At 39.4% G+C, this 144,179-nt stretch overlaps 1 protein-coding gene across 2 annotated transcripts; it reads left to right on the top strand.

Annotated features, from left to right (window-relative positions):
* The first annotated feature begins 31,737 nt into the window (after positions 1–31,737).
* Otc (ornithine transcarbamylase) lies at positions 31,738–104,158 on the top strand. 2 transcript variants are annotated; one of them, XM_075956663.1, is made up of 10 exons: positions 31,740–31,903; positions 49,264–49,402; positions 51,101–51,182; positions 60,693–60,780; positions 81,933–82,086; positions 89,397–89,519; positions 94,815–94,868; positions 94,957–95,106; positions 98,070–98,207; positions 103,748–104,158. In XM_075956663.1, the coding sequence occupies exons 1-10, from the start codon at positions 31,827–31,829 to the stop codon at positions 103,805–103,807; spliced, it is 1,065 nt and encodes a 354-aa protein (XP_075812778.1). In that variant the 5' UTR covers positions 31,740–31,826; the 3' UTR covers positions 103,808–104,158. The 2 variants fall into 2 exon arrangements, with proteins under 2 accessions (XP_075812779.1, XP_075812778.1); XM_075956664.1 differs by lacking the exon at positions 94,957–95,106 and having other exon boundaries at positions 31,738–31,903.
* Positions 104,159–144,179: the final 40,021 nt, after the last annotated feature.

The following is a 144,179-nucleotide window of genomic DNA, read 5'->3' on the forward strand; positions in this document are numbered from 1 at the left end:
ATGTCACTCCTGTTCGCAGATTTATGCCGATTATACATGGGAAGAGAGGCCCAGTTCAAATAGTCAATCCTGAACTCTGAGCAGCCTGCCTGTGTCTCCTATAGAAGATATATATAATTCCCTGTGAAACGTTATATATTTCTGGCTAAACCTTGGTTTCCAGGATGAGAAATATACCTGTGGTAGTTGGTCTTAACCAAGAAGAACTGGATTTAATGCTCCCTGAATTACTTTAGAGAGTATTTCTACATTTTCAGGGCATTTTTATTAAAATGGGAAGAAGGAATCGAATCCAATCATTTGTATACAAGCTAAAATTGAGGGGGAGGTGATAACAGAACTAGGAGCACACACCTGGAACAGGAGTTTAAGAGAGACAAAATCTTGTCAAATGCAAACATGGTGTTAAGACTCAAGAAAAAGAAACTAAAATGGATTAGAACACTCTGAACAAAGCCAGTTGTATGCAAAGATTCTCAGGGAGCTTGGTCTTTCCGGCACCTTGATGAGGCTGAATTGAGATGGCAGCATTTGGGGCATGTTACAGATTCTGGATTTTTTTTTTGAGACAAGGTTTCTCTGTAGCTTTGGAGCTTGTCCTGGAACTAGCTCTTGTAGACCAGGCTGGCCTCGAACTCACAGAGATCCGCCTGCCTCTGCCTCCCGAGTGCTGGGATTAAAGGCGTGTGCCACCATGGCCAGGCCAGATTCTGAATTTTTATCCTGAAGACCACGAGAAATCATGACGGAGCTGTAAGCAGTGCAATGATAGGGAAAGATCAGTTTCATGTATTCTTGAAGTCATTCTGCCTGCCCTGGAGATCTGAGCAATGAGAGAAAGATTATTACAGGTATTTACATACAAAAGTGGTCAGGCAGCTTAGAGTCAGGTGTTTTGGCACACAGAAAATTGAGTCTGATTGTCAACTCCTGGAAAATGCTTAACTATTAAATAATTTACACCACCAACAACCAAAAAGGTAGCTTAACTCATTTTGCGGAGAACCTGATTCACCCTCAAGTTGTTTAAAGGTTAATAATAATCACAATGAGAAAAATCAGAATATTTAAAGACTGGCTTTGCTTATAATGTGATTTCATTTGCTTTTAAAAATAACTTTCAGAGTATAATAAAGTAAAAGTTGGTGTGAGCACGTCCATGCTGGGTTCCAACATAAGGAACTAGGACAGGTTGGTAGGTTTTACAGAGATGAGAAGAACTGGGGGTGGGGGATTGGAGGTTCGAGTTAGGTCGGTGGACTCAGCCTTTGAACACACAGGACAGTGCAGTGGAGGCCCTGAGCCAAGCAAGCAGTTGATGAGAAGAAGATCCAGGTGGAGCCACACAGTTATGGAATGCCTGGATAAACATGATCATGACAGTTTAGGGAACAGGACAAAGAAGGAAAGGGAAAGGCAAATGAATATAAGAGGGGTAACGAAGGATGTCAAAGTATAATGTCCCAGCAACAGAGGGTTAAGAATAGTGTGACTGGAGAGAGAGCCTGTGGAATAATGTGCCAACAAAGAGTGAGGTCAAATTGTCACATGATGGGGACATATTAAGTAAGGGGAAACATAAGTATCTTCTGAATGCAGCGATCTGATTATTACCTGTGCTGAAAGGGCGGGTTGGTGGTGGCAATGGAAGAAGAGGCAATATTGGAGTAGGAAGTAGGAGATGCTCAGGGAACAGCATGATCTAGGGCAACAGCATTAGAAATAGTGCATGCAGAGAAAAAGTGGAAACCACAGAACAGGGAAGTAAAACTCTCCTCTCACAATATATGATTGATATTTTGAGATATATATATATATATATATATATATATATATATATATATATATTGGATTTTCAAGACAGGGTTTCTACATAGCTTTTGGTTCCTGTCCTGGAATTAGCTCTTGTAGATCAGGCTGGCCTCGAACTCACAGAGATCTGCCTGCCTCTGCCTCCTGAGTGCTGGGATTAAAGCCGTGCGCCACCACCGCCTGGCTCATCTATATATTTTTGTAGATTATATCTATATACCATACTATACATACACAAACATGCACACACACATATATAGTCTAGGATATATAATATATATATATACATATTTATAATCTACCACACACATATATAGTTCTAACAGTGCCTTAGATCATACATATTCTATATTATCTGTTAATATTCTCTATTTCGGAAAATCTCATAGAGGTATTAGGTACTGAATGACATATACTTAAGTGCCTGGAATCAAGTAGCACTGAATACTGTTGGATATTAGCAACAAGACAAAGTTGGCTATGCCCACTGAAAACCCAGGCTGTCTGTGTCGTTGTAAAAACAACACTCACATCTCGATGTGAATCACCATTTTGATTCCCACTACACACCCAGCATGACTCAATGGCACATGTTTCACTGGGTCACGCGGAAGCCTGGGCTACTGATGGAGGTATAAATATGTTTTGGCTGCATTATGAGCATGAACTCCTGGGTTACCACATGAAGGCAAGAGAGTGGGGATAGAAATACAGTGTTTTGGATCAGAAGAGGTTGGTTTTTTTTTATGTTCCACAAGGGTACTGGTAAATGAGGGAGACACGTTGACCCTTCAACAAGCAGTAAGGGCCTCCTGCATAATCCCCTCAGTTATATTGTTTCAACCCATGAAGTCATTTTCTTCATATCGGAGAGGGTGGAGTGCCTAAGTCTCAGCTTTCCAAACTGTGACTTGTACAATCATACTGGACCAGGCAACTGAATGTGAAAGGTAACAAGCTGTTCACCAACACTGAAAAGGTTTTGAACACATAATGACTAAAAGATGATTTCAAGTCAAATGTCTGGTGACCTGAGGTGTTTCTGGCAGCACTCAGCTCCCTGTGTTGTCTGCTGTGACATTACAACAGGCTAACCCTAAACACGGGCCCCGTGCACATTGCACTGAGTGTGCTTTCACACAATGCAGTGCCAACAAACTGCCTGAGATGCCGCAGCTCAGACTTCAAGCTGCTGTATGTGGTGAACTGCAGTGTTTTGTTGTCCATACGGAAACACGATGCATCCATTACTAGAAAAATCTTTTAAATATTTTCTTCATGTCATTCCTCAGCACATAAGCATCAAATTAGTAATTTTTTGGATTATGTTGCACTAGAATATTTGGTTTTAAAATTCACTATTTGAATTGGTGACTGGAATTTTATTATTTATTTATTTTTTGGCCAGAAATTAATTTAGTTTTATTTTTTGAACTTTTATTATTATTATTATTCCATTCAATTATTTACACTTCCTTCCCTCCTCCCAATCCTCTCCCGCTCCTCCACACCCCCTCCTCCCCCTCCTACCCTGCTTGAGAGAGGGCAGGGAACCCTGCCCTGTGGGAAGTCCAAGGCCCTCCTTCCTACACCCAGGCCTAGGAAGGTGTGCATCCATATAGACTAGGCTCCCGAAAAGCCAGAACATGCCATAAAAACAAGTCCCAGTGTGTTTATCAATGGCTTCTCAGTCAGCTCCCATTGTCAGCCATGTTCAGAGAGTCTGGTTTGATCACATGCTCATTCCGGTCCAGTCCAGCTGGATTTGGTGAGCTCCCAATTAAAGAACAGGCACACTGCCTCATTTGGGAGATCAACCCCTCACGGTCCTGACTTCTTTGCTCGTCTTCTCCCTCCTTCTGCTCTTCAACTGGACCTTGGGAGCTCAGTCCGTTCCTCTGATGAGGGTCTCTGTCTCTATCTCCATCCTTTGCTGGACAAAGATTCTATGGTGATATTCAAGATAATCATCAGCGTGATAGTGGGGCAAGGACTGTTCAGGTACCCTCTCCTCTACTGTCCAAGGACCTAGCTGGGGACATCCCCGTGGACACCTGGGATCCCCTCTAGAGCCAAGTCTCTTGTCAACCCTAAAATGGATCCCTTAATGTAGGTATCTTCTTCCCTGCTCTTATATCCACCCATCCTCCATCTCCACCCTCCCACTCCCCCAAACTGTTGCCAGTCCTTTTCCTCTCCCTTTCTTCTCCCCCTCTCCCTTTTTCCCCAACTTCACCCCCACCCCTGCCTCCACCCCCATGCTCACAAGTTTTGCCCTGCAATCTTGATTGCTTCCAATTTCCAGGAGGATCTATAAATGTTTTTCTTTGGGTTCACCATGTATTTGGCTTCTCTGGGCTTGTGAACTATAGGCTTAATTGATGTGGGAGTGATTTCTTATTAATAAAGAAACTGCCTAGCCTAGGCCCATTTGATAGGCCAACCCTTAGGTAGGCGGAGAAAACAGAACAGAATGCTGGGAGAAAGAAGCTGAGTCAGAGAGTCGCCATGATTCTCCCACCAGACACAGACGCAGGTTAAGATCTTCCCTGTTAAGCCACCTCGTGGGCTACACAAATTATTAGAAATGGGTTAGATCAATATGTAAGAGCTAGCCAATAAGAGGCTGGAACTAATGGGCCAGGCAGTGTTTAAAAGAATACAGTTTCCGTGTACTTATTTCGGGTATAAAGCTAGCCGGGTGGCAGGAAGCAGCACGCCACTCCCTATTACAACACTTAATGACCTTGGTTTATAGCTAGAGTCCACAAATGAGTGAGTACATACCATATTCATCTTTTGGGGTCTGGGTTATCTCACTCAGGATAGTGTCTTCTATTTCCATGTCATTGTTTTTTACCGCTGAATAGTACTCGAATGCATATATATTCCACACTTTCTTTATCCATTCTTCCCTTGAGGGGCTTCAAGGTTGTTTCCAGGTTCTGGCTATTACAAATAATGCTACTATGAACATAGTTGAACAAATGTCTTTGTAGTATGATTTCACATCTCTTGGGTATATTCCCAAGAGTGGTATTGCTGGGTCCTGGGGTAGGTTGATCCCAAATTTCCCGAGAAACCACCACACTGATTTCCGAAGTGGTTGTACAAGTTTGCATTCCCACCATCAATGGATGAGTGATCCTCTTACTCCACATCCTCTCCAGCAAAAGCTATCATTGGTGTTTTTGATTTTAGCCATTCTGACAGGTGTAAGATGATATCTCAAAGTTGTTTTGATTTGCATTTCCCTAATCACTAAGGAGGTTGAGAAATGACCTCTCTTGGCCATTTGAATTTCTTGTGCCAAGAATTCTCTGTTCAGTTCAGTGCCCCATTTTTTAATTGGGTTAATTAGAATTTTAAAGTCTAGTTTCTTGAGTTCTTTATATATTTTTAAGATCAGACCTTTGTCTAATGCGGGGTTGGTGAAGATCTTCACCCATTCAGTAGGATGCTTTTTTGTCTTAATGACAGTATCCTTTGTTTTACAGAGGTCCCATTTATTCAATGTTGCCCTTATTGTCTGTGCTACTGGGGTTATACGTAGGAAGTGGTCTCCTGTGCCCATGTGTTGCAGTCTACTTCCCACTTCCTCTTCTATCAGGTTCAGTGTGGTCGGATTTATATTGAGGTCTTTAATCCATTTGGAGTTGAGTTTTGTGCATGGTGATAGATAAGGTTCTATTTTCATTCTTCTACAGGCTGACATCCAGTTATGCCAGCACCATTTGTTGAAGATGCTTTCTTTCTTCCATTGTATACTTTTAGCTCCTTTGTCGAAAATTAGGTGTTCATAAATTTGTGGGTTAATATCCGGGTCTTCTATTTGATTCCATTGATTGACTGCTCTGTTTTTATGCCAATACCAAGCTGTTTTCATTACTGTAGCTCTGTAATAGAGTTTGAAGTCAGGGATAGTAATGCCTCCAGAAGTTTCTTTATTGTATAGTATTGTTTTGGCTATCCTGGGTTTCTTGTTTTTCCATATAAAGTTGGTTATTGTTCTCTCAAGGTCTGTGAAGAATTTTGCTGGGATTTTAATGGGCATTGCGTTGAATTTTTAGATGCCCTTTGGTAGATTTGCCATTTTTACTATGTTGATCCTACCCATCCAAGAGCATGGGAGATCCTTCCATTTTCTGGTGTCCTCTTCAATTTCTTTCTTCAATGCCTTAAAGTTCTTGTCAAATAGATCTTTCACTTCCTTCGTCAGAGTTACCCCAAGATACTTTCTGCTATTTGTGGGTATTGTAAAAGGTGAAGTTTCTCAGAATTCCCTCTTTGCATCCTTATCCTTGGTGTATAGGAGGGCTACTGATTTTTTTTAGTTGATCTTGTAAGCTGCCACATCACTGAAGGTATTTATCAGCTGTAGGAGTTCTTTGGTAGAGCTTTTGGGGTCACTAATGTACACTATCATATCATCTACAAATAGCAAAAGTTTGACTTCTTCCTTTCTCATTTGAATCCCCTTGATCTCCTTATATTGTCTTTTTTTTTATTTAACTTTATTTTCTGTGCATTGGTGTGAAGGTGTCAGATCCCCTGTAACTGGATCTTCAGACAGTTGTGAGCTGCCATATGGGTGCTGGGAATTGAACCTGGGACCTCTGGAAGAGTGCTCTTAACCTCTGAGCCATCTCTCCAGCCCCCTCCTTATATTGTCTTATTGCTCTTGCTAGAACTTCAAGAACTATGTTGAAGAGATATGGTGAGAGTAGACAACCTTGTTCTTGTACCTGATTTTAGTGGAATGGCTTTGAGTTTCTCTCCATTTAATTTGATATTAGCTGTTGGCTTGCTATATATTGCTTTTATTATATTTAGGTATGATCCTTGTATCCCTAACCTCTCTAAAACCTTTTTCACAAAGAGGTGTTGAATTTTGTCAAATGCTTTTTCAGCATCTAATGAAATGATCATATGGTTTTTTCTTTCAGTTTATTTATATGATGAATTACATTGATGGATTTTTGTATGTTGAACCAGCCCTGCATCTCTGGGATGAAGCCTACTTGATCATAATGGATATTTTTTTAATGTGTTCTTGGATTCTGTTTGCCAGAATTTTATTGAGAATTTTTGCATCGATGTTCATGAGTGAGATTTTCTGTAATTCTCTTTCTTGGTTGGGTCTTTGTGTGGTTTTGGAATCAGGGTGACTGTAGCTTCATAAAAAGAATTTGGCAATGACTCTTCTGATTCTATTATGTGAAACACATTAAGGAGTATAGGTATCAGCTCTTCTTGGAAGTTCTGATAAAATTCTGTATTAAGACCATCTGGTCCTGGGCTTTTTTTGTTTGGGAGTTTTTATTGACAGCTTCTATTTCCTCACGACTTATAGGTCTATTTAAATTGTTCATCTGGTCTTGATTTAATTTTGGTAAATGGTATTTATCTAAAAACAAGTCCATTTCTTTTACATTTTCCAATTTTGTGGCGTATAAGCTTTTGTAGTAAGACCTAATGATTCTCTGAATTTCCTCAGTGTCTGTTATGTCCCCCTTTTCATTTCTGATCTCGTTAATTTGCATGTTCTCTCTCTGCCTTTTGATTAGTTTGGATAAAGCTTTGTCAACCTTGTTGGCTTTCTCAAAGAACCAGCTCTTTGTTTCATTGATTCTTTGGATTGTTTTCTGTGTTTCTATTTTGTTGATTTCAGCCCTCAGTTTGATTATTTCCAGTCTTCTACTCCTCCTGGGTGAGTCTGTTTCTTTTTTTTTAAAGAGCTTTCAGCTGTGCTGTTAACTCTCTACTTTGAACTTTCTCCGGTTTTTTTTGTTTTGTTTTGTTTTTTGTTTTTGTTTTTGTTTTTAATGTGGGCACTAAGAGCTATGAACTTTCCTCTTAGCACTGATTTCATAGTGTCACATAGGTTTGGGTATGTTGTGTCTTTATTTTCGTTGAATTCAAGGAAGACTTTAATTTCTTTCTTTATTTCTTTTCTGACCCAGGGGTGGTTCGGTAGTTGACTGTTCAGCTTCCATGAGTTTGTATGCTTTCTGGGGGTAGAATTATTGTTAAATTCTAACTTTATTCTATGGTGACCCGATAAGACACAGGTGGTTACTAATATTTTTTATATCTGTGGAAGTTTGCTTTGTTATCGAGTATGTGGCCAATTTTCGAGAAGGTTCTATGAGATGCTGAGAAGAAGGTATATTCTTTCCTATTTGGGTAGAATGTTCTATAGATGTCTGTTAAATCCATTTGATTCATTACCTCCATTAATTCTCTTATTTATCTGTTAGGTTTCTGTCTAATTGACCTGTCCATTGATGAGAGAGGAGTGTTGAAGTCTCCTAATATTAGTGTGTGGGGTTTGATGACTGCCTTGAGTTCTGGTAATGTTTCTTTTATATAAGTGAGTGCTTTTATATTAGGGACATAGATATTCAGAATTGAGACTTCATCCTGATGGATTGTTCCTGTTATGAGTATAAAGTGTCCATCTCCATCTCTTCTGATTGATTTTAGTTTGAAGTCAATTTTGTTAGAAATTAGTATAGCCACACCCACTTGTTTCTTAGGTCCATTTGATTGAAAAACCTTTTCCCAACCCTTTACTCTGAGGTAGTGTCTGTCTTTGTGGTTGAGGTGTATTTCTTGTAAACAGCAGAATGTTGGATCCTGTTTTCTCATCCAATCTCTTAGCCTGTGTCTTTTTATAGGTGAATTGAACCCGGCTATTTATTTATTTATTTATTTATTTATTTATTTATTTATTTATTTATTTTTGGTGGTAGAGTTTGTGTGCTTCCCTTCTTTGAGTTGTGCTGGTGAAGGGTTGTTAGATGTCTGAGTTATTGTGGGCATTGTTGGATTCCTTGGGTTGTGATTTTCCTTCTATTACTTTCTGTAAGGCTGGATTTGTGGCTACGTATTGTTTAAATTTGTTTTTATCCTGGAATATTTTGTTTTCTCCATTGATGGTGAATGAAAGCTGGGCTGAGTATAGTAGTCTGGGCTTGCATCTATGTTCTCTTAGTTTCTGCAGTACATCTATCCAGGACCTTCTTGCTTTCATGGTTTCCATAAAGAAGTCAGGTGTAATTCTGATAAGTTTACCTTTATAAATTACTTGACATTTTTCTTTTGCAGCTCTTAATATTCTTTCTTTATTCTGTATGTTTTGTGTTTTGATTATTATATGGCGAGAGGATGTTTTTTGCTTGTTTGTTTGTTTTTTGGTTCCAGTCTATTTGGTGTTCTGTATGCTTCTTGAACCTTCATAGGAATATCCTTCTTTAGGTTGGGAAAGTTTTCTTCTATAATTTTGTTGACTATATTTTCTGTGCCTTTGAGCTGTAATTCTTCTACTTCTTCTACCCCTGTTTTTCTTAGGTTTAGTCTTTTCATGGTGTCCCAGATTTCCTGGATGTTTTATGATGAGAATTTGTTTGGATTTGCTGTTTTCTTTGATCAGTGTGTTTATTTTCTCTATAGTGTCTTCAGCATCTGAGATTCTTTCTTCTATTTTTTATATTCTGTTGGTTATGTTTGTCTCTGTAGTCTCTGTTTGTTTATCTAGATTTTCCATATCCAGCCGTTTCTTGGTTTGTGTTTTCTTCATTGCCTCCATTTCATTTTTCAAGTCTTGAACTGTTTCCATGATCTGTTTGATTGTTTTTTTTTTTCTTGGTTTCCTAGGGTATGTTTTAGGGATTTATTCATTTCTTCAAACTTTTTGTTATTCTTCTCATCCATTTCTTTAAGGGAGTTTTTCACATCCTATTTAAGGGACTCTATCACTTTCATAATTTCAATTTTTTTTTTACTTCTTCTGGATTAAGGTGTTCAAGTCTTCTTGTATGTTCGCTGGGTTCTGGTGTTATCATGTTGTTTTTCAGATTGTTGGAGGAATTCTTGCATTGGTGCCTGCCCATCTCTTCCTTCAAATGCTTTCCAATGGATCTTCTGGTACAGGATCAGGGCCCCTTGCTGGCCAGGGACCTCACAGACAAAAAGACTAACTTGCTGCAGTGCATGCTCAGTGAAACAAAGGAACTCCTGCACAGTTGCACTCACCGCCCTGTCCCCAGAGCCTCAGCCCCCAAATAGGCTGAGCTGGGGGATCTTATGACCCCACAGAAGGGAAGGGGTGCCTGGGAGCAAGCTGGGATGGGATAGGAAGAGAGAGGCAGTAGCTGGGGAGAGAAGCCCCTGCAGAATGACCAGAAATTTAGGGGGTTGAGGAGTGTCTGTGCTCCGTTTCCGGGGCTTCTGCCGTGGGTCAGAAACACACTCACCTCTCTGATGGATCTTCTGGTACTGGATCGGGACCATTTCCTGGCCAGGGCCCTCGCAGACAAAACGGCGGGCTTGCTGTGTACAGGCTCAGTGAAACAAAGGAACTCCTGCCCGATTGCCCTCACCACTTTGTCCCCAAAGCCTCAGCCCCCAAACAGGCTGAGTTGGGGGATCTTATGACCCCGCAGAAGGGAAGGGGTGCCTGGGAGCAAGCTGGGATAGGATAGGAAGAGAGAGGCAGTAGCTGGGGAGAGAAGCCCCTGCAGAATGACCAGAAAGTTTAGGGGATTGAGGAGTATCTGTGCTCCCTTTCCAGGCCTCTGCTGGCTGGTCAGGAACACACTCACCTCTCCAATGGATCTTCTGGTACAGGATCGGGACCACTTGCTGGCCAGGGCCCTCGCAGACAAAAGGGCAGCCGCTGTGTACAGGCTCAGGGAAACAAAAGAACTCCTACCCGATTGCACTCACCACCCCGTCCCCAGAGCCTCAGCCCCAAATCAGGCTCCTGGAATTTTATTTTTAAAAGATCATTAAACAAACTTAGCTTAGGATTAGGATAGACTGTCTAAGAATTTTTCAAATGGTCCTAAGATATTTCTACCATTTTGAGTTGTATATTTATACAAAACAGCATTCTTGGCATTGGTGACTCTAAAATCAAAGCATTGATAACTTTTTAAAAATGATAAAGATGCTATGTTCTGAAGTCTGAAAAATTAGGTCAAAATTATGTAAAAATAAATGAGCACAACCATATTATTAGTATGAAAATTTGCTTTTTTCTTTAATAAATGATAGAATGTTAAACGTATCAAAATCATCTTAAAATAACTTTCCTTGTGATCTATTTTCAGGGAGCAATTGACTTGTATTACCTATTTCACCTACTTACAAAACCAGGGTCATGCAAAACTGTCTTGGGTGAAAAGGGGTCACAACTGGAAAAGATTAAGAAGCTCTAGACTTAGGTAGAATCATCTAACTCTCAAATGTAGCTATATTACCTTTTGATGCCCTCTGCATACATGGCCCAAAACTCAGATAATCCACAGTCGCCACACATCTGGAAAAACACACAGCTCTTGGCTGTTCACCGTCTTACTTCTAGCTGTGAGTGATTTCTGGAGTCTAAAAACAAAAGCATGTATGAACAAGGAGGACATTGTATGCCCTGTGTTACCTTGCTGAATTTCATTTCTTACTTGCTAGCATTCAATAAAACTTTCAAGGTTTGCATTTCGAGGCACTTTGCAATCCAGCTAGCTGCCTTCACTCTTTTCTCAGTTTGCAGGAGCATAAACGAGCATGTCTGTACTTTGTGAACTGCATTGTGGGGTTCCATAAACAGCCAAACTCACATGATAGATTCTAATGATCTATTTGATTTCTGAATTTTAATACTAAAATAATATATAATGAGAAAAACCCAAAATTAACACATTAGAATTGGACAAAACAAATAAACAGAAGGAAAAGAAGCCAAGAGAAGGCACAAGATACAGAGACCCACTTGTTCCCATACTCAGGAATCTTATAAAACACTAAACTGTATTATACATGGAAAGGCCCTGTGCTGGCCCTAAAAATTCTTCAGTCTCTGTGTATTCACATGGGATTTGATCATGTCACTTTAGAGGGCCTTGTTTTCCTGGTGCTCTTCGTTCCTTCAGGCTCTTTCTGTCTTCTCGTCTTTAGGGTTCCCTGAGCTCTGGAGGGGACAATTTGATGGAGACATCTCACTTAGGGCTGATTGTTCCAAAGGCTCCCACTCTCTGCATAATGTGTTTGTTCCCATATGCAGCAGGACGGAGCTGCTCTGATGATGACTGAGCAAGGAACTGATCTATGAGTATAGTGAAATGTTATTAGGAGTATTTTATTACTATGTTTTATTTTCTTTCTCTTTTTTCAGACAAGTATTTGATTTTTTTCCCCCGGGTCTCTGCTTTATCTAGTAGTCTCAGGATCTTGGTCACACTGGAGTGTCCAGTACAGATTGCATCTCATGGAGTGGGCCTTAAGTAAAATGTGGAGGCCCAAAAATGCAAGCCTATTCCACTTTGTCTGAAGGTCAGAGAGTTTTAACTTGCTCGATGTTATTGACAACTCTGGCTACATGCCCCGACCTAGGGTGTGGTAACTTGGTCTTGCGAACATTAAGAATTAATGACTTGATGTCTCAAAGTATTGAAGCAAGTAACTGTTCTAGTTGTCATTTGTATCATGTTAAAGTAGTTTCTTGCCTTCTTCTCCCCTTTAGTATTGGGGTATGAAAGTGTATGGAAAATTAATCACGGGCAGACTCAGAACTCAGGACTCGGGACTCAGAACTAAGAATTCATTAGAATTCAGGATCCGCTGAGTTGCCCTGCTGGTACTATCCTATGTCTCTATATGTCTTATCTCTGTTTCTACTACCTAATGTTTCTAATCCTCACACCCCTACCTTAGAACATATGAATCTGCTGTGACTAGGATCACAGCAGAAGTCACCCCCCCAAAAGGCAGTGCCTGACAGTCAAATCAGATATCGGTTGGTTATTCCCACAAGCTTTGTGCCACAGATGCACTAGCCTATGCTGTAGGATGTCATCATTGTAAATCAAAGTTTTGTGACTGTCTTGGTGTTTATGCTTCTCCTTTGGTAGCAGGGAGAAGTATCTCCCTATACCAAAAAGGGTTAGAAAGCAGGGGTAAAGACTCTAGGTAGGCAGCAGCTAGGTTTCTCCAGGTTCATTGTGTTGTGGAGGTGTTGTCTTCACCAGTGTGGCCTTATTGTCCACTTGCAGAGAACAGCCTAGTTTGTTTGGGGGTACCCATGGAAATTTGAGGCCAGTGATGGTGACATTTCCAGCAGTTCTTTTATTATTCAGGATAGTTTTAGCTAGCCTAGGTTTTCTGTGTTTCTATAGTAAGCCAAAATTTGTCTTTTCAACATCTGTGAAAAATTGCATTGGAATTTAGATTGGTATTACACTGAAGCTGGAGATGACTTTTGGTAGGATGTCCATTTTTACAATACTAATCCTATTAATAATACTATATTATATATAATACTGCAGTAATACTATATTAATCATATACTGAGCCATGAGTATGGGAGATCTTTCCATATTTAAATATTCAGTTTCTTCAGTGTCATAAATTTTTTATCATATAAGTCTTTCACTTGCTTAGAGTTATCTCAGCATATGCATAGGTTGTATTATTTGTGGCTCTTTTGAAAGGTATTATTTTCCTGATTTCTTTCTCAAACTGTTGGCCATTTGTATATAGGAGGGCTGCTGATTTTTTTACTTAATTTTGTATTCAGTAACTTCACTGAAAGTGTTTATCAGCTGTAGGAGTTTCTTGGTGTTTTTTTTTTAGGGACACTTACATATATTATATACTATCATTTCATATGCAAAACAGATACTTTGACTTCTTCCTTTCCAATTTGCATGTCCTTAATCTCCTTCAATTGTCTCATTGCTCCAGGTAAAACCTCAAATACTATATTGAATATGTATAAAAAGAGCAGGTAACCTTGTCTTGTTCCTTATTTTAGTGGAATTGCTTTGAGTTTCTCTCCATTTAAGTTGACGATGGCTATGGGCCTGCTGTAAACTGCCTTTATCATGTTGAGGTGTGATATTTGTGTCTCTCCAGGCTTTTATCATGAAGGGGTGTTGGATTTCATCAAAGGCTTTTTCTGTGTCTAGTGAAATGAACATGTGGTTTTGTCTTTCGATATATATATATATATATATATATATATATATATATATATATGGTGAATTACAACTATAGATTTATATATGTTGAACCAATCCTGAATCTCTGAGATGAAGACCACTTGATAATGGTGGATGATCTTTTTGATGTGTTCTTGGATTCAGTTCTCAAGTATTTTACTGAGAATGTTTACATCTGTGTTCTTAAGGGAAACTGGTGTATAATTTGATTTCTTTGTTGGGGTATAAAGGTTTGGGTATCAGGGTAGCCCCATAAAACAAATTAGGCAATGTATATTTTATGTTTTATTTCACAGAATAATTTGAGGGATGTTGGCATTAACTTTCCACTGAAAGTCTGGTAGAATTCTGCTTTAACACCATTTGGCCTTCTGCTTTTCTTGGTTGGGAGACTTAATGATGTCTTCTATTTCACTAGGGGCTATAGTTCTGTTTATATTGCTTGTCAGATCTTTATCTAACTTTGACAAGTGGCATGTATCTAGAAATTTATCCATTTCTTTTTGACTTTCCAATTTGGTGGAGTAGAGTATTTTAAAGAATGCCCTTAATATTCTCTTGATTTTTTTCTATGTCTGGTATGTTCCCCTTTCCATCTCTATTTTTCTTAATTTGTATACTCTCCCTCTGCTTTTTAGGAAATTTGGATAAGAATTTATCATTCTTATTTATTTCCTTAAACAACCAAATCTGTTTCATTGATTCTTTGTTTTGTGTTTGTTTCGTGAATTTGAATATTTCTTGTCATCCAATCCTCTTGGGTGTGATTTCTTTTTTTGGTTCTTTTTTTTTTTTTTTTGGTTTTTCGAGACAGGGTTTCTATGCAGCTTTTGGAGTCTGTCCTGGAACTATCTCTGTAGACCAGGCAGGCCTCGAACTCATTGAAGATGCGCCTTCCTCTGCCTCCCGAGTGCTGGGATTAAAGGCGTGTGCCACCACCTAGGACTTTCAGGTGTGCTGTTAAGTGGCTAGCATGAGATCTCTCCTAGTTTTTTTTATGTAGGAACTTAGTGTTATGACCCAGCATCATCATGTCACAGAAGTGTGGGTATGTTGTGTATTCATTTTCATTCAATTCTAGGAAGTCTTTAATTTTTTGCTTATTTTCTATCTTGACTTCTTTTTCATTCAGTGGTGAGTTGTTCAGTTTCCCTGAGTTTGTAAACTCCCTGTTGTTGATATCCAACTTTAATCAATGGTGATCAGATAAAATGCAAGGAGTTATTTAAATTCTCTTGTATCTTTTGAGACTTGTTTTGTGTCTGAAAATGTCACTTTTGGAGAACACTCTGTCAGGTGCTGAGAAGGTATACTCTTTTTGCTTTTGGGTGAAATGTTCTGTAGATATCTGTTAGTTCCATTTGGTTTATATCATCCGTCAACTCCAGCATTTTTCTGTTTAGTTTTTGTTTGGATGACTTGCCCATTGGTGAGAATGGGCTACTGAAGTCTCCCACGATCAGTATGTTGGGGTCAATATGTGATTTAAGTTGTAGCAGTGTTTCATTTTCTTTCTTTCTTTCTTTCTTTCTTTCTTTCTTTCTTTCTGTTTTTTTTTTTTTTTGAGACAGGGTTTCTCTATAGCTTTGGAGTCTGTACTGGAACTAGCTCTTATAGACCAGGCTGACTTTGAAGTCATAGAGATCTGCCTGCCTCTGCCTCCTGAGTGCTGGGATTAAAGGCATGTGCCACCACCGCCCATGTAGCAGTGTTTCTTTTATAAACTTGGGTGCCCTTGTGCTTGGTGCATAGACGTTAAGAATTACAATATTCTCTTCGTGGATTTTTCCTTTGGTAAGTATATAGGGTCCTTTCCTATCTCTTCTGATTAGTTTTGGATTTAAGTCTATTTTATCAGATATTAAAATGTCTATACCAGCTTGTTTCTTAGGTCCATTTGTTGGACCCTAGAGTCCAATCACCGAGGAGGAGGCACCCCCCAGAGACCGTCTCTCACCACCATAGCTGATGTAAAAGCATGAGGATTTTGTTAATTCTGTCTTGACAGGGTCTTCCAGCATTTGGGAGGCTGGCTAGAAAGACCTCAAATGGCTGGTATGGGCTATTTTTAAAGGGAAAAACCACAGAAGGAAGGGGTGTCTGGGGGTTGTTCTTTAACTGTTATGAATGGCTTATTCAAAAGGGCTATTACCAATAATTGGCTGGAGAGTGGTTGCCAGATCAGATGAGGTAAGGGAGAACATCTGAGGGTCACTTTGCCCTTTTCCCAGGGCCTAAGTCAAAACACCAGTAACTGAGTCAACACCTAAGGGTTATCTTGCCCCTATTCAATAACTGAGTTCTATTTGGAGAACATTCACAAGGACTCAGTGAGATGATGGAAAGTTCCCAACATTTCAGTACGTATGTGGGCAATTGTTACGTCCTTGGTTCCCAGGGGGGACTTAGGGGGGCATTACTGCTGAAATTGAGAGGACTCAGAATTGTCATAAATGGCTTCAGAATTGTCTTAAAGTTTTACACATTGACTTTCTCTGAAGCAGTTTTCTCTGCCACATGCTCCTACAATAGTGGTAGGAACAAGCATTCCTTGTCACAGGCCCACATGTAATAGTCAATCTCACGTAGATGGAAACATCTGAAACTATAAGTTAAAACAAACATTTCCTCCATTTAAGCTTATTTTAAAAAATTTTATTTAAAAGGTTTTTTCATTTTACATACCAACCAGAGTTCTCCCTCCCTCCCCTTCTCCTACTTCCCTCACCTCTCCCCAACCCAACCCCCCATCCATTCCTCATAAAGGGCAGTGGGACCAGGATTTATCCCTAGTGCATGAACTGGCTTTTTGGAGCCCATTCCATTTGGAGGGATACCTTGCTCAGCCCCCATACAGGGGGAGGGGCTTGGTCCTGCCTCAACTTGATGTGCCAGACCTTGTTGACTCCCCATGGGAGGTCTTACCCTTTTTGAGGAAAAAGGTCACATGAGACCAGAACATGGAAAGGAGACTTCTGGGCATGGGAAGCACACAGCGGGGCATAGGAAAGAGTGTGCAGGGCAGAGAAACATTTTTTAGAAGATGTCATAATGAAACCTTATTCTTTGTAAGCAAATAATCTTTGTAAGACTGTGTCTTTAAAAGTATATCATTGTTAGAATAAAATTAAAGGTATCTAAATTATGTCAATATAATAACTCAATTTAGTTTCTCTTTCTTTGCTTTTTTCTATTTTCTTTTGTAGTAAGGGTTGTGGTATAGGGAATGAAACCTAGGGCCTGGCCTATCCTAGGAAAGTGCTGGCCACTGAACTCTTCCTCAGTCCTCATTTCACCCTCCCTTTGGGCCAGGGTCTCACCAGGTCACCCAACCAGACCTTGAATTTGCAATCTTTGTACCTCAGCCTCCCAAGTAGCTGAGACTATAGGCTTGCACCACCTGGCATGACTTAATAAATATGTCCTAGAAACTATTAAATCACTTTATAGAGGTTAGTGATCTGTAAGTGATTCTATTAGAAAATATTGGGCCATGATTCAGTCCTAGTTTTATTAGACATGGATGACTGGACTTCTCCCATTACGCCATGCGCTAATAAAATGGAGAGATTTTTGCAGTACCTTGAAAATTCTTTTCTCACGGGCATAACTTAGGCATTCAAATGAGACATTTACTGTCTTTAGCAGGTCACCCAGCCTAGCATTTCTTTGATTACTAAGAATTGTTTTTGACTCTTCATTTTAAACAGGTGCTAGAACATAAGATATGTTCTGATATGTTACAAAAAGCCATAGGTATATATTTGGTCTTCACATTTAAACAGAATTTAAAAAACAGATTTAATTAACGTTTAGAAAATAATGTTACTTTGAAGAGTAATTTGAAGTCTAAGCTGATGGACACTTAGAACACCATATAAAAGAAACAAATAATGATCATTGTGGTGGTTAATTTGTTTTTTTGTCAACCCGATACAAGCTTGGGTCATCAAATAAGAGGGAATCACACCTGGGAAAATGCTTCCACGAGACTTGACTGTAGGCGAGAGTGTGAAACATTTTCTTGCTTAGTGATTGATGTGGGGGGGCGGTCTAGTCTGCTGTGGGCTATGCCACTCCTAGTCTAATGGTCCTGGGTGTCTGAGAAAGCAGGCTGAACAAAAGGAGCAAGCCAGCGAGCAGAGTTCCTCTTGCCCTGACTTCCCTCAGTGATGGAGCATAATCCTGATTTATCAGCCAAATAAACCCTTTCCTCCCCACGTTGCTTTTGATTAGGGTATGTATCCCAGCAATAGAAAGCATACTAGAATGGGAAGCATAACTAGATGCTCTTTTATTTGCTTTCTTCAACAAGTCAGATGGCTTTGAGCACTCCCAGGGGAGTTGTCCCCTCAATTGAGAGAACGAGCCTGGTGTAAGCCAGGCTTCAAACACGTGATTTGTTGTTAATTTCTGCCTTAGAGCCCAGGTGAGCAAGCCGTTTCTACTCTACCTCTCATTCTTCCTCTGTTTAATTTGGATTCTAACTTCTAGCTTGCAGGGTTGTGTGTTTTAAGATGAGAGGGTGTGGCTGGGTGGTGGTGGCGCACACCTTTAACCCCAGCACTCAGGAGGCAGAGGCAGGCAGATCTCTGTGAGTTCGAGGCTGGCCTGGTCTATGGAGTGAGTTCCAGGACAGGCTCCAAAGCTACAGAGAAACCCTGTCTCGAAAAAACAAAAAACAAAAACCACATGCGAGAGGGTGTGAATAAATTGGACAGTGCTCACTTTCAGCAGGCGCTTCACATATTCCCTATCATATTTCATGGTTTTCATCCCCATTTCTTGTGTCTCGTTACCTGTGCTTTTTACATCACATGGCTTCCACACATTCCCATTCTCAAATGGAGGCGACCCTGCAGTTAAACTTGGAGCATCTAGATGGAGCCAGATTAATAGCTTTCTCACGCTGCTTCATTCCAAATACAGCACAGGTTTTCTCTTTGACAGCAAAGAAACTGGAGAAAAGGCATCTGGAAAAAGCTACACGCATTTTACATTTTGAACAGCACTACAGGAATTGGGAGGGAGAACCTAATGGCTCTCTGACACTTCAAAATGAATGTCCCAAATGTTAGCCAATTATGTGCCTATGAACACAAACTCTTATATCAGCTATTTGCCATTGCCCTTTGTAACTGGAAATCAGGCTTTTAAACTTTCTAAGTGTATTTTGAACAATTTTCATCTGCGCCTTTGTGTGAGTAACATTTTTGTTAGCATATATTCAGTGAAATGATAGGCTTTGTAAATGATACTTTCATATAAGTACATGATATTTACCATATTCATACCCCCTATTTTCACATCCCCTTTCTCTCCTATTGGTCATTAATGGCTTTTGTACCACAGGGGCCCTCACATTTATTCCTTTTTATTTGTAACCATTCACCAAGTTTTCCACCTTTCACGTCATTTCAGAAGTATTGTTCCATCTTGGTCCTTTTTGTAGGATGTTATGTCTGTTGTGTTTCCTTATGACAACATTAACCAGAAAGAGATGCACTTCCATATCTGTTAGCTGAGTTTCCAACTAACAGATAACAGTCTATTATTAAAATGATTTGAGAAGAATTTGCTAAGAAGAATTAATTTTAAAAGTGGTTAGAAGAAACAGAAGGAATGGTGCAAGTACTTAGTGGGGGCTGTTACTATTGTGTGGCCCAAAGCAATGAAGGAACAGAGCATTTGTTAGAACCCAAATGGGAAAAGCTAGAGCAGTGCATTTCTATTTAGAATAAGGCAAACCAAGGTGTCAGCATAAGGGTGGAAGAATGAGTTAGAATATGTAACTTCACTCCATCCCTCCATTCTCCCTGTGCGATTCCAGTGGCCAACCACAGGCAAAAGCTGGAAGACATGATAATTCCTTGCTATAGTCTATGTTCATGTGCCTCATAAGCACTATACTATCACTTGAAGCTATCAGCTGATACACAGACTGAATGAGAAGGCAGGGCTCAGAAAAAGACAAGACAGGGATCTAGAATGGTGACCTAGTAGGACCAACCTGGATAGGACATCAGTGCCAGGCACAATTGCTTTCAGCATGCTGCTAATTTCATTGTCCCTTTATATTTTGGTCACAGTCTCAAGAGCAAGGTCCTAGGTGAGAACATCCATTTGGGTGAGGTAGCCTACATCTTTCCGAAGAATAGACACTATCAAAAATGTTAGACTTCCCTGGTGGGAAATCATGTGCTTCCTTCTTTCAATGGTCATATTTTAAAAACTAATATAATTGGAGATGTCCAGATATTAACAAAGGAGTTCAGGAGTGCGGCTACAACTCAGGGGTAAAGTGCTTCTCAAGTATGTACGAGGTACCAGGTTCAGTCTTCAGGGTAAGTACATAAATGAAGTTCAGAAAGAATATTCTGTCCCTTTTCTAAAAAGAAGTCTTCACTGCTAAATGGCTTCTTAAATCCTTATTAATCTACAACAGTAAGACAATAGAGAATACAGAGGGCCTGGTTTGTATTTGCAATTTCAAGTTGTCTCATTTCCTTCCTCCATTTCCTGTTCTCAAGAATTCCACTTCCACCTTTACCATCCTAGATCTTTATACAGTGATGCATGGCTAGCTTCCACTTGTAGTTAGGAATCAAATGTTGAGCAGTTGGAACGCATATACGAGGCCACTCAGCCCTTGGGGCTACTCATTTCTAAACGACAGTGAACACACATGACTTTCAATATAATCTTGGGTTTTTAAGCCACCATTTGCATAGACATGTATAAAATGTTTAAAGTCTTAAAATTCAATGGAACATTTTTAAGAGTCAGAGCAGTTTATTTTGGAAATATTTAGGAGTAATAAGTAAGACAGGCTTAAGATTCTTCCATATGGTGTCTTCTAGTGTACCTTCACAGGACCGTCAACATCTTACCTTATGGAAAGTTCTCTCACATTTTACTCAAAACCTTCTTGACCCCAGCCCTTAATTTTATTCCTTGCATCTTTTCATGTCTCTGGAACTATTAAGCTGTACTCATGAAGGTGTGGATTAGTGCTGCAGATCTTCTCCCCTCCATGGGAAGTTTTGCTCACTGGGTCATTTGCCTTGTGCAAACCTTGGATTCAGGAGAACTGCCCAATCTACAAGGAATCTTGAGGTGTTAGACGCATGCTGATCTAAAATTGCGTTTCTCAGCCTTGAATAAGCATCCTCATACCCTTCCCCTATGTACACTCCCTAGGGTTTTACAAAATAAACTAGAAAGCTAGAAATGTATTTGCTTTCTCTGGCTTTTGACTTTGTTAATGTCACCTCCTCAGGGTCGTGTTAAATCCAACAACCAATATGAAAGTGAAGTGGAGGAAGAGAATTGGCTTCACATTGTGGGGTGACTCGCATAGGTGAAATAATATCTTCAATCAAGGTAACAACAGTTTCAGCGGGCAAGGTAGGAGAGGTTTCTTAATCTGGCAGGGGAGATTCCATGAGAATTAAGGATTCAGCCTTCATAGGGACTTGTAAATCCTCTCATATATTTCTGTGTCAGTTTCTCAGCTTTCCCACTAACCCAGATAATACCACAATGTGCACCACTGAAACCTGTCAGGGATGTGAATACCACCGATATTATAATTCATCAGCACACTGGATCAAAGTCTGAATTTATATTTGACCATCTCAGTTCTACTAAGGCAAATGTCTTTTCTACTATTAAGCTAGTTGCTATAAAGAGCAGCCACCTCATTAACTGTCATTGGATTAATTCCTCCGGCCCTTCATGCTATTCTCTCTGAGCCAAATACATGGTGGGCATTGCAGGTGACTATAGGCAAGTGATAGCTAATTTGTTGTAGCATTTCTGAAGAGGAATGGTACTGCTGATTTTTATCAAGTTTTTCTGCACCTTAGTTTATGATAGCAATTTCTGAATCAGAGTTCTTGCAAGAAAAAGGATTTAGTAAGAAAATATCATATAAGTCAGAATTTACAGGCTTTCTGGAGAGAAGTGCCTGGGTGAAGGGAGTAAACTGGGGGAAGGAAAGCAAGAGCAACAGAAGCTTGGATCTGGATACAGTTGATGCCTTTGCATAGTCTGCAGGGATTGGTTTTAGATGCCAAGGCAAGGCCAGGCTAAGAACTCAACACAACCAGCACTGTTTATTATTAAGGATACTGTAAATCTCATCTCACCAGCCTTATTCCTCAGTAATCCAAGGTTCAATGTCCTAGGTGGGTCCTAGTATCCATTGGGTCCTCTGAGCATAGCCTGGCTTTGTGGGTTAGAGAGGGAAGGTAATACAGTAAGGTGCACAATGGGAGCTGGATGGGAAGGTCTGACGCTGTGCATTAACATCTCCTTTTATTTCTCAATCCATGGTGGAAGCACTTTCATTAGGAACACCAAAGTTATTTTCTAGTTCTCACTTTCTCCCTACCTTTTTGAATTTGGAGAATGTTACTATACTTTTCTAGTGTTCCTGGAGAAGAGAATTGGATTAAGATATTCAGGCTCCATCTGTCTAAAACATGATTGCTGATGCTCCTGACGGTAGTTTGGAAGGTACTATGTTCGCAATAAAAATGTAATAAATACACCGTGTAAGATTTTCCTTTTTATATAATGAGTTGTTCCAAATGATCATGTTAAGCCAGTTTCTCTTTTAATTATGTATACAATATTCTGTCTGTGTGTATGCCTGCAGGCCAGAAGAGGGCAACAGACCCCATTACAGATGGTTGTGAGCCAGCATGTGATTGCTGGGAATTGAACTCAGGACCTTTGAAAGAGCAGGCAATGCTCTTAACCTCTGAGCCATCTCTCTAGCCCCCAGTTTCTCTTTTAATATGGGACTTTTACACATGCCAGGTTCTATGTATTTGTTGAATTTCTCTATAATATTAAATACAGAAGCATTTTCCTCACTTGCTTCTTGAGATTTCTTATTGATTTTAGTAGTTTCCTTAATAACTTATCTCTTCTCTTCTAATTTAAAATGCATATAAAAAATCAAGGTGAATCTAAAGGCGGGCAATGATAAAGGAAGTTGATATTTAAGAAGGCCTTTAAGGTCTTATCAAGGTTGAGGCTTGAGTTCTACTTTAAATCTCTTATCTATCTAATTATTTTACCACTTTGATTAAATAAAGGGAAAATTGGTATTGATGAAAAGAGAAAGCACAATCAGACAAGCAGATAAGCAAATAATTGAACACATTATACTTACTTAATAGAGTTAAGGAGCAAAGTCAGGTGCCAGCATCACTTTAGCAAAACAAAGGCAGTATCAGGATCAAAACAAGAAACCAGCACAGAGTGTTCAGAAGAATTTGGTCAGTTTCAAAATTGTGAAATACTTTTATATGACTTTGGTTCCAGAGTAGCTCTAAATTCTGAGTGAAGGACATGTTCATACCCTTCAATGAAAACACGATTTTTTTCATCCTTTCTCATGCTTTGATCTTTTGTAGCCTCTCACAAAATTCCCCAGATTCCTTCAAACACAAAATTGGATGGGCTTCCAGGCAGTTTCATCTGGCAAGTTTAAAACATCATTCCACTTAGAATTATAGCAGGGTAACTAGCAAATGGCTTTTGTTTTAAGTTGATCATACAGTTTCTTTTAAACTAAACGATGCACTTCTCCTTTCTCCCCTTTCTGAAACCAGATTGCTTGGATCAGTTATCCTTTCTGTCCTGGGTCTTGCTGCTTTGATTCAAAGCACATAAGGAAAACAATACATGGTAGTGATATCTATCCTAGCTTGTGATTTATAAGTTTGCAGTGTATGAAACAATACCAACTTAACAGAAAATAAGCATGCAGTCCAATTTTTAAACCTTTTCCATTCAAACATCATGCAGTCTGATAAGCTCCTATGCTAAACAGCAAGAGCAGGCCACAGTGCCCACTCAACTGCATGATCACAAAGAGAAATAACAAGCTGTGTTCCGTGTGTTGTGTTGCTAAGCTACGACTTTCCGTGGAGCACACATTTTGAATGCATGAGCTTATTTGTACATAACCCCCATTATAAGTTGAGGAACATTTGAAAGCTAACCAGCACGTGCAAAAGAGATGTGAGTAGTACACTCATTAATTACAGAAAGGGACTCTGGGTTAGGTGAGTCAGTGACATTATCAGGAACTGAAGGTGCTCTTCATACATTACTGTCATCTGATCTTGATTGGGAGAAGCCTACTTTAGAAAATGCCTGAACTGCTTTCATGTCTCTTGTTGCTTTGAATAAACAGGCTTTAATTGCAAATTATAACTGGAAGAGTAGGGTTGCGGTCCTGGTAGGGAAGTGACTTTGCGAGCCATTTTTATACTTCTACTTTCTACTGGCAGGCAAAAACTGCTCTTGGCATCATAGAGTGCTTTGCATTTTTGAGGCACTTCACGATCACTAATTGCATTATCTTCTTTCCATCCCAAACGAAGTAGGTTGATTAGCATGACAGGGTTATGCAAGAACAGTAAGAGATTAGAAACTCAAAATGTTAGGTAGTCTATGTACTGAGAAGAGCATTCTCTGTTTTCACATCATTTTTGGGGAAAAGAATCCAAAAGATGATACCATTTCTCATTGAGAAACATTGAATTAGTTTCTTTTTGGTCTTTGATTAGTTAAGAGGTTGGCAATTAGATGCAAAGTGACTTTTTAAACTCAATCCTAAATAATAGATGAAAGAAAGAAGCTGACATCAATACTTCTATTACTAAGAAAATAACTAGAACTTGCCTATGACTAGGACAGAGGTGGTCTCCCCATACACTCGTAGTTGCAATTTTCAGAAGCATTTATCAAGTGCTGGAATACACCACTTTGCTACAGCACTCTACAATCTACTATAATCTTTAATCCTTATAACAATGCTACAAACAGGAATTTTGTTTAAGTGCCACCTCTTAATGGGGGAAAAAACTGAGACTTAGAGAGACTGAATAATTCACACACAATAAGAGTCTCTCCATCCTATAGCTGACTCCCAAACCTTTGAATCAGTTCTCCTTATAATGATTCCCATTGTGACCTGAATATTTCCTAATGGAAGTGCATTGGGTAATAACCCAGAGTGGCTGAATATCTTACTTGATTCCCTGGAAGAAATTGTCCAACTGATCAGAAAAATTGTGGAGAAAGAGATCAGGAATGGGGAGCATCCAAACCCAGTGAACAATCCTCAACCAAGTTCAATGCGAATTTTAATAATGGTTACAAAAGGTTTTTGTGAAGATCATCTTCTAGATATGTCTATGTCCCATTCTACAGGCTACAGAGATATTAATAGTTGGAGCAGTCCTAAGAAAAGATGACTAGAGAAAACCAATAGTTTAAGGTGAGACAATGACCTTGTCTAGCAGGTGAGCAAGATGAGTTCACGAGTAGGCTTAAAGAGACAAGTATCAACCAGAAAAATGACTACAGGTTTCATCAAGAACTAGAATTGTAAAATGGGCATTCACCAATGACTTTTGAGGGTATTCAAGGACATATGATGTGGGCTCCAAAAGAGAATATTATCATGGAAATTATTACCTAGACAGTGCTTTTCTACTAAGCCCTTTTAAATGGAAAACAATGCCAAGGTTCTCACAGCGGTTCCATTATCCTGGCCGTGGAAGTGTCTGCTAGTCACTTAGATGTTTGATGAACTTTAAACCTTTGTGATTTCCTTGTTTGTTTAATGCCTGATAGCCTTTGGTGTGCTGATAAATCTCCTTTATGCACAGGTTGATCTCTGAACTTCTAAGGGGTGGGATAGGAATCAGCCTATGGGAGAGGAGATGGCTCTAGAATTCTGAGTGGGATCTTGAGCAAACAAAAGGTATCTTTGAAAGAGAATTGGCCCTGTGCATCTCATCTGCCTCAGACACAAACTTGGATTACTCACCATACTTACTTGCCTTTTTCCAATCTCGTAATTGTGCTATGAATTTCACAATCTTCTCTATTTTGCTGAAATTTACCAGATCACAAAATGAAAAGCACTTGGGAAGAGTTGAGATTTTTCGTTGCTGTCTAAACTCTGCAAAATTCTTAGCTCTGCTCAAAATCAAGACCTGCCAGAGTGAATGATAAAAGGAATATGACTCCAACAGTAATATTTTCTATTTCACAAGAGAGAAGAGCTATTCGAATCCAGTCTGCTGACCAGCATTTCACATGCTTCACAACTTTGGTCTTCAAATGTCTTAGTTGAAAGGGGATGGTGAGGAAGGGGGTGCAGATAATCTTTACTGATTTCACAGTTTTCCCTAGGGCCTGCCTGTTTGAACAAATATTTAGCTGTGACGTAGAAAGAGAACATCCCTAAGTCAATATTTTTAGTCAAAGTCCCATTACCATCTGTTAATTGAACAGTAATTTTCAGATTTTCTATAAATCATGAGCTCCTCAGATGACATATTTATACACGGAAAGAAAAATATAGCCAGATGATAGGTAATTTGATTTTTTTCACTATCTTGATTTAATTTTATTTCCCATTGCCAGTTCTCATGCACATCCAAGCTATATACAGCTTATGAAGCACTGCCAAGATAATAAAAATTACTGGATTCTCCAGCACATGGATATGACCTAGGACATAAGGGGACCATAAGAAAAGGGAAATTGCACACCAATTTATGAGGGGGAGGGGCTCAATATAACCTAAAACTTTAGATAAAACAACTAAGAATGGATCATGGATCTGAATTCAATATAAAATGTAAGGCTATAAAATCTTTAGAAGGCAACAAAATAAGATGATAAACTGAACTTGATCAGATTACAATTTTTTTTTGTTTTATGAAAGGTACTGACCTGAGATATAAAAGAATTAAAGGAGTTTAAAAACTACATCCAATAAAGGTCTTATGGGGGCTGACGAGATGGCTCAGGGGTTAAGAGCACTGTCTGCTCTTCCAGAGGTCCTGAGTTCAATTCCCAGCAACCATATGATGGCTCGCAACCATCTGTAATGAGACCTGATGCCCTCTTGATGAAGGTCAGTCGTCCTCATCAACTTATGAAACCCAATATGGACAAGTTCAACAGAACCGCCATTGAACCTATATTTCTAAAAAAGGATATAGGGATGACAACTAATCACAGGGAAAATTTCTTGACATCATTCTCCTTTATTGAAATGCAAATTATTATCATAAATTAGGATGGCAATCATGAAAAAATACTGAGAATACCATTGCTGACATGGATGTGTAGCAATTAGACCTTTCTTGTATTCTTTATGATGCTGCAATCATGTAATATTCCTAGAAAACACTGACAGTTTCTTCAAAAGTTAAGCCCACATATACTGTGTAATGAAGACATATTTTATAGGTGTTTAACCTAAATGAATAGTATTTATATTTTTACCAAAATCTATACATAGATGGTTGCAGAAGATCTATTGGCAAGTTCTCTGAACAAGAGATAACAGAAATGTGCCTTAATGGAAGAAATTGGGAAATAAACTGATATATCCACACAAGAGATACTGCTTAATAAAAAGAAACACCATAGTGATAGTATAATAATATGGATAAATGATGAATCTCAGAGACATCATGTTGACTGAAAGAAGTCGGTCTCAAAAGAGTTTATACTATATGGTTCTGTTTATATTGTATTATGGAAAAAGAAAAACTGCAGGAAAGAGAGAAAAGATTAATATTTCGTGGCTTAGGAGAGAAGAGAATGTAATTACATGTTCATTTCAAAGGTAGTCTTTGGTTGTTAGAACTAGTCTGTGCCCCAGATGTAGCGGTGGTTATCTAATCTGTGCAATTTACACAGTCATATAACGGGACACTTCAATAGTCTCCTCTCAATTTTAGGTACGTCTTAAAATTCATGTAAACACAGAAAAAAGTTAAGATTATGATATACTAATTTACAATTTTTATCAATAACAAAACATATCAGTTTGGAGATATGGCTGGCTCAGTGTGTTAAAAGTACATACTGCTCTTAAAAAGGACCCAAGTTCACTTTCTAGCATCCACAGCAGTTAGCTCACAATCTGTAACTCCAGATCCAGAAGATATAACATTATCTTCTGATCTTCATGGGTGTCTGCATATGTGCTCATGCATGCACACAGATATATGTGTACATACATGCATACTCACAAACACACATAATTAATAATTAAATAAGTCTTTAAAGATCAAATACATCAATTTAAACAAAAATAAAATTTTTTAAGTATTGTTTTCCACTAGCAAGTAAAGAAACTTACCTGTTCAAGGTTATTCAACCAATATATGTGGATCTGAACCAGAATCCATACCTATTGGAAGGATTTTGCTATTTCTTTGTTCTTACAGGAGAAATAAACCTTCAAACACTAAGCTAATTTTGTGTTGTTGGCATTTGGCTACCAGTGCACAATTTTTTTAAAAAAATCCAATTTCAGAATGCTTTAAATAGTAAAGACATTTATTATTTTAGATTGTAAGGGGATTTGGTGGTAGGAAAGGTCATGAGGTTGAATGGTGTTGAAATTTAATAAGGTCATGAAAGACTAAGATCCATTCCCACCTTCTAACACTGCCAATCACAACCTCATTCTAAGGTTGCTTCCCATCCTGCTCACATGATGTATGCTCATTTCAGACAGCAAAATAAGCCCATTTGTTCAAATTCACCTTCAGGTATATCATCCTCAACAATTTCACAAAACTTTTAAGATCTAGACATGTACTGTATGAAATTCTGTGACTTCTAAGGCTCTTTAAATATTTATTATTATGTATGTATGTAAGAAGATGTCTGTGTGAATGCATGCCATGTGCATGTGTGAGTATGTGAAGTGTGTGTGTGTGTGTGTGCGTGTGTGTTCCTACAGATGCCAGAAGAGGGTGTTGGCTTTCCTCAAGCTGAACTTAGAAGCAACTCCATCCAAAGTGAGTTCTGGAAAATGAAACTGGGTCCTCTGAAAGAGCAGGGAATGTTCTTAACCACTGAGCCATCTGTCTAGCTGTGATTTCTAAAAATCAGAAAGAGAACATGCTATAGAATTATTTATGCACCTAGTAACACTGAAATAAATCAGTACTTGTTACTACAAAAAATGTAACTTATTTATTCAGAGCTCAAATTCGTAATCTTTTTAAAAGTATTTATCTATTTTATTTTTATTTTATATATATAGAAAGAGATCGGTCTCGTTAGGGTTTCTATTTCTATGATGAAACACCATGAGCAAAGACAAGTTGGGGGGCTGTTATTCGGCTTACACTTCCACATCACTGTTCATCATTGAAGGAAGTCAGAACAAAAACTCAAGCAGGACAGGAACCTGGAGGCAGAAGCTGATGCAGAGGCCATGGAAGGTGCTGCTTACTGGCTTGCTTCTTGTGGCTTGCTCAGCCTACTTTCTTATAGAACCCAGGACCACCAGCCCAGGGATGGCACCTGGCACCACCCACAGTGGGTTGGGCCCTCCCTCATCAATCACTAATTAAGAAGTGCTCTACAACAGTGGTTCTCAATCTTCTTAAAGCTTAAACCCTTTAATACCTCCAATTGTAGTGACCCCCAACCATAAAATTATTTTCGTTGCTACTTCAGAACTGTAATTTTGCTACTGTTATGAATTGTAGTGTAAATATTTTTGAAGATAGAGGTTTGCAAAGGGGTTCTCAGGATGAGAACCACTGCTCTACAGGTTGCCTACAACCCAATCTTAAGGAGGTGTTTTCTTAATTGAGGTTCCCTCCTCTCAGATGACTTTAGCTTGTGTCAAGTTGACATGAAATCAGCCAGCACAAATCTTAGAAAGCAGAAGCAGGACAGAAGGAAAATGAGTCAGGAGAGCCACTGATACGACATATGTTGATGGCCAACTTGACATGGGCTATGAGGGAAATTAAATGAATTCTAGTGAAGACTGTTAAGAGGCATCTGTAGACCAGGCAGTGGTGGTGCATGCCTTTAATCCCAGCACTCAGGGGGCAGAGACAGGTGGATCTCTGTGAGTTCAAAGATAGGCTGGTTTACAGAGCTAGATCCAGGACAGGCTCCCAAAGCTACACAGAGAAACCCTGTCTCGAAAAAAAGAACAAACAGCAACAACAACAACAAAGAGGCATGCATTGAACATACTTTACAGCTGCTCATATAAGGGGCAGGGACCAAAATGAGGAACATATTCTCAAGCAGAAAGCTTGAACTATAAAGTGGACATTATTTGTGAGTATGGTGAAGGGGTTTTTGTGGCAACGATGAGACAAATAACTTATACAAGCACAAAGCCTAAATGGTTAAAAAAAAAAAGCCCTCCGTGTGTGATGCAATCAGAGTCGGCCTAGTTGAGATGTACCTCTCCATTCCACTGACATAGCTTCATTTTGAGAGTCAAGGAAATAGCCTTTAGTACCCTCCCAACTGTGGTGCGGGGCCTCTAACACAGTCTCTGTGGTAACTTCAATTTCTCTTAGCCCTCTCCCACTCTGAGCTTCTACTTCATTCAATTAGAAGGGCTGGTGACTTACTTTCTGAAATGCTGCCCACATTCTGTAGCCTAAAGTCTTTTTGCCCAAACACTGCACCTATGAGTTGGTTGTGTGGATGGCACAAATTTCTAACAATATTGGGGTGAAGCTCGGAGCTTTCTAGTGGCATATGCTCTTCAGGATCTGGCCCAGCATCCCCTCCCCTCCGTGTATTCTAAGAATAGTTTTAGTCCCTCAGACCTGTCCAGCTGGCCTGCCTTCCCACTGCAAAGATGCTTCACTGTCTTCTCAAACACACAGCCATCCTCTCTCCTCCTCGGCACTTTCACCCTCGGCCTTCTGTCCTGTGCGGTTACAAACCACTGCTTCTGTCTGGAGAGCTCTTTCCAGAACATAAGATTTAGCAGAAGTTTGGAAATTCAGTTTCCCCCCTGTTCATCCAAAATCATTCTCCATAAGTAGAAGGGAAGAGTCAAGATTTATTTCCTTGCCAATATCAATGATGCTCTCATAACCGTGTTTGTTCCTGAAGTAGCCATAGCTTTCAAATGACGTTTACTTGTGGTATTCTACAAACTTCTAGCAGGTGTCTACCAGGGGTTGCTAAGTCATATGAATTTACAAGAGGAGACAGCTGCCTCTCCCCCCATTGTCTTCCACCCTTCCTGGCTTAAATGTTTTCCACTTCTGTGTTATGCAGAACAACTTTATCTGAATCTTCCAAATGGACGTACACCAGGAATATTATTTATGAATGCTATCACAGTTGTTGAAATCTTAAGCTCTGCAGTGATGAGATCATTTCCTATTTTGAAATTCTAGTCTACCCTGTTGTCTGACACAGATGAGAATTTGAAACCAGTCAATTTCAAGCTATGGATAAATGCACGGATGTGAAGCTGCAGATCTCAGTGACCTGGGAGTTGCTGGGGGAGTCACTGGTGCTCGATGTAAGCTCATATCAGAATCAATAAATGCCTACTGATTTATTAAAGGTCTATTATGTGAAAGACATAAAAGGAACCCTGGGACTGAGATCTTTTCATTATACCTCTATGCCTCTATGCTTTTTGCCATGGAAACCCAACTTCCAGTCGACCCTCTTTCTATTTGTTTCTTTGGAAAGGCTGGGAGTGGCAGGTAAGAAAGCGAAATCAACAGGAATTCTCAGGGCTGTCATATCTCCATCTGGGGTTTTGTGCTGCCAATTCCCATTTTCTGAATGAGTTATTTCTGTGTCCCTTCGCAGCAGCCAGCACCGCAGTGCCTTGCATATATTACATGCTCAATGGATACTTGTCAACTGATTTTATACAAGCAAGTGACAGCATAAATACATTATGAAAAAACGAAGAGCTTGGGCTCTGAAAGAGTTAGGATTTTTTTCTTTAAAAAACAACACCAGAGTTAGGCTTAAAGTTCAAGTGGCCCCGCACGCACCCTGGCCTGGCTGTCTCTAAGCAGGCTGATCTGATAAGGTGCTAGGACCTTTGCTCCCTCTCTTCAACTGAAAGCAATCTCAGCTTGCCAGTGGCCCCCACTGCCTGACTGGCTCAGGAGCTCTCCAGAGCAGAAATTTCCTCCTTGGCACGAGCAAAAGAAGATGCTGTCTAATTTGAGGATCCTGTTCAACAATGCAACCCTTAGAAAGGGTCACAATTCCGTGGTTCGAAATTTCCGGTAAGTGACAGAGAATGGGATCTGGTCAATCCTGAACGCTGGAATTATGTTCTGCAGGGGAGGGAGTGTACATAGTGCTTCTTTCTGCTGAGTAAATTGTAGTAGCCCCCGTTCACAGTTTATAAGACATCTCTAATTCTAGCTGAGTTTTCATCTGTCCGTCATTGTATAGTTGGATTATGCCATGCTAACCAAGGCAGGCACAACAGACTAAACGTTCTTGACATCTTCCATTTGAGTAGATTCTAAATGAGCTATTGGCTGAAGGAAACTAGAGGCAGGAATTTACACGGGCCTTCTACTCTTACTTGTTTTTTCTGGAAAACAATGTGTCACTCTAGGTTGTCGGGACTAATTCAATTCTGAAAAGACAAAAAAAAAAGCTTCAAATATAAGTGAAGTGAACACTTGCAGAGCTGCCGCAAAGGAAGCTTAAGGATCTGCGGCCACCGGTATCTACAGCTGGCTTTTCTTTCACTGAAGTAAAAATTTGAAACTCATCTCTGAAATTACTGGCATGTACAGCAAAGGAGTGTGTTTCCAATGAATTCATTACAAAAGCTTATCTACTGACCTCTAACAGACACGGAGCACACGGGTGAAGTTGGCATGCCATGTGCCAGTGGTGAAGGGGGGCAAGAGGAATTAGCTGATTAACAAAGTCATTAGGGGCAGAAAGCTTCCAGGATAGTTGTTTGATGACAATCAGAATTTCGCCAGAGCCTTTTTGCACTCTAAACCTACCAGCAAAAGAATTACTAAGGGGAGGTTCCAGTTGGCAGTTTTCTCTCACTATTAAGAAATTTATCTGTTGCCAGGCAGTGGTGGTACACACCCTTTAATCCCACCACTTGGGAGGTAGAGGCAGGCAGATGTCTGTGAGTTCGAGGTCAGCCTGGTCTATGAGAGCTAGTTCCAGGACAGGCTCCAAAGCTACAGAGAAACCCTGTCTTGAAAAACAAAACAAAACAAAACCCCCCCAAAAAACAACAAAAAAAAAAGGTTTCTGTCAGTCAGTTTGTGGTGGTGGTACGTACATGCAGTTAATCCCAGCACTTAGGAGCTTGAGGCCAGCTTGGTCTACAGAATGAGACCCAGGATACCAAAGGCTACAACCAGTGAAACCCTGTCTTGAAAAACAAATGACAAAAGAAATGTATCTGTGACAGTGGTCCTTGGGCTTCCTTGCTCTCAATTACCTGATAGATCTAGGTTCACTGGCCTCCATCTTTAGCACCCCTTCTTTGGTATACCGCTCTCAGGTGCAAGACTAATATTATCCATGATTTTGTAAATTAATCCCATGTTATCCGGCCAGCTGAGAACTTAAGTCGTCTAGCCATGCCTTCTTTTATTCTATAGATAGATAGGATAAGTAGAGCCCAAGGAGATTGTGGTGTCTTATCAATTAGTGCCAGAGGCACATCATTTAAATAAATCCTTAAAATCACCTTGGGGGTGGGGGAAACCTTCAGGTTTTAACAAGCTCTGGAAATGATCCCTGAAAGTATAGTCTCCTCTGAGGTTTTGGAATCTATAGTGATGGCCTCCAGCCTTGGCAGCATTACTAATTGGCTGCATGACCTGGAGCAAGTCACTGAATGATTCTGCAATGCACTTCACCTACAAAATGGATGGGGCACAATATATGCCCTATATTATAGGGTAGTTCAATCACTCATTCAACAAATACTTATTGAGTCCCCAATTTGGTCCACTCAGTATGCATCGTGTTTGAGAAGCAATGGTAGATAAGGCGTGCTGGCTAGTTTTAGGTTCTCTTGACACAAGTTAGAGTAGTCTGAGAGGAGGGAATCTTAACTGAGAAAATGTCTCCACAAGATGGGGCTGTAGGCAAACCTGTAGGGTATTTTCTTAATTAGTGATTGGTGGGAAAGGGGCCAGCCCATTGTGGGTGGTGCCAGGTCTGGGTTGGTGGTCCCAAGTTCTATAAGAAAGCACGCTGAGCAAGCCCTGTGAGCAGGTCAGTCAACAGCAGCCCTGAATGGCCTCTGCACCTACTTCTGTTCAGGTTGAGTCCTTGTCCTGACTTCCTTCAGTGCTGAACAGCGCTGTGGAAGCATGAGCTAAACAAACCTTTTCTTACCCAAGATGCTTTGGCCATGGTAATTTCATCACAGCAATAGAAACCCTAATCACGACATAAAATATTTTATTCCAGTCACATAAAGTCATGCTCTAGTGATAATCGAGATAATTTGTGCAAAAGCTGTAAAATAACAGATAAATGCTCCCTGTTTTTCACTCCACCTCACTGGGTAACAACAACAACAACAAAAGTCACTGAATCTAAAATACCATGGTGAATAAACAAACAATGCTTAGAACTTAGACATACATTCTTTTTAGCAGGTTATATGCAACCTTAATTTTTATAATCTTAGCAGGTTGAATTTTATAAGAAAAACCTCTCCCAAATAGTTGTCTTCTTTGACCAGTACTAATATTCTCTTATTCGTATCTACTAACCTCAGTACTAATATTCTTTTATTCATATCTACTAACCTCAGTACTAATATTCTAAAATCCTATTGAGCCATTTCTAAAGCCAAACAGAATCTGGAGCAAAATCAGCTGAATTAGCCCAAAACTGTACTGGCTTTTTGAAAATACTAGTGTCATCTAGATTTTTGAGAAAATGAATGGTATATGTCCTATGAAAAATAAGAGAATGCTGTGTGATGGTTAATCTCTTCAACTTGACTGGACTAAGTAGCATTTAGGATATTAGGAAAGCATAGCTCCTGGTGTGTCAGAGAGGATGGACTCATTAGGAAAACTTGCCTGGACTAAGTAGCATTTAGGATATTAGGAAAGCATAGCTCCTGGTGTGTCAGAGAGGATGAACTCATCAGGAAAACTTGCCTCTTCTCTCTGCTTTCTGGCCACCAGAATGTTAGCTGCTTTGCTAGGACGCATTGTTTCAAACACAATAAACTGAACTTCCTGAAATGACTTTCTCCCGTAAGTTGTCTATTTAATTTCTCCCGTAAGTTGTCTATTGTCTGTTTAATGGCGATGACACAAAAGCTATGGACACGCACTGAAAGGCTCTGCATAGGGTATTCTCATGTAGTGTGTGTATTTGGTATTCCTACTGCTTTATTTAGACAAACTAGCTACATAGAGATTAATTCCAAACTGTCAGTCTCTATTGTGACTCTCAGACTTTGACAGGGCTCCTTGATAAAAGAGGAAAGCTCCTTGTAAACACTGTTACTCTTTTGCTTTGATTTTCTGCCTTCACCCAAATTTGAGCTCTTTCTCTCTTTTCCATCTCTGGGAGAGGAGGGTCCCCGTTACACAGCATACCATATGAATTTACCACTGGAGACTAACGGGAAATACGCGATTAGGATTTTGGCAGTGCCACAAAGCTGAGATTTAATAGAAGTGTATAGTCATATACTGCAATGTATGTGATAAAATAATAACCGAAGTGATACTGAAACCATCTACGCAGACACCTGGATCAATCAATTTTAGCCAATTAAATTTTTTCTTTTCTTTTTTTCAAAATCAATAGAATCAGACAGGAAGAGTGGCGAAAACAGCAAATCATCAGGCGTCTCATCTCATGCACAAGGCTGTGGAGCCTGGCCGGGGCTGGAGAATAGTGCTCTATGATTTGTTGCCAGTTAGGGGAACCACTTATGGCTTTTAAAGAAACCACTAAAAATCTCTTTCTTTGTCAGAGAAGACCAATTTATAAGTGCACTTCAATTTCATCTTCCAAATAGAAATTTCTTCAGAGAATATTGAGCTAAGCCAGCCAATTCTGTGGAGGTTATGGATTGGAGCCGGAGGTGACTGGTTTTCGGGGATTTCATTCCAGACCTCCACAAGGACTCACATGACTCATTATGCTTACCCACACATACTTGCGCCCATACACACACGGACACTCGGATGAAGTGATCATAGACATTGCGTAGAGGAGAGGCAAACATGAATGATCTTTGATTGTGTTTTAACATCAAAATTCAAATGATTTAAAACAGTTTTCCTATTGTGACCTCAAAAATGCATACAAGGCATGGGGCCAAACTGGAATGGCCAACAATGGATCCCCCCATTTACCACTTAGTAATTTAGTTAAAATAATGGAAACCACATATTTTTAGCACTCTTGTGTTAGATAGGAAAAGTCTTCAGGCTTTTAGCAATAGGTCCACACAAAGCTGGTGCTGGTCTGTATTCTTCAGTTCTCAAACAAGTACCACAATTTTTCAATATTGATGTTCTAAAATGTTTTTAGAAATAGTCACTGAATTATCAACAATAATTTACAGCACATGTAGCAACAGTAAGGAAGGTTTCAAATAATTTGGTTAAAATTATTATAACTGCTAGTAATAAAGGTTTTAAATTTGGATAATTTTAAATGGATCCAAGGGGATCCATTCAAGAGCTTTGTGAAAATGAAGCCCCTTGACTGCTTTCTAATGTACCCCTTTAAGAAAGAAGGTGAATGGAATTTAAGTTGGCCATTGTAAATTCTTGTGGTTATGAACTTTATGGATGTTGTGAAAGAGAAAGACATGAAGAACCATTGACTTAGTTCCCTGACTCAGCTTTTCCGAAAAGAAATTGACGCCAGAGGCGGCAAATGAACTCCTCAAGGTCATAGTGTGTTCCTGTGCCTAGGACTGCAATTCAACTACTTAAAAGTAATTACTCAACTTTGAAACTTTGAATCCTGCAAATTGACGAGTCTGACCAACCTACAATGGTTCAATATCCTTTTTCAGATATAGCCAGAATATGCAATAAATAAAGAAAAATAAGGGAATATATATTGACTTTCACATTACTGCAAAGGTAAAGAAGCATCAAAATCTTAATCATGAGGCCCATTGGCTCTCTCTAATGTTTCCAAAAGCTAAAGCCTTCACTAAGTTCTCTGGAGGGATCAGAGGATCATTTAACAGGCAGGTTTTTCTTTCTCTGGAAAAGTCAGTTTCTAACGGAGCACATTTTATACAAATCAAGCAGTTTCTCTTTCAATGAAATACCATTTTTCCAAGAACACATCCAAGTCCTTTCTCCCCCGCCCCCCGACACACACACACCAATTAGTCTGTCAGAACTGGAAAATGCAGACTGTATTGACGAAAGGCTTTATGCTGCCAGTAGCCCGTGCACTTCCATTTTCTAGTGAGAAAGATACTTGGGTAAACCCCATATGTGACTCTTTGCTGAGCTTCTTACAAGTTAGTGATTTGGGCTCAAGAAGGCTCTTCATTTATTTTTTTTCAAATGGTGTAATTTGAGGAACTAATTGTGCTTTTTTTCAAAGGCTCTGGCTCTAATAAGACTGCAAATTGGTTTTTAAATCTTATTTTATTTTACATCTGAATCGACACATACTATTTGTATATATTTGTTACAAAGCACAAAATATTTATGATGGAGGAGGGTCATCTTTTTATTTATTGTTTCATTGGTTAAGTAATAAAGAAACTGCTTGGCCTCTGATAGGACAGAAAATTAGGTAGGCGGAGTAGACAAAACAGAATGCTGGGAGAAAGAAGCTGAGTCAGGAGTTGCCATGATTCTCCCACTCCAGACAGATGCAGGTTAAGATCTTCCCTGGTAAGCCACCTCGTGGGCTACACAGATTATTAGAAATGGGTTAGATCAATATGTAAGAGCTAGCCAATAAGAGGCTGAAACTAATGGGCCAGGCAGTGTTTAAAAGAATACAGTTTCCATGTAATTATTTCGGGTATAAAGCTAGCCATGCAGGTGGCTGGGTGCCAGGGACGCAGCCCACCGTACTTCTACATATTTAGACTCATGTATATGAATCTAATATTGAGTAAAGCCCAACTATAGGTAATTCATACACATCATCTTGATAGCATTGGTGGAAAATCTGTACAGAATTCTCATTTGCCCCAATGGTTTGTTCTTTCTGTTATATGTGAGCAGAAGAATGATAATGTGGGATTCTAGCTGGAACTCATTGGCAGGGGACTTCCTGGCATGCACAAGGCCCTGGAAATTCCCCATATTTCAATAAGATAAAATAAAACAAAATGTATTTCTAAAAAAAGGAGAATGATAATGTAGCTTCATTCTGGTTTGAGAAGTGATTTCTTGTTTAATTTTCATCTCTTTCTTATATGCGTTAGCACAATAAGGGTAAATACTTTGTGGGAAACATGAAGAGTGGTTTGTGTGGTGTTGGGAAGAGGGCTCAGTTACCAGGAGCCTGTACTGCTCTCGCACAACACCTAAGTTTGCTTCCTAGCACAGACATCCCAGCCCCTGGGAACAATGGTCCCTAGGCCAAGCAGGAACCAGCATTTCCATGCACATACCCCCTCCACCAGCCACACAAACAAAAATGAAACAAATCTCTTTTGAGAAAGAGTGATTCATGCCTTAGTTTGGGTTCTCCTGAGCTAGAGCAGGCTGTGTCTGATCGGAATTGGGACTTAGTAACGCTGTCAGCACCTTTACCTGACTCATTTACCCCAAAGAGGACAATGTTGAACAAGGACTGGGAAAAAAGAGCTTTGTGTCTCAGTTCTTTCAATTGTGGAGCTCTTGTGCTTTTCTCTAATTTGTGTTAGCTTAGGAAAGAGGTGTGGCAGTTTCATTTTGCAGCTAAGGCAAGTTCTATGAGTTGAGAATAAACAGGATAGGAATTAAACTAAGGCCATTGTGTTTGCTTTCCTTTTAATGATAAATTTTCCTGGTTAGTTCTTGGTATCTATGAAAAACAACTTTTTTCCCAAGCTAACATTTCCTGCCCCACCTTCTGGATAGAATTCAAAAAGATAATGACTGCTGTAATTAATTTTCAATGGTATAAACAGGTTGAGCTACATTTATTTAATCTTAATCATTTTTCTGGTCAATAAGTCCTAACATATTGGTGTCTCAAAATGTAACATATCTATTTATCTATATTTTTGGCCCAGAGAACCATTTCAATTCATTCTGTCCAAAAGGGGCTTGTGGTCCACTGTTGCCACGCTTACAATTCAGCCATCTTGGTGTGGTGGGCGCACATTGATGCCACCTGTTTTTCCCATTAGGATTTTAGATTTGGGCACCTGACCTAAAGAGATATGCCTTAGAATGTACTCTCATTTCTGAATCCACGCCCATTCATTGTTCTCAGTAGATGAAATCCTGTGACAGAATAGCTGAGTCCTAGGGGAGTCTCAGCTTCAGCAATATTCTAGGCTACAATTAATATTTTCCATGCCTCACAAGTCTTTGAGTTGAATCCGCATGAAATTGTAGAACCAACAACTGGCTATGAAATTGTTGATTGTGCCTCTGTTCGAAAGACACTAATTACAAAGCCAGAGCAACTGAATGAAGAATAAGTTATCGACTTAAATGCAGAAAATGGTTGTAAGGAAAGAACAAAGTTGTCTCTGAGGTAGTGATACTGACTGCACACTTGATATTAAAAAATTCCGAGATAATATACAGCATCAAAAGTGCAAAGGATAAATCACTCGACGTTAATCCAGTCTGAAGAAGGAATATGGCAATTCACCAAAGACTAGAAGAGAGCCTTGCTCTGTTTGAAAAGATATATGATTAAAAAAAATCGAGCACTGTGAAATCTTGATAGATTTCACAAAGGAACAAAGCATTGCAAGTTTCAATGTTTTTTTCAATGTGGTTGTGTACTAAAGACACATCAGCTGTGATGCTTTTGCGATTCTCTGCATGTTTATGGTGGACAGTAGGGGAGCTTTTAATGCTCTGGAAAGGAGTGTTTTTTTTAATTTAGACATTTTCAGGGTTAACAAGATTAATTCAGTTTTTATTTTTTTATTTTATTTTATTATTTTTATTTTTTATGAAAAAATTTCCACCTCCTCCCCTCCTTCCATTTCCCTTCCCCTCCCCCTGCTTCCCCTCCCTCTCCAGTCCAAAGAGCAGTCAGGGTTCCCTGCCCTGTGGGAAGTTCAAGGTCCTCCCCCCTCCATCCAGGTCTAGGAAGGTGAGCATCCAAATAGACTAGGCTCCCACAAAGCCACTACATGCAGTGGAATCAAAACCCAGTGTCATTATCATTGGCTTCTCAGTCAGCCCTCATTGTCAGCCACATTCAGAGAGTCCGGTTTGATCACATGCTCCATCAATTCCAGTCCAGCTGGCTTTGGTGAGCTCCCATTAGATCAGCCCTACCATCTCAGTGGGTGGACACACCCCTCGTGGTCCTGACTTCCTTGCTCATGTTCTCCCTCCTTCTGCTCCTCATTTGGACCTTGGGAGCTCAGTCCAGTGGTCCAGTGTGGGTCTCTGTCTCTATCTCCATCCATTGCCAGATGAAGGTTCTATGGTGATATGCAAGACATTCATCAGTGTGGCTATAGGTTAAGGCCAGTTCAGGCGCCCTCTTCTCAGCTGCCCAAGGAACAAGCTGGGAGCATCTCCTTGGACACCTGGGAAGCCCTCTAGAGTGAAGTCTCTTGCCAACCCTAAAATGGCTCCCTTAATTAAGATATCTACTTCCCTGCTTCCATATCCACCCTTCCTCCATCCCAACCATCCCATTCCCCCAAGGTCTCCCCATCCTCCCCTTCTCCCTTCTCTCTCCCCATCTCCCCTTACTCCCACACCACCCCCACCCCCGTGCTCCCAACTTTGGCAATCTTGTCTACTTCCAATATCCAGGAGTATAACTATATATTTTTCTCTGGGTTCACCTTCTTATTTAGCTTCTCTAGGATCATAAATTATAGGCTCAATGTCCTTTATTTATGGCTAGAATCCACTAACGAGTGAGTATATACCGTATTCATCTTTTTGGGTCTGGGTTATCTCACTCAGGATAGTGTTTTCTATTTCCATCCATTTGCATGCAAAATTCAAGATGTCATTGTTTTTTACCGCTAAGTAGTACTCTAATGCGTATATATCCCACATTTTCTTTATCCATTCTTCCATTGTGGGACATCTAGGTTGTTTCGTGGTTCTGGCTATTACAAATAATGCTGCTATGAACATAGTTGAACAAATCCTTTTGTAGTATGATAGGGCCTCTCTTGAGTATATTCCCAAGAGTGGTATTGCTGGATCCTGGGGTAGGTTGATCCCGTTTAGAAGTCACAGAACAATAGTGATTTTCCCACTAATTATTAATGTCAGTTTGTATTGTTTCTGATTTAATGGTTATTTATTACCTAACACTACCATGCCAAGGTAGAAAACATTTTGCATGTTTTCTAAAGCAAGCTTTGGAGGCTTTTACACTAAGAGAATTAAAGTGGTCACTGAAGGACAGCTAGGATATAATTTCACAGACCTATCACACCAAAACTAGTCCAGCATAAAGGAACAGAGACTGCAGCAGTGGTTGTGAGGCCAGAGAATGAGGCATATGAATATAAAGTTTGGGTTATGCTACACAAACAAGTTCTGAATGCTCTTTACAGTGCAGTAGTGTTGATTTCTAGGATGGTATTTTCCACATCAACATTTGCAAAGAGACTAGATTTTCTTACTGCAAAACAAAGGCAAAGACACAAGGAGTCTCCGGTCAGGAAAGTGAGTCTGCTAACGGTTGGTACTAGAACAGTCTCTGCACAATGGGAGTGAGGGCAACATTATCAGCTGATGCTGTGGGAAATCAAGCTTTTGTCCCCCACACTCTATGAGACTAGTCAGCAGCTTCTGCTGTATATAAACTTACAGATTAAATGGTTTGGGACAAAAGATAGACAGACATGTTTGCCTACCACTTGTGCATTAGTACTCAACTTTTCAGTCAGTGGAGAAATATTTCAGCTTCTTACTATGAATCTCAATGGCAAGACATTGACACTAAGCCTTAAACATGGGATTTAACATATACAAGAATAAATATTAGGAACACCTGAAGACCATATACCTCCTCCAACCTGTCTTTTTTTTTTAAAGAGGGGTAATAAGATCAAGCAGTTAGAAGCTTTGAATCACTAAAAGGCATTGATCCTCCTTTCTGTTTTCTTTCACAAAAATCAGGAAAAAAATTTAAGGTGTTTGTAAAAGAATTTGTCTTTTTCATTTCCAAATCTATTTCATGAAATTCAACCAGAACAATACCTATTTAAAGTCTATGACTATTATTATTACAGTGATTATGATGATGATGATGATGATGATGATGATGATGATACCCACAGAGGCTTGAAGAGAATGCTGGATCCCCTGAGAGCTGGAGTTGTCAATGTTTCTGAGGCACCACATTGGTGCTAGGGATCTAATCCGGCTCTTCTAGAAGCTCAGCCAACATTCCTGACTGCTGAGCCACCACTGCATCCCCACTCTATGGCTTTCTTCTTGTTTGTTTGTTTGTTTAATGAAACTAGGAGTCATGCAAGTGCTCAGGAGTTAGAAAATGTATCCCAAAATTCTTCAGAGGATGGTAGGAAGAGCTAGGCAGTTAATCCTTTAAGGACACAGGGTTGGAAACTCAGCTTTTGTGTACTCCAAAAATAACCAGAAGACTGAGCTTGAATGCCAGGCCAAAAGTAAAGCCTTAAAATGAGCCCAGGAGTTTGTTTTCTTGTTGTTGTTAAGTACTAATCCAACAGCTATAGTGGCGTTTTCCATATTCCATGAAACACGGGAGGTGGAGTTTTCCAACAGAATGTTTTATGTTTTAAAACTAATCTTAAAGGATCTTAGCTGGTGTCATCCTTGTGAATTCCTGGGACTTTTCCCTAATGCCAGATTTCTTTCTAGCCCCATAATGACTCCCTCAACCAAAATAGCACTTTCCTTGCCCTCCCTCTCCGCCCTTCCCCTATCCCGATCCTCTCTTTCCCTCATGTTCTCCTACCCCTTCCCCTTCTCTTCCCCTTCTACCTTCCCTTCTCCTCCCACCCCCATGCTCCCTATTTTCTCAGGAGACCTTGTCTCTTTCGCCTTCCCATGGAGATTCGTGTTCGTTTCTCTTAGGGTTCTCCTTGCTACCTAGCTTCTCTGGGGTTGTGGACTATAGGCTGGTTATCCTTTACATTACATCTAATAGCCACTTATGAGTGAGTACATACTTTGTGTCTTTCTGGGTTTGGGTTACCTCACTCAGGATGTTTTTTTTTGAGTTTACTTCATTTGCATGCAAATTCCAAGATGCTATTTATTTATTTATTTATTCATTTATTTTACCACTGAGTCTCCACTGTATAAATGTACCACATTTTCTTTATCCATTCTTCAGTTGAAGGGCATCTAGATTGTTTTCAAGTTCTGGCTATTACAAATAATGCTGCTATGAACATAGTTGAGCAAATGTCCTTGTAGTATGATTGAGTATCATTTGGGTATATACCTAAGAATAGTATTGCTGGGTCTTGAGGTAAGTTGATTTCCAACTTTCTGAGAAACTGCCATACTGATTTCCAGAGGGATTGTACAAGTTTGCATTCCCACCAGCAATGGATGAGTGTTCCCCTTACTTTGCATCCTCTCCAACATAAGCTGTCATTGGTGTTTTTTATCTTAACCATTCTAACAGGTGTAAGATGGTATCTCAGTCATTTTGATTTGTATTTGCCTGATGACTACATGTAGTCAGGGGCTGCTCATTCTTTCCCAGCTGCTCAGACCCAAAATAATTACACTGCTTGGCCAATCACTTAAGCGTATTGCTAGCTAGATCTTATATCTTAAATTAACCCATTTCTATTATTTTATATTTTACCACGAGGCTCGTGGTTTACCAGTAAAGTTCTTGGGCACATCTGTCTCCTCCAGCAGCTACATGGCATATCACTGACTCTGCTTTCCTTCTCCCAGCATTCAGTTTAGTTTTCCTACCTAGCTCTACTCTGCCCTATCACAGGTCAAAGTTGTTTCTTTATTCTTAACCAATTAAAGCAACACATATACAGAAGGACTTCCCACATCAACTAAGGCTGTTGAACAATTCTTTAAGTGTATCTCAGCCTGTTGAGATTTTTTTGTTGAGAATTCTCTGTTTAGATCTGTACCCTATTTTTTAATTGAATTATTTGGTATTTTGATGTCTAGTTTCTTGAGTTCTTTATATACTTTGGAGATCAGTCATCTATCTGATGTGGAGTTGGTAAAGATCTTTTCCCATTCTGTAGGCTGCTGTTTTGTCTTATTGATTGCGTCCTTTGCCTTACAAAAGCTTCTTAGTTTCAGAAGGTCCCATTTATTAATTGTTGCTCTCAGTGTCTGTGCTACTGGTGTTATACTTAGGAAGTGATCTCCTGTGTCCATGCATTCAAGGCTACTTCCCACTCTCTCTTCTATGAGGTTTAGTGAGTCTGGATTTATTTTGAGGTCTTTGATCCATTTGGACTTGAGTTTTACGCATGGGAATAGATACGGATCTCATTTCATTCTTCTACATGTTGATATGCACTTATGCCAGCACCATCTGTTGAAGATGCTTTCTTTTTTCCATTATATAATTTTAGCTTCTTTTTCAAGAATCAGGTGTTCATAGGTGCGTGGATTAATATCAGGGTCTTTGATTCTATTTCATTGGTCCACTTGTTTGTTTTTATGCCAATACCAAGCTGTTTTTACTACTGTAGCACTATAATAGAGCTTGATGTCAGGAATGGTGATGCCCTCAGAAGTTCCTTTATTGTAGAGGATTGTTTTGGCTATCCTGTTTTTTTTATATGAAGTTGAGTATTGTTCTTTTGAGGTCTGTGAAGAAAGACCCTAAACTATAGTGGAGAGAGAGCCTGAACTGACCTTCCCCTGTAATCGATTAATGACTACCTTATTGTCATCATAGAACTTTCATTCAGCAACTGATGGAAACATTCACAATGAAGCACTGTGCTGAGGAGAAGAGAGGGAGGAGTGAGAATATGAACAAAGGGGTGAAGACCATGATGGGTTCACCCACTGAAACAGCTGATCTGACCTAATGGGAGCTCACCAATTCTGGTCAGACATGGAAGGAAGCAGCATAGGACCAAACTAGGCCCTTGAAATGGGGGTGACAGGTGTATGGCTAGGGCAGACTCTGGGGCCACTGGCAGTGGAACCAGGATTTATTTCCTACTTCTTGAACTGGCTTTTTGGAGCCCATTCTCTTTGGAGGGATACCTTGCTCAGTCCTGATATGGTGTGTGGGGGGGTCTTGCCTCAACATGCTTTCTCAGACTTTATTGACTCCCCATGAAGAATGGGTGGGACTAGGGAGGGGGAAGATGGAGGGAGCAGGAGGAGGAAAGGGAGTGGGAACTAGGATTGGTATGTAAAACGAAAAAAAAATATTCCAGAGTAGATATGGCTATACAGAGAAACACTGTCTCGAAAAAAAATTAAAAAAAGGAAAATCAAAGTCAAACACAAAAAATTAAACTTCATAAAACTGTAATGTAAAAAGGCAAATGTTTTTTTTTAAAAGGCTGGCTATACATAATGAAATACTACTTAATCTTAAAAAAGAAATTCCTGCTGTTTACAACAACATGGATGAAATTAAAGAATATTCAACCAAATTAAATACATCAAGTGCAGAAAGACAAAAAAAAGAAAGAAAGAAATTTTTAAAATTAAAATATAATGTTGGAGGAAGCCTCAGGCCATATAATAGTAATGTGTTATCATAATAAGTGGAGCCAAAGGAGTTTACCATCTCTAATCATATATTACCTTGATTATATTCCAGAAGAAAATAATTTTCAAAACCACCCTAAATGTGAAGAAGTAGAGATTAAACTGCCACACCTCTATTCAAGACAGATTTAGAAAACCTATTTTATAGAGCTCCGTAAGAATGCTGCAGTTGACCTTGGAGCTGCATAAATATTAGTCAAAGCCTAACTTTTCAACAATATCAAGCACTTATATATGCTGATGGCAGAGAGATCAAACGCTTAAAAGAAATCCCACACTAGCTCAGAACTGAGAGACAGATAGTTATTTATATAGGAGGAAAACTTACAAATCAGGATTCTCTGCTTGAACGGTGGATGGAGATGGGATCCAAAATAAACAGAAGGAGTAAACAGAAAACAGCGGGGAGGAGAGGAGAGGCAGACTTGGCAGCCTAGTCCAGATATATAGTGTAAAAGGCCACGCCCCAGTAGGCGGGTAATTACCAGTTGTAAACCTTCCTGCAGCAATATGCCATGTATTTGTTAATATTATCATTAATTTAATGTTATCAGAATCAAATGTATAGCCAGATTTATTATGTGAAGTCTAATTTTCTACATAAATATTATGACTTAAAGTTATCCAGTGGATGACTTACTAGCATGGAAATATTGTACACAGTTTTATATACTTTTAGCTAGGACTCCAGTAGAAGGAAGGAAGTAACACTTTGTTCTAGAAGCTTCTTAGCAAAATGTTTTGTATATTTAAAATTTTTTAAGTATTTTGTTATTTTTATTCTTTATATTTTACTTTTAATTTTTTTATTATGATTTGTTATATGCAATCTGTTACTATGTTAGCTCAATTTATAAATAAGTATATATTTATATTCAAAATTCTTTATGAATATCTTTAAATTGTATGTGCATTTGTGTGTACCTGAGTGTATGCATGTGTATCACATAAATGCAGAAGCCTGCAGAAGTAAGAAGAGGACATTAGATTTCCTGGAACTGGAGTAACAAACATTTTGAGCAACTATATGTGTGCTAGGAACAAAACCAGAGTCATCTACAAGAAGAGTCAACAGTATAACCACTCAGCCATCTCTCTAACCCAAGGTTGAAAGTTAGCTAGAAATTTAAAGATCACTGTTAGAAAGAAATTCCAATTTGTAGAGTCTATTATTCATATATTTTGTGAAGTTGAAGACAACCTCACATTTCTGAAATAGGTGTATGGACCAAAATTTGGTTCCACACAGAAACTGAAAAAATGAAATTCTTTCTATGTCCAGTAAATCCATCATTAGTATTTCATATTAATACAGTCAACTAAATAGCCAACCCACCCACAACCTCTCAGTCCCACTGTAATTACCCTTCTTTATCAACTCAAAACTTGGAAACGTACAGTTCCTATCATGTGTTCTGAAAAAGATGTACTCACTTATTGAACTCTAGATGAACAAGTTAACTCTGCTAGAAAGTTATTTGGTGAAATTTGTTCATGCTGTCAGATCATGACGTGGGTTCAACAATTTGAGTGAATTTGTGATGTTCATACCTATGACCATGTCACTACTGCAAAAATGTATACATAAATCTCAACCGAATATATACCTAAATTCTTTCTTTATGATGGAACCCAAGCATGATCACTTTGTGACAGTTAGTTTGTGCCTAGTAAAAATTAATAGTTATGGTAAATCAATTTCCCTCAGTCTGTCATTTTTCTAATTAGTATTCACCCCCTAGTGTGATAGACATCAATTCTTATTAAATACAGGTAACACTGGGAATAATTAAATAAAATCTGTCATTTTATACAATGATTACCTCAAATAACAGGAATCAACGCAATGCAGCAGAATGCTAAAATAGATTTGTACCTGGGCCAAGCCAGTGCTGACTTTGCTCTCACTGAATCAGAGTGAGTAGTCAGAGTCCCCAAAGCAGACTTGCAGACAGACAAGAATCACTTTTATAACATACATTATTGCTAACATATTATAAAATGAGTTACAGAAACCAAGTGAAGGGGTGGAGATTAACAGAGGATTTAAAAAAAATATATAGTAGTCCAGCCATCTTGACAGACCTGATCACAGAAGTCAAGATAAGGAAACAGCCTAAGTGTTCATTAATAGATGGATGGATTGAGATGTGTGGCACCCTGAAATATCATTCATCCAGTAAATATCCATGAAATTCTGGCATTTGGTACAACACAGTCTAACCTAGAATACTATATATGATGTGAAATAAACCATGAATGGGAAAGACATATATCCCAGAATTTTATTTGTATGTAGAATGTAAAAAAGTTGAACTCAGCTGGGCAGTGGTGGTGCATGCCTTTAATGCCAACATTTGGAAGGGCAGTGGCAGAAGGATGTCTATGAGTTTGAGGCAAGCCTGGTATACAGAGCTAGTTAGTTCTAGGACAGTCAAGGCTACACAGAGAAACCCTGTCTTGAAAATCAGAAAAGGTTGAACTCAGAAATTGAGAGTAGAACAGTGGTTAATGAGGGATGAGAGTTGTTAATCAAAAGGGACAAAATTAGGCAGGAAGAATAAGTCCTAGAACACACACATGCGGGGTGGGGGGAGAGATTAAAGGGGCAATTATTGGTTCACTGTCTTGATGGCAGAATAAAAAAGAACTCTATAATAAAACGGACCTTACACTCGTCAGGTCCAGCAATATGGAGTGCTTCCCCTGAGACAGGCTAGGAGAAGAAGAACTGGCAGCATGACATTGTTTCTGATCATGACGAGCGATGTCCTGGAGAGGCATGAAGATCTCACTGGGGTGGCAGCGGCTGATAAATATAAACCATTAATACCCGAGGAAATGCTTTTATTTATATCCAAAACTGTTCTGAGAGTCTCTCTAGAGGACTCCCATAAATATAACACAAACAGTTGCCCTCAAACCCCTATGCCAATACTAGAAAACTAGAACATAACTGATTTGCTCTCCTGTTGACCTCACCTTGAGGGACTGAAGGCAATGAAACGGAGCAACCAGGTCCTGGCTTGTCTTCTGCCAATAAAGGAGACCAATCTGAATCAGACATGAGCTGAAGGTAAAAGATGTCAACTTGCAACGGATTTCCCAAACTTAAAAAAAATGCTTATCATTGTTATATTATTATTATTAGTTTACTATCATTCTTCTGGTGCAAAAATAACCAGAAAACTTTAAAAATTCTTTCTGCATGGTACTCAAATAGCTATGTTTTCACCTACGGACAAAAGGAATACAAGTCTTCACTCGTGTATGAAAGGAGTAGGGGTAAACAACGCAGTTTTCTCTTGTGCATTATAAATTCTAGCTTGCAAGAAGAGTAGGTAAGTTTTACCTGGTGCATCTTATGCAGAACACTGCTTCACATAGCCTAAATAATTTCATGTTCACAATGGCCTCATAGAATTATTACACTCATTGTGTTGGTGATGAACAGCTGCAGAGAGAGGTTGGCTAACTTGCCTCAAGTTGTATGATTTAGTAAGTGCCAAAGCTGCCCACTCAGCTAATCCAAGCATGTCAGAATTCAATTTCTTTCCACAAATTCTTCTTTTCTCTCAAACATAACAATTACTGGATATGTAAAATTGAAACCACAGCCATATCAGTTTTATTAACACTTTGTGAGAGACATGCTATACCATGTGATTTACTATGTTTGACTTTCAAGAATAGGCCAGTGGATCACCCCACAGCATTGTTGTCTTGAATACATGCTATCCTATTCTGATTTTTCCCTTCTTTTCTAGGTGTGGGAAGCCGCTACAGAACCAAGTTCAGCTGAAAGGCCGTGACCTCCTGACCCTGAAGAACTTCACTGGAGAGGAGATTCAGTACATGTTATGGCTCTCTGCAGATCTGAAATTCCGGATAAAGAACAAAGGAGAAGTATGTGACATTTCTTTCTTCTCTTCCATTACAAACCAATAGCCCTTTTGGAAGCTGCTTTCCTAAGGCAGAGGGAAACAAAATGCATTAAAATTCCTGAACGTTAGCTGAGTAATGAAACTTCAGGCAAGGTAATTGATTAGCACTGAGTGGAGAGGCATGTAAATAAGCATGAAAAGCAGTTATTCTGGGACAAGTCCTTGTGCTTTTTTCCCAGAAGAACGCTGAAATTCATTAGTAACTGGATCTGAAACTGAGATATCATTTGTCTAGAAAGATTTTCTTCTTATACTTCCCTTTTCTCTCTTGTGTTTTCTATCAGTTAAAACTTAAAGATGATGTATTGGTTTTTAAAAATATGTTTCTGTTCTGGAAATATCGCAGATATGTTGTCGTTATGATAATATTCACTTTGATGAAATTATGTTTTTAAAAGCATTTCAATTATAAAGGAACAAGCAATGCTAGCCAAATCGAGGAAGGAATGGAATGTGGTGTTCAATTATGGGCATTGGTCTGCATTCTGAGCAATTTTTGTTTCAAAATGCTAAATGAAGTGGCTTCAGCTAGAGGGCTTGGTTAATTTGAAAGCATATTTGTGTTATGAATTTGTACAAAAGCTGCTTGTTTGTTTCTGAGACTGGGTCTTGCTCTATACCTTTGACTGACCTGGAACTCACTATGTAGACCAGACTGACCTCAAACTCACAGAGATCCCCTGCCTCTGCCTCCCCAGTCCTGGGGTGTGTCACTTTGCCAGGCTCAAAGGCATTTAAAAAATATTTTTTTTCAGGCTGAAGAAAATTGATATGACTTTGGCTTTCTTATCTAGCTGGCTAGCTCTCTAAGCTCCGAAGAGGCTAGGTGATGCTCCAGCGTCTGTGTTGATGCTCTTGTAGAAGACTTGAAACAGGGGAAAGGTCTGCTTAGGGTGCAGACCTTTGCCTTTTTATGCTTTGCTGACTGAAGACCAAAAGACCAGAGTGCATTTTAACAGGAAGTCTAATAACACAAGAGGAAGGAGAAAGAGCTCCACCCAGTACTCAAGCTCCCGGAGTGTTTTCAAATGACTTCCAGGAACAAAGCCTGTATGTTCTCTCATGAGAGAGACTGATGAATATGAAGTCTGAAAAACTGAGCTTCATCAGTGTCCTAAGTAGGACTCTTAGTGTCCCATGTTGTGAGAAAGTAGGATCTTACTAGCTGAGAAAGTCACTCCGAATTCAGTATCTTCAGCATCTCTGGAATTGAAAGGGATTGGGATAGCGTTCAGTAAGATGATGGCTCCAGTGTGGAATATTCTGCTTTGGATAAGCTCCCAAATTGAGCCCACTAATCAGCAATAATATATGCCAGGCAGAGCAACATTCATCTGTAACCCTAGGCCTTTAAAGATGGAAATAAGATGATGGGGAGTTCAAAGCCTACCTCTTCTACATAGCAAGTTCAAGGTTAGCCTGGACTGCACAAGAAACCTGTATCCAAAAATAGTCTTAATTCCTAATTTCATGTTAATAATCTGTGTGTATTGAATGTGAAACAACTTTAAATTCAGTTTTTAAACAATATTGTGTCCATTTACTCGGAAGTAGTAGTTATTTGACCTGTGTTTTTATTAGCATTTTGAAATACAATCCTTGATATTGGATAGGAAGTATACCTTGCATTTTAATTGTAATTTTTGTCCTTGGTTTTCAGTATTTGCCTTTACTGCAAGGGAAATCCTTGGGAATGATTTTTGAGAAAAGAAGTACTCGAACAAGACTGTCCACAGAAACAGGTGAGTCCACTGGAAAACTCACACTTGGCTTGAAGAGCCAGCCAGAGGATGGGCACGAGGAAGGCTGCCATCACTGGGGAGTTTGTTGTGTCTCTTGAGCAACCACAGAGAGCAGCTGTCTCACTGGGGCAGCAGTGCAGGGGTGCCCTTCAATTCTTGTAAAAGCTACAGGCAGAAAGACCAGCCTCATCTGTAGGATGGCTGTGAAAAGTTGACTAGCCACTTTAGATTTTGTTTCCTGTGTATGGCGAAATGTAAGTGGACACCAACCCTGAGGCCCAAAACTCAGTTGAGAAATGGGTCTTTTTACTCATGAATGTTTTCTTCTGTGCCAATTCTATTAGACGATGGGAATTTAACCTCTTCTGCATTCAACAGTCCTTATTTGTCTCAGGGTTTATTTTATGGATATCGGGTCTCCTTTCCCTGTCTGCATTTATACCTAAGCCCTGGTGGATATTTGAATGTCTAGAAAGCTAGGGATGAGCTAGTGTGCTTGGTCATCAGGGCATTGCCATCTGATGTTTACACTGGAGCCTCCTGGGACTTTATATCTCTATTGGCTCTGCATTTTGCTACAAGGCTTGTCTCACTCTGATTCCAAGACTTTAAGATTCTCTTGTCTTAGCTCTTGATAGTGGTAAAGGCCACCTTTACCTAATTGTTCCTTTCTCAAAGACAATGCAAAGGAACCCTAGAATATTTCCTGCCTCTCGGTGCTCTGTCTTAAGGGCAGAACACAGATGTTCTCAGCACCAGAGTTCCTCAAACGCATGTGAGAATTTCATGTTCCCACTCCTTGGAAGTTGGTCGCGGGAGCACATGGCATGTACAGTGACTAAGGTCTACCTCTTTCTATCGCTGTTACCTCTTTTCACGAGCTCTCCTTGTTCCCCTCCCAGGTTCCTGTGTTAGCGGTCACGTGAGGAAAATACTAGCTAGAAGCAAACCTGCTCTGACTTCCAAATCTAGTACTACTGTCTGTGTCTAAAGCTGTTATCTCCACAATGGGTTTCAAAAGTTTATTTTGAAACGTATGAGCCACACATTACCTCTTCTCTTTATCTCTGCATTTCTTCCCTATCAGACCTCCCTGCAATGGTGTGATCCAAATGAGCAATCAGGGCTGAGGAGGAAGTACCACATAAGCATTGCCTGACTCTTCAGTCCTCCAATGCCTTCCCCTGCCTCACAAGCATCGGCGAGCACTCTCTCAAGCTTCCATGTGAGCCACTATGCTATCACATGTGATAGATGGAGTGGCCTCATAGTGATTAATAATGAAGTTCACCAAATAGATAGCCCCCCCAAAAGAATTTCACAAGGATTAAGTGACCTCTAACTTCACTCTTTAAAAATCGCACCAAGGTTCGGACCTCAAGACCACATTTCTTATTAAAATACTTCCCTTGCCCCTTGAGAGAAGGAAACGGGAAGAGGGAAATCTGTAAGATGTCACCTAATCTTAGAAGTCCCTGGAAGGAAACAGATGGCTCCTTTTTTTTTAAAAATTTAAATCTGGCTCCTGTAAGACATTTCTTTGGCATTTGGGCAATTGTGGGGAGAAATGAATAAACGTGCTAGTCATTCTCAAACTCTGTTTCCTCCTAACACTGGTTTTCTAGGAATCTGGCAGAATTTTATCTTTTTAAAAATTTAACCATTAGTATTTCAAGAGTCCTTTTGGTGACTTAAAGAATTATTATATAAAAACTGTTCAGTTTTTAATTTCTTAAGTGATTATGTTTTGGTGGTTCTCCAATTTTCTCTGTTTAAATATTATACTTGATATTGAAATATCCCTGAATAGTTTCCTCCATAATGCTGTATTAAAGCTATCAGTAATGGTAAGAGTGAGGCTGTCGCAGAGTTTGGATAATGACTCCGACAGTGCTCCCTATTAATTATATGGATCACCACACTTCATCGTCATGACGACGCGATGAAAGTAAGATAGAGGAGCGCAGGTTGATCTAGGTTCAGGAAATGCCCAAGTTCACATAGCTAACATATGGCAGACATGTGATTGGATGCGATTGTTAAGTTTACCTTTTTAAGAATCTAGTTTAATTGAAGCCTGAGACGCTCACATTTTATTCTAGTGAAATTGTTTCCACAAATGGCACGAAGCACTATGTTTGACTACAACTGTCTCTAAAGAAGTGCTCTGAAGTCTGCACAACACTGCAAACTCTATCAACCAATGCACGAGGACAGGAATGTTTGGCCTTTAAAATGTATGGTTCACAGGGTATTTGTTATTATCCTCAGTAAATCCCTATGGGTCTAATTGGACATGGCATGCTGCCAACCAAACTCAGGAACAGACAAATTAGAGTAAGAAGCTGCCTTAAATGCTTACAGAAATGACAAAGCCATAGCCAAACCAGTTCTGCTGAGTGCATCACTGGGGAATAGAGACCAGGATCTTGTTTGAGGTATTTGTCACAGCACTGCATCCCCACCTCTGTATATGTATATCATTTCCCAACACATACAGCATCTTGCTATTTAGAATTAAAATAGTATGTATCTCATTGTCAGTTGCTGCCACAGAATTGTGCCATTCCCCAGGATGAGGCAATTCTTATAGTATCGTCCTTAAGGGTTCCATCTTAAGACTGAGATTCGGGGATTCAGCAATGTTTCTACTTATTTCAGGAAATAGGGCATGATTATCCACACATATTAATTGTTCATGAAACATGTATATTAAGTCTAGCACACTTTCAGAGAAGTGTATAGATCACTAAGTATATGACAATTCAATGGATTTTTACAGTAAATGCATAATTATAACTGATACCCAAGAGAGCAGAATGCTAACAGGACCCGGAAGCCCTTTGCAGCAACCCTGTTTTTCCTTCAAGCCGTTACTCATCCATGAAAAGGCAACCATTATCTAGGCTTCTACTACCACAAACTAGCTGTGCCTGCTTTCAACCTTAGTCTTAAAGGAACCATTCAGCATGTGCTCTTTTGTGTCTGGCTTCTTTGCTCCGCATTATGTTTGTAAGACAATGTCCATGTCTTTGTGTGTAGCTTTAGACCATTCATTCTGCATCTCTCAGTGTATGGCTGCTTGGCAAACCAGGCAATTCTCCTGTGTATCTATTGGCAATTGTATTCTTTTATCGCAAATTAATTGAGTTGATAGACAGATACATATTTTTAAATCCTAGTAAATGCAGTAGCCGAGAGAAAGACACACAGGGAATTGCAAGTGGCGCTTCTTCCCATTATTTAACACGAGCATGTCACGTCAAGGTGAAATTGAAGTTGGTTCTGTAGCAGCTGTTTCAAATTCATCATCTTTACAAAGGTACCGATACGAAGATTGGGATTCTAGTCTGAAGCAGGGCACCGAGAGGTTAATGACTGCCTCACATCTACCAGACAGAGGCATCAAATCCCTCCTATTTGTACTGGATGGATTCTACTTACGCCCTTTGCTCCAGAGCCCACAGGGAAATGTAAAGAAAGCAAAGAGAAACATAAGATTCGCTTTATTTTCTCAAACGGAAATTGAGAAATTAACGGGAGAAAAAAACATGGAATGAAAATATCTGGTATGAAAACAGGAATAAATATAAGAGGTAAAAAGATGCGTCTTAATGAAAGGTGAGGGAGCGTGGAGACTCACTCTTCTGTCCTCTCCTCTGCCGTGGCCGCTCTTCGTGCTTTTCAAATCCTCTAACTCCCTTTGAATACCGCATCACCACGCAGGCCTGATAAATTAGCAAATAGTCGACTTGCACCTTTGGATTGGGGTCTGAGTTTCTTTTTGACCAGTGAAAAAGAGAAACCCCTTCTCAGAAGCAGTATCTGACCCTGCTAGTTTTGTGTCAAGCCTGACACAAGCTAGAGTCATTTGGGAAAGGGATTCTCAGTTGAGAAAAATACCTACATAAGATTTTCCTGTAGTCAAGTCTGTAAGGCATTTTCTTGATTAATGACTGATGGGGAGGGTCCACCCCAAAGAGAGTGGTGCCACCCCTAGGCTGGTGGTCCTGGGTGCTATACGAAAGCAGGCCGATCATGTCATGGAGAGAAAGCCAGCATGAAGTGTCCCCTCATTCTCTCCGCATCAGCTACTGCCTTCAGGTTTCTTCCTCTGTTTGAGTTTCTGCCCTGACTTCCATCAGCAATGAAGTGTGACTTCATCGCTGACCTCCGGAGTTGACTTCACAGATACTGCTAATTTGAATGTTATAGTTTTTGTGCCCTCCTCATGGAAGAGGAACCATGAGAAACACACAGAACAACACAGACCAGAACAGCTATCCCAGGTGGGCTGCAGGCTGCAGACACAGGACTGAAATACATGTTTATGCTCCATGCTGCTGTTGGTACATGAAGACACAGCTTCTGCCGCGGAGTAAGAGAGTTTATTCTGAAGGCAGATATGAGTGGCCATGTAATAGTCTCATAGCAACAGAGCAAAGAAAGTTATGAGCCCTTTCAAATACGCTGGTGGGTACCTCAGCTACAGCCATGGGAAAGCCTCTACTGTAGGCCTTGCATGCTGTTTTAGGACATTCTTAGTCTTTGTGTAGGTGGAATTGAGGTGTCTGTTACACAATTCCAGAAGGGTTTACCTGGTACTCACCAAGATGTTGGCTTGCAAAGAGAAGTGGGCAATAAGTGCTCTTTAAAAAGCGAAGACAGCAGAAGATAAATTATCAATGGGCTCTGGGCCTGCAATGTTCCCACTGCCCACAATTCTAATTCATCCATCGGCCTTGTAGAATGTTAATATAGATGTCATTTCTTTGGGGGCACTTCCGTGCACACTGCTGAGATGGTGAGTTCCTTACATAGCGATGTGATCATTGCTAATTAGTTGGGAGTTAATTGCTGGTACATTGACTCAGGTTCCTTAATCGGAGTCAGTCTGTCCCGAGTCTTCCTCCCACCTTAGCGACTGGTCCAAAGATGATCCAATCACCGCAGTGGAGAGGACACAGGAAGATGAGCCGGCTTTGCCTTGGAGCTGTTCCTATACATGTGAGACTCCAGTGAAAGATCAATGGACTCAATAAGCCTGAGGAAATAATCCGAAATCCTGTGTACCTCTGAGGGTCTCTGGTATGAACTTAATAAAAGGTTGAAATTGAGAAAAAAAAGAAAGAAGTTTCTAATCTTTCCATCAACACTACAGCAGTTTGGGAAATGGGTCCTCTCTTCAGAGTCAATGTCCTTCCTTCCTTCACTCATAGATTCAACAAGCATTCCTGATACACTTACTATTTGGCAGTCTTTATAAGAAATGTTTGTGACTCACTCAACAGTAAACAAAGGATAGGGAACTCCCTTCTCTCATGGTACTTACTTTCTAGTGGGTACAGATACAACAAACAATAGACATAATCAATAAGCTATTAGTAGAGCATGGTGAATGGCAATGCACACTCTCAGCACAGAGAATGGCTCTAATGACAAAGCAGAAAGCTTTGCACCATTACTGGAACCTGTGCTTTTAGCCAGAATGAAATAGGCTACCTGAGAGTTTGGGGGAAAGGTAGACATACTCTAAGTTGCATTTTATAAGGTTACACTGACTACTCTGTTGAAAATGGACTGTGGGTGTGAGGGGTATGGAAACTATACAAAAGCAGTAAACTATGTCAGTGGGGGGGGGGGGAGCTGTAGAGAGAGGAAGTCTAGCCCCAGTGTGGTAGTAATGAGAAAGACAGGAGGGATGAATTCTAAATATGTTTTGAAAGGAGATCCAAAGAGATTAAATTTACTTGGCAAAAGATGGGTGTCAAGGATGACTTCAAGATTTCTGCCTAGGAATTATGAAAGTTGCAGGTGGAACAGGTCAAAGGCAAATGACCAGACATTCATTGTTGCTTGTGTTGAGTTTGAGATGTCTGTTAGACATACAAAGAAAGATGTTGAAAAGCGCTTGTATATGAGTCTGGAGTTTAAAAGAAAGACCTGGAAAGAGGTGTTCATCAGCATACAGAGAGTATTTGAAGCCAGAGAGCTTGTTACAGTGAAGTTAGATTGAAAGAAGAGGACCAAGAACTAACCCTGGAAGGCTCCAATGTTTAGCAGTCAAGGAAAATAGTAGAAACCAGAAATCAAGACCAAGAAGGAATAATTGACAATCTGGATATAAAAGCAGGAAGGTGTGGTATCTTGGAGTTTATATAAAGGATGGTTATTAGGGAGAGACTGCTGTTCAATTTAGTTAAAGATATCGAAAAGAAAGGGGCAAAAAGATGGAACAACGTGGAGGTCATATTGATGTTGATTGGAGGAGTCTTGCCACAGTGATGGCTAGCAAAGCCTCCCTTCGAGGGAGCAAGGGAGGGAGAGAAGAAGGGAGGGAAAAAGGTAGAGATAGAGATAGATAGATAGATAGATAGATAGATAGATAGATAGATAGATAGATAGATAGATAGATGGATGGATGGATAGATAGACTGATTAGAGGGGAGCAAAGAATTAAAGTGATACTCAAAAGTGAACATAGTGCCAAGAAAAATATTTCGTTAATGATTGAGCAGAGTTCTTGATGACTATGACATAAAGAGATAAAGCATTGATTATGTTTGTGAACAGTTAAAGGGGTTGACTTCTAGTGTATGAATGGGAGCATGGGGCAAAGATGACACATGAGTTGTTAAGCATTTGAGTAAAGATCTAAAGAATATGGGTGAATTGGGCATGTTAAGACAGTAGGAAGAGACATGGAAACATGAGAGATAAGAAGTTCACCTATGCTTAATGGGAAATAAAGCAGAATATATGGACACAGATGTAGGTAAGTAGAGTGCTACTAAGGAACCTGGAAGTCCTCTGCTAGCTGTAATGTGCTCATTGAGATAGGAAATAGGCCCAGCAGTTTAATGCTGCTGCTACCTTCAAGATATGCATAGATTAATCATGCAACCACTTTCTTACTACTTCAGGGACTGCCATTCTGGTCTCAGTTCTGAACATTCATCCAAATTTTACAAATGTCTCTCCTTATTGACCTCCTTGATTCTGCCCCATTGTGTATATATTTCATTAAAACCAAAGTCTAATTATCTTACTCATCTGCTCCAACCTTCAATAGATTTTCATTTTTCTCAGACAAAATGCAGTTCTTGCTTCTTATTCCTACCTTCCTTTTCCAGCCTCCCTTCTACTCCTCTTCACACACACTGTATTTTCCACACCCACCTTCTTGCTAGCTCCTGAATGCGCCAGTTGTGACCATTACACAAGACAAATAACTAGTCTTCTGCCCATCTGATAGGTTTCTCATGGTCCACACTATCACATTCCTCAACCTTCACTCAAACAGCTCTTCAATGACCATGACATTTAAAGTGGCAATTCCTGTTTTACATTTTCTGTTGTCCTTTGTTACTCAAATTTTATAACACTTACCAGTATCTAATATCTAATAGATATGAGGCTACTCACTTGCTTTATAATCAGTATTTCACCACTAGAATACAAGTTACAAAAAAGCAAATAATTATGTTTTATAAAATTCATACAACAGTTCTATTAAACTGTTTCTTAGCGGAAAATCAAAGAGAAAGGTGTATAAAATGCCAGTAAGTGCTCTTGATTTGTATTGTAAGATTCAAGACATGCTGGCTTCTAGTAAAATGATAAACATTGTAACATAAGTAATTATTCTAGCTTTTGATGCTTATTTTTATGATAGAAGTTTTCAAGTAAATACAAAGTAGAAAGATTAGCATAAAGAACACATAATACCCCTTATATCAATCTAACAATTGTTAGCATATTATCTTCCTTAGTTTGTCTGTTTGTTCTCATTGTTAAAGTATTTTAATATGAATTAAAACTATGACATTTTATCCCCCACACCCTCCTTTACATTATTTAAAATACAGAATATTTTCATCAATAGCTGCAATGTCGTTAACAAAATGATTCCTTAATAACATTCAACAACAGTCTTGGTCTGGGTTTCTATAGATGTATATAAATACTATGTTCAACAAAATCTTGGGGAGGAAATGACTTGTATTAGTTAGAACTCTCGGGTCACAGTTCATCATGAACGGAATTGAAGACAAACACTCAAGACAGAAACCTAGAGGCAGGAACTGAAGCAGAGGTCATAGAGAGAAATACTGCATACTGGCTTGCGCCTGTGACTTGCTCAGCCTGCATTCTGATAGAACCCAGGACCTCCTGGCCAGGGATTGCACCACCCACAATAGGTTGGGACCTCCCCTATCAATCACTAATCAAGAAAATGCCTTACTGGCCTGTCTACACCCCAATCTTATGGAGGCATTTTCTCAACTGAAGTTCCTTCTTCCCAGATGACTGGGACTTGTGTCAAGTTGACAAAAACATATATAGCCAGGACATAGTCCATACTGAAATATTCTTCAAATTATGCCTATACATCAGTAAAGAGTTTCAGGAAATTTTGAATCCAACTCCCATTTGTAGGGCCAGAATTCCTCACCCTGGGTGATTGATGATTTCCTCCTTACAAAGTAAATCCCCTAAACAGATGCAATTAGCAAACTGTGACAGTTATATGTTTTCGAGGACATAAGTTTGACCCATTACAATATAAAGTGTGTTTGCAAAATACAAGAGTTATCTTGAGATTATGCTCAATAGAATGTGTTGGGAGAAAAGGGAGGGTCAGACTCCTGTGCTCCAGCACCTGTAATGTTCTAAGCACACATATGGTGGAAAGTAGTGAGGGCCATGTCCCACTTGGTACTTAGCTTTGTCTTCATTAGAAGATGATGACCAGTAACCCTTTATTTCTTAGTAGCTTTAAACTACCACCTCGGTGCTTGCTTTATATTTTTTAAACTTAAAGTAAAATTTACATATAGAAAATGGCCAATATTAAAGGTGCAATTCAGTGTTGACAAATGCACATGTTCTGTGTAACCTATAAACTCCGTGAAGATGTAGAATATTTCAGTTAACACAGAAAAACACTGCAGTACACCTTTCCAGACAATCACACATAGCCCAGCTACAGCAACAGCTATCTTCATTTCTTCTACTCCAGATATTTACTCCTAGACATTTCCCTACACTAAATATTTACTCTTTCATTTAGCATAATGTTTCTGAAGGTTCATTCCTTTTTTATTGCTGATTAATACCCCATTGTCACCCAAGACATCCCATATAACTCAAGTTTATTTCTTTGTCATCCTAGAAGATTATCTTTCTATATTGGAAGAATTAAAAAGTAGGCACAGTTCCCCCAAAGGGAGCAATGTCTCATTATTTCTAGTTCCTCAATAAAAAGAGGGGGGGATAAGTATGAATTCAAAAAATGTAAGTGGTTTTACATATTCATATTTTTGCATATTTTTCATATTTGTCCCTAGATTTATCACTTTGTTATGCTTGGAAATTCCCAACAGAATGGTTGAAGAGCTTTAAGGTGTAGACTTTGCTATTGAGATGGTACTAGTACCAATGCCTCATGATTTTGTTTTGCACTTTAGTTATTTTTTTTAAAAAAACTTTCTTTTTCTTTCATTGTAGGCTTTGCTCTACTGGGAGGACACCCTTGTTTTCTTACCACCCAAGACATTCATCTGGGTGTGAATGAAAGTCTTACGGACACAGCTCGGTTTGTAAATTTTTTTTTCTTTCCAAATGTTACTTCAAACTCTGATGTATTCATGTAAAAGAGAAGATGACGATTCTCCTTCAATAATGGTTTCCTCCTCTCAGTGTCCTTTGTACCCCTCCCATTTACTGGACTCTTTGCTTAATGTTTGAAATGCCTCTCTTTCATCCTATAGCCCCTTTCTATGAGAGTCTTAGTTTGCTTCCATTGCTATGATATACACCAAGGTAAAAGCCAGGACAAGAACTCAAGACAGAAACCTAGAGGTAGGAACTAATGCAGAGGCCATCCATGTTCAAGCACTGCTTCCTTGCTTACTCTTCCTGGCTTGCTCAGCCTGCTTTTTTATACCATCCAGAATTACCTGCCCTGGGGTGGCATCACTCCCAGTGAGCTGTGGCCTCCTCTGTTGATTGGCAATCAAGAAAATGTCCCAATGGCAATCTGATGGAGACACTTCCTCAACTGAGGTTCCTCTTCTTATTCAACACTAGTTTGTATCAAGTTCACATAGACACAAAAATCTAACAAGGAGAATGGTTTAAGTCTTTTCCTTAGCAATTTATTTTTGTGTGCATGGATGATCTACCTTCATGCATTTCTGTGCACAATGTAAATGCCTGGTGCCCTCTGAGGCTAGAAGAAGGCATTGAATACTTCAGGATGGGCTTTACAGAGGGCTGTGATCCATCATGTGGGTGCTGGGAATTGAATCTAGATCTTCTGTAACAACACCCATTGCAAATAACCACTGAGCAATCTCTCCATCTCTCCTTAGCAATTTCACAGAGGTGTATTAAAAAAATTCCAAATTTAAAAATTATCAAGATGACTCTTACATTTAACAATCAAGGAAGTGTGAGTCTAAGAAAACTGCCATGTTCAATGGTTCATAGCTCATCTGTACCAATAATACAAATAGCTAACATTTATTAATCATTATATGAGCAAGTATTATTCTAAAGCATCTACCCTAGTAAGAGCCTGAACAGATTAACACACAAAAGTGAAATGATATAATTAGAAACATACATGCTAGCTGTGATAGCACAGAGTCTCAAATGCCAAGCTATTAATATAGTACAGATATTCTTAATTAGTAAAAGAAAATGACAGGCCATTGAAATACATACTCACTTAGAAATTCTGACACAGAATGGCTCCCTCATATCCAATAAGTAGTCTCCAAAGTCACCATGGATGTCAACCTCCAGTCAAATCCTAGGAGAAGTGAGCATGAAAAAGCTATCTTCACTTCAAAGCTATCTTCCAGAGAAGTACCACAGTCAGTGGCAGCAACACTACACTGGCAAGTCCCAGCAGCTCACACTCAGCGAGAAGAAAGTTGAGCTCACTATATAATATTGAAACATTTGAACATCGGTCTTTTGACTTCCTGTGTAAGGATCTTACGATTGTCCATTTTTAGCTCATAAATACACAGTAAATACCTTTGTTGAATGTTTTATGGCAATAGAGAAGACTAATTTCCCCCAAAACATCTCATGACACAATGCAATTCTTTCCAAATAATGTCTGCTCTTTATTCCAGCTCCTCTAGTATATGCTAGAGAATTTGCCTTAGTTGACTTCCTAAAGAGATTTCAAGAACTCTTCTTCAAACCTTTTATGTTTGAAGATGTTGCGTTATTTCATATAAAGCAATGGGAGTACAAAGAGGTGATGTCATTGTCTTTTGGATAGTAGGGACACAAAGAATAAATGAACATGACATTTTAAGGATATTTTTCCAAGTATGCTGCTACTTACAGAGATTATATTGCTCAGTGATTCTTATTACAACAAAGTAAAGCAATTTAATTCATAAGCAAGTAACAAAAGCAAGTGAAAGAAAAAGACAGGACTGCATCTAGGAGAGACATTTTGAGGGGGGACCTCTAGAAAGCACCTGGTGAGCAGGAGTGAATAAGGCAGCGTGAACTAATGGTTGCAGAAGTACCCAGCTGAGGGAATAGCTGAGCATTCAAGAAAAGGTAAAACAGTGCATTCTGGCAGCTAGAACAATATTAGGGCCCAGAAATCAGCGGACTGTTAGGAGACTCAAAGCAGGAGACAAACATCTAACTGTAGCTGATTGCTGGGGCCGAATATAAACATGTACCTTTCTTTGACTTCTCTCCGAGCAATTCCCCCTGTGGGTCCTTAGAGAAGCTCTACACATTTCCAGAGCCAAACCATCTAGTCACAAGCTCCAGTGTAACTGTGACCTTTTGAATTCATCCAATTTCTTCTAGTGTATGTATGGTAGAATAAGGATAAAATTGGATCCATAGAATTCTTTCTGATCATTAAACCCAACCTAAAAGGTTAAATAAAAATAATAGCTACTTCTTAAAGGATTTTTACCACAGACAACTTCTGTTATCATTGTAAAATGTTTGCAAAGTCAGCATTATTGGCTCAGTTTTATAATCAAAGAAGCCATGAGACACAGAAGTAATGAAACTTAGATGCTAAGTCTGGGTTTCCATGCTTTTATTACCTACTCTTGCTGCTTCTATTTCATGGAAAAAATAAGTTGTAGACAATATTGACTTGTGGGAGCTCTCCAAGATCATCATGCTGAGGTTTGGTGAGTCATTGTATTAACCCTCATAGAACTCTACATAGTCATACTCATGGTTCTGATTTGTTATAACAATAAGATACCAAATACAATGAAAAAGACATATGAAGTAGAGTTCAGAAGACACCAGGTACGAGCTTCCAAAACTCTTCTGGTGGGGCTGCACAGGATAGACTTAATACATGTGACACAGTATGTGAAATATTGGCAAGAAAAGAGGCCCACAGTAGACCCAGCTCACAGTTTTTGCTGAAGGCTGTTCACATTAGCACATTCCAACCAAATTCTTGCCCCCTGCCAACATAAAGTGTGTGTTTATTTCAAGCCATATTGTTTATGAAAACATTTTAGGCACAGTGTTATCAGTTCTGAGGAATAGTGGAAACTCCCCCAAATGAAGTTACCAAATGTTATTCCAAGAGCCAGCCTTAAATTCGGGTCTTTTAAAGGGTAACAGTCAGGCCTGCTTTGTTAATTCAAACCATTGTGTCCTCTATAAGATGGGGTTCTGATCCTGAAGATCCATTTGGTTTTTTAGTTTTTAAAAGATGTTGTCTGCTTCTTTTATTTATGTGTGTTTACCAGTGTGTGTGTGTGTGTGTGTGTGTGTGTGTGTGTGTGTGTGTGTGTGTGTGTGTGACAGCATATATTTGTGCATGTGGAGATCAGGGAACAACTTGTAGGAGTTGGTTCTTTTCCTTCTGTAATGTAGATTCTGAAGACTGAAATCAGGTCATCAGACTTGGCAGCAAGTGCCTTTACCCGCTGAGCCTTCTCACCAACCCTAAAATTCACATTTTTTATCAAATGCATGTAATGTATAACATATAAAGGAATGGTTCCCTAAACAGAAATGTGTCCCAATGTAAATATCTGTACATATGTGGACAGTTATAAAGTAATTTGGATTACTGTAGAAATGGAAGATAAGGAGATTAATGACAGGGTTTTTAAAAGCTAGTTTGGGAATTGGTAAGTTTGTTAAAACATAAAATTCTGTCCCCACACTTAGAGGTTTGTTCCCCTGTTAAGTTTAAGATGGTTTGTATGACTCTAATGATGATATAAGAGCAATTGGAATCACTTTGGGAGACCTTGAGGGCTGGGGAGAAGGCTTGTTCAGCAAAGTACCTGCTGTGCAAGCAGAGGGACCCAAGCTTTGATCCCCAGCATCCACAGTAAAGCAAGATACACTTTAACCCCGGTGCTGGTGGGAAATAAAGACAGGGGATCCTTGTAGCTCATTAGCCAACCAACAAGCCTAGCTGAATCAATGAGCTTCAGGTTCAGTGAGATAACCTATATTAAATAAATATGGCGGAAAGCAAGTGGGGAAGACACTAATGTCACAATGTAAACTTCTGGCCTCCACACATGTGTGTGCATGCACCACATATAAAAGGGAGACTTGGGAAGCTGTGCAGAAAATCCAGACTGTTACGCAGTGATCTATTAATGAAGTCATGGTAAATAAAGGGATAAATAATAAGAGATCCACATGGCTTCATGACAACTGATTCTAAAAGGTGAAAAGTAATAGTGGCTAAATTATTCCAGATTTGTTGTTAATTGTGTGTGTGTGTGTTTCTGATCTTGGGAGAAGGAATATACTGCATTAAAGGTTGAACCTCCAAGTACATACTTCTCTATGCCAGTGGAGATAAGCACCTTAGGTGACAATGAGAGCTGGAGACGTATGTATCAGCTCAGTGGTTTTAAAAAACTGAACTCCACAGGTTCATTGTGGGAGAATTTCAGAAGGTCATACATCAAGGGCAGATGCAATTAGGGTAAAAAAGAGAGTATGTGTAGTCGAATATAAGAAGAGGCTGGGCTGGGAGATGGGGGAGTCAGACGAGAGTAGCAGTTATTGGAGACATTGACTCTCTTCTCTGTATCCCATTACCACTTAATCTGTCAAACTATCTGACAAACAAGGTATGCTGAGATTCAGAAATTCAATAAACCCAAATTGAAGAAGACAAGAGAAATCCCCTGCCTTCCACAGAAGCAACTGAACAGGGCAAGGAGGGAGGTGAATCTTAATGACATCTACCCTGCAATATGCACGGAACAACACTTAGCAATTGGATCCTTTGCTTTCTGTAGAAGTTTAACTTTGGAAGATGCAAAGGCACTGTGTAGTGCTTGAATGACAGTGCTCGCCCTTTCTAGTCAAGAGAACAGTGCGCGCGCGCACGACACTGATTGATGGTACCGCTTTCCCAATCTACCTGTCTGGCTGCTTTGGGGGCCGGGGACAAAAAAAAAGTGTCTTATGTTGGTGGAAGATGAAACTGGTGGAGGTGGATTCAATAGGTGCAGCCACTGGAAGGTGAGGGATAAAGCAAAGCTGGCTGGTCTCTTAATAACTGTTAAATGCAATTTCCAGACTATAACTTGTTCTTTCAAATGCTTTAATTATTCATCTATTCAAAACCAGTTGTTAAATACCTGTTTTTTTCTACCAAACCTTTTTAAGCATTGAGAATCAGATGCTGATTAGGTCAAACAAGATCTTTCTTGGGGGTGGGAATATACGCTATTACTTTATTAAACAACTGAGCGAGAATGAATAGCAGAGTTGATTGGAAGATGTGCTGGGATGAAGACAAGGCAGTGTGACCTGCCTGTGGTCACCTTACTCTGTGGTCAGGGAAGGCTTCTCTAAGGATGTGACAGTCAAGCTGAGAGATTAATAAAAAGACAGAGTCAGACATGAAACCCTGTGGGAAGAACATCACACAAAGAAAGAACGTCTGGAGAAGGGCCTAAAGCAGCGGCAAGCTGCTTATTCAGGAGCAGAAGGGAAGCCAGGAATGCCCTAAAATTAGCAAATATATCGATTTTAAGTCTGAAAATACTTATATACATATGTATGTGTGTTTTCAACTCAATTTTACCTACTCAAGGAAGGAAAAAAATTACATGAAGCCACATCCCTAATTCCAATTCCGATTTACATCCCCACCCAGCATACAAGCAAGGCTTTGTTGTGTTTCCCTCCTTCCTCTCCACTTACCTATTGTCTTTTTGATGCCAGCCATTCTAGCAGGTGTGGTAGCTCCTTGTGGCTTAGATTTGGACTTCCCTTAGAGTCACCACTGAACACGATTTCAGAATAGATGTTGGCCAGTGGGTGGCGTCTTTGCAGAAATGCCAACTCCCATGCTTTGCCCATTTTGGAAATTAGGATTTGTTTTGGTGTTGAGTTGTAGGAATTCCTTAAATATTTGGCATTTTGACCTCTGTGCTCAGATACATGTATTACAAATATTTTCCCTTTTCTTGCAGATTGCCTTTTTGCTCATCTGATTGGTTTTCTCATTCATCTTTCATGTTACATATGTTTCCTACCTTAAAAAATATATTTAGGGTCAAGTAAGATCTTAAAGACTAGTAGAAAAGTATCCTAAGGATGATTTTTACAATTACTGAACAAATATCCTACTTCTTTTCTTCTTGATTTATAATAATATAATCTGTTTATCATACAAGATATTGAGGATAAACTTTCCTTAGCTAAACCTGAGTTGAATACCGAATAATCTGAAGGTAGGTAAATTAAGAAGTATAATGATGGCCAGGCAGTGGTGGCGCGCTCCTTTAATCCCAGCAATCAGGAGGCAGAGGCAGGCGGATCTCTGTGAGTTCGAGGCTAGCTTGGTCTATAAAGTAAATTCCAGGACAGCTAGGGCTGTTACACAGAGAAACCATGCCTTGAAAAGCACACCAAAAGAAGAAAGATGACCAGTCCCGCAGGTCCAGTTATTCAGGGTCTGAAGAGGCTCTACCTGTAAGAATCATGGGCGAGAGAAAAGAAGGAGATCAAGCAGAATTCAATTGTCAAGGTCTCCGTTTATTAGGGTAATGGTTACAGCTTATATAGCCCTTGAATGAGGAACTTGGCTTGGGGTGGGGAGTAGGGGGTAGCAAAGGTCACCAGTTAGCACACCTGATATTTTTTTTTGTGTAAGAGGAAACATTCTTTTTGTGGTTTTGTTAACAGACAGTTCTCAAGATAGTTGGGATCTGGGGCTCTCTGCAAACATCCTTAGGACAATGGTCCCTGCTATCATCTTTAGGACAATGGTCCCTGACAGAAAGAAAGGATGAAAGAAAGATAAGAGACTAGCATGTCCAGTCCCATCCGCCCAGAATTAAAATACCACACAGTTCCCACAGCAGTGGTGTTTGGGAGGAACTGCTGTGCTGAGGAATCGCAACACCATATACAGGTTCAGTGATTCATTAGGAGGGTTCTCTTTGCTTCTTGGCCAAGATTTACAGCAATTAAAAACTACAAGTGAAAAACACAAAAGGAGAGCTGAGGATACAACTCAGGGATCCAGGCACAAGGACTTGAGTTTCATCCCAACACTGCAAAAAAATTACAAAGGGAAAAGACGTATGTGTGACATGTGGACCATATTGCCACAAACTTCTAAGTCTTCACTAAGTGAAGTACACAGGAGGTACTTAAATCACTCAGCAAAACAGTTACCAGGGTTTTTGTTGGAGACTGGTCACATAAACACACTTAATTACTCCCTCAGAAAAACAGATCCCAGAGTTTTTATTGGGGACTGGTTACTTCAGCCATCTGCCTACCCTAGATCCACATTCCGGCACCTTAGGAGGAAGGTGTTCCACACAATCAAAGTCCGTATATACTTACCAGTTCAGGACCCCCCCCCAACACACACACACACACACACACACACACACACACACACACACACACACACACACTAAATGCTGCATTTCCAGATGCCAGCCCTGGGCCAACCTTGAGAGCAGGCCATTTCGAAGGATCGCCACATCAAGCCTGGTACATAGCTCTTTCCTGCACAAGAAGGTGTTTCAACCTTGCTACCCAGGAAACAGTATGAGAAGCTTTGGTTGTACACAATGACACCATCGAGAGCTGTGTAATCATTTTCCAAACAGTTATTCCGTATTTTATTTCTTTTTCAAAGCAGGTCAAAGTCCTAGAAGATGTACAGGCTCCCTCTCCAGTGGTCACTGATAAAGAAGAAGCTTCTCAGTGACCAAGCAAAATTCAGTTTAAAAACTGGTTAGAGAACTTGAATTTATCCTATACCATGCAGGGACAGCCTTAAAGTTTTACTCATTTCCCTAATGGAGCCCAGATCATTGAAGGAGAGGAATCCCACAGAATCAAATCTGCTCCATTGCTTCCTTTCCTTTCTTGAAATCTTTCTTAACAACACTCTTCCACCACCGAATGTACCAGAAAACACAAAACATGCCTGTGTACGTTCCATGAAATTCACTTCAGATTTGAAAGTATTTTTAGATTCTCTGGTGTTCTACTGGGGTTAAGAGTAAGGTATTCTATTTTGTTCCTTGCTTTGACATTGTACTTTAAGATGTCACACCAGGAGTGACACTTAACTATGACTCAAGTCACCAATTCTTCGGAATTTTAAAATCAGACGGAGCTTGGCTACAGCAGTGAGACATTATCTCTCCAGCTCCCAGGCTCTGGGTTTCTTCCATAATGACAGCAGTTCATGCCTAATGATCTGAGTGCTCTGTTGACAGGGGCATGATGGTTTCACAGTCATTTTCGCTTTAATACAGTAGTTAGTAATGCGACTTCAGGAGCCATGTGCACAAAAGGCTCAATATAAGAAACCAATAGTGTGATGTTGTTCTACTGTGATGACTTTCACCACGGGTGTAATTTCCTTAGGTAGCGACTGCTCCCATGCTCTGCTGACGGGAGGCTAAGAGAGCACCACCCCCTGGATCCATTTTCGGGAGCTATCATAAAGGTTGGCATAAAGTTAGAAGATGACTTTGTTTATTCTTTCACAATTCTAGAGGGTGGAAAACATGTGCCCGTGTGTCACCAGCATTTCGGTTCCCTTTCTGCTGTCTCCCAGCAGTTCTTCATATTTCTTGGCTTGAAGCTGCACCACTTCTAAGTCTGCCCTCATTTTCTCTCCATATTTTTTCTCTATGTGTTTCTTTGTATCCTCTCTTCCTTTTTTAAACATAATAGTTTTGTTGATTATTTGGGAATTTTTCACCATGCACCCCAATCACACTTCCCTGGTCCATTCCCACACTTGTGTCCTCCCCACATACAAGAACGAGGAGGAGGAAGAGAAAGTTGAATTTGTGTTGAGCAGCAACCATTGGCTTTATGATTTCTCCTACTTACTATCATTTCTTCTTAACTAATTTAGTCTTCAAAGACCCTATTTGCAGGCAAGGTCACATTCTGAGTTTCTGGGTGGACAGGTGTTTTGAAGGACAGAAGTCAGGCCTTACGGTCACAGAGACACTTACCCTTGCAGCAGCGTGGGAGAATTTCCTATCGGTGCCATGCTGATATTCCAAATGATGAACCAGAGGGAGGGATCTCATTGAGTGTGGAAAACAGCTAAGAGAGGAGCGAATCATCATCTTATTGGAAAGAATACTGTAAAAAGATGAAATATTAATATGAAAGTATTTGTATTGACAACGTTAATATCAGAAAGGCAAAACATAAATAGCAGAAAGGCTTTTGATAAAGCATTTTCAAAATTGCACCTAGCAAGAAATAGGTGTCTAATTAGATACTAATAAATTGCTACGACCTAGATGATATGTTCAGGACAGATATATGGCCTTGGTTAAATGGTCACAAAACCCAATTTCTTCAAGTTTAAATCCTGCTGTATTTTTTTTTATACAGTATAGGGTAAAGAGCAAAGACTTTGAAACAGGGCCAGTTTTAGTCCAGTTCACGGCTTTCCCACACTCTAGCCCTTATGGGTTGCTTCAGTTATTTCTGATTCCCAGTTTACTGGGTTGTAAAATGAATATAATAATATTTCAGGAGTTTCATGAAGGGTAATGAGTTCATGTTGTAAAGGTCATGGGCACAGAAGGAATTCTTACACTGTTGACTGAAGCAAGTTATGGTTTAATGCAATCTCAGGACACTCTATGACTCAGCTCCAGCCATTTCTGTGGTTTCATAGACAGCTTGCAGAGACTCAGTTCTGAAGTTACCAGGGCACATTGTGAGGAGGTCATTCCAAATACTATCACACCTTAAACATTTTTCACTCTGTAGTCCTCAGACTCAGAATCTAACATTTAAGCCAATACAGTCTGGTCATTGGAGGTAATTTCATGATGAAAGGAATATGGGAATTGAATTCATCCGTACTTCTTCAATACCAATTCATTTGAGAAGATTACATTTAGGTTTCCTGAAGCTATATTTTTTGGTTTTCTATCAATTTTTATTAATACAGTCCAAAGAGGCCAAGGTTATTTTCACCTGGTTAGAGATGCTAGAGGCCTAGGATATTTTCTTTCCTGGAACATACTCATTAGAGAAGTATTGATCAGTTTACACTGGAGAGACCACCTGTGTGTCCACTGTAGGGTCTGGACTGTTTAGGAATTGAAGGAAGGAAGGAAGGAAGGAAGGAAGGAAGGAAGGAAGGAAGGAACTATCCACTTGGAAAATGATTACGAAGTTCTCACTGTTGTCATTACGAACATCGTTTGCTCCCACTGTTTCCTAGTCAGCTATTCAAGTGATGTATGTCACTGGTGAAACACGGGAGTCCAAAGGGACACAGTCTGGATGATGGTAGCATAGGAACAAGGGGAGATGTGAATTGCAGGACACTACGAGACTACTTGAATTTGGCCTGACTGTGGCGAGCCCACAAGTATTATACAGTAAATGTGCAGCTGACAGATCTGATGGGCTATCCATGGGAAGTGTAGACGTACACTCCACCTGGAGAACCTGTTTGTGCAGAGCTACGGGCACAGCTGTCCTTTGGATAAGTCACTGTTCATTCTGTAAATGTCTTGTGAAATCATGCATTTCTCCCTTCTATAGTATCCCAGTAGGGTATAAACCTGACTTTCTTTTGTAGGGCAACTGGATACTTCCCCCCCCCACACACACACCATGGCATGAAAAGGATTCAGTCAAGCCTTTATACTCATAGGCAAAATCTACATAAAAATAGTCCCCCACAAACTTTATTGACAGGAGTCACCTATAAAAAAGCAGCCTCACACAGGAGGTAGTATGTCTGTTCTACAGCAGACTAAGGAAACTGTGATCTACTGGTCTTCTTCTCTGACCTAACAGGCTACTAACATTTTGTATTTACCCTTTACCTTGGCTTCAACTAACATTGGGTTATAGCCTAGGAAACTAACTGTTTATACAGGGAAAAGGCCTGAGTTGCTAAAACTAGCTTCAGAGAGGAAAATTCTCATGTGGGCACCCTGCTGGAGTCAAAAGCAGGGTCCCCAGAACAGATTCGTTTTAAGTCAACCAGCTAGATGCTAATGCAAATCAAGCCCTCAGGGCAGGCTCCTATAGCTACCAGTGCTGCATTCCCAGCCATAGGGGAACTTCACAGCCATGCCGCCTCTGAGAGGTAAAGTGCCTCCTTGTCATAGCTACCTGTTTCTTGTGATTCTGCGAAAATGCATGCTCGATACCATTGTTTCCTCCTTTGGGACTATTAACTTGTCTGTCTGCCTATATAAACTGAAAACTTTGTGGAGACCACACCTTACCCTAGCCTTATGCCCCCCCTTTTTTACCTCACCCCTTTGTGCTTTATGCCTGATGTCCTTATGCCATCTTTTTACCCTTATGCGTTACCCTTCTGTCTGATGCTTTGCCTTTATACCTTATGCCCCTATGCTGCTGCTTCTCCCTTCTCTCATTTTCCCCCAAGAAATAAAGATACATGCGGGAAAATCGTTCCTAAGTCAGTCAGTTTGTTCTACCCCTCAAATCCTGTTCCCAAACCAGTCTTCGCTTGTCATAGAACGCTGAAAGAGTGCTGGGGCCGGTACTCAGTAGCTCCAGATATATAACTTTGTAGAGTTCTATCTTGACCTCACTGTGAATATCATAATTTGTGGCCATCCTTATTACCCCTAAGACATTCTTGTCTCTTGATACATACAGAAAATCCATGAGAGCTGTATTATGGAACTTTATAACCAAACCCAGGCACCTTAAGTACAGGGATGTTACTGATGTTTTCATTTGCTTGTTTGAAGTTAGACTATGTCGGCATGTGGTCAGGTACATTTCAGTTTGATTGCCAGTCACCTTTATCCTGGTCACATTTAAGAACACCTTCTGTGTTACTCAAGTCTTGCCTCTTCACTTGACCTTCAGGATTTTAGATTGTGCCCTGTGCAGTCTTTGATCTATGTGTCTCCGTATTCTCAGGGTACCTTGAAGCTAGTTGCCATATACCAGTGTCAGATAGTCCTCAATAATTACTTGATGGCAGGAAAACTGCTGTGTGCTTGTCCATATCATCAACACCCACATTTTCTCTTACGATTTGCCTCAGAACATGGCCTGTGTTTTTAAAAACGTGTTCACTTTATCCCACAGATTCTGCGCCAGACCTCCCTTGGACCATGGGAGACTTGATTATTTGGTTTTGTTTGGCTCTAAGGGTGTTTGAGTTTATAGTCTTACGTGGAAGCAAAACACATCAAAGAACAATAGAAACCATGTGCTGGAAAGGAGATGTTTAGATCAACCACACTTGGCATGTCTCTTCTATACGACCCCCCCCCTTTCAATCTTTAGGGCACTTTTTATTTTTTTCGTTTTCGTCGTATTCCTTTGTAAATGGTTGTTAGTCGCACTGTGGGTGTTGTGAATCAAGTTCAGGTCCCCTGCAGAACAAGTGCTCCTAATCTAACCACTGATCACTCTTTCCAGCCCTGGGGTACTCTTGACCTACTGAACAACCTTCTTCCATTTTTCTGTAGTTTGACTTTCTGACTAAGAGTTTATATGCCCTTTCAAATTGACCTTAAATTGATTTTGTTGTATTTTTTTTTTTCAAGACAGGGTTTCTCTGTGTAGCCTTTATGCCCTGGAACTCACTCTGCAGAGCAGGCTGGCCTCAAATTCAGAGATCTGCCCGCCTCTGCCTCCCAACTGCTGGAATTAAAGGTGTGCACAACCACTGCCTGGCTTATAATTCTTCTATTTTAACATATTTATAAACTCATGGATTTTAATATATTTGAAAGTTGCAACACACACAATTGTTATCCTTATGGATGTACATATTATCTCATATTTGGAAAATGTGGTAATGTTCCAATTGTCTCATTTTTGAAACAAACCCCATTCATCTTTGATGACAATACATTCCACATCATCTCATTTCTTTAACAGGGTCAAGAGTTAGCCATTAATGTAAGAAGCTCTATACCACCTTAGTTATTTTTACAATCATATTAGACAGAAATTTTCTTAATACCATGGTGAGGCCTTTCATATGGTAAGTGAGGACCCTATCACTAGGTTATATCCCTAGCCTGTCCCTCCCTTCTTGAGAGTAGTTTTGGTGTGTCATTTGGTGGCCTTGAGATCAGTAGGTAAACCACATTGGCCTTGAACTTTCAGCAAACTCCCTGCATCACCATATTTTGTGCTGGTATTACAGGCATTACCCACCACCACAAGTAGAGTTGTTTTCTTTTGTTGAATGAAAATTTTTGTAATTGTTTTTAACTTTTTAAAATAATCATATAAACATGTTTTCTGATTATTACAGTAGCACACTTTTTGATTAAAAAAAAAAACACTCAGAGTTATTATTGGCAATGATCCCACCCTCATCTGGAAGGAGTCGGTTACCATTGGTTGTCCTTTACCATCTTTCCATTGGAAGTCTCCAGCTGGTCCTTCCTTCTGCTGAGCAGAAAGGAACAAGCGATTGTTTGCCTTATCAAACATCTAGACAAAATATGATGGATAAATGTTTTAAGCTGTATTTATCCTTGAAAAATTCCAATATTGGCTATTAAATACCTATGGCATGCTGATACACACCAGGGGCGTTTTAAATACAAGAAACTCAGATTTTGCCAAAGCTATAATTGTTGGCGGAGGCCTGAAAACATCTGAAAGCTTGCAGGAGCCTACTGGAAATCAAGCAGAATTCCATTTCCATTCAATAGAAATGAAGAGAGACCAAATTGAAAACCCTTTACAGAGCCAGGAAGTATTTTTGACTTGCCAGCCTTCCTTCTGTAGCAAGTATAATCAAGATCTTAGTATGTCGAAAGCTGGGGTTTTACATGAGAGAGCTGCATGAAGTACCCAGCTCTAGCTGCAAGCTTGTCATTGTTTTCGGTGAGAGGGTTTTTTTTTATATTTTTAAATGGTATTTATTAGCCTGAAAACATAAAAAGAGTGATTTCTCTATTTCTAGTAACTATAAGCATGAAGAAACCAATGCCACAGACAAAATAATATGCACTAATTACCTAAAAGTGTCTGGAATATCTTTGTTCCCCCAAGTGTTTCTAATGAAAAAACCATTCTGGGAACTGCTTCTCCCAGTTGGCCCACATCATAGTCACATCATTGCATGCAACCTCACCTGCACCTTTTATGGCTAACGGGGAGTCAAGTGGTGCTTTCCATAAAGTTTTGACATGCTTCCGTTTTACGATATTCCTTACACTGTCCTTTGTTTATGGTCCAATATATTAACCACACGAATTTATCAAACATTTTCCAATCCTTTAAGTAGAATACAGAATGCATTCCTGCAAATCACTTACTCTCAAAATGTGGTTACCAAAGCACAACATAAGCAACCCTTGGGAGCTTGTTAGAAATGCAAACTCTCGGGTCTGAAACCAGACCTACTGAATGAGAAATAGAGCTGATGATGCTTTGCAAGCCCTCCTGGTGACTCTGATGTGCATTCAAGTTTGCATTTCTTTAAAATGTGGATGGAAGGGCTGACTGTATAACTCAGTGCTAGCGCACTTGGATAGCATGCACAAGGTCCTGGGTTCTATCCCTAGGACTACAAGAAGAAAAAGGGCCCATACTGCTTATACAATCAAATGTGTAATTGTGTAGTAAGGAATCTCAAACATTCCAGTATTGATTGCAAACTTAATCAAATGCTTTCAACATTTAATCACAGCTTAACCTTTCATATTTCCCAGAATGCTCTAAGCATTTTACAAGGGAAAATGCACACATAAAGTATCACATTGATTACAGAGTCAACTAATATTTTGATGATAAACAGGTTGTAATGTTATTATTAGTTTCATAGATATTATTTTATTTATTCTTATATCTTCTTTATTATTCTTTCACAGTCTTGGAATTTAAACATTATTGGGCTGTATGTTCTTTTCCATCCTCTAAGGGTTTAGATAATTTGACCTGGATGGGAAGAAAAAATAATAATCTCAGGAACACAGGAATACAATTTAAGTGAGTTATTAGGCACTTGATTCTGATTGGCTAGTGAGAACTGGTTGCTAAGATCAAGGTGAGTTGCACTCCACCTGTATCTACTGGGCTGTGTATCCTGTTCTAACAATAGTTCTCACTTTTGCTGTGAGGTTGTTTGTTTCTTGTTGCATCTTGAACATACTGTCCCAAATGTCATGGCTTATGCAATTAGAAAACAAACTTCTTATTTTGATAATTTGCTAATTATTACATTGGTAATCAGAAATTTAGAAGCAGTGCCTCCTTCAGGAGGTTCTGGGGAAGATTTGAATTCTTTCTCTTTCCAGTTCCCAGAGGTTGCCCACATCCTTCAGCTCATCCCCAAACTTCTCTCCATTGCATCTTCTCCCATTTCTCAGCTCTTTTCTCTAACTTACAAAGGCCTCTGAGATCCTATTGAGTTCAGCCCAGTGGAATCTTCCTTTCTCCAAATCCTTACATTGATTATAGCTGTCTAATTCATTTTGTGAAGGTTCTGAGGATTGTAATATGGGCATCTTTGCAACCCATTATTCTGTGGGCCACAGAACCTTTATTATAACATTTCATGTTTATTCTGGATTTTGCATTTTCTTTCTGACATGACCCATTGCCACAGCTTTATAATACTCTTGTCCTCTCTCAATATGTTTAAGTATACAACTTGTTTTTTTGCATTGCATTAGAATCAGATAAGTCATGAAAAGATTTCCCCTTCAGAGAAGCAGGAATGTGAAGTTGAAATTTTAGACGGATAGCTAACTAATTATCTTTGGAATAACAGTACTCTCACATTTTTTGGAAGTCACGTGACAACTGGTGCTAGGAAACTGCAGGAGACACTGCTGCTTCTCTCTTGTAAAAGGCCACAGATGCTAGAGGGCCTTTTTTGGAACAGTTTCTACTGTTTCTAGGACCAGTTGATGAAAAAATTAAGGCAATTTTTTATGGATTATGCAAATTGAAAATAATAGATATATATGCTTAATATTTAGGAAATATATTTAACAAAAATACCCATAAAATATCTGTCTGAATCATGTATGTATGTATGTATGTAGGTATGCCTACTTGTTTAAATAAATTCAAATGCAGAGATTTTATTCATTTATCTTTCATATTTCCCTTTTATGTTTGTACATTTTCTTCCTGTTAATCCATCTCTTACAAGTACCATTGCCTTTTACAAATTGAACATGTTTTATGTAATAATTTTTACTGCTCTACATAATTATAGATGGAAAATGGAAGCTTCCTTAAGTTGACTCTCTCCTTCTTCACTGCGCCCTTGCCAATTAAAAGGCTCTCTTGCTTCCTGGCAACAATGTGATGTTACAGAACTGTTCTGATTTTATCCTGCCAAGGACATTGAATTGAATAGCCTCTAATGTTTCCTTTTCTATTTTTTTAAATAGAACAATTTTAAAGACCAATCTTTTTGTGCTAAAGATGTCTGCAGGGATCTAGGGGGAAAACAGCTTCTGTACTGGCACTCCTGGCTACTGACTGAGCTGAAATGAAAATCCTTAATATGTGTATAAAATCTTAATCCCTCCAGTCTGTCATATCATACTGTTGTCCCATTCTCTTTCTCCCTCTCTCCCCCCTCTCTTTCTCTCTCTCCCTGTCATAACACAAGAAGAACTTTATTAGCACACACCAGGTTCTTTCTGGCATTTGAGTTGCTGTAATGGACCAATAGTGAGAAGTGCATGACCCATTTTGCCTTTACAAATGTCTCTTCTGACCCTGAATTCTTCATGATCTTGAAGAACTATCCCAAATGACGCTTCTTTTGTGCCCTGCACAAGGAATTAGAATGGAAACTTATTTCTGCTTGGTGTATGTGGGGTTGGGTTAGGAGTGTCTTACTATATGCCTAAGGCTGGCCTTGAACCAGTGGTTATTTTCCGATCTCAACCTTCAGAGTGCTATAAGTAAGGTGTGCACCATCATACCTAACTTTGCCCTTCAGTGTTGGTGATGGAACGAGAGCCCATGCATGTTAGTCAAGTGCCTTATTGATTTACACTCCCAGTTCTTTCTGCCATCTTTTCTATCTTTACATCCCTTTATTGTGACACCGAACTTGTAGAGCATGTGTTAGCAGACATTCCATGAGTTCATTCATACCTTTTCAAAATGGCTCAACAGCTGGAATACTGCATAAGTTGATTTTGCTTTCTGTAGGCTGGTTTGTAGTGTTACTACAAGATTCCATTTCCAGGTTCTTTGTGATAGTACAGTGCAGAGAATTTTCTAGAGTATAATCCTCCTGACATACATTCCCAGTACTTGTCTGCTCCAAATCTAGGGCCATGTCCCGGGCTGTCTTCCTCTCATTTCAGCCACCCAAGTCTTCATACCATATGCATTTTCTCTCCATGCCTGGCTACTCTTCCACACAGGGGTTGTTGTGATTTGGTTTTGACATATCCCCCACAGGTTCATGGCTTAGTCAGTAGTGCAGAAATGTCCAGAGGTGAGATGTTTGAGAAGTGATTGAATCATGAGAGCTGTGACATCATCAGTAGATTAACACATTCATTGACGAACATAAACTTCTAGGATAATAGGCGGTGATGAAAATTTAGGAGGTGGTACCTTGACAAAGCCACCGGGTTTGGGGGCATATCTATACACTTTAAGAAGTCACTCATGTTTAAAGAAGCTTAAAATATGACATATAAATTCAAACATACTTCTGCTGTTGGGCCCTAAAGCCCCACCAAGGAGGAGCTAGCCCAAAGAGACACTCTCAGCACGGTTGATGCAATAGCAAGAGGAATTTTTATTTTGCTGCCGCGGCAGAGGTCCCTCAGCCTTGAGAGGATAAGGACCCCTGCTTTGCCTATTACAGGCTCTTTTGAAGGAAAAAAACACAGAATCAGGGAGGAGGTAGTACAGAATCAAAGGGGAGAGTCCAGAAATCATTTGTCAACTATTTTGACTAGTTCATTTAATGGTCAGCTAACTCTAATTGATCAGTGCTATGGCGGTTGCTGGGTTTGTTGAACAAGGAGGAGCACTTGCAGGTCATCTGCAGGTCGTCTCACCCCAGTTCCAGAGTCTGGGTCTATTGAAGAAAGACTACAAAGGGGATGGAAATTACTCAAAGCTCCAGTGCACGCGTGGTTGGTTACCAGGTTCCTGGGTCCCAGGAAGGGGGGTGCAGTAATGCTGAGGTGCCCCAAAGTCTTTCACTGCATCTCTTTTATGAGATTGTAGGTGTCATAAAATTAATTCGCTTTAAATGTGGGCTTATTGGTTGGTTATGATTTAGATCTTACTGAGTTGTCTACTTCCTTTGATTTACTTTTCTGCAGTAGAGTTGGAAACTGGCATTCTACTCGGAAGATTTGTATTTTGATTATCAAGAACAGAAAAGCTGATACAAATTTGTTTTAACATAGCTATTAGTGCCTTTATTATTAAACTTTGGATGGTTAGCTGAAACACCTAAAAATTCAGAAGTCATCCTCTATATTTGGAGAAAGTTCTGTTACTCAACATAGTATAGGTCAACAAAGGCTCAGCTTATCAGATCCAGGGTAGCTGGTTGTTCTAATCAGGAGGCTTTGCTGGAAGTATTTCCTGGTGAATCATTCTATACTCAGAGTACTTGAGATACCCTTTTATTTAAAGTGACTCAGAGAATATTCTCTACCATCTATTATAGGAGCTTACCTCAGAAGCATTTTTTATTCTTGTATTTTTTTCTAACTTGTTATGATTCTAAGAAAAGAATCATTGATTTTTTTTTAAATATGGTAGGCTCAATTCTCTTTTTAGCAAGAACTTTAAACTTTAATGTGCAAATTTGGACTTAGAGATCCAGTTACAGTGGGGATGATGCATCAGAAAATCTGGGTGGCCGCTGAGATCCTGTGTCGCTGCTAAAGGTCCAGGTTCTGCCAATACCCAAATGAAGAACAATGGGCTAGTTTGGGTTTTCGGCCTTATCTGAAAATTGGCATCTTCTTGGAAATTAAATCAATCAATCAATCAAACAAACAAACAAACAAAAATCACTGATGTCTAAGTACCATCTCCTAGAGATTCCGATTTTTCTGACATAAGGGATGCTATGTAGAGTGAGCATCAAAAATTTCAAAACCATTCTCAGTGATTTTCATGTGGAACAGATTTGAAATGCCTTAAGTGCAGCACCAAAAAGATAATAGACACCATGTATTTTTAAAAATATTGTATTAATTATTTAATGATTTAATATAATAATATGTTTGATCATACTCACCCCCATTCTTCCCCCAAATCTACCCCACCTCCTGACAAACACCCAACTTTTGTCTTAGTTTTTTAAAAAAATAGCCCAGAGAATCCATTTTGTACTTCTCCTTGGTATTGGGCTGTCCATTGGGGTATGGGTTGAGCTACCAGGAACCACACCTAAAGAAAATTAACCTTTTCTCCCCCAGAGGCCATCAACTGTCCATAGCTCCTCAGTGGTAGGGGCCTATAAACCCCTTCCTCTTCCATGCTAGAATGGTGATTGCTTTGATTGTGGGCAGGTCTTGTTCAGGCAACCCCAGCTGCTGGGAGATCCTGAGCAAAGTGGTTCCATCATGTCCAGAGGACACTGGGTAACTATGGTATTATCCAACCTCTGCTCCTTGTAATATTTCCAACACTTTCCTCTTTATTGGTCCCTGAGCCTTGGGAAGCAGGGACATCACCCCAACTATAAAGTGTTTTTTTAGTCACCCATCTCATGCTTACACAATTTAGAGCTACAGTGCATCTGGATTCCTCTGCTGATGCCCTACTATGGAGAAGCTCCCATCAGCAGCAAAATTTAAAAAAAAAAGAATTAAATACGGCCGGGCGATGGTGGCGCATGCCTTTAATCCCAGCACTTGGGAGGCAGAGGCAGGCGGATCTCTGTGAGTTCGAGACCAGCCTGGTCTACAGAGCTAGTTCCAGGACAGGCTCCAAAGCCACAGAGAAACCCTGTCTCGAAAAACCAAAAAAAAAAAAAAAGAAAGAAAAAAAAGAATTAAATAATAACATAAATTTCAAACATCTCAATTTACAGACTTTATGGATCACTCCCAACACCTTTTTTGTCTTAAAAATGTTCTCTGATTTATTAGGGAAGGCTAACAATACATTGTATTTAATCATTTTAAAAACTCAAAGTCAGGGAGTTGGAGATATTTTGTCGATCTCCAGATGTTTTTTGGAAACTTTGCTGATTCAAAAAAAAAATCTTAAAGTCTGAGAATTATAGCTGTGTTCAATCTACCAACATTTCAAAGAATCAAAATGTCTAGGAAATGTTTATATGTGAATCTACTTTCCAATCTTTGATCCTGTGTGAAAGAAATCTTTGGGGGACACTTGAATTTTCTAAGCACCAGAGCTCATTTTGAGCTGTTAGGACAGGTCCACTGTGAAGCAGACTCCAAGATGGAATTAGCCATACAAGACATTTATTAGGGGAAACACCCGCGGAAGAGAATAGAGGTAGAAAGCCTGAAGGGATTTGATGGAGACTTCATACCAGCATGCAGGACTGACTTGCATATGGGAGAAAGTAAGGAAAAAGATACAGGTAAGAGTAGGAGAGGTCCATGTGGCAGTGCAGCTTTGAAAAAGACTTGACTGGGTGATAGGCATCTCCAGAGAAAAGACTAAATGGTCCAGCGCCATTCCCCTGTGCTGAACTTAGTCACTGCGCGGGAACAGCCTATGGAGAAGGTAGCCATGTCCTTGATGCTGCAGGTGCAGACGCTATGACATTCAGAGTCTGTCAGTGGACAGTTTTCTATATAGCAGGTTATCTTTTGTAGGACAGTCTATGTGTGTTTCCATAGCTGCTATATGGATGCTTTATATTTTAGAGAAACAGTGAAATTTTCCCCTGTGGACTAATATAAGAGAAAATTAGCCATGTATCAGGTCATTAATGTTTCTTTGAATGTCTTCCCTTTTGGTCTTCTCCATTTAAACATAGATAAACTGACAAACCGGCATTTATCAGTTATAATTTATCATGTCTGCTGAACTGAAAAATTGATTTCTTATGTATGTAAAAATGTAACAAAGTCATTGTATAAGATGGGGGTGGAACATCATCTTTTTTCTATAATGACTATGTGTTTGATGTTAGCTTTTCAGTCTATCATGTTTATAGGTATATTGTAATACACATTTTAATTTGTTAGCAATTATTCATATCTTTTAGGAGCTTGTATTAAAGACGGGTTTATTAGGTAAAACTTGCTTAGAATGTCTTTTCTTGGTTTGTTACAGTGTGCTATCTAGCATGACAGACGCAGTGTTAGCTCGAGTGTATAAACAGTCAGATCTGGACATCCTGGCTAAGGAAGCATCCATTCCAATTGTCAATGGACTCTCAGACTTGTACCATCCTATTCAGATCCTGGCTGATTACCTCACACTCCAGGTTGGTGTTATTTCTTTGCTTTACAAAACAGGAAAAACATCAACAAATAATTCCTTCCTACCATCAAGTGGAACCATTTACTTAAATGATGTTTAATCATTATTGTGAATAACTTCATCTGAAGATAATTATAGCATATGTGTGAATGCTATAGATCTAGAAAACAGTGCATTGCTATAAAGAGTCTGTATGATCCTTTTCTTCCCAATCCCATTTCCAACCCTCTTCCAGCTCCTCTCACATCCTCTCTTCTTTCATCACTTTGCTTTCTGTTTAACAATGGAAGAAGAAGGAATGCAATTGCATGTAGAATTACCATGACTTAAGTGACTCTGCTGCTCAAGATTGTGTGCTTTGTAGGCTCCAGAATCACCCAGAACACAAGCCTCTGATATGTCTGTGATGGACTGTCTACAGTAGGTCAACTGAGTTGGGGGAAGAGCCGCTTTAACTGTGGGCAGCACTATTCCATGACCTGGCATCCTGAAGCGACAAGAAGGAGGAAGTGAGCTAAATACTGTTATTCGCTTTTCTCTCTGCTTCCTGATTCTGGATGCAGTCCGACTAGCTGCCTCAAGCTCTGGCTGCCTTGATTGCCCCACAATGATAGACTGTATCCTTGAGTCTTTGAGCCAAAAATAAACCTTTCTTTCCTTAACTTGCTTTTGCCAAGTATTTCATCCAAGCATGTAGAAGGCAGCTAATACCGTTATTCTACAATCACCAGACTCTGTAACTTAGAAATGAAGATCAGAGGTGTTTAGGTCAAATGCTTAGTAGTAGAAGGAGGGGAGCACTTTCTGTCATTTAAAAAATGGTTAAAAATAGAATGAAAAATATGTAGAATTTATGGAGTTAAGGGTCTAATTCGGCCATGTGCTCATACATCAGGAACTTTAATAACTTTTAAGACTTACATTATTTGATTAGACACAGCCAAACTACAAGTTTTTGTCACTTGGCATCATAACAATCATGGTTTTTGAGTCTCTGATTTTGAGGAGACAGGACAAACTGAATAAACCCATCTTCCTTCGCATTTGAATAAGCTGTGAACATTGAAATGAGAGATAGAACATAAAGAAATGCTGGTTCAGAGATGAAGACAAGATCCACACAGAGGAGACAAAACAGTGATGTCAGATGGATAGGTGCTGTTTTTTAGTGAACCTTCATGTAGACACTAGATGGCTTTATGCTTCTTTCTGGGTTTTTATCATTACTAAATCATGAACTCACTGGGGTGGGAGTCATGGGCTGTTCTGTTCATCATAGGGTCTCCTTCTGGCCCTTGTGCAATGCTTTCACCAACGAGACACCAAAAGAGGATTTCGGTGACCAAAGGGCAGTTTCTCAAGTGCATAAGGTCTGCATGAGATGAATCTGGCTTCACATCCTACTTTAGCAACCTAGTAGTTTCATGATCTCCAAAATCCTTAGTCTTTACCCTTCTTCTTTGATCTTTGCAAATATTTAATTATTTAAATCTATTAAGCCTACAGACATTTCAAGACAAATAAAAACCGGGGCCAATGGGATAGCTCAGGGAGTAAAGGCACTTGTCACCAACCCTCATTACCCAAGTTCAATTCTGGGAAACCACATAGAGGAAGAAGACAACTAACCCTGGCAGTTGTCAGATGACTCCCACACACATGCTGTGGCATGTGCTTGCCATCCCTCCATAAATGAAATATCTTTAATCTTAGAAATAACGATAAGTTCTTATGTGTACAGTATAGTACTTTATCATTTTTTTCTTTTGTGGGGTTGGGGATGGTACCCTTGGCCTCACGTTGGCTTGGAAAGAACGTTACTAGTGAGCCCCATCTTCACAGTACTTCTGTCAAATTCTCAGGTGGTAAAGCAATTACTTTAAATTTATTTATCTATTCAAAATGAAATGATTGAGTTGAAACCTCTGTGTACATTTCTTTTTAATCCCACCCCACCAAGAAGTTGTTTGCATGATATTTGTATTTATAATTCCCGGGAATGACTTTATACTTTATACATAACAATATCCATAAACAATCAAAATATCATTGGGCATGGTTTTCAACCATCAATGGTGGCAGTGTTTTCTGAGTCACTATGCGATGGTGTTTCTAGTGCATTATAGCAGCTACTTCCTTACATCAGCGAGTGAAAGTCACGGTTGCTTTTTGTCTCTTCTTTGTTTCATCTTCAGCATTAAAGATGATGTATGGATATCAATAGTGCTCATTCCTCGAATGATAAAACAGATTCAACATTCATGAAAATCTAAGTCTCTGTACCGTGTCTTGATTTAAGATATTAGAGCTTTATTTTATTTTATTCTTCTCTCATATATTGCATCCTGACTGACAGTCCCCTCCCTCTACTCTTCCCAGTTCCCACCACACACACTCCCCCGCCCCCTAGATCCACTTCGCCTTTGTTTCCCTTATTTAAAAAAAAGGAGCAGGCCACCAGGGCGCTGGTGGCATGCACCTTTAATCCCAGCACTCAGGAGGCAAAGGTAGGTGGATCTCTGTGAGTTCTATGCCAGCCTGGTCTACAAGAGCTAGTTCCAGGACAGGCTTCAAAGCTACAGAGAAACCTGATCTCGAGAAACAAAAACAAAAAGGATCAGGCCTCCCAGGGATATGAACCAAACATGTCATAACAAGTTACTATAAGACTAGACACAAACCCTCATCAAGGCTGGAGGAAGAAAACCATTAGGAGGAAAAGGGTCCCAAGAACAGGTGAAGGCCTTAGAGACACCCGCACTCCCATTGTGAGAAGTCCCACAAAACACAAAGCTACACAACCAAACCATATATGCAGAGCTAGCTTATACAGGGTTCATGATTGTCCATTCAGTCTTTGTGAGCTCCTATGAGCCTAATTATTGGTTGATTCTGTGGGTGGTGTTCTTGTGATGTCCTCCACCCCTCTGCCTCCTACAATCTTCCTTTCTCCCACCCGCTCCTCTTCTCCAGGGTTACCCTGGCTCCACCTAGGGTTTGACTGTGGGTCTCTGCCTCTGCTACCATCAGTTGCTGAAGGATGCCTCTCTCATGAAAATTGGGCTACCGGACTAGGCACCAATCTATGAGTACAGCAGACTATCATGAGGAATCGTTTCATTGACATTCCCTGCCCCCATCTACAGTCATGGTTGTTTCTATCCTGAGTCTCTGGGCTGTCCCACGTCTGTATCCTGGCCATCTGGGCGGTGGGCTCCATCTCAAGGTGTGGGTCTGAACTTGGACCAGTCATTGGTTGGCCACTCCCAGAAGTTCTGCATCACTATTACCCCGTCACATCTTGGAGGCAGGACAGATTGTAGGTCAAAAGTTCTGTGGCTTGACTCGTGCCCCAGTCCCACTGCTGGAAGCCTTGCATGATTATAAAAGATGGCCGTTTGGGGGATCTGTATCACCCATTACTAGGAGTCTGGTAACTCTCAAAGATTCCTGGGAGTTTCCACAGCACTAGGTTTCCACATCACCCTCCAATAGTCCCTAATTCAGGTTGTCTCTCCCAGTACTCTCTCCTTCCACAACCACTGCACCTGAACCCTCTTGCCGCCATTCCTACCCACCCACAGTCCATCGACAAAATCTATTCTATTTAACCTTCCCAGGGAGATCCATGCACCCCCTCCTTTGATCCTTCCTTGTTACTTCGCCTCTCTGAGTCTGTGAATTGTGTAGCATGATTATCCTTTATAGCTAATGTCCACTTTTGAGTAAGTACATACCATGTTTGTCTTTCTGGGATCTAGGTTACCTGACACAGCATGATCTTTCTAGTTCCAGCAATTTGCCTGTAAATTTCATGATGTTATTGCTTTTAATAGCTGTGTAATAATCCTTTGTGCAAATGTACTGCATTTTTTATCCATTATTTGTTGAAGGACATCTGGGTTGTTTCCAGTTTTTGGCTATTCTGAATAAAACGTATATAAATATAATGGACAAAATGCCCTTGTGATAGACTGGAGCATCCTTTAGGTACATGACAAAGAGTGGTATAGCTGGGTATTGAGGTAGCTCAATTCCTAGTTTTCTGAGGAGCTGACATTGATTTCCATAGTGGCTGTAGAAATGTGTACTCCCTCCAGCAATGGAGGAGTGTTTCCCTTGCTCCACATCCTCACCTGTATGAACTATCACTTGTGTTTTTGATCTTAGCTATTATTACACGTGGAATCTCAAAGTAGTTTTGATTTGCATTTCCCCAAATTCTAAGGATGTTGAACATTTCTCTTTTTTATTTTACATCCTGGCTGCAATTTCCTTTCCCTCCTTTCTTCCCATTCCCTCCTCTCTAACCCTCCTCTGCCCCCCCCCCCCAACCTACTCCTCTTTTCTGTTCAGGAAAGGGCAGGTCTCCCATGAATATCAATAAAACATGACATATCAAGTTGCAATAAGGTTAAGCACCTCCCCATTTATTAAAGCTGGGTAAGGTGACCTAGTATGAAGAGTAGGGTCCCAAAAGCCAGTAAAAGAGTCAGTGACAGCCATTTCTCTTACTGTTAGGAATTCATTTCTCAGCCATTTGAGATTCCTCTCTTGAGAACTCTGTTTAGATCTGTATCCCATTTTTAAATTGGATTGTTTGATTTCTTGAATTCTTTATTTATATTATGGATATTAGCCTTCTGTCTGATGTGGAATTGGTGAAAACCTTTTCACGTTTTGTAAGCTGCTGTCTTGTCCTATTGATGATGTTCTTTGCCTTACAGAGCTTTACAGTTTCATGAGGTTCCACTTGTTAAGTGTTGATCTTAGTGCTTGTGATATCGGTGTTCTGTTCCAAATGTTGTCTCCTGCATCAATGTGTTTAAGGCTATCCCCCACTTTCTCTTTTATTATGTTCAGTGTATCTGGTTTTATGTTGATGTCTTTGATCCGCTTGAACTTGAGTTTTGTGCAGGGTGGTAGATATGGAGAAATTTGCATTCTTCGACATGCTGACATTCAGTTATGCCAGCACCATTTGTTGAATATGCTTTCTATTTTCCATTGTGTATTTTTGGCTTCTGTGTCAAAAATCAGGTTGTTAATAGATGTGTGGATTTACATCTGGGTCTTCAGTTCAATTCCATTGAAAAACCTATCTGTTTTGATGCCAATACCATGTAGTTTTTACTACTATACCTCTGTAGTTGAGCCAGAAATCAGGAATACTGATATCTCCAGAAGTTCTTTTTATAGTACAGATTATTTTAGCTGTCCTGATTTTTTGTTTTTTCCTATGACATTGAATATTGTCCTTTCAATATCTGTAATGAGTTGTGCTGGAATTTTGATTGGGATTGCATCGAATCTGTAGATTGCTTCTGGTAGGATGGATATTTTTTGTTATGTAAATTCTACTGATCCATGAGCATGGGGAGTCTCTCCATCTTCTGATATTTTCTTCTATTTCTTTCTTCAAAGACTTGAAATTTTTAATCATACAAGTCTTTCACTTGCTTAGTGAGAATTAGCACAGGATTTTTTATATCATTTATGGCTATTGTAAGGGGTGTTGTTTCTCTGATTACTTTTTTAGCCTATTTATTGTTTGTATATAAGAGGACTACTGACTTTTAAAGTTAATTTTGTATTCAGTTACTTCACTGAAGGCATATATCAACTGTAAGAGTTCCCTGCTAGAAGTTTGTTCTTGCTTGTGTATACTATCATATCATCTGCGAATAGCAATACTTTGACTTCTTCCTTTTCAATTTATATCCCCTTGATCTCCTTCAGTTCTCTTATTGTTCCCACTAGAAATTCAAGGACTATATGGAGAGAGTAAAAAGCCTTCTCTTGTTCTTGTTTTTAGTGGAGTTGCTTTGAGTTTCTCTCCATTGGTTTGATTTTAGATTTAGGCTTGCTGTAAATTGCCATTCTTAGGTTTAGGTATGTTCCTTTTATCTCTAATCTTTCCAAGACTTTTATCATAAAGAGGCGTTGGCCTTTGTCAAAGGCTTTTTCAGCATCTAATGATATGATCATGTTGTTTTTTCAGTTTTTTTTAAATATGGCGGATTACACTGACTGATTTTCATATGTTGACCCATCCCTAAATCTCTGGGATGAAGCCTACTTGATAATGGTGAATGAACTTTTTGATGTGTTATGGGATTTAGTTTGCGAGTATTTTATTATTTTTTATGCCTATGTTTATGACAGAAATTGGTATCTAATTTTCTTTCTTTGATGAATCCTTATGTAGTTTGGGTATCAGGGTGACTGTGGCCTCATAGAAAGAATTTGGCAATATTACTTCTGTTTCTATTTTGTGGAATAATTTGAGGAGAATTGGTTTTAGCTCTTCTTTGAAAGTCTGATAGAATTTTGTGCTAAAACTGTCCAGCACTGTTTTTCTTGCAGGGAGATGTAGGGGGTTGAGAGACTTTTAAGGACTGCTTCTTAGTTTGGTCTTTTTACAGTGTCCCAGATTTCCTGGATATTTTGTGTCATGAATTTTTTATATTTAAAATTTTCTTTGACTTAGGTATTAATTTTTTTCTATCATATCATATCATCAATGCCTGAGATTCTCTCTCCCATGTCTTGTATTCTGTTGGTGATGCTATATAGCGTCTATAGTTCCTGTTCACTTACCTAGATTTTTCATTTCCAGAATTCCCTCAGTTTGTGATTTCTTTATTGCTTCTATTTACAATTTTAGGTCTTAAAGAGTTTTGTTAGTTTGCTTCAACTGTTTGTTCGATTTTTTTTCTTGTCTTTCTTTAAGGGATTTATTCATTTCCTCTCATTTTTTTGTCTTCTCAAAGTATTTAAAGAATTTATTCATTTCCTCCTTATGAACCTCTGTCATCTTCATAAAGTTGGCTTTAAGGTCTTTTTCTTATGTTTCAGCTGTGTTGGAATATTCAGGCGTTGCTACAGTAAGAAAGCTGGACTCTGGTGGTGATACATTGCCCTGGCTGTTGTTGGCTGTGTTCTTACACTGGTGTCTAGGCATCTGGGTTTGGAGTGATTATAGGTCTAGGTGCCTATTTCTGAGTTTGTCTTCATTGCTTGGCTTGCTTGGTCTCTGTTTCCTTTCTTATCTTTTGGCTAGGGTGGCCTATGGTTGAGCAGAGGATCTCCACCCCATTTGGGGGCTGGACCTGTGATCAAGATATTAGAACCTTTTCACTACTGTTTTGTGATCATATGGTCATGTTATTGGATTTAATGCAAAATATAGTTTATTCATTCCACAAAGGCATTTATTTTGAGTGGAAAACTGTTTCCTTTATCTTAACTCTAGTAACTGTTCATAAAAGTGGGTTTCCTCCCTATATTTAATCCCCCTTACCTCTTTTTTAGGAACACTATGGCTCTCTCAAAGGCCTTACCCTCAGCTGGATCGGGGATGGGAACAACATCCTGCACTCCATCATGATGAGTGCTGCAAAATTCGGGATGCACATTCAAGCAGCTACTCCAAAGGTAGGAAAACTTTCTGCCCTGCAAGAACCTCCCTGTTGGTCAGATGTTATTACTGGGTAGGAACAAAGCTTCTGCCCAAAAACAGCATAGCAGAGGCTACACAATTTTAAGCTATATTACCAACTCTTCTGTGGCATGGCTATCTAGCTTAAGAGCCCAATTTTCCATTTCTACACTGGAAGCTAGTCTTGGCTGATGCCTTTTATTCCTCGAGTCTGTGATAAAAAGCACATCCAAATTATGCCTTTGAATGCCTTAATACCGGTCATTATGATGACTGGCATCTTTGTTTATTATCAACACACAGGCTGAAAAAAGCAGCGAAAAACCAGACAATGTAGAATCCTCAGTGCTTGGAAATGGTGCTACAATCTCTCTAATACAGCAATTTGATTTTTAAAAAAAAGAAAAAAGTCAATCCTATGTGAAGGACACATTGCTGGCATCCAGCTTAAGATTGCGAACCTCATCTCCAGGGTCTCTTGGGATTTTTAAATCTGAGTCTCACGTGTCTAGGAAAATTACCCATACATATTTTCGATCCTGATTATACACTCTCATAGAATGTGTATTTTTCATATCTTAACTCTTGCTATATAAGGAAATGGCAATGATTGCTGCCTCTATATAGATGTAAAAGGTTCAAGAATAGAGGTAAAAGGGAGATTTTTTTCAGGGGATTGTCCTTTTATATGGTTTGAATTCCTTAACACATAAATGTTTGATCTGCGTAATAGCATACATGCATGAATAAGTAAATTAAAATAAAGCATGCAAATCTCCCTAAAAGTAGCCCTATGTTAAGATACCCTTGTTCCTCACAGAATGAACAGAACTTGGCAAAGGTAGAAATTAACCTAAGGAAATGAAGCCCAAATTGCAAGGAATGTGGTAAACACCTGGACCTGCTACTCTTTTCTCCCCAGTCTGTTTCTTATTTAGCTTCTGATGTTCTTTCAGGAGTCTTTAAAAAGGAAAATTCCACTAAAAAGAAACTATTTCAGAAACTAAGTGTTGATTTGTGGTAAGAGAATTGACCATCGTATTAGGAAACTACTGTCCAGAGTGATGAGCCAGTGTTGCCTAACAAGGACGTGGTTGCTAGTTCCCAGTAGTCTCACCTGTGGCTTATTCTGAGCTGAACATAGGGGGAACTTCAAAATTTTTCTCTCTGCTTCTGCTTTTTTTTAAATTTGATCTTTACTTACCAACTCCCAGGAGCATGAATTATGACATAAAGATAAACAGCAGAATTTTTTGAATAGTAATCACCCAGTCCTTGAGTTCCTCATGCACTTGTCCCCAAATCAAACCTGTGTCTTAGGCTAAGTGTCCTCTTTCCTCCTAACACATTCCTGGGTACAGATTTAGGAGACATATGCGAAACTAGTAGAAGATTTGGGAAAGGAAAGAGTCAAGGAAGTGTACCATTTAAAGGGACCAACCATCCTGGTTTCCCTGGACCTGCGGATTTCTGGAGATGAGAAATGCTAAAAATGTCCTGAGTATTTGGGAAACCAGGATGTTTTGGTCACCCGAGCACTGGGATATGTTCAGTCATACAGAAAGAAGCTTAACTTGACACAGCAAGCGAGGTCTAGAGTGGAAGGTATGCGTCACAATCGTCTCAGTCTGGAGACATCAGAGCAGGTTTCCCTTCTGGAGCGGTTACTGCTGAGTGACAACGGGCGTAGTGGAGTGGCAAGGTCTCTGGTACTTACAGAGAGAAGAGCAGCCTGGTAGCCAGAGAGTAGGCTTTCTTTAAAAAGCAGCAAGTTCTATGTTGGAAACATACTTGCATGGCCTTTTATATCCCAAACAAGTTAATAGCAACAACAAAAAACCCCCATTACATCATTTTCTCTACTATTAAGTCAGTCTTGGTCAGTGCGTTCTTCTCTCTTAAGTTTCCTAGGGTGGCCAAAACAAATGACCACAAATTGGGTGGCTCGCAAAGCACAGTAATACATTGTCTGAAATCTAGGTGTTGCCACAGCCGTATTCCATTTGTTACTTGAATTCTTTCTGAATTACTCCAATCCCTTCCTCTATCATCTTCATTCTGTGTCCATATATCTCTATTTGTAAATGTTCCTGTTCTTCCAAATAATAGCGCAGTAAATTTAGGTCTACTGTCACTCACCATGAATATATATATATATATATATATATATATATATATATATATATATTACTTATATATACAAAGACCCTGTTTCCAAATAAAGTTACATTCTGGGGTTCCCATTGGGCAGTGTGTGTGTGTGTGTGTGTATGCTTGCACGCACACACATGTGTGGTGCAGGGGGTTCAAAGTAAGGGCCTCAAATATTCTACCTAAATACTTTGCCTCAGAGTTCTCTATATTTAGGGCATGATTTTTCTAAGGGCATTATTTGCGCAAATGTACCTGTCATGCTGTAGAACAAATGGCAAGCACATTCAATAACGGCATGCTCTGGAAGACCTCCTATTACAGCGAAGTTTAGTGACTCAGGGAGATGACCCTTGCAACAACCACCATACTCCTTTCATTTAGCACACACTGACATTAAAGCTCAGATCTGACAGGTTTGAGCACATTCTCACTAAAACACTGGTCTGCGGAAAGGCTCCACATTAAGGCAAAATGTGACTGCATTTGCTTTTACAGCTAAAATGTGCATTAACAATAATTGTTCCCTGCTATAAGGTGATTTTGGAATGGCTCCATTTTGTTGAAGAAATATACAGTTTAAACATTTGATTGCATGTCAAAAATGTTTTATTAACATTAAGAGAAAAATTCCAACATTATAGAGTAATTTCAGTATTGTTCTTTTACGGAAACTCATTTTAATGATAAAGTTTACCAAAAGCCACTTAAATCTTGGGGAGAGCAAAGTTTTTGTTTAAAAAAAACCCCTTCTGTTAAGTCTGATAGTGCAGAAGTTGGTCCATCAATTTGTAAGTTTTTGCTTGTTATTGGAACTATTTCCCTTAAAGATAAATCTAGGAGATTTATTGCAAATTTAAGAAACATTGCACAGCTTCCAAAGTCATAAGTAATCCATTTCCTCATGCCTCACCCAAGAATAACTTCCATGTTCAAAACTAAGTATTCTGTCCATGATTTGAAGCAGTGTTCCATAGCCATCGACGGTATGCTTTCCACCGTTGTTCTTAGTGAATATTTATTTAGACTCGGTTTGCTATTCACCTACTTCATCTGCTTTGAAGATTTATGGAGAAGCCAATGAATGATTTAGTGCTGAAAACTGAGATGTGAGAGAAGAATCTGCCTCTGCATTCTATGTCATGGCTCAGGGTGTGCAAGGTTGGGTGATTTCCTCTCGGTTCCCTAAGTCCTTATTGATTCCTCCTCGAAGAATGATTCTTAGTCTAAAACCTGCTCTCTGAGGGCAAGACTCCATTTTCAGAGCAGTGGGCACCTAGTGTAATATCCAGGTCTCTTTACTCATGTTTACTGGTAAGACTGATCACATTTGTTACCAAATTCACAAATCTTTATTAATTACTTTCCCCCAAACCCCATAAAACCAGGCCCCAAAAGCTCATGGTAGTGGGACCACAACAAAGCTTCCTTTAAAATGTCTGCACTTTCTATCCTCTAGAATCAGATGGTGGAGAACTATGGTAGATAAGTATGGATAAAGAAGCCAGATTTCAAATGAATGCACCTGGCCATGTCTGTCACAAGCTGAGGTTCTTGGACAGCAGACTTTGAGGGTTTAAGTGTATAGGATGTATAAAACACCCATGACAGCATGTTCTTGAAATCGATGGCTGTGGTAAAGAGCAGGGTAATGATGCAGTCGTGTGCAGGGGGAGAAGTTGGGCTATGATGTGGTCCCAGCCCACAGATTCAGTAGACCTACAGATCATTTTGCATATGGAATGGTCACTTGGAACTGTCTGGGCATGTGCAGAGAGGCTCTGATTTACCTATCTTCCTGTCAATCAGTCCTTGAATCTGTGGGGCCCTAGAAGGCTGTGTTTGCTTGAGGGAGGTGATCTTCTATAGCTAAGTCAGTGTCCAAAGGGGGCTGACAGATGAAGCCACCTGCTAGCATCACCATGGAAACAGAGAGGAGTACATCCTTTAATTGTGATTTCCCATATCGGTGGGGTGTGAAGGGGATACCGCAACATTCAGCAGAAATCAATACTTAAAATGTACAACAATTGATTTATAGTAAATGCTTAGAATTCAAAAACTGGGAAAGATGGAGGAGGGGGAGCGTACTTGTGGGGATTGAACTGCCACGAATCCTATATGGAGGCATTGGAGATGAGGCTAGAGTCTGTGAAAGGACATGTTATGATGAAAATGGCCACCACGAAGAGGTGTTCAAGGGTGAAAGGCTGGTATGGCAGAAAAGGGCAAAAACATGTACAGGGACGTCAAGAAGATTGGCTTTCCTGTGGGAGTACAGTGAGAAGAATTAAAGGAGATGGAAGCCCGGATGTAGCCAGAGGCTGGAGACTCATAATCAGCTTTGACATAAGGAGCACGTACTAACCAATTGACACTGCTGTTAACAAAACAGGCAAGAGGGTAGGGGAAGCTGTTCATGGTTGCATGGCAATAGCTTTAGCCACTTTAGTCACCAGCAGAATGTCCATTAGTGCTAGGACTAGCATAAGCAAACAAGACCCCAACATGCAAACGCATTTAATCCTAAGACTGAGTACCTCTTCCTAGGCACCTTGCTTACCTCTCCAAACCATTCGAAATGGCATATCAAATCAAGTCGCAACTCCCTTGGAAAAGAATAAGGCAGGAGCCATTACTATTTAGCTGGAATGCTCACAGGGGACTTTTCTGGGGAGCAGTCATTCAGACTGAGACTTCAAAAAATTGTTCATGGAATGGATGATGAAAAGTATGTCAGTTAGAGAAAAAAGAGCTTTGTGTGCAAAGGCACAGATAAAAATGCACTGGACAAGTTTGTATTTAACACTCTTATTCCGTTGAAAGGTTGAAGAGAACTCTGTGGTGAGGTAGAAAATACCATGCTCTGCATTTGTCTTTACAATTGAGGAAGACAAAGATAGTCCAGAAAAGGTGGACCAATTGCTTGTCTTTTTAAAGTCCAAAGGACAGCATGAAAGCCAATGGCTCTGCTGAACATGGAACATCTTTTAAAAAACGAAGAGAGAGGCTATTCTTGAGCTTTATTTAGTTTTGTCTTAAGTCATTAGGTATGTGATAGGTATAAGATATATAAAATAGTGTCGTAGATAATCAAATGATCTAACTGCCTAAATAACAGCTATTTTTTCTTCTTGAAGGGTTATGAGCCGGATCCTAATATAGTCAAGCAGGCAGAGCAGTATGCCAAGGAGGTATGCTCTCTCTTCTTGTACTATTCGAATTGCTTTTTGTTGTCCCATGAAGTTTTAGTTTTTTAACCAGCAAATTTCTCTGTGCTAGAATGGTACCAAGCTGTCAATGACGAATGATCCATTGGAAGCAGCACGAGGCGGCAATGTATTAATTACAGACACTTGGATAAGTATGGGGCAAGAGGAGGAGAAGAAAAAGCGTCTTCAGGCTTTCCAGGGTTACCAGGTCACGATGAAGGTACACACTGCTGCTTCTTTGGAGGTTCATTAGCTGCATTCATGAAGACTAGCACCACCCCCAGCCCTCATTCTCTTTAGGGACAGTAGACTGACCTTCTATTCCCTATTAAGAACTCACTGCATCCCATCATGATCTCTGTCCTCCGAAACATCAGTGATAGCCTATGGGGGAAAAACACTTACGAAACCTGGGCTGTAGAGAAAAGTAAGTTTTCCCCCTCTAACAACAATAGAGATCCCAAAATGCTTTATTGTGTGTAAGTTCGGGAGCACTGCGTTACTTGAGGTGCATGCAATTTCTTAAGCTTTCTCCCATAAGAAGAGCCCACAACTGTGCTTGCCAGGTTACGTCTTGCTTTTCCTTTCTAATGTCTCTCAAATTCACGATAGCTCTGCCAACCCTCCCTAGGCACTCTAAGGGACACCCCTTCAATCTAATGCCTTCCAGGAAAAGCAGAAAAGCTGCATATCAAACTTCGCTTCCTGGCTGCCTCCTTCCTTTCCTCGCCTCTGACTTTTGTTGTCTGCAGTGTTGGACATTGGTGTGGAGGCCAGGGCCTAGTGAATATTAGACAAGGAACTCTACCACCAGACTCTACCTTCCTCCACACACCCTGCTTCAGTCAGTCTTGAGCAATCATCAGAATGGCCTGTATGTGTTGCTAGAAGGCGGCAACCACAGGGATTCTGACTCAGTAGCTCCTGCACATAGGAATTTGCATCTTATCTGATTCCCGGATGAAGCAGTTCTGCTATTTGAGGGCCCAACTTTGAGAACCTCTGTTGAAAGCATACCCCAAATGACAGGAGCACACTGGGGTGGAGGAGTCATTACACAGATGCACAAAAATTGTGGATAAAGTAACAGAAATAATTTTCTTATTACATATCAAATAGAATGGAAGCTTGGAAAACAAAGCAAAACTGTCCCCCCCCCCCTTTAACAAGGTACATAACCAACATGTTTACTTTTTCTCTCTCAACTGTGATTATGTTCACATAATCTACTATTTACCAACACCACAATGTGGTTCTTTTCAGCCCTTTTCTGCATATTTACATATGTTTGGCCATTTGCATACAAATACTGCTTTGATTTTTGATATATGGTATTTTCTACATATTATTCTCACTTGCTTTTTTCACTTAAGAAAAATTAGATTTTCTTATCAATTCATATAGATATTTTTAGTTTTGTAAAAATGTATTTACTTTCATTTTTATTTTATGTCTATGGGTTTTTTGCCTCCATGTATGTCTGTGCACCGCTTGCATGCAGTGCCCATTGAGGTCACAAGAGAGCACTGGATCCCCTAGAATTGGAGTTACAGACAATTGGGAACCACCTTGTAGGTGCTAGGAATTGAACCCAGCTCCTTTAGCAGAGCAGCCAGTACTCTTAACTGCTGACCTATCTCTCCAGTCCCTGGGGATTTTGAAATGGATTTTTTATTGAGGAGCAGTATGCATTTAAACAAAAAAAAGCACAAAGCATAAGTAGAAAGATGATTCTGTTTCCATAAAGTGAATTTATTTTCAGTGTCTCGATGGAGAAACATCACCAGTATCCCTGACCCTTCCAGTCACAGCTCAGTTCTGTAGTTAACTCTATTTAGATATTTTATTCTTTGCAGTACTGCCCATAGAATCTGAAGTACAAGTGACTGATAATTTTGTCCATAATAATTCCTACTGATATATTAATGCATGTATTTTAAAAATCCTAATTTCAAACAGTTCTACAATGAACAACCTTATTCATATTTCCTTATAAAACGTTGCTAGAGAATAAGTTTCTGAAGGAAGAATTTTTGTGTGCTGTGTTATATACTTTAAAAAATACCAGTGATACTCTTCCAAACAGAGTGAATAGTTTAAACTCTTCTAGATATATATTATTGTTCTTTCTCCATACATCTTTGTTATTTACATTTTATATCTTGTAATTTTTAAAATTTGCCGTATTTCTGGTTATGCTAAGATCTTTTCATATGTATTGGTCATTTCCATTTCTATGTCTTTACATTGCTATCATATTGTTACTTGGTTTCTATTCCCCTTTTGTCGCTGTTTGTAGGAGCTTTTTATACATTATGGTTAATCTTTTGTCATATATGTTTCAAATATTTGGTGGAACTATTTTAACTTACCTATGCTTTGCCTCCTGCTTGCCTTGGGTGATTTTCTGATTCTGGTACTGTAAGCTTGCAGAATAATAATTTTCCTGATGTATGACAGGTATAAATGTTACTTCCTTTTCCATCTCATTTTTCCAGTACTTTAGAAACTCAATTATTCTCAACTTAAAAGTGAAATAAAATTTTAGTACAAAGGCAGTAATTTTGAGGAAAGAAAGCACGAGGCAATGTAGGTTTGAATCTGTAAGTGAAGAAATGGAAATGGATGGGGGAATGTTACTTCTGGGAATTAACTGCGGGTGAAAATTGAGAGTCATAGCACATTTGCATTAAGAAGAAAATAACTGGAGCAGAATGCTCCGAACCCTTTTTAATGTACTCCTACCTCACTGCTTTCTTCAAAATCATTTTAATTTGTGACAAGGTAATTCAAATGCTAACACTTGTAATTTGAAAAAAAGCTCAAAATATAATACCATTGCATCAAAGTAACTTCTTTGTATATTGGCACTTTTTGCTACCAATTACATATGAGAACTGAAATTGGCCATTGCCCTTCTAGACAGAACATCAGAAAAGTGAATTACTGGTTTAACTTGAAGTGATGATCTCCCAAATGTAAAAGAGTGACTACAAAATGCCATAGGTTAAAGGAATTAATTCATTAATGGTGTCTTTAATCAAAGCCTTCACTCTATCCTTTGTTTTGTAGTGATTCATTAGGCCAGGACAACTGTGTCAGTAAAAATACTGAAGAAGAGATATATGACTGCCACATAGAAGAGTTGATACTTAAAATGCCATCTTATCCACATCTCTTTAGACTGCTAAAGTTGCTGCGTCTGACTGGACGTTTTTACACTGCTTGCCTAGAAAACCAGAAGAAGTGGACGATGAAGTGTTTTATTCTCCACGGTCATTAGTGTTCCCAGAGGCAGAAAATAGAAAGTGGACAATCATGGTAAGGAAAAGGGTGTGTATGGAAGGGTAAGAAAGTCTGGAAGTCAAAGTGTGCTTGCAACTTGGCAATCCATGCTTTTGGGTAAATAAGCAACCAAGGCTATCCAACTCTACTGATTGCTCATATGGCATCTGCTTTTCATTTTAAAATTATACTTTATTTAATTAGTTTTGAGCGTGCAGAGGTGGCACACATTTATCATGATGTATAATTGGAGACTGGGAAGTTTTTTTTTTTCCTTTTTTGCAGGAGTCAGTTCGTTACTTTCGCCACGTGGGTCTTTGGGCCTCATGTTTGCTGGCAAGTTGTCTCTACTTGCTGAGCCACTTTGCCAGCCTAGTATCTATCTAGTTTTGTTCACAAAGTTAATAATTCAGTATTTCATATTAGCATACATAGTATATTTTAATGAACTAAAATTGATCTCCTTCCAAATTCATCAATTTTAATCAAAATTCTAACTGCTGTAAGAATTAACTACTCTTACTGGCCAACTGTTACATATTATAGAATTTTTAGATTCTAATCTATCTGTGTTCAGTGAAGCTGCTAATTCAGTGCCTGCTATAAAATGGATTTTAAAAATCCATCTCCTTCTTTCTCTTCTTTTTCTTGTTCATTCTTTTCTTGATACATTAATCAAATGATTGAAGTTCTCCGTTTGAGCTTGGCCATATAGATATATGTGTTTATAGGAATAGAATATTTCCAAAATTCATATCAAATTTTGCTTCGGAAGTTTTTTGTCCCTTTCAGACAAAACCATTGATCATTTTTATCACCGATATGCTGAGAAATATTAACCTTAAAAACTGCTTTGCTATTGCAAATTCAATTTATAGCAAATTGCTATTCAATGGGAAATTTTTCTGGAAAACTGAATACACACATGCTATAAGTTAGCTCCACCATTTTTAATTGGTTTAACCGATTTCAATTACTGTACACTCAGAGTCTCAACTGCAAACAACAGACTCCATCCTATGTAGATTATGGAGATTTTTAATCTCTTGGGAGAGGGGATTCAGTGAATCATCATGGAGCACCACATAGTAAGGACATCACAGGCAGAGAAATTACCCCAAACCACTGTGGGTGTTCTATAGCCAGAAACAATCCAGGCACAACCACCCACAGCCATTGGACTCAGATGCACTAGCTGAAACAGATGCTCTACCTGCACACGGAACAGAAGAAGAGAGTCAGTCATTCAGAGAATGGCTTCCATTGTGTGTTGTCCACTTGTATTTCCACGTCTTCAGTGGATGTAACTCATTACCATTCCTGTACTAAAGCTTCAAGGAAATCTAGAAAACATAGTATTAGCTTCTAATAATTACCATAGTAGAGTAAAGCAAGTTGGGAAGGACTACTTTCTTATTTTTTCTTTACCTATCAGTGAGAAGAGGATCATTGTAAACATTAACTAATGCATGAAATGTTTAGTATAGTAGCTAAGGTGTTATAAGCTAGTCTCTGCAGATTTAGTGTTCATTTCACTCACCCAAGTATCTTGTTAAGTGAAGGTTTATGTTTACTAGTTCAGAGATGAAGCTGGATAGTTGGTGTTTCTAATGAGAACCTAGATAATTCAGGTGCCATTGTATTATGGACCACCATTTGGGTATTAAAGATCTAGATGGTGAAAAATAGAAAATGGAAGCTCTCCAACATTTAACTTAGGAAAAGACAGAAAATTGCCCCTTGGATTCTATTTTTTATCAGAGAGCAATTAAAGTTGCCAAAGATGATCCAAGTAAATCTGTTAAGGAAGGTTAGAGAAATACTAGGGGAAATGCTTTTTAAAGTTCTAAAAATCTCAAATATGGAGATAAGTCTATGTTTCTGAACTTTGAAAGCTTATTACACAACATGTTTAAATTCAGTTTACTTCCAAATAAATGTATAATGTATTGATGTGGTTCAAACGTTTATAAGACATACATTCATACAATGAATATTTACACCCCACTTTATCCATCTAGGTCGTACTGTTGTTTCACCACCCCCTTTGCCTTTGAATACTATCATTAGGAAAAAAATATCTTAATGAGATCTAGAAGGTAGGACTATGTTAAAAATGAATATAGAGAGTCTAAAGTTCAAAGAATGCTGAACTGGCTATGAAGAAACATCTACCAAAGTGTTTCAATGCAGACCATCTGTGTCATCTTGGATAAATTGTCCCAATATTCTCACACATAAAATGAGCTCACTGAGTCATAGAGATTACAAATGAGACGTCATTTTATTTAGGGCACTAATGTCATCAATCGGCTACTTGGAGTCCTATATGAAAGGAAATTTTGTGTCTGTTGTATAGAACAAAAAGTGGGGGCATGACTGGTTAATTAACAAGCTTGGCATGAATGATGAAAAGGTAGCAGCAACTCATGGCTGTCCTCCTTGTGTCTATGCTGGAGGATTTGGAGGTCTCTAGGAGTTCAATTCATTTCAGCCACATGATTTGAGCTTCAGACTTTGCCAGATGCTCTGTCAGGCATCAGAGGATTTAAAATAAAAATACAAGAGACTAATATGCAGCCCTCACCTGGCCTGTTACAATTTCTAAGTGCAGAACACGCTCAAGCAGAATGAGACCTTAGAGGTCATCCAGACTGCATCCACGTTTTATAGGCAATAAAATTATTCTCTGCTTGTCCATAATGGTCACGGTGATAATTTTTACAGGATGCTCTAAATGGACAATATCCTACAATTGTTCCACCAGTCCAAGAGCCACTAGGTACACATAGCTATTTAAATTTATATTAAACTTAATAAATTGAAGATTCAATTTCTCGGTCAAACTAACCTCAAAACCCACAGTTCAACATTTTCTGTAGCTAGTAGCTACCATATTAGACAGCACAGGCAGTGTCTTTTCATCATTGCAGACAGTTCTATTGAGCAGCACGACTCTAGGGAATGATTTTCTACTATATAACTTCCTCTAAAATCAAGATGGAAGGAAGAAGAAAAGATGCGACCTTGCTTCCATGTCTGAGATGCACACAATGACAACTGAAAGGCTCAGAACATAGATCTTATTCCTAAAATGTGTAAGTTCTTCAAGAAGTGTGCTCGTTCAGTTCCTTTGTAGGGTCTCCTCCACATTAAGTACTTTCCCACAGATCTATTCCCAGCATTCTCATGAACAAACCCTTCTCTCCATAGTGCACAGTTCTTTAGGTCTTTTCATTTAGCAACATTAACAAAAGGCACCCTTTCCTCTCCAGAGAGTTTGGTTTTGTATTTTTATGTGATTAGTAAGAAAGCAATACTTATAAAACTCTTGGTAGATTTTTTCTCTCTGTCTAAATTTTTTAACCCATGCTACTAAAGTAACCTGAAGAAACCCTTGAAAATGCATATACTTAAAAGCTCTGTTATCTGGATGGCCCTTAAGTATGGAACACCTTTATAAATACAATTCATAGTACTTGAAATTATTCACTCCTCTCCAAGCTAGGATTGGCAGATTAAATACACTATGACCAGTTAAATTGCAATTTCAGATAAACAATGTATTTTAATATAAACATATTCCATATGGTATTTAGAATATATGTATAGTAAAAATGTATTGTTTCGCTGACATCTCTATGTAAGTGTAAATTTTAATTTGAGTCTGCCTGGCAACACTATTTCTAATTGTGTGTGTGTGTTATCAGCTTGACATGTTGTATGACTATGAGCAATAAAGGAGAACTGAAGATGCAGACCTAACCTATAAACCCCTCAAAGAACTTAAACAGTTTTTCCTGTTACATGTTTGTATCCTAGAGTGGCCTCCCTGGGTCCTTTTTATCAATGTCACTCTTTACCAAGGCCTCCCTAGGCTGCTTACTCTTACTTGATTCCTTTTTTTTGTCATTCTTTTTTTATTATTAATTATTTATTAAAGATTTCTGCTTCCTCCCCGCCACCGCCTCCCATTTCCCTCCCCCTCCCCCGGTCAAGTCTCTCTCCCTCGTCAGCCCTAAGAGCAATCAGGGTTCCCTGACCTGTGGAAAGCCCAAGGACCGCCCACCTCCATCCAGGTCTCGTAAGGTGAGCATCCAAACTGCCTAGGCTCCCACAAAGGCAGTACATGCAGTAGGATCAAAAAGCCACTGCCATTGTTCTTGAGTTCTCAGTAGTCCTCATTGTCCGCTATGTTCAGCGAGTCCGGTTTTATCCCAGGCTTTTTCAGATTCTTCAGCATCTTTTTAACCACTTTCAAATATTATTGTTTAAAAGTAATACCTTGTATTTTTATTTCTGTGTCTATTGTTCTCCCACTGAACTGAGAGAAAAAAGATAATTCCTAAGAACAATGACCATGTCTGTGATGTTCTGCATTATGTCTACAAGCATGTTTGCAAGACATCCTAAATATGTATTCAAAGAATTTTATTTTTTTTTACCCTAAAGGCAGTATATTATACTGGTTTGGGAGTGTAGGCTTTTAAAAATGAGTTTAAATTCAGTTCTCTGATCTTTGGAAAATATCTTAATTTCATTTAACCAGATTTTCTCACTTGAAAAAGCTGAGGTTAAAAGCAGAAGCAACGTCCAATGGTCTTGAGGATTTAGTGAGGCAAGAGTTATCTGAGCACAGAGATCAAATTCCCAGGACAAGCAAGTACAGATCCACTTCTTACCACCAACCATTCAGAAGAATTGCACCTCATCTTTATTGTTTACACTTCATACCTCTTACCACTTCATATAATATAAAAGGTTTTAAAGTGGTGTGATGATGTACAGAAACTACTCAGCATAAGTTAAATGTTTGAAAGGACATTCATGGGGCTAGAGAGATAGCTCCGCAGTTAGGAATGCATACTGCTTTTGCAGAAGGCATGAGTGCAGTTCCCAGCATCCACAAAAGGAGTACGTGTGTGTGTGTGTGTGCGTGCGTGCGTGCATGTGTGCGTTTTCACTATTAGTCTTTCTGATAAATTTCTACTGTCCTTAGCATGGATATTGGGGAGAGTTAAGTAAAACCAACAATAACTATTTGTGGTTGACAGCCCAAGAACAAGTTACACTCCTGTCTATAGAGCTACTCCTCTTTTCCAGGGGTCAGAAATTCAGAGAGCAAGCATTATTCATTAGCCTAAATAGTTTACATTTATTACTTACATATGGCTTCTACCAAACTTCTCTAGATTCCAGGTGTCCAAATCATGGAGTAAACATGAGGAACTAGGCTAGAAGGGATTATTTGGCCATAAAACCAGCCAGTGCCCATGTTCTCACTACTGACTGGAACACCCAATCATTGCGAGCACCGTGACATCACATTTCAAGGGAAGGAGTCCTAAGTAAACACAGAGTTTATGCATATATTTGGGTTTGTCTAATGTCTTGGGACCTTCCTTTATCCAAACAAAAGGAAATGCCAGTTAAAAACTGTTCTTTCATTGTGGCCTTGGGAAAAGACACTTTAACTCTAGGTGTGAAAAACTGAAACCTAATTTTCTTGGTTTAGGTCCCAAGGCAGACTTATACTAATGCTTATCCATTTCTTTCTCTTTTTTATGCCATCCCAGGCTGTCATGGTATCCCTGCTAACAGACTACACACCTATGCTCCAGAAGCCAAAGTTTTGATGCTGTGATACAACCCAAGAGAAAACCAATGCTCTTTAGCAACAGAATAAGTCAGTTTATGGAAAAAGAGAAGAATTTAAAATGTAAACAAATCCCTAATACATGGTATGAGTAACATATGTTATTTCTTTGTTATTGTGAGAGTTTCTTGAAGCCTGTAGTTTAAGTGCCAACTCACTTTAATATCTGCTTGACTGGGTTTAAACTGACTCTTTAATTCACCATTCTGAATTACATTTGGGTATCATACTAATTATCATACACATTTCCTTCTATTAAACATAAAACACTATGCTTGCAATGCATAATGTCTAACTCATTAAATGTAATCTGTGCTTATTACCTTAATAAGTGATCATTTGTGCTCATTTATAAATAAACATTTGCCAGGCAGTCAGCTACTAGGAGGTCTGTAGGCTATGGCCATGGGCGTTAAGACCAATGAGAAGGTTAAACGACAGACATCCTGCAAATAGAGTACAATTTTAAGGCCAATGAGGAAGACGGGCACAGAGAGATCATGACATTCTTTAAAAATAACAACTTGACCGTACTGAAGGCTTTCAACCACTTATGGAAGATGGGAGTCCTTCAAGAGCATCTATCTCTCTGTGCCCATCAATCATGAAGTATTGACTACTTCATGGTACAAGTGGGAAAAAGCTCTGTTAGCATGTGGTAAAACCGTGGTTACCCATCTAGGAATGCAGGTCCATTAGAAACTGATGTGGCCCTTGATTCTGAGTTTTCCAGTAAGAGCAATTTAATTCTTTCACACTCGTGTTTATCACAAATCTACTCATACCACAATCGACTATTTCTGTAAATATACTATTTGTCCTATTTTAGCTTGTCATTTTCTCTCTACCTATGTTCATCACAATTTGAATAGATCTCCTTTGTAGATGATAAAAATTTGTGTCATCAAATGACTATGATATGATTTTAAATGTTTTAGTTGAAATTCTAAATAATATAGGTGGTTGTTCTTTAAAAATAACAATTTTACACAGGACCAAATAATGTAATTTACTTCATGTTCCACCTCTATTTAAAAAAATGTTTTCAGTCTGGTTGACTGATATTCTTTGGCAGACATTTATGACTTAAATGAGTAAGCAAGAGATAAATAAAAATTAGATTTACAACGAAGATACAATAAAACATTATTCTGTAATATCATGAAAAATATCAAACTTTGCGGTAAATGTCAAAAGTGACCTTCACATCTATTGAAGTTTATTGGAAGCACTTAAAAGAGAAATAGAATGAGGTTTGCTGGAAAATCTTCTTCCAGCAAAGCATATTGGAACAATCCAACCCTCAGGTACTCCATGGACTATGAAGGTTCACCTTCAAACATGAGGACCTGAATTCCGATTTCCAACTCCACGTTGAAAAAGCCAGGTGTGGTTTGTGTGTGTGTAACCCTAACACAGCCATGGGGGAATTGGGGCATGGGAACAGGCTGATACCCAGAGCTCACTGGACAGTCAGTCTGACTTGTAGCTGAGTACCAGGTTTAGTGAGTGGATCCATCTCCAAAGATAATGTGGGGAGCCACTGAGGAACATAGCAGATGTTGACCTTCAACATTCATACCCACACATGGACAAATACTTATGCACATATACAAAGCCATCGTCTTCTAAGTACCAGATGCTCTCCCATGGTGATAGGTTCTCATACTTTACCTGAGTGAGCCACATGCATGGGCTAGTGTTCTTCCTCCACCAAAATAACTTGAAATCATTTTTTTTGCTTAAAAAAAAAGATGTAGTTAGTTTTTCCTCAGGATTTTCCAACTGTTCTGTTCCACATGATTTAACTTCTATTTTAAACAAAACTGAAAAGAAATTGTTAGCTCTGAAAACTTTTCATTTTAAGAAAGCATTATTTGTATCATCAGAAAAAAATTGTGGAAGAAGAAAGCTTGACCTTAAAAGTTTTTCTCAATGCTATTTTTATTTTCTTACACTTTCCTCCTTACTCAGCTGACCTTTATGAAACCACCAAACTCCAAAGATTAACAAAATTCTAACAGTGACCCCTGGGCCCCTGGCATATATAAGAAATACTATCCATTTAATTAATAAAAGTAGCCAAAGAGTTATTTTCTAACAAGCTCTCTGTAACACTGTGACATTGGAAATAGAAAAAGCACACTTAATTGCACTGCAGTGATTTCTACATTGGGAAAGAATCTTCAGTAGGTTTTATTGTATTTTATTTTTTGGCGATCAATTTTAGTTACTTTCAGAAAAACAATTTAATGTCAGATAATTCTAATGTACATATTTCTAATGACTTGATTAATGTAAGATCCCAGGCTAGAAACAGCTTCCCAGAGTAACAACTGACGGCATGTTATACTGCTTCCTTCCTGCCTCGCTGTGACAAAAGTACCTGGCAAAAGCAACCTAAAAGAGGCGTTTATTGTGGCTCACCTCCCGAAGGTGCTGCTGGGAAGGCATGGCAGAACACATGGTCTTGGTGGCAGGACCTTGAAGTTTGTTCATATCTGGACAGTGCGGGGAGCAAAGGGCTTAGGGTGGACATAGAACCCGGGCTATAATCGCCAAAGACCTATCACTGGTGACCTTCCTTTATCGGTGCAACTCCCCCTCCTGTAAGTTTCCCAGTATTCCAAAACGTGCCATCTATTGGGGACCAACTGTCAAACGCATGCGACCATTGGGGGATAGTTTGTATCCAAACCACAGCGGCACATAACCCTGGAACCATAGTTACCATGCTGGGGACTCCTTTTTCCATTGCTAAAGTTCCAGGGCAAGTCTTCTCACGTGGTAAGAGTGAGTGGAGAGTGTATATTGATTGACAAGATATCCAGGGCACATTCCTTCAGGACCTTCTTGTCTTGGAAGTTCTCATTGATGACTTCTTGAAGTCATATCTTCAGAGATGGCATGACTTAGCAGTTCTTCAGGATGGATTACCTTTTGACAAATATGAAGGGTCATACTGAAAATGGAAAGTCGGTCAAGAGGTCCTGCCATCAGAAATGTCATATGAGGCTGTGCAAATTGTACCCTGTGCAAAAACCACAAGGGAAAGTGCACAGCAAGGTTGAGCCCTGATCTGCACCTCAATGGTAGTCTGTTGTTGCCTTCCAGGCCTTTCAGCCAGGAAAAATACACGCCTTTGGTTGTTGCTGTTGGGACTTCTCCCCATAGCGTTCGTGAAAATGAAACTCCTATTCAGGCATATGCAACAGTGAAAAAAAAGTCCCACCGAGGGGAGGAGTTCTTTAAGAGCCTATAGAAAAACAATGGTGGCATTTGATGATTTTGTGTGGATTCAGGCTACAAATAGCTGAAACAAAGTTTTATGGATCAACTTTGTAGTTCTATGACTATGATATAAAATAATTTTTCTTTTAAATCATCAAGAAAAATGGTATCAGTTATTGCTAAAAAAAACATTGTCCTGTCAAATGGCATGCAATTCTTTGTCATGGGCTTAAACATTCCAGTCTTATTAATACTTGATTTTATCAACAGTACTATATTTAGTTTTTATTCCATGCTTTTGTACAACTATTTTCTGAGCAAAAACCATTAGGAAAACTAATTTTAAAAATGGAAAAGTATTTGCCAGGCGGTGGTGGTGCACGCCTCTAATCCCAGCACTCGAGAGGCAGAGGCAGGCAGATCTCTGTGACTTCGAGGCCAGCCTGGGCTACAAGAGCTAGTTCTAGGACAGGCTCCAAAGCCACAGAGAAACCCTGTCTCAAAAACTAAAACAAAACAAAAAATGGAACAGTATTTAACAGGAATTTAGTCTGTACCTTCATTTTACAGGGGAAAAGATTAAGAAATAACAACAGTGTTTCTAATATATACCCATTTGAGAGTGATAATTCTTGGGCTAAGTACTCCTTTATAAATATGTTTAGGATATAACCACTTGGCTTGATTTCTTCACAGGTATGGTTGAGAATAGGAAACTTGCTGGTCCAGAGATATGGTTCTGATTTGGGTTTAGAGGCTAGACAGAAGGAGGGATCTGACATGAGGCAGAAATAGACACTGGCTATCTAAAACTATAAACAGAAGCCGGGAGGTGGTGGTGCATGCCTTTAATCCACTCAAGAAACAGAGGCAGGTGGATCTCTGTGAGTTTGAGGTCAGCCTGGTTGACAGAGCTATTTCTAGGACAGGCTCCAAAGCTATAGGGAAACCCTATCTTGAAAAATCTAAAAACAAAACAAAACAAAAAAAAACCTAAAAACTATAAACAGTCACAAAAGCATCCAGGTAAGAGTTGCTGGTGAAGGTTCCTCTGGATCACTTTGCCTGGATTTCTCCACTCACCTCCCCCATCACCAGTTGTTATGGTCTGATAATGGCTCTTAGCCACCCATTTCTCTCGAGTACTGCTCTCAGGATTCAGAGAACACGCTCAGCCAGGAAGTCACATTCACTGCCACTCTGCAACTAATATACTTGGCTTAACCTCACTGCTCTAAGCTGTTTCCTTTCTTCCAAGAATGCTTCCTCAGTACATTGCCTACACCAGAATTCCCAGCCCAGACTCTGCTTCCAGGGAACTGGATCAAAGACGACTTAGAATAAGGTATTTTGGGAGGTGGAGGGTCAGTACTACTCATCCTTCAGGCACTGAAGGAGAAGTAGGAAGAGGCAGCTAGACAGATATCGACAAGGTTGTATTTAGTAATGAGCATTTCGGTTAAGATCATACATTAGTATTCTGAATATTAGTAATAGCAAATATTTCCTCTCACACATTCAAATTAATAACAGGGAATGTATCATCTAGATGCAACAGACCTGAGAGCAATCCACTTCGCTGCAGAGTAGCAGATATAACCCCACTAACACAATACTTGTCATGTGTTACTATGGTGATCTCACATTGCTATAGCAAGGCAATCTTTAGAAGTGTTTAGTGGTTCTGCCTTTAGGTTGCCGTTCTGAGGTAGTGTTGGCATACCTTAGTAGTCCTTTCATTTCATGGTGCAGCAGATTCCTCTCCAGCTTGCCAACACACATTACTGAATCCCATCCCCAAATTTGGTTCTGCTGGTCTCAAGTGAGGACCGAGAGTCTATTTCTTTTCTTTTTCTTTTTTTTCTTCTCTCATACATTATATGAATGCTCATTAATACTCTAAATTTCAATACATAAATTTCCCTCCCGCCACTCCTCCCCCCCCCACTTTCCCCTCTCCACTGTTCCTCCTTTCCCTTCAGAAAAGAGCAGTCCTCCCAGGGATATCAACCAAACGCAGCATAAAAAGATTGAACAAGACTAGGCATAAAGCCCCATATCAAAGCTGGAAGAGGCAACCCAGCAGGAGGAAAAAGGTCCCCAAAACAGGCAAAAGAGTCAGAGACCACCCTTGCCCCCCATATTAGGAACCCACAAAACCACTAACCACCATAACATACATGCAGAGGGCTCAATGCAGACCCGTACTGGCCCTGTGGTTGCTGCTTCAGTCTTTGTGAGCCCTTGTGAGCCCTTGTGGGCCCTGTCTCCATTTCTAACAAATTCCCTACGTTACTCGTGCTACTGGTCCAGGGACTGCACTTTGAGAATTGCCAGTCTGAGGTAGGCCTGAAGATTTGTGGAAGTTCTTTTCATCCCCACAGCCATGAAGTATTATAAATGCCCAGCAGCACACACATCCCAAGGCTGTAACTATCGATCAGTCATTGAAGGCATTGAGACCTACATTTTGTCTTTCTTTTGCTAAGTTCTCGTCATATCCAAAATCCAAACAATCTCACAGGGTCCCTGGGAAGATTAAATAAAGTGTTATGTATTAATGTTCGCTCCAGAAAAATGCTAAGTAAATACTACTGACCTTTTATTTGTTTGAGCATCTAATACTTAAATTCTTTAAAAGAATTGTGGAAGAAAAAGGAAAAAATATGTACTATATACTGCATATATACATATCTATATATCTCCTATTGTGACAGAGATGTTGAGTAGAATAGCCGATATAAACAGCAGTACAAAGAATGTAATTACCAACAAAAAAAAAGAAAAACATTTTAAGCTCTGGGAAGCTTATACAAATTTATAGAATTTGAAATATTTCTTAAAATCTCAAGTTTTGTCTTTGATAATAATCAGTTGATTTCTTGGAAGTGGTAGTCTTACGTCTTTGTTATATAGGGCAACGTCTTGCAAATGTCCAAATCCAAATGACCATAGTTAGTCTTTTTTTTCCAAGTAAAATGAGTATCCTAATTTTTAAAAACGATGACTTGCTCAATAACATAACTCAAAGAACTGCACACATGTACTTTTAAATATAATGTTATCATGTACATGCTTCATTATGCAATACAAGATCTAATATTCACTGTATTTCAACACAGAGAATATAAGAAAGATGTGCGCTCACCAGCCAAAATTTGATACTCATACCTGTTACCACTTAACCAAGGACCTTTGAAAGTGAGCCTAGATGTTTTTCAAAGTACCTCTGTGTGACTAGGAAGAATACAACAGATCTTGGTTGTCCAACTTCAACTTTTGTAACGTGTCAAGAGTTTTACCCACCATTCCTTTCAGATCATTTCCTGATACATGTGGTACAGAGACTATGTTTTGTGAATCATGGTACTATAATGTCCTCAAAGATCCAACAAAAGCCAAATGACAAAGGCTCTGGAATGCCCATTCTTGTTTAAACTAGAACAACTGGCTGGATTCTGCTTTTATCTTCCAAAAACATTCTCCTGGATATCAAAAGGTTTATGATTCACTGTTACAAAGAGTATCTTACTAATCTAAGATTTTAGCCCCAGGTTTGTGCTAGGCATTGTGTGGAGGTTTGGGATGAAAGTAATTGGCAGGAAAGCTCTGTATCTTGTTCTCACGGTTCCTGGCCTAGGAGCTAAGACTGACAACCACGTGTAAATGGAAGCTTGTGACAAGAGCTGTGTGGGAAACAAATGTCATAGAAAAATGAAGGGATACTATAAAAGTTGCACATTTAGATAGTAGATCTGACATTTCAGTGGGTGACAGGATTACTTGGAGAGACAATGAAGAATAGAGAAGTTCTGGTTTGTGGAAGTAGACAAGAGTTTGCTCCTCTGTGGCTCTACAAAATGATTTCCAAAAGTTTAGAAGTACTGCTTGAAATGTAGTTCCCAGAGCAAACCTCTGAAGGAAGGTGACATTAAAAATGAGTCTGGAGTGATGAGACCAACTAGGAAACCAAAGCTGCTCCTTGAAATTGCATCCAATTTGTTGGAGGTTCACACTAAGGACTGGCAAGTTCAGTGAGTCATTAGGTGAGCCCATTCATTTCTTTCTTTAAAAAATATTTTTGCCTGCAAGGAAATCTATACACCATGTTCATGCCTGGTATACATGGAGACCAGCAGAGGATATTGGATAACCTTGGGACTTGGAGTTACACAAAGCCATCTGCCATATGGGTGCTGGTAATCAAACCAAAGTCCTCAGAAAGAGTCAATGCTCTTAAACACTGAGCCAGCTTCTCAGGCCTGAATTCTATTTCTTATCACAAAAATAGTTTATTACATTAGTTAACAGCTACAGGTTCCTTTAGCAAATAGAAATTTTGAGCATAAATGGTTATATTGCATATACACAAGTTTTAACATGGAATATTTCTCTGAAAGATTTATCTCTTTAAAATTGGATCTAATACCAAAAGGTCAGTCCTGAAAACATGCATATAAGTAACATTATACAAACTCAGCAGATTATATTTAGAAAAAAATTTAATATATAATTATTTATATATATATATATATATTTGTGTAACAACTATTAATGAAAAAAGAGGCCACAATTTGAGAAAGAACAAGAAAGAGTGTATGGTAGGGTTTAGAGGGAGTAAAGGGATGGGGGAAATTATACATTATACTCCCAAAAATAAAAAAATTGAATTCTAATCACATATGTAAAATATGTACCAGATATAAATGTGCTTAAAGACATGTAAAGCTATACTTTTAAAAAATAGGATAGATTGTACATCTTTAAAAACTTTTGCCATAACAGGTATGTTATGGAATATTAATATAAGATGGGATATATTTGTTTTTGCTGTGGATCATTTATTTAATGATGCAAAGACATGCTGCAGTCTTTTCTGTTGCCTTTGTTTAACTCTGTGAAGCTGTGTTACTGTGCCCCGCTAAAACACCTGATTGGTCAAATAATAATAAAAAACTGAAAAGCCAATAGCAAGTCAGGAGAAAGGATGGGTGGGACTGGCAGACAGAGAGAATAAATGGAAGGAGAAATCTTGGAGGAGATTAAGGAGAGAGAAAAGAAGGAGCCAGCTACCCAACTACACTGTCAGAGAAGGACCAAGAAGAAAAGTAAAAATATACAGAAGCAGAGAAAGGTAAAACTCCAAAGGCAAAATGTAAATGGGATAATTTAAGTCAAGAAAAACTGGCTCGAGCAAGCCAAACTAAGGCCGGACATTCATAAGGAAAAATAAGACTCCATGTGTGATTTACTTGGGAGCTGGGTGACAGGCTCTCTAAGAGAGCAAAGAGTAAAAAGTCAAAACAACCACCGACACAGGTTTCTTTCTTATAGTATCTTTTTACATGCTCAGTAGACTATAAATGTTCTCTGAAATTCACTCCATTGTGTTGCTAAGGTTAACAACCAGCTTGACACTTCAAATTAATTCTCAAAGTACTTGTGCTAATAAGATTATCTCCCCTTAAGGCTTTTCATTAAATATAATTGTAAAAATTACATTTCTTTAACTAAGGTCAGTAAAAGAAATTAAAGTATTTAATTTCTAATTCCCATATAATTAAGTGAAGAATGGAGAGGAAGAGAATTCCAGCTGGGAAGAATAGTGAATAGATTGGTTTGAGATGGAAAGGGGAATTGTATTATTCAAGTATCTGAGAGGACAGGGTAGTGGGAATGCAGTGAGCAAGGAAGAAATGAACACAGAGACACTCTGGAAAGTTTGGCAGGGCTTACCCCATGTTCATCTCTCAGGCAAAGGGAAAGAGTTTGGTTTTATTTTCAGTTCAATCAGAGGGCATCAATAGGGCCTATCTATCGAAAATGTCCTGTGAAGACAACTTTGAGTCAATATATCATAAAAGTATATCATTATGTATCATCAAATTTAGTCATTATAAATTAATATACCATATGCTAAATATACAATTACATTGATTTTTTTTGGCTATTTAGTTGGTATGAGACAGTCCCTGAAGTCTATTCAACTGTTGACAAGCCAACAGAATAAAACAGCATTTCCACAGCTTTAAACTGAAGAACAGATATCTTAACAAATCTGATCCAAGAAAGAACCTGTACTTAAAACTTTCTCCATAAAAATAGTATTGTGGGGGACAGTAGATGTTGCTAGAACTAGAATTTCTCCTGACTCATATTTCACTCTAACTTATTTCTACTTGTTAGTTCTCAGCCTTAGCTAGCTTTCATCCTGTTGCTGTGATAAAATATTATGACAATACATTTAAGGGAGAAAAAGGTTTATTTGAACACATAATCCATGATGGTGAGGAAGTCAAGGCAGTGAGAAGGTTGAAGCAGCTTTTTCCATTGTATCCACAATCAAGAAACAGAATAGTGAACGCAGGCTAGTGCTCAACCCACTTTCTCCAGTTTATATAATCCAGGATCCTCTGCCCAATGAATGAACCAGCCAAAATTAAGTTCAGTCTTCCCACATCAATTAATGTGATTAAGACAGAGTCTCACAGGCATACTCAGACACCTTGGTGTTTCTGGCCACACACACTTCCTCATTTCTCTCTATTCACCATTCTGTTTCAATCCACTAAAGGTCTCTGATTTCCTCACAGGGCAACTGAACTCTTTGGTTCCTTCTTAAGTACTAAACAGCTTAGGGCATGAGAATGTGGGCTATTCAAATTCCACCTATCCTCTTATTGGTGAGATGACCTTTGCTAAGATCTATAGCTTCAAATCCATCATCCGTAAATAGTGAATTATTGCGCATGTGCAAGGGAAAGACTTAAAGCATAGCCTGCTATATAGTACATGCTAAAAAGTTACCAACGTATCTTTGTTTCCTATTCAAAATGTTCATGTTTATGTCTTATAATTTTTTCTCATTTAACTTAAGGAATAGATAATTTGTTTTCAAATCTACTATGTCACCTTGTACTCTGTAAATATTTGCAGTCTGGTTGGTACAACTTGGAAACACAGTAAGTGTAGTAATTAGGAGCGGCGGCGGGGCTACGTCCCCAACACCCCAGCCGCCTGCTCGGCTAGCTTTTGCCCCGAAATAACAACACACAAACTGCATTCATTTAAACACTGCTTGGCTCATTTCTACCTAGCCTCTTCTAGGCTAACTCTTGCACCTGGACTAGCCCATTTCTTATCATCTGTATAGCACCGGTCTTACCGGGAAGATTCTAGCCTAAGTCCATCCTGGGTTGGAGCTTCATAGCGTGCATCTTCCCTGGAGCGGGGAGCATGGCGTCTCTCTCTGAGGCGTCTGCTCCCGAGAGGAGAGCTGTCGAGTCTGACCTCACTTCCTCTTCCTCCCAGCGTTTTGTTCTGTCTACTCCTCCCACCTATCTTCTAACCAATGAAATGGGCCAAGGCAGTTCCTTTATTAGCCAATGACCTTCCTCCGTCAAGTAAGACTCAAGAGGATGGGGAAATTACCACCTTTAAAGTCAGTAAGAAAACGTTCATTGTCAGGTGACAGTGGCGCACACCTTTAATCCCAACACTTGGGGCAGAGACTGGTGGATCTCTTTGAGTTCAAGGCTAGCCTCGTCTACAGAGTGAGTCCCCAGGACAGCCAGGGCTACACAGAGAAACCCTGTCTCAAAAACTACAACAAAAAAAAAAAACAAATGCAAGCAAAACAAAACAAATAAAAAAACACATTCAAGTCTGCGGGTGAATATAAGTCAATTGCTGCCAAAAATAGAATAAACTAAGAAAGAGTCATTCAAGTTGAGAGGGCTATGAACAGATATGTAAGGTGAGAATGTCCATGGCTTCTTTGGTAATAAAGGATTTTCTTTATCATACGATTAGGGAATTAGTGTGGAAGTATTTAGGGAAGTTTATTAGTATTAAACTAAGGTACGTCTTCGTCATCAAGACTTAAGTTGGTTTGGATTTGCTTTTTTTTTTACTGAAAGGTTTGGCCTACAAGAAATATGCAATAAAAGTAAAGTTGCATCAAGATTGATCTATTAATATTATGTAGATTTTGGGGGGAAGTCAGTCTCATGACAACTTGTTCCTTGAATTAGGGCAGCACTCATAGAAATGTAAGATTTGAGTCAAGAGGCAATTGGCAGGACTTGGTGGTTGCATCTAAGTCAAAGCAAGGATCAAACACTTAACTTGAAATTATCATGAGGAAAAGAAAAGTCTTCCACGTCATCCATTAGTGGCCATACTACTATACTTAATAAAAAAAAAGCAACAGAAGTTAACTGAAACTGTATGATCACATATGTGGTTCTTGCCACACAGAAATGGAAAGACCTTCAGCATGATACTAGATGCAAGGGGTATATGTAATAGCGGATGCAGGCTCCTTTCTGCTACTTCTCTAGCTCAAGAAAGGCAATAGATGTTGGTTCATTTGCCATTTTAGAAATAAACCATGATAGACAAGTCCAGACAGCTTGCTAGTGTGAGTGGAGCTAAAGGAAACAACAAAGAAGACGCTAATCCACCCATGTTTAGAGGGAACTAAAATTCTTATACTTCATTGATGGAAATGTAAACTGCTACAGAGACAGTGCCAAACTATTTGGCAGTATTAGCAATGCTAAACATTCATCTGCTCTGTGATCCAGTTATTCCACTTATTCTGCTTGATGGTTACATGACTAAATGGACAAAAAAATTATGGAACTCTTTCTCACGATTTCTGTACTTCGGTGTATTTACATTTTATCTCAATTAAAATTATAAAAGTAACTTTATATTATAAACATTAAGAAGATCCCCAAATCCAAAGCATAGGAATTAAATGAGTCACCAACAGTTATTGTTTGTCTGAATTTAGAAGTGTATTTCCTTCTGCTGCTCCAACTGAACTGCCTATCTGAAAGGAATTGCATTTATATCCTCCAATTTGGTTAAAATATCAAATTGGACATATTGTTTATAATAATAAGGTTTGGACCCTTTGCAATTGATCATCTCACCAAATTTCTGCTATGCGGACTACAAGGACACAAACAGAGTTGGAAAAATACCTGCTGCTGTTTTCTACTTCTATGAAGTTGTCTTTCGCATGTCATTTGGCGCAGGTGTGGGGGTTCACGCGATTCCGTGAAATAGAGACTCAGAGACACCTTGACAATGAACTTAGCCTCTGTTGATGCAGGGGTCTCAGTCTCAGTGAATTGAAGTGCTTTCCCTTTGCCTCTTGGCATCTTTAGTTTTTTCTATGTTCATACTTTAGCTAGTAGATTTCCATATCTCAAGAGAAACTGAAAAAAGTTTCTAAAAATACAATGCCAGATTCAAATACCTGATTCATGAGGTACCATGGTTTTCAGGGTTTCCTCTAAGCCAAGTTTTGCATAGGCTTTGTATCCCATGGGAAACTCCTGGACAAGATTCACATAAGGCAATAAAAGGTGTCGGCAACACAAAGATGGATTAGAACTGTGTTCTGACTCATGAGCTAGGCCAGGTATTGTCCAGCAGGGGTTCATACCTAGGGAGGGCTGCTTGCTATCCCTCTGGCATCAGGTCAGCGGGATATTATGCCACAATTGCCAAAGAAAAAAGTTAATAATAATGATAATACCAGGTGTGGTGGTGCATGCCTTTAATCCCAGCACTCACAAAGCAGAGGCAGAAGTATCTCCGTGAGTTCAAGGTCAGCCAGGTATAAAGAAAAAGTTCCAGGAAAGCCAGGGTTACACAAAGAAACCTTGTCTTGGGGCTGGAGAGATGGCTCAGAGGTTAAGAGCATTGCCTGCTCTACCAAAGGTCCTGAGTTTAATTCCCAGCAACCACATGGTGGCTCACAACCACCTGTAATGGGGTCTGGTGCCCTCTTCTGTCCTGCAGGCATAGACACAGACAGAATATTGTATACATAATAAATAAATATTTTTTAAAAAGAAGCCTTTTCTTGAAAAACCAATAATAATAATAATAATAAAGTGTTTTCTGTGAAAATTATTTCTGAAATAGGACTAATTGACTTGACATTCTTATATGATACTTATTCGACATACTCCAATTTTCTGCAGTTTCACTGCTCCTCATACTGAATATTTCCTCCAATTTCACTGTTCTGCATATTGAATATATAGCCCCTTCCTGAATTTTAATGAAAAGGTTATTCACATTTTGAAGACTATCTTATTATATCTTCCTGCTATAGCAAAGTATCATAGACTGAATAATTTAGAAATAACAAAAGCTTATTTTCACAGCAGTTTGGGAATCTGTAAGTTTTAAGATGAAGTCACAACCATATTGATGTATGCTCTCAGCTTCAAAGATAGTACCTGTTGCTATGTCAGTAGATAACAGAAGACATGGATTGATGTCTGAATTCTCATCTATAAGGGCACTAAGTCCATTCATGAGAAAGGCATCTTCATGACCCTGTCAATTTCTAAAGTCTCTACCTTCTAATATAATCTCGTTGGGGTTGAAGGTATAATGCATGCATATGGAATAGCACATTCATTCAAACTATAGCAAGAATTTACAACAGTTTTCTTAAAGATGAATATCTTTCAGCTCATACCAATCTATCCTTGATGTGGGATGTCCTTCTGTATATGTGTTGCTTTTATTGGTTAATGAATAAAGCTGCTTTGGCCAGTGGCAGGGCAAAATTTAGTCAGGCTGGAAGGGATATAAAGAGAGAATAGGCAGAGTCAGGGAGACGCCATGTAGCTGCCAAAGGAGACAGATGCCAAAACCTACTGGTAAACCACAGCCTCATGACGATACACAGATTAATAAAAATAAGCTAATTTAAGATATAAGAGCTAGGCAGAAATATACCTAAGCTGTTGCTCAAACAGTGTTGTAATGAATATTGTTTCTGTGTGATTATTCTGGTCTCCATTTACATATCACTGTTCAATCGAAGAGATCAGTAACAACTTGTAAAAACTGTTTCTTAACCCTCACTTTAAATGGCTTTAAATGTTCTAAAAAAGATCTATGAACCTAGTGATACTAGGCATTTTTACATATATATTAGTATTTGCCTGGGAAGGAAAGCAAAGCTTTTGTGGAAGTCCCAAAAACATGCCTGCCATGTCTACTACTAGAGTAGTATGTAACCGATGGTCCTACTAGTATGTAACCAAAGTAAGGAAAAAGCCATGCTCCCACAGACTGCTGCCAACGAATGATACAAGAATTGACTGTTTTAAACTCTGCCTTAAGAATTCCTTGAGTGCCGAGCAATGGTAGTGAATGTCTTTAATCCCAGTACTTGGAAGAATGAGTTAGGTAGATCTCTGTGAATTCGAGGCAAGCCTGTCCTACAGAGTGAGTTCCAGGACAGCCAGGGATACGCAGAGAAACCCTGTCTTGAAAACAAAAAATCAAAACAAACAAAATACAGGACTTTAGTCTCGTTTGTTTATGTTTAGTTTTCCTCTTTTTCTCTTTTAGTTTTGCTTTAAGGCCTCCAGATTTGCCTGGTTCCCTCTCAACGTTCTTACTAGGTTCTGTTCATATTACATCTCTTGGACACTTAATCTAATGTCTGTTCAAAGGCAATCTGGACTATAGAGATAGCACTAGATATAGTATGAGAATGTAAGAAGTAGGATGTGACATTGGGATCCAGGCATTTACTATCCATTATGTCAAAAGGACATTGTACTAGGGGATAGGCGGGACGTAACTTATCTCTGGAACAAGGATCAGTTGCTAAAGACTTCAGTGATAGAAAATTGAGAAAATGTCCCAGTAGAGAAACTGAGAGGGCAGAGATATGTTTGGCTGCTCCCTCCAGTGGGAAAAATAAAGCAAACAAACAAATCTGTGCAGTCTCTTACTTACTAGACCAGATGGTGTTACAATTGTCAGTGATGGAGAACTATGCGGCATGGATTGCATGATCCAATAGGAGAAAAACAAGGCGATTCTTGGGAATTTGGTGCAAGGATTTGCAGTTTACGGTAATAAATGTTATATCCTTTGAGAAATAGGACCTGGTATATTACTAGGCCCTGACAGAGCTAGAATACTTGACAATGGGTAGTAAATAATCATGTAATTTGAGCAACCTCTTATGAGTGGGTACTTTGCAGTAAACCAAGTGAGAAAGTCCAACAGGCCTAATAATCCATTTTAACATGAAAATGAAACATCCAGGATGAAGCTTGAATAAAACCCAAGGACACAAGTAAGTAGTATGTGTAGGTAGGCCAAACTCTCAGGTCACCTCGATGAGTTTAACCTTATTGTTTCTCTCCCCTATGCCTTTCACCTACACTCACATAGGGGAATGCTACTTGTTTTTACTCTTTGTCTCTTTGGGAGCCCACCACCCAGCTCCCAAGTAAATCACATGGAGGCTTATTTTTTCTTATAAATGCCTGGCCTTACCTTGGCTTGTTTCTTGCCAGATTTTCTTAACTTAAATTATCCTGTCTAACTTTTGTCTCTGTGCGTTTACCTTTTTATTCCTTTCTTTACTTCTTTTTCAGTGGCTTATTGTGTAGCTGGGTGGCTGGTCCCTGGATTCCTCTCCTCTTCTAGTTCCTCAATCTCCTGTCTTTTGTACCTCCTATTTATCCTCTCTGTCTGCCAGCCCCGCCTATCCTCTCTCCTGCCTTGCTATTATCCATTCAGCTCTTTACTAGACCAACTGGGTGTTTTATACAGGCAAAGTAACACAACTTCACAGAGTTAAACAAATGCAACATGAAAGAATTCAACACTTCTTTGCATCATTAAACAAACTTTCCACATCATAAATGAATGTAACACATCTTAAATTAATATTCCACAACAGGCAATGGCTAAAGCTCCTGATTTGTTTTCAGAGGGTTTTGCTCAATATATGTGTGTGAAAGCTGTAAATGAAGGATGGTGACATCTGGTAGCCTGAAAGACAGAGGAAAAAGTCTTCTAAACATGTGGAACTGGAATGGTACCTTTGATCATTCATTGTGTCGGGGAAGCGAGGTAGGCTATGTTGACAGGTAATAGGCAACTGACTATATTTTCTGTCTATATGGTCAGGAGGCCGAAGAGAAGTCTAGATAAAAAGAGAAGGAGTTCTGAGATAGAGGTTGTGGAGAGACCCATAAAAGTGATTCAGCATGTAAAGATTTCGGCATCACACAAAAATATTCACCACTAAGCACAGAAAGTGCCATTTAAGGAGGCATTAATAACTTGGCCACTTAGCCAGTCTTTTATACCATTTAGAACTGGCACACCAGACATAAATGCAGTGTATTCATGGTGCAAAGGTGTAGGCCAGTAATGCTTTCCAAGGCTGATTTAGATAAAGATGCTTCTGAATGGTCATCTTGTTAGCAACAGTGTCCCATACTGAACTCCTCATATATGGCCCATAGCACTTCCTCCTGATCGCTTGGTTTCAAGTTGACAATAAAGGGCCCTTCCATAAGGGTCTAGCAATTTGTCTTCATGCTAATGGATTTATTTTCCAACATAAGCTTGTCTTTCCTGCCTCCAAACTTTACCCAGCATCCCCATTCAGGGATTATGGAAAGCCTGATTCATAAGCGAAGATTCCCATGTAAAATAAAAGCTGACCAAGTGCTATGTTTTAGATGTGGTCTGGGTATATGGCTACGGTCCATCGTGATAAAAAAAAATGGTTCCTAGGGTGATGCTGTTGGAAATTTTGGGAGGTTGAATATAATGGGACGTCCTTAGGTCATTGGAGGTTTGAGACATTTTATGAGGGATTCCTTGGTAGTTATAATCTGATGCTTTGAGATCTTGTGAAACAATTGTTCTAAAAGGAGCAAGCCTTCACTCACTGTCTAAGTTTTCTATTGCTGTGACAAAATATCATGACCAAGGCAACTTATTTAAAAAGGCATTTAATAGGGGATTTGCTTATAAAACTATAGTTTTAGAAGGCTAGTCTGTGACCATCATTGCAGGGAGTATGACAATGGACAGTCAGGCATGATGCTAGAGAGGTAACTGAGAGGTTACATCTGATCCACAAGCATGGGGAGAGAGAGCGAGAGAGCACTAACGGGGTCTGGCATGATCTTTTGAGACCTCAAAGCCCACCCTAGTGACACAGTTCCTCAAATAAGGACACTTCTTCTAATTGGTCCCAAATTGTTCTGCCAACTGGAGAAAACCAAGCAAGTTGTAGCAAAACTTCTTTTATTTTTTTTTGTGTTTTTGTTTTTCTTCTTTTTTATTAAGAATTTTTTAATACAATCTTTTTTTCATTTTATATAGGTATCCCCATTCCCACTCAGTCCCCTCTTCCAGCACCACCTTTACCCGTACTTCACCCCTCTTCCACTTCAGAGAGGGTAAGATTTCCCATGGAGAGTCAACAAAGTCTGACATTTCACTTTGAAGCAGGACCAAAGCCCTTTCCCCCATATCTAGGCTGAACAAGGTGTCCCTCCAAAGGGAACGTGCTCCTAGATGCCAGGTCAAGCACTAGGGATAAATTCTGACCCTGCTGCCAGTGGCCCCTTGGTCTGCTCAAGCACAAAACTTGTTTTCAAGTGAAAGAGGTGCTGCTTTTAGCCAATGAGAGACTATGTGTTTTGTATCCAGCTATGTCTGATTGCAGTGATGCTGAGCTGTAATCACCATTACTACCTCTGAGTATCCTGCTCTCTTTACCTAGTTTTCCTGCATGGTATAAATGAATGAAAACATATCGGTGATAATATGGAAGTTTGTGGCCAGAACTGTTGCTGTCCATACCAGGAAGGTACCTGATATTTTTTACTTCACCTTGAAATAAACCAGATAACATCTCAGTTCACAGGAAAGTCACATTTATCCTAATCACTATATAAGCCTCCTCTTACATCCTGAATTTCAGCGATCCACTGGCCTTTCTGATACCCACATTACACTTTTATTTGTGAGTCCCAAATGAATAGAACTCTGTAAATTTGTATCTTTTTGCCTCATTGTGTTTCTCATCACACCTTGTGGCCAGTTCTCATATACTAGGACTAAACTTTCCTGGGCCAAGCGTTACCCAGGTGATACACTTGGAAGGTTCTCAGCGCTCCTTTGCCGGATGATGCCTATGAATGAGCAAATGCAGTGGCCCTAATCTCAGAAGGTATGATTGCCAAAGACTCAAAGCATCAGGGGTGATAGACAGCTCAGGATAAAGTACTTGGTAAAGCCAGTAAGACCTGTATGGATGAGAGCTTAGGGTGATAGGACATTAGAAGGGCAAGAAAAGAAGAGGGCAGGCAGTGAATTCAGCCCCAAGTCCAGTCTAGTCCCAAGGCTCATAATTAATCTCACTATTCTTCTCTTTCTGAGTTTGACCATGGAGGAAGATCTGGCCTATGGATTTATAAGAGTTCCCTCAGGTCACATCTAATCCCTACCCCAATTTTTCCTTAAAGGCCTTCTCTAAATAAATCTCTTGCACAGTCAATTCTACCTCAGAGTATCTGAGACAGCACATATTGCACAGCGTACTTAAATGTCTATCCAAAGAAAAGCAGATGATGGTCCATTAGCTAGATGCCGGCTTTGCATTGCTGCCTTGCAAGAACCAGAGAGAGATTATGAAAGAGTTCTTGACCAAACTGTGGATAGCTCTTGCTACATCCCTAGGCAAGATGACACTTCACTGCAGCATCTTGGAAAATGAGTCAATGCTGGGAGGAAGTTTATCCCCCAAAGTAATTACTCTTCCCTTTGAATAGGTAACTCACCCTTCCAACAAAGTAGGCGTTGTTTTATGAACAATTGGCACTGGTTAGAATGTCACAGAGACAATTAAGCTGGAGAAACCATCTGCCTTAAATTAAGTTATTAAATAATACGTTGGGGGACCACAAATTCTTCCATCGTCATCCAAGTCTGTACTGCTTTCAACTGCTCTAAGAACAGACCGCAAACACAAAGGCACAAGCTTTCTCCATCCTAAAAAATGCAACGCAGTGACAAGGCAAGGCGACTACAAGCCACTTCTGGAGCAAATTAAATGCATACATTTCAGGGTTTAGACATTTGTGAGATATATATATATATATATATATATATATATATATATATATATATTTCTCTCTTACCAGCCTTGAACATTATCTATGACATTAATTGTGTTCTGCTGGAAGAGCGGGCATGATAGCTACCTAATAGATCTGTTCCCCATGGGAGAAGATTTATTTTCAAAGATGTCAATGCCCTTCTCTTTTATTAGTGGCAGTGCTAATTCAGAATGAATCTCTTTTACCTAATTTTTCATGTATATATTATTAGAAATAATTCCAAGATTTTACAGCATAATAAAATATAAGTAGTGTCAAGCAAATTCCATACACTATCCTTGTCCCATCCCATTTTTTTTTTCTGGGAAGGTTTTCTGAGTTTTTGACCTTCAAAGCAGTGAAGTAGAGTTTTAAGGCTCTAAATGAGAACACAAAGTGCTTGCCTTGTAAACACAAGGACGGAGTCTGTTCCTTAGAACCCATGTTACAAAGTTGAGTGTGGTAGTGTGAGCATGTAAACCTGGAACTGGGGAGGCAGAACAGGAGACTTTCTGGGATTTTGCTGGCCAGCCAGTTTAGCCTAATTGATGAGCTGCAGGCAAATGAAATGCCCTGTCTGGAAGAACATGACTGACATCCCTGAGGGTGATGGATGCTGGAGTTATCTTTGAGCCCACAGATGCCTATGCAAACAGCTACACTCATGGGTGCACACATGCAAATATGCGAAGACACACTTGAAAAAACTGAGGTAAAAATCTTACTGTGTGGTTTTTCAGTGGTCCAGCCCCTCCGGATGCCAACATGGTTTCATGTAACTGACTGCATGGCTTTTCTAGGGTCATATGTGTGCAAAAGGGAGGCTGAGGGTAGGATCTGGAGTCGAAGCAGACATGAAGTCTTTTAATGAATGCGCCGAAAGGAATAAATGGTCTGTCGTTATGGACAGCATTGCTGTGAAGCATTCTGGTGCTGGGAGCAAGACTATGGGCTAAAGAGGCTGCTGGAAAAAAAGCACCTATGGGAACTCTCCTCATTTTTGTGCTCATAGTCACCTGCCCAATGGCTAAAATTCCATGGTCATTCTCTTTGGGACAAAAGATGTATTAGGAGTCTATGCCAGCACTGTGATTGAACTGATTAAAATTCCCCAAGTGTCCTTAGATCAAACATCTAATCTTTAGCACCTAAATTTAGTCATTGGTAAAACTAACACTATGACCCTTACATCTTCTCTGTTTTGTATGTTTTTATACAGCAAAAAGCTGCCCAAGTTTTAAGTGTATCAATGTTACCATGGCCAAAACATAAAGAGTCAAGTCTATGATGCACCAGATTTTTCAACATTATTAAAAGAAGATGTAGTAGCTCTGGTGTAGAAGGTATTTTGAATGCTGTACACTTTGATATGGACAAGCCAAATGTTACTAGTTTATATTACTGGCTTAAAGGAAATAGTAAGCTAGTATTGATAAAAACAATTCATCACGTAGCATTGTCTTTAAAGGAGCACATTTCCTAGAAATACAGTAGGTGAATTGCATAATACATTTCAGTCCATGAAAGAAACATGTAGTGCTGGAAAAACTTCTTTAAAATGTCATTTTTATTCTTCATGCATAAACAAGCAAACCCTAAAAGTGTTTCTTTCCATAAACACCTTGATGCTAACAATCCATTTCTTACAATGCGTGCTTCTGTGGAACTCTACTTGCATCATTTTCTTTTGGCTCTCTAAGACAAATGCTCTCAAACCAGTCTGTCTTCAGAAATCGCTTCTTGTGGAGGGGGCAGAAAGATGACAATAAGAGAACAATCCATTCAAGAGAAAATCTGGCAGGGGATAACCAGAAACAGTCACATTTCAAGAAACTAGGCTCTATCTCACTACGATCTGGCTCCTATCTACCTGCCATATACTTGTTGACCCATCTAAACTTGTTTCTAGTACATTGGGTGCTCATTGCCATGAGTGGTGGGTCTTAGTTTTTGAAAGGCATGTGACATGGGCATAAGAATATGACAGAGTTTCTATTTGGCCAGCCAGAGCTCCAACAGTAATTGAGTTGGAAGCTTTCCAAATCTTCATTCACCAAAACTTGTTCATGATGGTATGTATCAATGAGCAACTCCTCACCATGTTAGTTTCTGTTGACACAAGTTCTCACTATGCATCTCAGGCAAACTCTGAACTCACCATCCTCCTTTCTCTGCCACCTGTGTGCTGGAATTACAGATGTGCATGTACTACTAAGCCCAACGGAGCATTTTGTTTCTTTTTAAATTTCACAAAACACCTTGCAAAACAAAGAGATAGCAGAAAATTTTGATCTGAGTGTATATTTTTTATTAAAGAAAAAATAATTCCTAATAGTTTATGTGCATTAAATAGTTGATTTGGCATTTTGTGACTTGCATATGCCATTCTTGACAGGTAGGTGAGGTTTGGGGGACGTATGTTTATGTGCTATTGTGGCATCAGAATAGGTACTGAAGGAAACAACATAAAGATTAACATGTAAAAGAAGCCACTTGGCAGAGAAAGACTGGAAGCCCTTACCTGCTTAGCTGTGTGCAACAGAGCATATTCAGGAAAACAAACAAACAAACCACAATGTGCAAATAGTAGCACCGAGTGCTGCATAAATGTCCTGAAGTCATGAGCTTTGTGGCGCAACATCTTTTGAGCAGATGTCTTTTCCCTCCTCACTGGTCCATTCTCAGTTCCAGAAAAAGTTTTCTATCCTTAATAAAATATCTCTATTTTCATTCTAAACATGTATACCTGGTACAATTTTTGTCCTGGAATACAAGATCCTGGAAATTTCAGTAGACTCCTCCAAACTCAGATCCATGTCTATAACACATTGAAGTAGGTTTTGTGTTCGTCTACACGTTGTATTCTACGGTATGTTATTTGTTTATAGGTTCGTCTCCACCAGTTCACTTACCTTCTGAATACTATGCCAATAGCTTCCTTGGCATGGGTATTATCTAAAGATGTGCTACTTAAAATGTGGCCTGTGACTAGGAATGTGGTGAAGATGAGGGACCAAGATGTGATGGAAGTGAAGCTTCACTGTTTGAGAACAAGAAAGAGTTTGCCACAGGTTTTATCTTTCTCCGGAGTCCCCAGAGCTCACCATGGTCCACATCTCCTTAATTTCACTGTCAGCATTTTAGCCTGCTTGCTGGTGATGAGATGCAAAAACAAGGTCACTAACCGCAGCCCACCCCACCCTCAGTGATGCGCTTCTATAGCCCATCTCTGCATACTAGTCCTCTTCACTCTAAACAGGTGAGATGATGGGGATGCCCTTCTGTATGCTGTGAATAGGTTTTATTATCAGTGGTTAATAAAGAAGCTGATTTGGCTAATAGCCAGGTGGAATAGAGCCAGGTGGGAAATCCAAACAGAGATATAGGGAGAAAGAAGGCAGAGTCTGGGAGCAACCGCTGGAGAAGTGAGATGTGAGGTAACAAGCCATGAGCTGATGGAGGAAGGTCATTGGTTAATTAATAAAGAAACTGCTTGGCCCTGATAGCTTAGAACATAGGTGGGTGGAGTAAACAGAACAGAATGCTGGGAGGAAGAGGAGGTGAGGTAAGACGCCTCAGACAGATGCCATGCAGCTCTTCTCTAGGGCAGACGCAATGAAGCAAGCCGCCAGGTCAGACATGCTGAACCTTTCCCGGTAAGACTGGTGCTACACAGATTATTAGAGATGGGTTGATCGGGATATGAGAATTAGCCAGTAAGGGCTAGAGCTAATGGGCCAAGCAGTGTTTAAAAGAAAAAAACAAAAACAAGGTCACTGTAGCCTTCATTCTGAGGCTGCTGATGGAATCACCTACACCGCCAACCTGTTTCATAGTGCTGGTCTTTCCTTTTCTCCTTTCATTTTGTGCTAGAAATTGAAGAGCAGAGCTTAAACGTGTCAATTACATGTTCTGTGGCTAAGGAACTCCACCCTATTCCTTCCATTTTTGTCTTTAAACAAGCAGGAAAAATTGAGTCCTGAGAGCTGGAAGCATTGTTGCATAGGTTGTTTTTCCTTTACACTTATTAAACAGACAGACTGGTTCTAAATGGGCTCTAGCCCTTGCTTGGCCAATGGTAGAAAGGTACATACGACTAAATAGGAAGTTGGCAAAGAGAGCTTTTATTCCTCCAGTTGCTTGCATTCTATGTTGGCAATGATAATGATACAGGCAGAGGCACAGTTCGGTTCTGTGTTGGCCTGACCTCCACAATAGTCTCAAGAGTTCCTTTTCTCCTTAGGAAAAAGAAAACAACAAACACTTCCATTACTTTGAGTATGGTCTCCTCAAGAAAAAGTTTCACCCAAATGTCTTTACAGTTGGTATAAACAGGATTTGGCTGGTTCTCATGTTACATCTTCAATGATTGCCCACAGAGGGTAGTTAGTTACAAGGTTAAAAGTTCAAGAACTTTTCTTTGTACACAAAGGTGTAAAATGGATTTATGAGGTCACTATTTAGGGTTAGGAAAGAGAGGATCCTCAGGTTAGAGGTCACTTTGGCCCTAAGTAAGCACAGTTCATTTACTGTTCTTGACATCCTTGATTAAGCTGTCTTCAGGGATGCATTACCTGAGCCTAAGTAAGCACAATTTAGATTGTCTTTGACATGATACCTTTTGGAAAACATACATTGCCTCCATGAGCCATTTAAGCCTTTTTAATAACATCTTAGACTTCTTGGCTTTCTCAGAAGAAAAATCAGATTAGATATCAGGACCTGGGTCCCTTCCCTCTCCCAAGCTTCTCTTCCAATGTCAGCATAATTCCTTCCTTTCTTTCCTTCCTTGGTTACATTTCTCTACAAAATGCTACTGCTCCCCCAGGAGGTCTTCTCTTCCAGCTGTAGCTCTCTTGTCTAGGTTCTAGCCATTTAGTGCTTCCTCTCTACTGGTTAGGCCTTGGGTAACTGAGATTCAATCAATAGAATGCTAAGACACTTCATTTTTCCTTGTAGGTTTTTTTCTTGAATTTGTAATGTTCCCCGACACACGCATATGTTTCAATACTTTCTCCCCAGTGTATGGTGTTATCTGGCGAGGTTTGGGAACTTTGGAGCTATAAGTCATAGCTGGCAGAGGAGGGTTACTGGAAGTAGTTCTTTAAAGTTATACTTTCTCTGATTCAGTTTGGGGTGGATGCTTCTTGCCTATTACAATATGATCAGTCACCTTGTGCTCCCAACATGAACTGAGCCACTCCAGCTGTTACGCCTTCTCTACCATAACGAACTTAAATCCCTGAAACTTGGAGTTAAATAAACACTTCCTTTCTTGCATGCTTTCTGCTAGGTACTCTGTCACAGAAATGGGAAAAGTAGCATTAGTAGTTGGTAAGTAATCCTTTTATTAAACTATCTTCCACCTATCTCATTTGACAGTGTCATACTGTTTTATTCTGTAGCATCTTTACTGATGACATAGGGTTAAGGCATAATTCATATGCCTAATGGTTTTGACAACTTATGCTTATGAGGATTTTTACTGTATGTTGTTCACTAATGGAGCAACTTCTTAAAGCATGGCTTTTTATGAGAAATATCATAAATGTTTGATTATTTTTCTTTATCAACTTTCAGAACAGTATCAATGCTCTAGAGTCCTCCAAAGAATCTCTTCCCATTTTGTAACTTACAAACCCATAACTATTTATGTATCTAGAATGTTCCATTTTGATGCACAAATTGGTGCATGTCATCAATAGAAATTCCTTTCTGCCATTGCTATTTCATCACAACCCCAAAAGACTTTGCTAGCTTCCTTGTTTTCTGGAACAATGTAAGGTCTTAAATTCCCTTTACATTTTATGTTCCAGACTTGAAACCAAGCATTGCTCTGAGAAGTCCTGATTCTTTTTCTGGCAACTACTATTTAGAGATCATAATTGGGACATTGGGGATTCTCATTCCTACTGGATTTTCATTGCCTCTGTATAATTTTTCAGTAAAAAGAATTCAGAAATCTGTGTATTTTTAGAAATTACAAATAATCCTGACTATACAGTGAACATTATAAGGCAAATTTACATTGAAAGTTTCATAAATAACAATGTTATTATTGAAATAAGGCTATTGTATGCAGTGTAACATTGATTTGGGAATTCTTTGATTTTTAGACTGTATTTCTCAAGGAATAAGTTGTGATTTAGAAGGGGTACACTTTAAAGTCCCTTGTGCTTATGCCTCAACCTGACTATAATTAGACTTGTCATTCCAATTGTTTTACATTTTATTGGTTGTTTTGTTTCTTATTCTAACTTAATTTTGTCTTTTTGTCTACAACAGTTAGATAATTCAAAGTCAAAACTATATAACAAGTTACATTCAATAAATTCTTGCTTTCATTGTTCCTTCCAAAATATTTCTACATGCCTCACATAAATAATAAGTTTTTATTTCCCTCTACTGTGTATTACTGAAAAGAAAAGCAAGTATGTGTGTTCCCAAGACTTTTCTTTTATCAAAGATACCAAGCATCCTTCATTTTGCTTTTTATAAATTATTCTAATAGTATATGCAATATATAAATATCCTACTTCTTTTAATGTAAACAAATATCTCATTGTTTAGAGTTATTGTGGTTTACTCAACCAGTCTCCTCTTTAGTGTACTTAGTTATTTCTGACCTTAATTTCCATCTTGTATTTTTATAAAAATCTATTGAAAGGAAATTATACCATCAAAGTATTAATGCATATTTGATTTTTAAAATATACTACAATTTCTTCAATAAATTGGACGTTCAACAGTTCTGATGGGAATGACCGTTTTCCCAAAACCTTGCCAGAGTAGCATGTTTTCGAGCCATGGTTGTTTTGCCTTCATGTCATATCGCAATGCAATTTTCTTCCTTTCTTTTTTTTTCATTATTTTTAATTCTTTACTTTTTGAGATTGAGTCTTAGACTGTAGCATTGCTTAGCCTGGAACTATGTATCCCATGCTGGTCTTTACTTGGTTGCAAGCCTTCCACCTTAGCTTCCCTGGTGCTTTAAATGAGCCTCCACACCCAGCTGATATTGGTTTATCTTTTTATTACATTTAAAATTATGTCTTGAAATTTTTCATACAATGTATCTTGGTCATATTCTTTCTCCTCCCTGGTCCTTCCCAGATCTTCCTCCATCTCCTTGCTCACTCAATTTCCTGTTCTTTCTCTTTTGTTTTTCTTTTATTGAAAATAGATTGTTTCCTCACACGATATATCCTGATTAGAGTTTCCCCTCCCTCTTCTCATCCAGTGTGACTTCACCTCCCTCCCCTCTGGATCCACTTCTTTTCTGTCTTTCATTGTGAAAGAACAGCTTCTAAGATATAACAACCAAACAGGACAAAATAAAATACAAAAACAAAACAAAAACCATCATGTTGAGGCTGGACAAGGCAACCCAAGAGAAGGAAAAGAGCCCCAGGAGAAGGCCCAGAAGTCAGAGACCTACTCCACACACTCAGGAGTCCCATAAAATTACTAAACTGGAAACCATAATATCACAGGGGATCTGGTGCAGACCAGTGTTGGCCCTGTGGTTGCTGCTTTGGTCTCTGTGAGTTCATATGAGCTTTGCTCAGCTGATTTAGAGGGTCTTGTTCTCCTGATGCCCTCCCTCCACTCTGACTCTTTGGTCTCTGTGAGTTCATATGAGCTTTGCTCAGCTGATTTAGAGGGTCTTGTTCTCCTGACGCCCTCCCTTCACTCTGGCTCTTTGGTCTCTGTGAGTTCATATGAGCTTTGCTCAGCTGATTTAGAGGGTCTTGTTCTCCTGATGCCCTCCCTCCACTCTCGCTCTTGCACTTTTTCCTTCTGTTCCACAAGGTTCCCTGAGCTCTGAGGGGAGGCATTTGTCTAAATGGAGATATCCCGTTTAGAGCTGAGTGTTCTGAGGTATATCTCTCTCTTTCTGCATAATGTGGGTCTTTACATCTGTTCCTTTCTACTGCAGGGGGAAGTTTCTCTGATGATGGCTCTGATGATGATCTATGAGCAGAGCATAGAAGTAATGTTATTGATATTTTTGTTAGACCAGTAGTGTTTGGTTTTACTCTAGGTCCCAGGGCAATCTAGTCTCTGGTTCTTGGTCACCTAAACAGTGTCAGGGTTGGTTCTATCTGGTGAAGTGGGCCTTAAGTCAAATCAGATATTGGTTAGCAACTCCTGTAAGTTCTGTGTCACATTGCCCTATATATTGCAGATGGAACAGATTGTAAGTCAAAGATTTTATGGCTGGGTTGGTTTCCATGTTTGTCTTTAAGCAGACTGCAGAGTACTTTCCTACACCAAAGACACTAGAACATAGGGGTGCAGGCTCCACGTAGGCACCAGCTCAACTTCTCTCCATGTTTAACTGGTTGTGTGGGTGTTATCAGTAGCGATGTGTCCCTGTCATCTGTTTGTAGGAAGCAACCATGATCTTAGCAAGAGACTAGATTGTTTGAGTATTTCTAACTACCTGGGCAACAACTCAACTGACTACAAGCCAGGCCTGGTATTAGAAGCCTTATTTGGTGACAAGAAATGGCCAGTTGGGACTCAGTATCCTCCATTGTTAGGAGACCTCATTAGGACCACTTCAAATATTTTAAGAATTTTTAACTGCACATCTCATCCCTCACATGACCTTCAATTACAGCTGCCTCTCCTCCCAGCCTCTCCTTCAACCAGCTCTCCCCTTTTCATCCCCTCCTGATACTCCCATTCCCTCTACCACCCGCTCCCAGTCTACCTGTGAAATATATTTTATTTACCCCTTTCCAGGGAGATCCATGTGTCCTTCCTAGTCCCTTGTTCTGTGCCTAATCTTTCTGGGTCTACAAATTGTAGATTATTCTAGGTTATCATTTATTTAATGGCAAATATATGCAAATAATTGAATAATATTCTATCTTTCTGGGTCTGGGTTACCTTACTCAGGGCGATCTTTTTTCCAGTCCCATCCATTTGCCTGCAAATTTCATGGAATAACTTTTTAAAGGAACTGAGTAACAGATGATTCATTGTGTAAATGTACCAGATATTCTTCATCCATTCTTTGGTTGAAGGACATCTAGGTTGTTTCCAGATTCTGGCTATCATGAATAAAGCTGCAATGATCATGGTTGAGCAAGTGTTTCTGGGGTAAGATGGAACTTCCTTTGGGTATATGGCCAAGAGAGGGTATAGCTGGATATTGAGGTAGATTGAGGTAGATTAATTTTCAGCTTTGTGAGAAACTGTCATGTTGATTTTCATAGTGATGTACGATTTGGAGCTCCCACCAGCAATGGAGGAGTGTTCCCCTTCTTCCACATTCTCACCAGCACATGAGCTGTCACTTGTGGTATTGAACTTACCCATTCTGACAGGTGTTAGATGGGATCTCAAATTTGCAATTCACTATGGCTAAGGGTGATAAACATTTAAGTGTTCCTCAATCATTTAAGATTCCCCCACTGAAGATTCTCTGTTTAGATCTGCAACCCAATTTTATTTGGATTATTTGATTTTTGATATCTAGTTTCTTGAGTTCTCTATATATTTTGGATATTATCTCTCTGTCTGATGTGGAATTGGTAAAACAAAATTTCCCATTCTGTGGGTTAACACTTGGTCTATGTGATGGTATACTTTGTCTAACAGAAGCTTTTCAGATTCATGAGGTACCATTTATTTTTTAATTGCTGATCTTAACTCCTACACTATCTATACCTATTATTCTTAGGTTTGGTATTTTCATAGTGTCCCATATTTCCTGTATGACTTGTGTCAAAAGGTTTTTAGATTTGACATTTTTCTTTGACCTATGCATACATATCTTCTTTTATACCAGCGCCTGAGATTCTCTCTTCCATTTCTTGTGTTCTATTCAAGAAGCCTCTGTAGCTCCTATTCAAATTCCTAAATGCTTCATTGCCAGAATTCCCCCATTTTTTGGTTTTCTCTATTTATTCTATATATCTGTTCTGATCTTGAACAGTTTTATTTGTCTCCTTCCACTGTGTGCGTTTTCCTGCATTTCTTTAAGGGATTTATTAATTTTCTCTTTAAAGAACTCTATCATCTTCATAGTGACTGTTTTAAGGTATTTTACTTTAGATTTCATCTATGCTGGAATATTCAGAGCCTGCTGTGGTAGGATGGCTGAACTCCAGTGAAGACATATTGCCCTGGTTGTCACTGATTGTGTCTTTATGCTGGCATCTAGGCATTGGGCTGATTATAGTCCTAGATGCTGATACCCGGGTTTGTCTTGTTGGATAAATATTTTGTTCCTTGCTTTCTATTTCCTCTCTGGATTTTTTAGAGTATGTTGGCTATGTGTTGCCTCCTAGGAAATTTTCTGTGGACCTAATAATTATGCCCACTGGGGGTTCCAGATAAAATGAGTTCCTGCATATTGGAAGCTGACACATAGGAATGGGCATAAGCTGGGGGTCCGAAGGGATTCACAGGAAGAAGGAGAGCCAAGAGTTTAACTATGTCATCTGCTTAATCTCTCTCCTTGGAATGGGGGAGACAGTAGAGAGAGGTCACCGCAGAGGGTCTGCTGTAGTGCTGGGGCATGAGGTTGGAGGGTTGGATCTAGAAAATGAGAAGGAGAGGGAAGATCTATAGGCACCCTGTCTGCTTTCTTGGTAGGAGTGGTCTGTGGGTTAGCAGGGAGTGCCTGCTGGAGATGGGGGCTGGAATAAAGCAATACTGGAAGGAGAAGGTCTATGGGATCTAAGGGGATGTGGAAGAGCAGGGAGGAAGGCTACAGCCAGTGTTCCGCTGCAGATCTAGGGATGTGACTGAGGGGGGTGTGGTTTTGGAAGAAAGGAGGAAATGGAGAAGGTCTTTGGTTATCTTACCTGTTTTCTTGGCCTGCTCAGCTGGTGTGTTCCCAGGGAATGCCTGCTGCTGTTGGAGGCGGGGATAACTGGCAGAGTAGGGGAAGGAAGGTTGGAGGTCTTGGTGATCCTTTGGACATTTTCAAGTGAAGCTGAGTAGACAAAAGGGTACACTGAGTGTCACATCAAAGCTCCTACTGCAATTAAGGCAAATGAAGAGGTGTTGGAGAGACAGGGAAGATGGAGGAGTAAAGTAGATATTTTGTTTTGTTTTTAATTAATATATTTAAATTTTTCTTTTGGGGGGATGCTATGGAGTGAGGAGAGAATATGGAGGGACTGGGAAAGGAGCAGGATTGGAGTACGTGATGTGAAAATCCCAATAAAACAGTAAAATTTTGTTAATAAAAATTGTGATAAGGGTCCTGAAGTGTAGTTCTCTACAATTAATGGCTTCCGATGGGGTAGGGGTGGGGAAGGACTCAATTTTCTTTAAGAGGCTGGACACCTGGAGTTTGAACATGCTCCAGTCAAGGGAAGTCACAAGGGTAGGGAGTGGACCTGGGAGGACAGGGAAGTGAGTGTGATCAGGGTTCATGATTTGAAATCCCCAAATAATAAATATAAATAAATAGAAATATTGTGCAAAAATCCCTAAAAACAAATGAAAACCCAATAAAACAAAAATATAAAAATCCCATAGCAACACACACACACACACACACACACACACACACACACACACACACACACACACACACAGCATGCACACACACCAAACAAACCAACCAAGCAAACATGGAGTCAGTTTTGTGTTGACCAGTGAGAAAATGAGGTTTTTGCTGGAGTGTGATTGATGTACTCCATTGAAGAAAACTTATTTTCCCTCTTCCAACAGTTATCAATTGCAAAGAGCTTCTTGGTTAGGTAGGGGTGGGATTCCCCCCTTTAAGCTTTAGATGTGTGTGTTTTATTTAGACTCTCTACAGAGTTTATATAGCTCATAAAGGACTAGGGAAAGGGATTGTCAAAGAAGGGGGATATATAATTTAATGTTATAAGGGGGTGGATGGGAGGCTAATGTAGTCTTAATATACATTTTTTGATCATGGTTATTGTAGAGACTATTTTTGTAGGATGGATGGTCTTTTGTGGCCAAGTTTTGCAATCCATCTCTTTGGGATTTTAGAGATTAGGATGCTTTCTAGATGATATTTCAGTTTAAGTTCCCCAAGGCTGACTTTAAGGCAAGGATTTCTGTAGAAATGAATGAGGAATTACTACCATAAAAATGCAGCATGTTGGTAGAGTTAGGAGAGAAGATGAGAAGGAGGTGACACCTGACTATGAGAGCAAAGATCCAAGGACTGTTGCTTTGGCTTGGACTCAGGGGAGTTGCAAAGACAATGCAAGATACACTTCAGTATTGTACATACCCACTTGATGCCAAAGGAGCTAGGGTGTTAATTTTCTTCATCAACACACTCTGCTTGCTCAAGGGCAGTCCTCAGGGATCCAGATTCCCAGATAATTTGTCTTCTCTCTCTCTCAAGGCGAATCAAGCCCCAGCCACTTGAGGGTGCTCATCTGCAAGCAGGACCAAAGATTGGGACATAAGAAGAGAGAGGATCCCCCAACCATGAATCTGACTGAAGTCTCTCACCAACTTAAAAAAAATTTCCAGTAAAATAACCAATGTTTATGAGCTTTTTCTTTTCCCAGCAGAAAACCTATACTTTTCTGGGACTTTCACCAGAAAGCTCTTATGAAACCTTAGTGGTTTCTGGTTGTATCTTATCAGAGTGTAATTTCATCAAAAACATCTGGGCTACCCTATAATAGGGAGGCAAAGTTTCTTAACAACCCTTTCAGATTTTTCTTAAAGGTTACCAAGTGAGTATGACAAACGCTAAGACTCCTAATTACAACTCTCTTCTGGAAAGTCCACGCTCATGCTTTGGCGTGACTTTGTTCTTTTCTTTTTAAGTGTGTGTGTGTGTGTGTGTGTGTGTGTGTGTGTGTGAGAGAGAGAGAGAGAGAGAGAGAGAGAGAGAGAGAGAGAGAGAGAGAGGAGGGAGGGAGGGAGGGAGGGAGGGAGGGAGGGAGGGAGGGAGGGAGGATGATGGAGGTGTCCATAGAGGTCAGAAGAGCATCAGGTTCCTTACAGCCTCTTGACAATGATTTTGGAAACTAACTCAGGTCCTTTGGAAGAACGAGAAGCACTTTTAACTGCTGAGCCTTGGCTCCAGTATAGTACATAGCTCTATTAAGTTTTAGTACAACACTAACCCTGCCTCATGCTAGCTAATCCCCAAATTATTTTCTCTCATGATACAAGCCACACCTCCTGAGTTTGCCTAAGTCAAAATCCCCTAAAAGATTAAGGGAACTCCTAGAGGTGCTGAAGGTGACAGCGTGAAGTTGTATGTCCATCTCTTCACTGATAACAATCCAATTAAGAGATACAGATGCAGACTATTGGGAATTCAAGGCTGCAGGGAGCTAAAATGCATGAAACCCTGGCAGCATCGTCTTTCATGAGTCACCTTCTATCCAAGGGGTGGTTAACAATATACATAGGGGCATTGTTAGGGATGACCAGAACGAACACTCTATTCTAAATAAATAAGAATGTGTCATTGGCATTTTATTTACTTGATTTCCCTTCACAACTCTTTGCTAATCACATGCTAAAAGAAAATTATAGTGTATCATGTATACCCAGTTTTCCCTAGTCACACGGTGTTGAATCAAATGGCTCCTATGAGGCTGCCTTTGAAATTTCACAGATGTGCAAGGTAATCCCTCTGTGTGAAACCAACACCCAGACTTGTGTTGGAATTAAACCAGGGTTCCCCTGACAGTAGCAAGAGGAATAAACAGAGCTTTGTTTTCCTGCTAATGAGAGCAAACAGCTCTATCCCTGGTGGCCTTCTTTGCAAGTTTTGCAGGTACGTGAGACATGAGATGATCACAGACAGGATGCATTCACTGCAGACTGAAAACCCAGAAAAGGAATAGAACCTGCTTGAGCTTAGAAAGTACTTTAACATAGAGGCAAAAACTCAATGACAAAATACATTAGCACATGCAAGCTTTCAGCTCTGGTGTTCTGTGTTTTGATTCCCTGGAGTGATACCAGTAGACATCAGGGTTCATGAGGTACTGCCCAAAGGATTCCAGGTTTCTGCACCTGTAACAAGGAATTGAGCAGAGATTTCCAACAGCAGTCGCAGCAGAGATAGCTGGTTCAGGAAGAGCATGCTTCAAAGGAGAGGAGAAATGGGCTGGAGCTAAGAAAGTCCAGTAGCTCAAAAGGCCATCTTGTGCAAATAATGAGACTTTGATGCCACTCATTTGACGCCACTACTGGCCTATTTGCATTGCATGGACTTTCTCATGAATTCTCTGTTACATGTGCTTTTACATACAATTTCAAACATCACAAGTTGCATGAACATCCTTAATCTCACCTCGAGGATGTACATTGTAGTGTTAAGATGAACTTTAGACATTCATAAGTGTGCGTTTGGAGTAATATCTGGTCTTTCTTTATACCAACTTGGTTTTTCCATATGCTAACTCTTCAGCTTTTGCAAAATCCACTCAGGACCTCACTCAGTGCCATTCTTTTGATTAGGGAGGATCAAAGAGCTGCAAGAGCCCAGCAAGATAGTGAACTAAGCGATGTTTCTCATTCCATTTTTTAAGTTTATTTTATGTATATGGGTATGTTGTCTGCATGTATGTCTGTGCAGCACATGGGTACCTGGTACCCACAGAGGCCAGAAGAGGGCTTAAGATACTCTAGACAGGAGTTATAGATGGTGGTGAGCAGCCATGTAGGTCATGGGAATTAAACTTGTGTCATCTGCAAGAGTAGCCAGTACTCTTAACTTAAGAGACATCTCTCCAGTCCCTATTTATTTTCTTAATACTTAAAACTAATGAGCAGAAATATGAAGTACAAGAACAGAGGTAAGATACTAAACATTTACACAAACCTTTTCTCACTCTGTAGTTAAGGCTGTGCTCTGTTTTAAGTTACTGCCTTGCCCTAATTTTATATAATGTGAAACAGTGGCTTTTGAGCTAAGCCTTTCCCTGGGTGCCTCCATTTTACAAAGAAGGGGTTACCTCCATATTTTTATGGAGAATAAGTTATTTTCTCATACAATATAACCTGATTATAATTTACCTTCCCTCCACTCCTCCCTTTCTGTCTCTCATTATAAGAGAACAGACTTCTATGGGATAAAAACCCAAACATGATGAAATAAAATATTGTGCAATAAAGCAAAAATTATCATATTGAAGTTGGACACTGCAACTCAACAGGAGGAAGAGTCCTAAGAATAGGTATAAGAGTCAGGCACTCGTTCTTATAGTCAGGCTCTTGCAATCTTTCCATCTCCTTTCCTGTAGCATTTCCTGAGCTCCAAGGCTAGGGATTTGATTGAGACATCCCACTTAGACTCTGTATCTACATAATTCATGGCTGTGTGTCTCTGCATCTGTTCCCATCTACTGCCAGAGGAAGCCTGTCTGATGGCGGCTGTAAGGCCCTGATCTATGAGCACAGCAGAACAGCATTACCAATCATTTCGCTGATTTCTTTAACCTAGTTGGATGCTGTTTTGTTTTATTCTTGATCTTCAGGCTAAGTAGTCTATGGTTTTTGGTCAATCAAGCAGTGTTAGGGATGGGTTCTGTCTTATGGAGTGGGTCTTAAGTAAAATGGGACGTTGGTTGGTTACTACCTTAACCTTTGTGACACACTGAGCTGGCATATTTTGCGGTCAGGACAGGTTGTAGGTCAAAGGTTTTGTTGTTGGGTTGGTGTTTACATTTCTCTTTTCGTAGCCTGCAGAGTTACTTCCTATACCAAAGACACTAGAACTTAGTTGTGAAAGCTCCATGTAGGGACCAGTATGGGTACTGTCATTGGCAAATGGGTCCTGCTGTCAGTTTATATAGAGAGCAACTCTTCTTTTTTTAAAAAAAAATATTTATTTATGTATTATGTATACAATATTCTGTCTGTGTGTATGTCTGCAGGCCAGAAGAGGGCACCAGACCTCATTACAGATGATTGTGAGCCACCATGTGGTTGCCAGGAATTGGCAGGACCTTTGGAAGAACAGACAATGCTCTTAACCACTGAGCCATCTCTCCAGCCCGAGAGCAACTCTTTGTCTTAGTAATAACCTGGGTTGTTTGGGGATTCCCATAGGACCCCATTGGCCAACACCTTAATCGAATACAAACTAAACCCACCACTGGAAGACTTGCCCAGCCACAAGAGATTGTCAGTTGAAATTCTGTATTAACACTGCACTAGGTTTCCACACCACCCCCCAAATACCTGCCAAATCACGACTTCTCTGCCCACACTCTCTCCCTCTACCCCTTCCCCCACTAACCTTATCTATGCACTCTCATCCTCACTTACTCCAAGCATGCCCATGAAATCTGTTCTATGTCCCTCTCCCAGGGAGAACCTCGTACCCTCCCACCCTTCTTTACCTAAGCTTTCTGTGTCTATGAATTGTAGCTTGGGTATCATTTACTTAATCCACTTAGAAGTACATATATACCATATTTGTCTTTCTTGGTCTGGGTTACCTCACTTGGGATTATTTTTTTTCTTGTTCCATCAATTTACTTGCAAATTTCATGATGTCATTTTGTAAAAACATCTGAGTAATACTCAATTGTATTAATATACACCATTTTCTTTATCCATTCTTCTGTTGAGGGACGTCTAGGTTGTTTCCAGTTTCTGGCTATCATGAGTAAAGCCACAATGAACATGGATGTGAAAGTGTCCTTGTGGTAGGATGGGGCACCCTTTGGGTATATGCTGAAGAGTGGTAAAGCTGAGTCTTGAAGTAGATTGATTCCCAACTTTCTGAGGAACAGTTATGCAGTTTTTATGACTATAGCTCTGTAGTACAGCTTGAAATTGGGAATGATGGGACCTCCAGGAAATCTTTATTGTTCATGATTATTTTAGCTATCTTTTTGTTGTTGTTGTTGTTGTTTGTTTTTTTCATATGTCGTGAAGAATTGTCCTTTTAAGGTCTGTAAAGAATTGTGTTGGAATTTTGATGGGGATTGTGTTGGGTCTGTAGATTTCTTTTGGTAGGGTGGCCATTCTTACTATGTTAATCCTACTGATCCATGAGCATGGGAGAGCTTTTCATCTTCTAATAATTTCTTCAATTTCTTTCTTTGAAGATTTGAAGGTTCTTAGCATACAAGTCTTTAATTTGCTTAGTTAGAGATATTTTATATTATTTGAGGCTCTTGTGAAAAATGCTATTTCCCAGATTTATTTCTCAGTCTGTTTATCATTTGTATATTGGAGGGTTACTGATTTGTTTAGTTAATTTTGTACTCAGCTACTTTTATCAGCTGTAAGGGTTACCTAGTGGAATTTTTAGGGTCACCTTTATATACTATCATATCATCTGCAAATAATGCTACTTTGACTTTTTCTTTTCCAATTTGTATCCCCTTGATCTTCCGCAATTATCTTATTGCTCCAGATAAAGCTTCAAGTACTATATTGAATAGATATAGAGAGATTGGACAGCCTTGTCTTGTTCCTCATTTTAGAGGATCTGCTTTGAGTTTCTCTCCATTTAAGCTTATGTTGACCATAGGCATTCTGTAAATTGCCTTTATTATGTTTTGGAATGTCCTTTGTATCCCTATTCTCTCCAGGACTTTAATCATAAAAGATGCTGAATTTTGTCAAATGTTTTTCTGTCTCTAATGAGATGATTTGTTGGTTTTGTCTTTCAGTTTGTTTACATGGTGAATTACGTTGACAGATTTTTATATGTTGAACCATCCCTGCATTTCTTGGATGAAACCTACTTGATCATGGCAGATGATCATTTGATGTGTTCTTAGGTTCGATTTGCAACTTTTTTTGTATTTTTGCATCTGTGTTCATAATGGAAATGGATCTGCAATTCTGTTTCTTTGTTGAATCTGTCTGTGGCTTGGGTATCAGGGTAAAATGAATTGGACAATGCACCTTCTGTTTCTATTTTGCAGAATAATTTGAGGAGTACTGGCATTAACTCTTCTTTGAAGGCAAAATGCAGTAGTAACCATCTGGACTGGGCTTTGTGGGGGGGAGGGGTGAGACAGTTTTGCTGTAGTTTTGGAGCCTGTCATGGAACTGGCTCTTGTAGACCAGGATGGCCTCAAACTCTTAGAGATCCACCTTCTTCTGTCTCCTGAGTCCTGGGATTAGAGGCATGTGCCACCACTGCCGGGCTTGATTGGGAGACTGTTAATGACTACTTCTATTTCGCTAGGGATTATAGACATATATATATTTAACTTTGCTAAGTGGTTCCTATTGAGATAATTAACTATTTCTTTTAGATTTTTCAATTTTGTGGAGTACAATTTTCTAAAGTATGTTCTTATGATTCCCTAGATTCTCTCAGTGTCTGTTATTATGTTCCCATTTTAGTTTCTGATTTTTGTTAGTTTGGATAGTTTCTTTCTGCCTTTTAGTTAGGATAAGGGTTTGTCTATCCTGTTGATTTTCTCAAAGAACCAACTATTTGTTTCATTGATTCTTTGTACTGTTTTCTTTGTTTCTACTTTATTGATTTGTTCCTTCAATTTGATTATTTTTTTGTAGACTACTTCTCCTGGGTCAGCCTGCTTCTTTTTGTTCTAGAGCTTTCAGGTATGCTGTTAATTTGCTAGTGTGAGATTTCTTTGCTTTCTTTATGTAGGCACTTAGTGCTATAAATTTTCTTCTTAGCATTGCTTTCCTTGTGTCTCATGTGTGTGTATACTGTGTACTTATTCATTTAATTCTAGTAAGTCTTTAATTTCTTTCTTAATTTCTGTCTTCACCCATTTTTCATTCAGTGGACAGATGTACAGTTTCCATGAGTTAGTAAGCTTTCTGTTGTTGTTGATATCCAGCTTTAATCCATGGCACTCTAATAAGATGTAGGGAGTTATTTCAATTCTTTGTATCTGTTGATATGTGTTTTGTGTCCAAGAATGTGGTCATTTTTGGAGACAGTTGCATGAGGTGCCAAGAAGGTATATTCTTTTGTTTGGTGAAATGTTCTGGAAATATGTTAGGCCTATTTGGTTTATAATATCTGTTAGTTTCAGTACTTCACTGTTTAGTTTTTGTCTGGATGATCTGTCCATTAGCGAGAATAGGATACTGAAGTATTATCAGTGTGAGGGTCAATATGTAAAGTAAACTGTAGTGTTTCATTTACAAACTTGGTGCCCTCGTGATTGAGGCATAGATATTAAGAATTGAAATGCCGGGGTTGAAGAGAGTTAAGAGCTCTGGCTGTTCTTCCAGAGGACCCAAGTTCAATGTCCAGTACCCACATGGCTGTTCACAACTGTCTGTAACTCTAGTTCCAGGGGATCTGATACCCTCACACAGACATACATGTAGGCCAAGCGCCAATGCACATAAAAATAAATAAATCTAAAAAAAATTAAAAAGGAATTGAAATGCCATCTTAATGGTATTTTTTCCATTGATGAGTATGTAGTTTCCTTCCCTATCTCTTTTTTATTAATTTTTATTTGAAGTCTTTTTTTGCTAGATATTAAAATGGCTACAATAACTTGCTTCTTAGGTCCATTTGCTTGGGATATCTTTTTCCAACTTTTTATCCTGAGGTAATGTCTATCCTTGATGTTGAGGTATGTTTCTTAGATGCCGCAGAAGGATGGATGCTGTTTGCCATCCATTCTGTTAGTCTGTTTCTTTCTACTGGGAAACTGAGATCATTGGTATTGAGAGATATCAATGAGAGATCCTGTTACTTTGTTTTTGTTGTTGTTGTTGGTGGTGTGGTGGTGGTATGTTTGTGTATGTGTATGTTTCCCTTCTTTTAATTTTTTCTAGTGTGAGATTATTTGTTCCCTGTATTTCATAGATATAATTAACCTCCCTAGAATTGAAATTTTCTTCTATCATCTCCTGTAGGGCTGAACTTGTAGATAGCTAATACTTAAATTTGGCTTTGTCATCGAATATCTTGTTTTCTGTATCTACGGTGACTGAAAGTTTTCCTGGGTATAGTAGTCTGAGATGGTATCTCATCTCTGGTCTCTTATAGTCTGCAGCACATCTGTTCAGGCCCTTCTGGTTTTTAGAGTCTCCATTGAGTAGTCAGGTATAATTCTAATAGGTCTGCCTTTATATGTTATTTAGCCCTTTTGCCTTACAGCTTTTAATATTATTTTTCGGTTTGTGTGTTTAATGTTTTGATTATGGTGTGCTGAGGGTACTATCCTTTCTGGTCCTATCTCTTTAGTGTTCTGTATGTTTCTATGTTTTTTGTACCTATAAAGGCATGTCTTTCTTTAGGTTATGAGTTTTTTCCTCTATCATTTTGTTGAAAACATTTTCTAGGCCTTTGAGCTGTGTTTCTTCTCCTTCCTCTATTCCTGTTATGCTTTGATTTGGTCTTTTCATAGTGTCCCCAAATTCCTGGATGTTTTGTGTCAGGAATTTTTTAGATTTGCCTTTTTCTTTGATCTATGTATTCATTTTTTTTAAGCATCATATCTTTGACACTTGAGGCTCTTTCTCCCGATTCTTGTGTTCTGCTGGTGAAATTTGCCTTTGTGGTTCCTGTGTAAATTTCTAGATGTTTCATTTTTGAATTATCTGAGTTTGGGTTTTACTTACATATTCTATTTTAATTTTCTGGTCTTGAGTAGTTTTATTCATTTTCTTGCACTATATCTGTGTTTTCCTGGACCTTTATCATATTCATAAAGCTGCTTTAAGGTCTTTTTCTTGTGCTTCAGCTATGTTGGAATACTCAGGGCCTGCTGTGGTGGGGTTGTTGGGTTCCCCATTGAAGACATATTGCCCTGATTGTTATTGATTGTGTTTTTATGACATCTACGTGTCTGGGTGTTGATGATTACAGGTCTAGGTGCTGATTTCTGGATTTGTTGTCATTGGATGAGTGTTTTGTTTTTGGTTTCTATTTCTTCTCTGGATTTTCTGACGGGGTGATTGTTGTGTGTTGCCTATTTTCCTGGCCTGTTCAGCTGGAGTGTTCACAGGGAATGCTTTTTGGTGCTGGAGGCTGGGAACAGGGAGGAGGAGGAGGAGGAGGAGGAGGAGGAGGAGGAGGAGGAGGAGGAGGAGGAAGAGGAAGAGGAGGAGGTCTCTGTGATCCCTTGGGGATGGGATCAGAGAGGAAAGGGATACCACAGCAGGTTTCCTGCTACAGAGCTAGGAATGAGACAGAGGGGATTGGATCTTAGGAGCACTAGGAGGGGTGTGGGTCTGCCTTCAGCCCTTGGGTTAGCAGGGGTG

The sequence above is a fragment of the Microtus pennsylvanicus genome, chromosome X, assembly GCF_037038515.1.
Source record: "Microtus pennsylvanicus isolate mMicPen1 chromosome X, mMicPen1.hap1, whole genome shotgun sequence".
In the NCBI taxonomy this organism is placed as follows: domain Eukaryota; kingdom Metazoa; phylum Chordata; class Mammalia; order Rodentia; family Cricetidae; genus Microtus; species Microtus pennsylvanicus.

Coding starts and splice junctions, on each gene's coding strand:
- Otc (XM_075956663.1), top strand. CDS start 31,827: ATGCTGTCTAATTTGAGGATCCTGTTCAACAATGCAACCCTTAGAAAG. Junction 51,183..60,692: donor AAGACTGTCCACAGAAACAG/GTGAGTCCACTG, acceptor CTTTCATTGTAG/GCTTTGCTCTACTGGGAGGA. Junction 82,087..89,396: donor CTGATTACCTCACACTCCAG/GTTGGTGTTATT, acceptor CCTCTTTTTTAG/GAACACTATGGCTCTCTCAA.